The following is a 144,179-nucleotide window of genomic DNA, read 5'->3' as shown; positions in this document are numbered from 1 at the left end:
TAAGTCGCTTTGTATAAAAGAGTCTGCCAAATGCTTAAATGTAAATGTAATAGACTTCGGTTATCATACAAATTTATGACAAGAACAAATTACAAAGACACTAGCAGTTCTTTTCACTCTTTTATATATTATTAAATATTATTATTAAATAATATTAATCAGCATTAAAAAAAATATGAATTATTCTAATATATTTTTTGATTTTTTTTAAGTTTGAGTTTTAGTCGTAAAACTATAAATAGTAGGCTACTGTTTTCCATGTATGCTCACCAAGGATGCATTTATTTGAAAATACAATAAAACAGTAATATTTTGAAATAGTATTACAATTTAAAATAACTGTATACTGTTTATATATACAATCACCTAAAGGATTATTAGGAACACCATACTGTGTTTGATAACACAATAATACTGTGTTTGACCCCCTTTCGCCTTCAGAACTGCCTTAATTGTACGTGGCAATGATTCAACAAGGTGCGGAAAGCATTCTTTAGAAATGTTGGCCCATATTGATAGGATAGCATCTTGCAGTTGATGGAGATTTGAGGGATGCAAATCCAGGGCATGAAGCTCCCGTTCCACCACATCCCAAAGATGCTCTATTGGGTTGAGATCTGGTGACTGTGGGGGCCATTTTAGTACACTGAACTCATTGTCATGTTCAAGAAACCAATTTGAAATGATTTGAGCTTTGTGACATGGTGCATTATCCTCCTGGAAGCCATCAGAGGATGGGTACATGGTGGTCATAAAGGGATAGACATGGTCAGAAACAATGCATTGAAACGATACCCAATTGGCACTAAGGGGCCTAAAGTGTGCCAAGAAAACATCCCCCACACCATTACACCACCACCAGCCTGCACAGTGGTAAAAAGGCATGATGGATCCATGTTCTCATTCTGTTTACACCAAATTCTGACTCTACCATCTGAATGTCTCAACAGAAGTCGAGACTCATCTGACCAGGCAACATTTTTCCAGTCTTCAGCTGTCCAATTTTGGTGAGCTTGTGCAAATTGTAGCCTCTTTTTTCTATTTGTAGTGGAGATGAGTGGTACCCGGTGGGGTCTTCTGCTGTTGTAGCCCATCCGCCTCAAGGTTGTGCTTGTTGTGGCTTCACAAATGCTTTGCTGCATACCTCGGTTGTAACGAGTGGTTATTTCAGTTAAAGTTGCTCTTCCATCAGCTTGAATCATTCGGCCCATTCTCCTCTGACCTCTAGGATCAACAAGGCATTTTTGGCCACAGGACTGCTGCATACTGGATGTTTTTCCCTTTTCGCACCATTCTTTGTAAACCCTAGAAATGGTTGTGTGAGAAAATCCCAGTAACTGAGCAGATTGGGAAATACTCAGACCGGCCCGTCTGGCACCAACAGTCATGCCATGCTCAAAATTGCTTAAATCTACTTTCTTTTCCATTCTGACATTCAGTTTGGAGTTCAGGAGATTGTCTTGACCAGGACCACACCCCTAAATGCATTGAAGCAACTGCCATGTTATTGGTTGATTAGATAATTGCATTAATGAGAAATTGAACAGGTGTTCCTAATAATCCTTTAGGTGAGTGTATTGTTAAATGTTATTTATCCTTGTGGTCAAAGCTGAATTTTCATCATCATTACCCTAGTCTTCAGTGTCATGATCCTTCAGAAATTATTCTAATACTGATTTGGTGCTCAAGAAATATTTATTTTAAAAAAATCTGGATTCTTTGAAGAATAGAAAGTAGAAAAAAAAAAAAATCAATGGCTTTACAAATGTCAATTTTAATGCATCCTATCATTTAAATACTCAAAACAATCACTGTATGCTATTTTCTGACACAAGATCTACTGAATCTGTAATATTATTTTTCTGTAAATACAGTGATCTTGCATTTTGCTCAGAGGACAAAGAGATAGAGGACAAGATGGTTCTGTGGATCCCATAATCCTTTCTTTATTAGAGCAGGAAAAGACGTAGCAGAGGTGCCAGCTGTTCTGCTCTCATCTTGGCCTGGCTTGGCAGGGTGGCATGGCGACAGTCTCCACTGCACTCCAGTATTATCACAGGCTATATCTGAAGGCAGGAGGACATTGGCGGTCTCCAAGGCTCCTATCGGCCTCCACATTATCTCTACTGGAGTGAGGGTAGATGGGCTGCCACATAAACCATGCTGTCTCTCTATCTGTCTGTCTGTTTGTCTCATTCTCTTTCCCTCTCTCTAGCTCATTAGTATTAAGGAAATGAAAGATCCCCAAAGCTGGCAGCAGCTGGAGTGAAAAATGAGGCCCACTCAGCCACCAACCTCTCATTTAGCATTTTAATGTGCTCTTACAGTAAAGTGAAGAAAATGACAAGCTTTAGATTCTCACAAAACTCGACTATATGTTCTTCATTAGCTACTTGTCAGTGATTTTTTTTAACCGTATAGGGACCTATTTTAACAATCTGAAACGCATGGGTAAGGTGCACTATAGGGCGTGTGCAATGCAGAGGTGCAACACACCTCGGTTTCCAGCCGGATCTCACGAAAATGCGTATAAATAGTACACGTGTGCAATGTCGTGGAATGTACACGCCAAAACTCATTTGCTGTTTTTCACGTGCATTTGATACGCACTTTATGGCGTATTATACGTACAAACCCCCCACCCCACCACCCTAATCCTACCCAAGAGCGTGTCATATACACGCCATAAAGTGCGTATCATACGCACACGAAAAACAGCGTATCATACGCACGCCAAAATGAGTTTTGGTGTATACATTCCACGACATTGCACACTCGTACTATTTATACACATTTACATGTGATCGGGTTGTGTTTTCAGACCAGCACCCCCTTGGGCGAACAGATGGCCGTTAGTGTATTTGGTATTTAAAAAACATGGAGCTGGACGTGAAAATAATAACTTGTGCCAGGTGTGTGATAGGATCCATAATGTTTAAAGCAGCACTGGGTAACTTTTGATCTCGGGGTCCCCCTACAGTTGGGAAAAAATAATGTCCTCAACTACTGTTGTAAACTTTGTCATCCTACAACAGGGGATGCCATCGCGCGTGCATTTGTTGACATGACAACCCTGATAGCCCTGAACTAGTGATGCGTGGGTCGTCTCATAAGCCGTGGACCCCGTATGTCTATTTAATGGTCACGGGTGCGGGGCGGGTTGTAAAAATATATACAGCGGTGCGGGGCGGGCCAAATAACTTCATAAAAGCATCCCGCGGGTTGGTGCAGCACTAACAGTTACCCTGAACACTTCTGGCGTCGCGTGTGAAATGTCTTCATCCCAGGTACAGTCAGTGGCGTTTCAGCATGTCATATTAATATAATTGCATGGGTTTTATTTTTTTCAAACGCCAAATGATCGCGATGCTCACGTTTACAAGCCAGCATCATTATAGTAGTCTATTGGTTACCGTTTTACAGAATCTATATGATACTTCAGTTCAATTTTGAGTGGTAGGTAATCACCGTAACAAGCAGGACAGCATCGGTCTGGCACGCCTCCTTCAGCTCACGCCGACGAGCAAACGCTGGTCACATGTTGATCCTCGTCCTGCCTTTAATCCCATCACTTTTTCGTTTCCTCTTATTTCTTTTCAATGACAAGTTGTTGTTTTTTCCACAGAAGGAATTCTTAATTAATCAAATAAATAAATCAAAATAAAATAATAAAATCAAAATCAAAATCAACCTTTAATGCCTTAACTTGCCTACTAAATATTTTCTTAAATAATTAATCTGAATTCTCTGGGCCCTATTTTAAAGATCTGAGCGCAATGTCTAAAGCGCACGGCACTTAAGTGGTCTTATGCCATGTCCGAGTTTAACGACGGGAAAAACGGTCGGCGCACATTTTGGGCATAATGTGCAATAAAGCAATCATCTCCCATTCCCTTTAAAAGCCAGTTGTGCCTGCACCATGGTGGATTCGTTATTTACATGGAGGAATTTGCTAGCAGAAAGAATGAACTCTTCTCCAGAGAGGAATCCTTTTATTTTTAATATTTAAAAATGTTTGTGAGCTGCTGTGTGTCCCTGTGTGTGTAATAAGCAGAGTATATGCGCATTGTGCACCTGCCTACATTTCTGTCAGACCAGCACGGCCATGAGCAAACAGATGGGCACAAATGCATTTGGTATTTAAACAACATGGTGAAAATGATAACTGCGCCAGGCTAAAACTAGCAAAAACAATGCTGGGTATACTGGGTGCCCTCTATGTGAGGTGTGTGTTCCACTGGTCAAAAGTTTTGTGGTTGGTAAGATTTTAGGTTTTAGGCTTAAGTGAGCTAGTGACTAAGCCTCACAAGCCAGACCCACATCAAGATGTTTGGTCTGGAAACTCACCATTGACAGGGCTCAATCCGAGGGGCGGGATAAACGGTTGTCTTTCAAACTCCCTCTGCACGCGATAGGATAGCGGTACACCAACCAGAGCAACGAAGGTGAAGCGGAGCTAGTTGATAGATTAAACTTTCGCCGTATCCAGTCGGAAAAACTCAGAACACATCTTACCTTTTTAAGAATGACTTCAGTGACGTTCTTTGTTCTTTTCTCAGAGAAAAGCTTAACTCCAAGTCTTCCAGAGTCGAGGTCAAAGCTGATTCAAAAGACCGCCGTTCTCCAGCTTCTGTGTTTACTAGAAGCACGCAAGTGCAACTCTGCCGTCATAATGTTAAGCCCCGCCCACCGACTCTATACACGATTTGATTGTTCTGACCCATGGGGGTAACCTAGCACTCGGAAAGCGTTCCACCCATAGGGGCGGCCATTGCTAACCAAGCCATCACCTGCTGTTAGCATCCCATTGACTCCCATTCATTTTTGAGTCACTTTGACAGTGAATAACTTTACATCTGAGGCGTTTAAAGACTCCATTTGTCCATTGTTTATTTCTAAAGAAACACGACAATCTATAAAAGGCTCCATTACCTTGTATCTTACACTATCGCCCCGTAGAAGCTCTTTTTGTAAAAATAGGCTAACGATTGCGTCATAACCCACGCGACTCTGTCGCACAGTTGAGAAATTAACGTATAGACAGGAGGAGACGCTCAGAAGCAATCTTTTACTGTCTATGAGGCAGTCACTTGGAACATAAAGTCTGATAAAGTCAAGAGAGAAGAATGGGGAGAAGCCGATAGTGAGGCAAAAGCAACGGGAGAAAATATTTAAACAACGTGATTCAGATTTCACTTTCCACAACTACTAGAAGGTCTACAACTGTCAGACAGGAGGCTCACGTCACATCTACGTCGTCAAGCTCAGTCTGAGCCTGCGCAGTTCGCTCAGCCATCAGGAAGTGAGTGCCTCTGATTGACTTCATTTTTCGGCGTTAAAGTCTATGGGGTCGCTGTGTCCATTTCTTTTACTGTCTATGGTCTGACCAGAATTCGTTTTTTACAGCTCAGACGTGTATTGAGATTTGCTGACGATACTCACGGCAGATTCGATTTGCTGCCGCTAGGGTGCGTCTAGATTTCTAGGCTAATATAGCGACTTTCAATGAATCAAGACTCAGCTATATCATGTGGAATATAGTAGGACATAGTGGATTAAATGGTTAATTAGTGCTTTTGCATCTTTTTGAAGCTTGAAATGATTAGCCCCTATTCATTATAACTTCAAGGAAAACCGAGGGCAGTAAACTCTTCAAAATTGGCTCTTCCTGTGTTCCACAGAAGAAAGAAAGCCATAGGCCACGATGAAATCATTTTTATTCTTGGCTGCACTATTCCTTCAAGACATCTTTAATCCTTTTTTGAAAACGTCTCTATTTTAAAAATCAATTAGCATGCTTCTCGATTAACACGAATACAATAAGAGTGTCACTGTACAAACCAGGACTGTCCATTGAAATGAGTGGAGAAAGTGGTTTGTCATTTGCAAGTATAAGGTGTTGACAGAATATCAGGCCGCTTCCAATTATCAGCCAAGCTCTTCAGTGACCGGCGCCAAGTCCAGACATAAAGAGACACTGCTGGACCAGGCTTGTCCGACATAACACAGCTGTGTGTCTGAAAAGCTGACAGCTGTGTGTGGATTTATGTGTGTGTGTGTGTGTGTTCCTTGAACCACACAGTTCTTTATAAGTCACATCATCCAATAGCATTGTCAGAAAAATATGTATGAGTGTGTGTGCAACACTATTTATAAAATAAAAGATATCAAGCGGCGGTAAATGCTTACGTCTTAAGTGACCTGACCAAATAAGGCGATAATAATCTCTGCTGTGGCTCTAAATGTCTCATTTATGTTTTTTTTAAAACGTGCGGTGTACGGCAGGGACCAGCCGAGCGGGATAGGGATAATTGGCTAAACTGATGCCTGCATTTTGCCCGTTTTCAATGGACCCAAGAGGGGTCATGGATTCCTCTGGGCCTCCACCCAGCAACCGCATTTGGATCACTTGTGCAGCTGTGGCATATTAGCAAGGTGCCATCAATGCTAATTTATGCTGATTCAACTAAAAGCCCCTATGCCACATCACCCTGTGCTTCAGAACCCCCCCAAAATACATAATCCTGATTATTAAACATCACATATGCTTTCACTGTGTAAGACTTGCAAAAGGTTTCTTTAACCCCTTTGTTTATTAGAGGAGTGGCTGCTCGTACACTTGCACGGCTGTCACGCTCTCATGCAGTCAAGCATGCCGCCGTCAGCACAACGATCTGACTTATTTATTTATTTCACAGTGCAGATATTTATTAATTTGTTTTCATTTGCACTGTGGTTAGATTAAGTCTAATACAGCCCCCTCAGTAAGGCACTGCTCTATTTGCCCCATGTAAATTTCATCAGCTATTCAGGCCCATCCCTAATATGCTTAGACAGCTGAGAAACATGTATTATTCATAACTCTGGAATTTTTTCATATAACCATGGTGCTGCTCCCCAGGATGAGGTAGCGTTGTGGTAATATCCGAGGTTCATCCATATTCTGGAAATAATGAGATGGCTTGTATGGTTTATGAAATGTGATCCATCATGATTACAAAAACATCAAATCTTCCACATTACTTGTATTATTCAATAGATTTGAGGGTATTTGCTTGTTATATGAAATTAAGATTATAGTTTGCTTGGTAAAATGACATTTTAGCTACACTGTCTATTTTGCTGTTGTTTAAATTTATCCTAAAACAGCAGGTATAGTGAATGATGTCACTGGTCACGTCAACAGTGAACTATATATAGTCATAAGGACATCATATGATAAATCATATGCTATTTATATAGTAGAAATGGGGCTTATGTATTCTAATTGGATAGATTTAGTTTTAATAGTGTGTAGACATTGAGTAATGCTGCTCTGCTTCTTGAAATATTCAGCAACATGAGTGTGAAAGTATATGATTTTTTTGTCTTTTTGTGTTGTGGCTTTCTGTGAGTTTTGTGTCAGGGTTTTGTTGTGCAGTATTTTTAAGACTCGTGCTCTTGAGAGCCTGAAGTTGTCAGGTTTCATCATCTGAACGGATTTAAAGGAGGAGGAAGCATGGCAGTCAGAGATGATTCTTCACTGATGAGTGGAATGCATTCATCTCAGGCAATGCACTAATTGTTTGATTATACAGGGCTTCTCTTTAATGAAGCTCCTCTTTGGCATTTGGGAACATGGAGCGCCATCGAATTACCCACGCGACACTCACGCTGGGAAAGTTGATCACTCATTAGCAGTGACTGAGAGGTAAACAAGCTGAGAGTACAGTAGCAACACACACACACACATATAAAGTGTTTATTACTGAGACTCCCTGATCAGATCTAAATTCAACGCAGTCAAAATCACCCAGAGCTTATAATTCAGTACTCGCCTCTCTCAACGAAGACAGACGAAGAAGAAAACACATATCCAAGTACTTCTATATATTTACTTTTCTTGCAATCCACATTTTAACTGTAACAACTTTTCATAAGTACTCACCAATGATTGTGAAATATATTGGCAACCCTGAATTATCAGCAGTCTTCAGTCTCACACAACACTCTTAGAAAAAAGTGTTCATTGATTAAACATTAACACTCGTGCTGTTAGTTGAGTAAAGAACCCTTTCTTTACTCAACTCCAAAGAACCTTTTATGCTAAAATGGTTCTATAATGAAAAGGTAATGCTCAAAGGTTCTTTAGGTTATTATTATTAATTCAAATATTACATTATTCTGCAACATTTTGTAGTTGTGATTAAATTATTGTTTATTTAACCTTTGATTGAACCCTTAAAAAGGGTTCCAAATACGTAGCGCCTGATAGAACCTGATATAGCCTTTTCTTCTAAGAGTGTATCCTTCAGAAATCACTGTAATATTTTGATTTGGTTCTCGTAATCATAGTCATAGTCGAAATGGTTGTGCTGCTGAAGCATACCTTCATAGCTTCGAAGGAAGAAAGAAAGAAAGAAAGAAAGAAAGAAAGAAAGAAAGAAAGAAAGAAAGAAAGAAAGAAAGAAAGAAAGAAAGAAAGAAAGAAAGAAAGAAAGAAAGAAAGAAAGAAAGAAAGAAAGAAAGAAAGAAAGAAAGTGTGGCAACCAGGGCGTGGCAGATAGATGTGGGAATCGAGTGAGGTGGCACGAGTGTTAATCAGCGTCACCTGCTCACCGCCACCGGTCTCGACTCCCATGGAGGAGCACCAGAAGGATAAAAGGAGGAGTGAAGACACTGGAACACAAGAGAGGACCAGGCCTGGACAATGTTGTGTATTATGTTGTGTCATCCATGAGGGACTTTTGCTTTTGTTTTGTTGTTTGTTTATTTTGATCATTTCAAGAGTTTACACTTACATATAATTGATGGAGAGTAAATTTATATGCGTATTTGGCATGCTGTCCGGTGATAGGGCTTTGAGCTCGGAATTTGGCCCAAACCCAGAGTACCTCCAATGTATAAGTGGTTAGAACTAAAGTGTGGAGAAGGGGTGGTGGAGGAATGCTGAAAGACTTTAAATAAACGTAGGTAGGACTGCTATTGTTGATTAGCTGAGTGCTCTCTACTCAATTTTCTAAACGTGCTTCTCCCGAACCTTGTTAATAAAACATTAAAATGATGTCGAACATTTGGCGGTTCCCACCTCCTTCTTACCTGCACTTGGACGTTGTTACATTGGTGTTCCAAACCCGGGAGAAAAAGGGACACGCTGTTGGAGAGCCTTCGCTGCTGAGGGGGATTGTGGTGCTGAGGAGGTCGGGCAGCATGAAGGAACGGTGACTGCATTTTAAATTTTAAATGGAAGGTTGCGGGACCGGACAACCTTTCAATGTAATTTTGAATGACCCAAATAAACAAAAAACGAAACGAAAGTGAAGTCACAGCCCCTCTAGGACTGCTGCATATAAAACTAAATAAAACACAACATAAAGTCCAGGCCTGGTCTTTCTGGTGTTCCACTGTCTTTCCTCCTCCTTTTATCCTTCCAGAGCTTTTCTGTGGGACTCGATACCGGAGTGGTGAGCAGGTGAAGCTTATTAACACTCACTCTACCGGCCTCAGTCTGTTCCCATGCCTCTCTGCCCCGCCCTGGTTGCCACATACCCCCATCACCCTTCACAGGCCAGGGGGGGCCCCCACGGCACTGTTCTGTACGCCCACCCCCTCCTCCAGGGGGGTGACCACAGCACCTGGGGGTAAGAAGAGATGAGACGAGAGAAAAGGAGAAGGGCAAAGTTCTTACAAGTAATATTTAGCTGTATCACACATTTTGCATGCAACCCTCACAACAAATCATCAGATTTAACCATTTAACTCTATAAACTACTGTATAGAGGGTATGCACGTGACGTCACTGTCAGACTGCAGTTACGCCCCACTGAGTGGCAAAAAGACTGAGCAGCATTGGTTTACAGCGTGAAGGCCACGGAAAAACACACAAAACCAGGTCTGACGCCAGAGGAGAGGTCGGGGGAGGTTTGCCCACGGACCCCATGGGATATCCCTGTGCCCTCTTCAGGACCGAGGGTGTAATTTTCTCACTAAACCACTGCGACCTGCTTCTGCTACTGTTTGCTTTTAGAGGGAAAAGCTGTCCATAACTGCTGGTCTACAATGTAAAAAAAAAAAAATGTTTTGGTTTTTGTTGGTTTAACTTTAAAAAGTAAGTTACCTGGTTGCCTTAAAATGTTGAGTTTATTGAAATTAAAAATTTGAGTTGATACAATGAAGGAAATTTGTTTATTAAATAGAAACTCAAAATATTATAGTATCTGAACCACATAAAAAATGTGATAAATCATGAAAATAGCACTATTTGGCATGTTTCACTGCGTCATCAGAAATAAAACACACACAATTACCCAATATGCTTACAACATTTTTTAATAATATTTTAATAAAGGTTGTCGAATCTCACAAGATTTTCATTGTATTAACTTAAAATTTTAATTTCAATGAACTCAAAATTTTAAGGCAACCAGGTAACTTTTTTCTAAATAATTTTTTACAAATGTATTTGACATAGACTACCCGAAACAGTCTTCCACAGTGTAACAGTTTTTACAAACTAGTATGGACTTTCCAGGGATGAAACCCCAACAATGAGAGTTTTGCGAGCCTTCATTTTTGCTGACAAACAGTAATTGTCACATGATGTTATGCTCAAGATGTTGATGTAAATGCTTTGAAATGTTTTAAGATTTCAAATTCACAGTCGTGTTCTTCAAAAAGTTAATTTTTCTGACTCATTTTTATTACTGTCTGAGACCTTTCCTCTTTGCTGTTCTTCTTATATTTACTACTACTTCTAAATATGTGTACTTTTCTTCTACAGTACAATTACACTACAATGGATTACTGAGTATTTCACTTACATGATGTATGCTCAAGATGTTGATGTAAATTTGAGATTTCAAATCTTCTTTAAAAGGTTCATTTTTCTGACTAATTTTTGACAGTTTTTGTACTGTCTGAGACCTTTCCTCTTTGCTGTTCTTCTTATATTTACTACTACTTCTAAATACTTGTACTTTTCTTTACAGTACAATTACACTACAATTGATTACTGAGTATTTCACTCACATGATGTATGCTCAAGATGTTGATGTAAATGCTTTAAGATTTCAAATTTTCTTCAAACGGTTCATTTTTCTGACTCTTGATGACAGTTTTTGTACTGTTTGAGATCTTTCCTCTTTTACTATTTCTAAATACTTGTACTTTTCTTCTACAGTACAATTACATTACAATTGATTCTGAGTATTTCGATCACATGATATCTTGTGTGCAAGATGTTGATGTAAATGAAATGTTTTTAGATTTCACTTCATATTTTCTTCAAGTTATTTCAAGTCTCATTGATTTTTGTCAATGGGTAGGGAGTGATGGGAATTTTTTTTAAAAATGTATTCACAAATGGACAATTTTACTTGATAAAACAAAAATAAAATTTTATATTTTTATTACTGAAGTCTGTATTGCTGTAGATGTTATTTTAGTCATTTTAATTACTAGAATTTCTAGTTTAAACTTCCAACCCATTTTGGGTTACATCAACCCAGCAGTGTAGTAATTTTTAACCCATAATTGGGTTAAAATAACAACCCAGCATGCTGGGTTAAACATTTAACCCAACTAGTTGGGTTAAAACAACCCAGCGCTGGGTACGTCCCTTTTTGACCCAGCGCTGGGTTGCCAAAACAACCCAATTTGGGTTGATTTTAACCCAGCAGTTTTTAGAGTGTATAGGGTCTGTTTTCTTCGTAATAATCGCATATTATCAGTGCAAAAGAATACAAAAGATCCAGTGCGTGTCTGTCTTTGCGTTCGTCAAATGATTACATTTCCAACCTGTTTTCCCTTCGTAATGTAGCCAATCACAGACATGTTTGTTGGTTTCTAAAACGCAATGGCCAATCCCAGGTGTTGACTTTAGAATTTTCCTTAATATATCAGGAAAAACATTTGCAGCTTTTTCATTGGTCTTCACAAAGATCCCAAGCATTTTTGTACCATTTTCAAAACACAACAAACAAAACTCTGTAAATTGCAAAATAGTCAGTTGCACACCTTATGTCTTCAGTTAAACCCAAATTGATGTCTGATGAGTTAGTAATACACCCAACACAGGAAATGCAAATATCCCAATTGTTAACACAGCTATCTCAATTACAAAAACTATATATAAATACTATGTATATATTGTGAAGAAGAATAGGTGTAAGTGTGAGAGGTTTGGGAGAGGATAAAGGAAGGGTAATATTGAGAAGGAGAACAGTGAAAGAGGTAAAAAGAGATTAGGGGACAGGAATAGTTGGTATAGGAAGAGGAGAGGGAGCAAGAAGAGCTGAGGATGTACGAGAAGCAAGAAGAGCTGAGGATGTAGGAAGAGGAGTAGAGAGTGAAGAGATGGTAGAGTGGAAGGCAATGACATTAGTGGAAAGAGCAAGAGAATAAAATACACGAAGATATGGACAGAGGGGAAGGGGAGAGCAAAATGTAACAGGAAGGCGGAGAGGTATAAGAATTGGTAGAGACAGGTTTCAAATGAAATCAGAGCCACCCTAACTGACCATGTTACACTGCAAAAAAGTGCTTTTCTTACTTAGTATTTTTGTCTTTTTTCAAGTCCAAATTTCTACAAATTCTTAGATTAAGAAACATTACTAGACAAGTAAAAATTATTGTCTTGTTTTGGGATTTAGCTTATTTTAAGCAAAAACTCTTAATTTTGAGTCATTTTTAATTACTTTTCCTTGTCTAGTAAAAACTTCTTTAAAAAAAAGAATTTTTAGATGTTTGGACTAAAAACAAGACAAAAATACTAAGTAAGAATATTTTTTATGAATTGTGGTCTTTACTTGAGAGAAGCTGGACAGAAAGTTCAGCCCAATATAAACATTGTGCCACAGTCAATGTCCCTGGAAACCATTGCTACAATCCACTGCTGTTGTGGCACACAACGCTGTCTTGGGGTTGCACAACACAGAAAGGCTTCTACATTTTTTTTTAACTCTGTCAATGAAATCCACTTTCTCCAGGGTGATCAGGAGCAAATTGACCGAAATTGTGTAGTTGTATGGGACAATATCCAGTTTCACCTTTCAGCACTGGTGCAAGATGCCCCTTCCAGCATATTCTCCTCTTGGACATAAAAATATCGCAACCCTTACAACTAAGTAAGTCTTCTTCAAGCAATGGAAGAGGCCTGTGGAGAAGTTGAGGCACAAGGATGGATCCAGCATAATGCAAATATAATATGCCATGATGTTGATGAAATTTTTGACCAGATATAATTGAGAGGTAAGATCTATAAAGTTCATTGATTCAATGATTCAATGATTTCAGTAGATTGATTGATTGATTGATTGATTGATTGATTGATTGATTGATTGATTGATTGATTGATTGATTGATTGATTGATTGATTGATTGATTGATTGATTGATTGATTGATTGATTGATTGATTGATTGATTGATTGATTGATTGATTGATTGATTGATTGATTGATACATTCAGTCATTTATTGGGAGAAAACTCATTGTTATACAACTAAAATTAGAGAACTTTGAAGAACACAATTAAAGAACATGAAAACTGTGTATTTTCATTTATGTATTTGTGTATCTACAGCTGATTTTTTTATTAAATCAACAGAGAACACACTTGTAGTTTTAATGTTAGTATTTATTTTTGATAAATGCATTAATAGAATAAACTGCAATGCTTTATTATGCAGTGAATACTGAACTGTTTTGCCAACATTAGAGTGTGTTTAGTTTGCTGTGTTAATAGTTTTGAGAGCAACTATTCATTTGGGGAAATGTGTCACATCGATTGAGAAAAACTGTAAATGTCAGGAAAACACTATCCTTGCCTGCATGTCAGTATCCATGGATCACTGAATCTTTGGTAAGTTGCAAGGAACTTGCCTTTAGCTTAAACTGATAATCATTTGTTTTACTCACTCGTTCGTTTTTCCCTATTAACTCCAGACTTGCAGCAGCTCTTCTTCAACTCAGTCCTGGCTGAGGAAACGTGTTCTGGTGGGAAAGCGGCATCGATGCATTCCCAATAACTAAAACACAGCATTTGACTCCAAACTAACTAGCTTCTACCAGTGATAGTTTCTTTTTTTCTTTAAAAGGAAATAAGGAAATAAAGAACATGTGATAGAAAGAAAAGAAGTGTGAGCATAGAGAACCAGCTGGTTAATCAGTTGTCATGACTGTTGCAATGAGACAAAAGCTAAAGGCTGACTGTGTTTTGTGAGGAGCACAGAACTTCCTCCAAGCTTTGCCACCTCTTATTCCTTCTACAATACAGAGGTGACTGATAGAATTAGAAAGAGACATGAAAATAAAGACAGAAGCAAAAACTAAGCTGCCTGCCTTTAAGCATCTAAAGAAACAAGCTCACTCCTTAAATAAAACTAAATTAAAATTATAGACAAAATTATTATGCTGCCTTATAAGAAACTTTGCTTCGGCAAATATTTAAGGCAGCAGAGTTGTTCGGAACACAGTTTAAGATATTTTCTATTTAGTCCGAGAGCGTGAATTCACACTGTATGCACACTTTATTCAGCATTGTCTTCTCTTCCTGGTTTGTGTTCAGTCCTCAAATCAAGATTTGAACGGTTATGAATCAGCATATTGATTCATGATTTCACGTAATTTCAGTTGTTTGGCAGTTTGACATGCGATCCGAATAAATAATCAATACGCTGATTTACAACCATTTGAATCTTTATTTGAGGATTGAAAACAAACAGGCAAGAGAAGAAAATGCTGAATAAAGTTATTTTTTGGACCAAAATGTTTTTTCGATGCTTCAAGAGATTCTAACTAACTAACTGATGTCACATATGGACTACTTTGATGATGTTTTTTTTTCCTTTCTGGATATGGATAGTGTAGCGTGCATACACTTGCATACGTTCTCAGACTAAATATAAAATATCTTAAACCATGTTCCGAAGATGAACGGAGGTCTAATGGGTGTGGAACAACATTAGGGTGAGTCATTAATGACATCAATTTCATTTTTGGGTGAACTAACCCTTAATGTGTTAACTAATATTAACTAAAAATGAGACATTTGTTACAGCACACTCTTAGAAAAAAAAGGGTTTATTGGGGTTCTATATAGAACCATAGGGTTCTTTACTCAACTCCAAAGACCCTTTATGCTAAAAAGGTTCTATGATGACAAGAAAGAACACTTTTGGCACTTAAAGGTGACATGAACTGGCTTTTTTTTTTAATTATACTGTTGTCTGAGGTCAACTAATGACGTTTGTGTGGTTTTTACATTCAAAAACATCATAACTAATAAGTAATAGGCTATTTTCTGCCCTGGTTTTGAGGCTCTCTCCAAAGCGCTTCTGATGGCCGTGATTGGAGGATTGGAGAAGATTTGCATATTTAATGAGTTTAAGCTCCGCTGTCAGTTCACATGAGTGAGGAGAGATTGAAGGAGAAGCGGCAAACGGAATGATTCTCTCGATCACAGGGCTCTTAATGTCTTTATCAAACAAACACAATGTTTTATTTCTCATTGTCCCACGATTGATTAGACTATTATTTTTATATTATACATAGCCTGCAAGATTCCACGATATAAGCACGAACCACGTGCACACACATACACGTGCGCATGCGCCGCCCTTCAGATGTCATGAGAGAGAGAATAGCAGAACAAGAACGGAATAAGATTCATCTGCCTGCCGGGCTTTGCGAGCTTTGGCCCATACGTGTCTGAGTACAGCATGCTAAATGTATGCTCTGTTAGACACGTACACATAAGCAAAACGATCTATAACAATTCAATACTATTACATATAAAAACACGTTTTACTCACATAAGTGTGTTGCACCATTCCTGTCGGATCCAAATCCAGCATCGAGCGGAGATTTTTTACAAATGATCCCGCAGTGAACTGAAGTGAATATGTCTTGCCCATGTGAGCTGGAACTTCATTAAAAATAAAGTTCAACCACTCATTCCTAATATTAGCATCCAAAGGAAGCTTATGCAGCGACTGTGTTCTTCCACAACCAGGAATAGCGCAATATCTTAACCTTCCTCTGCATGTTTATTGTTGTTGACCAGCTAGCACGAGCCCTCCATGAGTCGGTGGGCGAGGCTACTGGATTAGACGCGCTGTAGATTCTGTAGAGGCGGTGTTTCGTTGCGCACTGACGTCAGCGTCAGTATGAAGCACAGGACCGTTTGGCATTGACTAACAAGAAAGTTTTCAGCTCTGAAACGTACAGGATATTCTTATATTACCATGACCTTTTAAATATATATCAAAAGCTCGAGGAAAAGTTGATTCCTCAATTCATCACCCCTTTAAAAAGTGTTCTATATAAAACCTTATAGGGGTTCCAAATATGTAGCGCCTGATAGAACCTTTTGTTCTAAGAGTGCATTTAGTAATCTTTGTTAAAATTAGTTAATAGTATTAATGCATTTTACCTGAGACCCATTAATGTCAACGTTTGATTTTAATAATGTATTAGGAATGTTTGTCTTATTATTAACATTAACTAAAGTTAATAAATGATTAGAAGTATTTTTTGTTATCTAGTTCACTTAACTAATATATTTAACTAATGTTAGCAAATGGAACCTTACTATACTGTTACAGAAAATGTGTTAAGAGAAATGCTGATGAAATATGTGTTATCTATTTTTACACTTAATAGAGTATCATGGTGTTAGCTTAGAAATGTTAACAGCAATAAAATCTCTCCGTCGCTTCACATGGGTTTCACTATTTGTGTGTGCTGCCTATGAAGAAATTCCAAATGAGTCATTTATGAGACATAAAGAGATATTACATATGCAGAACTCCTTTTTGCATCTTTCTTTTCCTATAACAGCAGTTGCTCAGAATGCAGGCCGTTATATGCTTATTTTCCACATATGGGTGGCTCTAATTAGAGCATTCTTCTGTGAGACACACCATGAGATCCTGCAGCATCTACTGTCCTGAGGCTTGTGAAACAGCCCAGTGTTCTATCATAGCTATTGAACACAGTCACATTGCCGATGACAGTTCAGGGTCATAATTAATCATAGTGGACAGACATATGGCTGGAGTTTTGCTTCCCTGCATTTCATTCTGGATTTTACATTGCTGCAAAAGAAAGGCTGAATTTATTAGTGGTGCATGCTAAGGCAAGCTATTACTCCTCAACTTAATAACTCATTTGTAGCTGGATATTAATGAAACATGTTTGCTAACACCTTTCTAAGAGCCTAAAGTAAAAATCTTACAGTTGATTGGTAAGATGCTTAAGATGCCAACACAGTGGTGTTGATTAAAGCACAAGGAAATAATATCAAATATATTTTGGTTGTATGACCTTTCGTTAATCAAGCTATGTACTTTTTGGATGCTTTTAGTTTAGTAGAAATTGAGCAAAAAAATTCAATTACATTTAAGGAGTGAACCAGTCAGAGGACAGATTTATAGAGACTTGGAGTTGTTTCGAAGAAAAATCTATCCTTTTATTGAAGTAAAATAATTGAAAGTGTGTGTGTGGGGGGGGGGGGGTCTCCAAACCCAGGCAGCAACATATTGTCTGTGTAACAGAGGCCAGCTAGTAGTAGTTGCTGTGCGAGTAAACCTCACTCCTCTGACCTCAAGAGACGCTCTAGCGACTGACGCTAGAGGTTATAGCCTTTAGCCTCCTTGTTAGAGCGTCTGACTCTCATGCCGGCGGACCCGGGCTCGAGTCCCGGTCTGGGAGTGAGGTTTAGGGGGGTGAGTGTAAAAGAGGCCAGCTAGTAGTAGTTGCTGTTCGAGTAAACCTCACTCCTCTGACCTCAAGAGATGCTCTAGCGACTGACGCTAGAGGTTAGCCTCCTTGTTAGAGCGTCCGACTCTCATGCCGGCAGACCCGGGTTCGATTCCCGGTCTGGGAGTGAGGTTTAGGGGGGTGAGTGTAACAGAGGCCAGCTAATAGTAGTTGCTGTGCGAGTAAACCTCACTCCACTGACCTCAAGAGACGCTCTAGCGACTGACGTTAGAGGTTAGCCTCCTTGTTAGAGCGTCCGACTCTCATGCCGGCAGACCCGGGTTCGAGTCCCGGTCCAAACAGAGGGGTTACATCGGCACGGGTCCGGACCACATTTGGTACATGTGGACTCCATGTCCAGGCCGTATTTGGGCCGACACTATGTTGCTGTCTGGGAAACATGTTGGCCACAATTATCAATATCATCCAACTGCGGCCACAAATGAGCGTTATTGTGCTGTTGGGGATTACCGTTTCCGCAGACTGAAACGCCTCTTTCTTCTTCTTCGCCTCTGCTGCTGAACTGTTAGCTGTCAACATCCAGATTAATATGTTCAACATTCGCTAGTTCGTTTTTCTCAAACAGAAGCTTCAAAAAAAGATCTTGCATCTTGCAACATGACTTTGCGTAAACATACACACCACTTTCTAAAGCCAAGGGGTGTTTATCTGTACGCAATTTGAGCTGTCTACGCCGAGTGATTACGTGTAATTGTCTACGCCTAAACAAACCAACATCCACCCATGTGATTCTGCGTGTATGTCTACGCCGAAAAAAATCTTTATGTGTGTGTGTCCACAATGTTAACGGATTTATAAACGTACTAAATGTTTTTCTGAAAATGTAAAAATGCAGAATTTGTCTTGTGATGGGTAGGTTTAGGGATCAGGGTTGGGTGTAGGCAATCGTTTTTGTGATTGACATGGCCCGTCAATTAAATGTTTAGAATCGGTTGCACGGCGGGATTTCCGCTGAACTGGTATCGAAGGGTGACATCATACCCAGTGTGCCTTGAGAAAATCATTGCGATTATTCGATGAGACACTACCAGAAACACCCAATAGGGTGTCCCTGTCATTAAACAAGAACGCCCAAGCCACAGCTGGACCCTCCTCAAAATTATTGGCACCCATGGAATCTCTGAAGAATATTCCCATTAATATTTAATTTTTTTAGCACACCAGGGTGACTAGGAACATTACATTATCCAGCCATGACTTCCTGTTTCAAAGGATTATAAATATGAGGAAATATGAGGGTAACATTATGATGAAATAAATGTTTTTCTCCAAACCCAGACAGGGTTTTTAATCATCCATCACGAGTAAAGCCAATAAATATAGTTCTGATGTGTAGCAAAAGATTGTTGAGCTTCAAAATCAAACAACCCCAACATTACCACGCGTTTTTTTTGGGAGGGTTTCAAGAAAAATCCTCCTCACTCATCCAAAATCCAGTATATTCCGTTGTCCGACATGACTGGAACTTCAGATGGGACCGGCTTCTATGGTGAGACACAACTAAAAAAAAACTGCTTTTTGGCGGCAATCCCACCAGGTGGGTTTGTGCAAACAGTTATAAAAAGTACCTAAATGCCCACAGTTAAAAATACCACTGGATCTTTAATGTTGTGGGCCTGTTATTTTTTTTATTTTTATTTTTTATTTTTTTGGAGGTCCTGGACATCTTGTTCCAATACATCACAGATTTTAGCAAATACCAACAGATTAAAAAAAAAAAAAAAACTGACCGCTTTTCCTAGAAATCGTAAAATGGGACTTTCTTGGATTTTCCCTCAGGGCAACAAGCCAAAACAAACATAAAAATCAACACACAAATGTGTCACTGAGCACAAAATGAAACTTCTTCCATGGCCATCCCAGTCCCCTGACCTGAACTCATAGAAAAAGAGTGGGCTGAACTCAACATGGATCTGTGAATCTGAAGGATCTGGAGAGGTTCAGTATGGAGGAATGGTCTCTGATCTCTTGTCAGGTGTTCTCCAAACTCATCAGACATTATAGAAGAAGACTCAGAGCTGTTATCTTGGGAAAATGAGGTTGCAAAAAGTATTGAATAAAAAGGTGCCAATAATTATGGCCACGTGTTTTGGAGAAAAAATTCATAATGTGATTTTTCCCACTCTTTCAATTCTTTTACTTCAAAGAAAGGTTTGACTGTTGTACGTTTTCTGAATGAAAGATCAAAAGGATAAACCATGCAGATTTATTTTTACAGCCATCTTTGATCATATTTACCAGGAGAGCCAATAATTCTGACCACAACTATTTGGCCAGTAAGCAACCCCCCTAGCAATAAAATAGCAATGTGCTGAAAAACAAAACAATGTGCTTTTACATTTATTTTTATTTATGACCTAAATAACACATTGGGTCATGGGACCTACTGTTTTTGAGAAGCGATTAAGGCAGTAAAAATAAACAGTGAGTAAAGATGCTTAGTTAATGTCCTTTCACTGTCTCATTTTCTCTTCCTCGCTTTCTCCTTTCATCCATCTGTGTTGGGTCCAGGTGTAGTGGCCTGATTCCGGAGGGTGTCATCGCACAGTAAATGCTCGCTTTGGACCTCCTAGTGACTGAATTAGCCCTGTGTATATGGCCCATTGGTGTCAGGTGTGAGGTCATTATCCCGCCACACATGGATGGGACAGGTGTCTGAGAGGCTTTACACCACAGTTAGGTAGCAATAATGAGCCCTATTCTCCCTTTACCAAAGCCTCCTGTGTGTGCGTGCGTGTGTGTGTGTGTGTGTGTGTGAATGTGAGCACATGTAGAGAACTCCAGCTGGGACCCACAAACACACATACACACACACCAGCTCAGGGAGAGCACACAAACACCTGACAGATGCATGCTGGGAGCTTCATTACCCCTCAAACAAAGGACACAAGACAATTATAGGAGCATGGGTGCGTCCCATACAGACGAACCATCCGGATGATGGTAGCAGCTCTGGGGCCAATGAGGAAATTATGCCAAGAAACCGAGCAAGCAAAAGATTCCAGGTGCAATTAGCTCCATTTTGTTCCTATTACAGACAATTTTAAGGCTGTTAAGAAGGGTTTGGTTTATCATCATGGACAGAGTTAATATGTCCTAGATCTCCAGCAACTATAAAACATCATTTATTTAATACCTTTCACAATAAATTGACTTGGAGCCCAGATGTCATCTACAGGATTAATGTGTCCCACATTCTAGACATGACATATGAACAAAACAGTGGGATGCCAGATGCCACTGTAAAAAAATATTTACAAAAGTTACCTGGTTGCCTTAAAATTTTGAGTTCATTGAAATAAATAAAAAATTGAGTTAATACAATGAACATTTTTGAGAATCGACAACCTTTATTTGAACATTATTAAAGAGCATTTGTAAGCATATTGGGTAATTGTGTGTGTTTTATTTGTGATGACATGCCAAATTGTGCTATTTTCATGATTTATCACATTTTTTTATGTGGGTTAGATACAACAATGTTTTAGTTTCTATTTATTAAACCAATTCCCTTCATTGTATCCACTCAAATGTTTGATTTCAATAAACTCAACCAGGTTACTTACTTTTTTAATTTAAACTAAGAATATATTTTTTTACAGTGTACTATGAAGATGGCAGGAAACCTATTTTAAGAGCCAACTTTTAATTCATATTCATCTAACATGCTTATACTAGTTATGGGTCCATTACAATCGAAAATATTCACTATTTTATTCAAAATTTTAAGCATAAAATATAATTCAACGGTGCCTCCTTAGTCTAAAGCCCAAAGTATGTGTGTAATGCTAATTTCTTCATCAGCACGGTACACACATGACTAGATTATTCTAACCGCATATACTGGATGCTCAGTTCACACAGTCTTTGACAACACTGGTGTAACAAAGTGAGCACCACCAGCTCACTTGGGGACATAGAGGGGAGTATATTTTACAGGGGGTCTGTAAAAGATGTAAAGAATGACTATGTGAATGTTTATATGTGAGCCTAAATTCAATCTGTTTATCATATAAAGCAGTCATGCCTATATATATATATATATACCTCCTATACTGATTTGGTATATCATTTGAACGTGCTCCTCCCAAACCTGTTAATAAAACATCATGTAATCGTACGATTTTTGATCGTGTTAATTAAGGGTGTGGCAATATACCGCTATAACAATATTTAAAATGAATAGTACACATAATAATATGACGAAAAAAGTTAACTCGTCTGAAGGGGAAATTTTTGATTTCGAGAAAATTACTTAAGCACCCTAGTCTGCAGGACTTGCCGATCAACAGTGAGCGCAAATAGGGGAAAACTTAACTTGTTAACTGCTGACGCCTTTCTGGGTTTCTGTGTTAAATTATATTTACATTTAGTCAAAAAGGGTGCTCATTTAGATAAAAATGTATGTATTATCGTATGTTTACTTCAAATATCTCCAGAGAGTAATATTTTTGTTGTAATTTTATCCAAAAATTAGCCTAGAAATCTAGACGCACCCTAGCGGCAGCAAATTTAATCTGCCCGCAAGTGTCGTCTAGGAACTCTCAATACCCTTCTGAGCTGTATTCCTCAAAATCTGGATGGCCCAATCACATCGTGTATAGAGTCGGCAGGCGGGGCCATAATGACGACGGCCGAGTTGCGTGCTTCTAGTAAACACAGAAGCTGGAGAACGGCGGTCTTTCGAATCAGCTTTGACTGCGATTCTGGAAGACTTGGAGTTAAGCTTTTCTCTGAGAAAAGAACAAAGAACGGCACTGAAGTCATTCTTAAAAAGGGAAAATGTGTTCGGAGTTTAGCCGACCGGATACGGTGAATGTTTAATCTATCAACAAGCTTTGTTTCACCTTCGTTGCTCTGGTTGGTGTAGCGCTATCCTATCACGTGCAGAGGAAGTTTGAAAGACAACCATTTATCCCGCCCCTCGGATTGAGCCCTGTCTATGGTGAGTTTCCAGACCAAACATCTTGATGTGGGTCTGGCTTGTCAGGCTATCCAAAAATGTGAGCATTACAGAATGCTAAACTCACACATGCAATTTGTTTCATTCATCCTCGACACTGAAGGGCGCCCATGCGCAGACAGTCTACAAGTGAGACTCATAGAGATAGATTTTTATAAGGATAATGTGTTGCTGTGTCTCATTTCAGAAGGCTGCGTCCTCCGGAGGTCGCATTCGAAGGCTGCATACGTCAAAAGGCCGTCTCATTTCTGTCTCAGGATTTCGGAGTGTGCATGAGGTGTATCCTTCACGGCTGGAGATAACCCACAAATCTTTGCGTCGCCATTAACATATATTATATGAAAAAACGGCACCACCGCCAGATATACAAGCAAGTGTAGGTGTGGTGTTTAAATGTATGTAGTTTAAGCTTGTTTTTGTTTTTTAAGCTCTATTACCTCCAACAGATAGTTTTGGTAAACAGGATTAAAACTGTTTAGTGAATTTTAAACGTTTAGAACAGTACATTGCTGTCAAGACAAGAAACATTTCATAGTCATTTTCAAGTTATAAATAATTTTCATTCATATAACTGGCATGAGAGCGCAACGAGGCTAAACGTGTTGTTGGCATAGCAACGTGATACTTCCTGCCTGTGTGTCCTACGAAGGACATCTCGTTTAATTCTGATTGAGGACACTCCATATACTACATCCTACACAGGATGTGTCCTCCGGAGGACGCAGCCTTCGAGATTTAACAAAATGAGAATCAGCTTATATTTATAATGCAATGCTAATCAACAAAGCCTGTATCACTGTATACGATTTCTGCCTCATTTTTGTGATAAGAAGCCACATCAGTTCACATAAGGAAGTAATTTAAATCACTCAGTTGAAGCTATAATTGTGATTTTGGAGTAAAATATGCCGTTATTGTTAAATGCTTGGGATTTTAGTTTTCTCTAAATGAAATCCAGAGGCGGACAAGTACTCAAGTATTTGTACTTTTTCTAAGTAATGAAGTACTACATTTTTAGTGTAATTAAGTATTAAAGGTAAGAAAACAACACATTTTATTCATGAAATGTAGTGCAGTAAAAAGAACATTGTAAAAAATGTTGTTGGTTTTTGTTGGTTTAACTACCAACAACTACCAAGTAACCTGGTTGCCTTAAAATTTTGAGTTCATTGAAATAAAAAATTTGAGTTGATACAATGAAGGAAATTAGTTTAATAAATAGAAACTCAAAATATTATTGTAACCACATAAAAAAATTGGATAAATCATGAAAATAGCACTATTTGGCATGTTTCACTGTGTCATCACAAATAAAACACACACAATTACCCAATATGCTTACAAAAGCTTTTAAAAATATTTAATAAAGGTTGTCGAATCTCAAAAAAATTTCGTTGTATTAATTCAAAATTTCAATTTCAATGAACTCAAAATTTTATGGCAACCAGGTAACTTTTTTTCTAAATATTTTTTTACAGTGGACATTATATATTATGCTTTGGAATGCAGTGAATTAAAAGTTTTCTTTAAAAAAAAACACTGATAAAATATATACATAAAAATGTACTTGAGTAGAAAGTAAAAATACTTCAGTCTACTCTTCTCAGACTCTGATGAAATCCCATCCTGCATAAAAACAAATTCTCCGTACTGTGGAACTTGACAGGATTTTTTTCTCTCCTGGTTATTTTTGAGGCAGTGTCAAAGAAGCGAGAGAAAGTCAGAGTCTCAATTGTTGTATGCAATGGTGTGATTAATTGGTTAAAATTGATAAACAAGTAAAGATGAATTTGACTGATAACAGTTTTTATTTTTATGCAGATATCGCAATACATCATTACAGTGAATTCTTTCGGCCGTGTGATGTGAAAAATGTCATATTGTGAAAGCCCTAGTCCACTTGAGTCCCCTTCATTCAAATGGCTGCGAACTCGCACTCCATCCCATCAACAACCGATGAAAAGAACTGCGTCATCAACCTACCTTTTTTTCTTTTTCAATAATGCATTTCACAATATCGTGCCTTTGGGGTCTGCACAAAATGACGGCAGCCCCAACAAAGACATCAAACTTGGCATCTCACCTCATTCTATCCTTACTGACACAATGCATCATTGCTTTGAATTCGATCTGCATGATGTCCAGCTGTAGCATTGTGTCTGTCTGTCTGTATGCATAACAGAGATGTGTTTATGTGCTTGCCTGATTGGTGAATTCATTTCCTAAGGACCACTTCCCATCAAGTGATCTGAAACTCTTTAGCCCAGAATAAGAGAGCACTCCTGCATGCATTGGTTAGTTAGTCTGAGTATGTGCTATTATACTTGTTATAAACACTTCTCAGAGCTCCACTCCACCAGAGTGTACAGAGCCTCAGATTGTTTGTGTGTATTTGTGTTTATTTGCGCGTCTCACCACCCTCTTCCGCTCTGCCTCCGCTGCGCGCCTCTAATGCAACACAACATTAGCATACCGTTTGATGTCGAGTTAGAAGACGTTTAGGCGCTCCGTGTTTAACAACTGTGTCAAGTGTTTGCACCGTCTACATGCTTCAATAACAACATCAAACAATACACAGTCACCGCAACGTTCCCAGTGCAGGAGCTGTTAGCTTTGTCTCCTCCATCTACGCCCTCTGAGGAAGAAATGGCCTCAGAGCGCAATGAATAATAAAGGACAAATCTCTTCGCCAACAGGGACCTCCATTACGGGCCAGAAGAAGACGGCACACTCGGAGCGGGCCACTGCAGGGAGCTGCATTCATCAGATTCTACCTTCCCCATTTTATTTGTGTATCTGCTCTTCCTTCTTCAGTCAGATAAAAAGAGCCATCGGCTGGACAGGCCAAGTCTGATGAATACAGAAGGGAAGGAGGAGGGTGGGAGATTAGAAGCCTGGAGAGAGAGAGAAAGAGCTCGCTGGAAAACGAAAGATAAGAGGAAAGAGGTGAACAGGAACACTTGTCACTGCAGATGCTGGCTTTGATTTCGCAGAGAGCGAGGGATGATGGTCGGGACTGTGGCCGGACATAATGCAGTCCAAATGTGTAAGGTCTTCTTCGCAGCACTCTGTGACAGCATTGTTCCCTGAAGATATGGAGTAACATGTTCATAAGGTCAGCAAACCAACAGCAGTTCTTCTGCTATATTATCTGGAGTTTTGCGTGAGGGAGGAAAAGTACAGAATTCAGTTTTCAGTTTGAAATACCCGAACAGGGGCATACCAATAGTGAACATCCCGATGCCGCCATGCTGTTTAAAGGAAAAATGTAAATATGTGCTTTGTGCGTGCCTCTTAATAACAAAGTAAACGTATAACAAAAATGACAGTTTTAAAGAAACAGCTTTTAAGAAAGCATAGAATACACCTACCTACATACAGTACTCAGTAAAGTGTTTACCAGCCGGAACAAGCTTTTCTGGAAAGTTCACTTCGCCAGGCTCTTTCAAACTCCTGTCGAAATCGAACTGTGAACTTAAAATTGTTCAAAATGACTGTTCTTCAATTTCACTTGGAGTATGTTGGGGCCTTAAAGGGATAGTTCACCCAAAAATTCTGTCATCATTTAATAACCTTCAGGTTGTTCCAAACCTGTATGAGTTTCTTTCTTCTGCTGAACACAAAATAATATATTTGAAAGAATGTTTGTAACCAAGCAGATAGAGCAACCATTGACTACGATAGTAGAAAAAAATAAAATACTATGCTAGTGAATGGTTGCTCTATCTGCTTTATTACGAACATTTTTCGAAATATCTTCTTTTGTGTTCCTGCAGAACAAAGTAACTCATACAGGTTTGGAACAACATAAAGGGTGAGTAAATGATGACAGAATTTTCATTTTTGGGTGAACTATTCCTTTAAGTTGGTTTTGTCATACTGAATTTGCCACATTGACCAACAGAAAGCTGCTTGGTTTGAAAGTTATTTCTGTACAAGTTGACCCTTATACATTGCTATTCTATTGACAATGGACTTTTTTGATACACTTTAGATTAGGGTTCAGTTCTCACTATGAACTAACTATTAACTACAACTTTTGCCACAGTAAACTCCTAATAACTGCTTATTAATAAGGTAGTTGATAAGTTTAGGTATTGGGTAGGATTAGGGGATGAAGAATATGGTTATGTAGATTAAGGCATTCATATGTGCTTTATAAGATAAACAGCCAATATCCTAGTAAAGTCCATGCCAAAAAACAACCAGTTAGTAGTGAGAACTGGAGCCTATATTAAAATGTTACTTAATAAACCTTTACAGTGACCCCAGAACATTTCTTACATAATAACAGCATCTCACCTTTAAAGTCTCACAGAATCAAAAGCGTTATTCAGACAGAGCAACCACATACCTCTTCAGATTTTTGAGCTAAGTGTAATTTGAATGCAATACATAATTATCCAGGTAATTAAGTTGTGAAATAGGAAACAAAAGAAAGAAAAAAATGTTCAATTTGGTGAATCCAACTGAGTTGCACCTTCCACATATCATTTGTATTTTTATTCAACTCAAATAATACAATTATCTTCCACTCACCGTCACTTCAAACATAATTTTTTTAAAGGAATGTCAAAATAAAGGTATTGTAAAAATGTCAAGGCTGCTCTATTCCATATGATAACAACATGTATCATTGATGCCAGTGGGAAGCGATGACTGGCCCGTGTGGTCCGATCAAACAAACGAGCCACTGCTCAAGAAGTTAATGCTTGTACTGATAGAAAGGTGTCCGAATACCCAGTGCATCACAGTTTGTTGCATATGGGGCTGCATAGCCGCAGACCAGTCAGGGTGCCCATGCTGACCCCGGTCCACAGCAGTGGGCACATGAGCATCAGAACTGGACCACAGAGCAATGGAAGAAAGTTGCATGGTCGGATGAATCACGTTTTCTTTTACCTCACGACGGCCTCAGAGCGCAACAACACACACGCATCCGGATGACGGATGCGTGTGTGTCGTTACATGGGTAACACATGGCACCAGGATGCACTATGGGAAGAAGGCAAGCCGGCGGAGGCAGTGTGACGTTCTGCTGGGAACCCTTGGGTCCTGCATCAATGTGAGTGTTACGTTGACACGTAAAAACAGAGATGAAACATTTACTTAAGTGGCATTTACCTTTGGTATGGTTACATAAATATTCAGTGATATCTTCCAAAGATTAAAAAAAAAAAAATGAGTTGATATGGCAATTAGTAAATACACCAAGTTTCTTTATTCTAACATGTATGGACATTTTTGAACCATGTGTGTTAACCCCCCGTTAGGTAGCGCCCCGCTCACCCCTGTGCAATTTTGCATGCAGCCATTGAGGCTCATTTTCCCACTTTCTTGGGGTTCTTAAATGTTAATAAAACCGGTGTGTGTGCATGGAATACGACTGCAAATGCATTAACTGCCATGCCTATTTAGCTATCATTTTTGCATATGTGTGTGTGTGTGTGGCACATCCGCACTTTCACATTGACATGTCCTCGCAGTGGCAAGAGGAGATGGTGGTGCCCTTTATGATATGAAGAGCAGGGAAAAGGTTATTCGCTAGAGGTTGATACGTGTCAATCACCCTTTGGAGAATGTTTGCTGTCACTGCCTCCTTCTCCGTGCAACCTCACACACACACACACACATATACACACGCTCTGATAATGCTCCAAATATCAGGTGAGAGGAGAGAGAGCTGGCAGAAAAGAGATTGCCTGACCTTATTGTTTGCCTTCGTCTCCTCTTTGTTCTTCACAAATAAAGGTTTTTTAATAAACTGAAAGGGTCCTCCGCCACAGCCTGGGGAACCAATGAAAGGGAGCACTGAGGTATGGCACAATGTGGCAGCACAGAAAGAAGCAGCTCATCAGAAAATAACAAAGGTGCAAGTTAAAGATAAGGCTGCTGTCAGAGATTAATCCCACCAGCCTTGATTGTTTTCTTTAATACCGGCCCTGCTACGGCAAGCGATAAGTTTGCTGAGTAATTTAGTTTTTTCCCTATTTTTTCTTTTTTCTGGAATAGGAGGTAGCGGAGAAGGATAGGACAGGAAATAATATTCAGGTGTGCCCAGTAATTGATTTTCTCTTTTTCCTCCCTCTCTCTCCGTCTTACTTTGCACCAAATAAAATGAAAGCCAAAAGTGCTTTCGTTCCACTTTCTTTCGTCTTTTTTTCCCGCCCCTCACTTTCTCTGCAGATTAATAAACTTGCTTTATTCAAACCATTAAAGGATAAAGAGACTGCCTTGCCAGGCATTTTTGCAAGGGTTTTTTTTTTTTAAAGCAGACCACCATCAGACGACATGACAAGCTTGAGGTGATTTGAGGTTAAGACTGTCTCTTTGTGATGAACGTGGCTCAGATGGTGTTAATTAATTACAGTACTGATGACGAGAAAAGAGACTGCCTAAGATGATAAATTCGCCTATGCCTGAATGAATAACTCAAAAAGAACTGCTCTGAATAAAAAATGAAAAAAGAGTTTTTGACTTGGCAGAATATCAGATTAAAAAAGCAAGCGTTAAATAAACAAGCATCATGACAGCCTGCAATGCTGTCCAGTTTATAATATTAGAACTTATTACAAAAAGCTCTGGAAAACTTGATTCAGTTGTCAGAAACACTACTGTTACTAAGAGTTCAAAATAAATGTACACTTTTATTCTGCAAGGATACTTTAAAGGTGTCATGAACTGGCTTTTTCCTTCTTTTTTTTACACTGTTGTCTGAGGTCAACTAATGACCTTCGTGTGGATCACACAGAACGCGTTTTTAAGGTTCGAAAACGCGAGGCGCACCGCACTGCCTTTTTTGGTAAGTGTTTTTAAATTAGAAAAGAGCAGTGCACTGCTGGGTTTTTTTATGTTTCTAGGCAACCCCCGAATCACCTGTACTGTCAGTCAAATCAATGTAACAGTCAACACAACGGAAGACCCGCCTCTCCATTCATTCGATTGGACAAAAGAAAATAAACGCGATGACGCTGGGCGCTTTTCCGCTCAGAGTTGACTTTTTTTCAACTTCATGCGCTCGGAGCGTTCCTTCAAAAACGCGAGGTGCAGCAAGTGGTTAAAATGCGAGGCGCCCAGGGTGCATAAGCAGCACGCATAACGCTCTCTCACAACCGAAATCCGTTCAAAAAAGGCACCTCTCACTGCAAAAACGCATTCTGTGTGATCGGGGCCCTAGTAACAGTAATGTTTCTGACTACTGAATTCCACAATTGTCCAATCAGAATCAAGTTTTCCAGAGCTTTTTGTAATAAGTTCAAATATTATAAACTGGACTGCGTTGCAGGCATTGTCTTTATCAAACAAACACAATGATACATTTCTCATCCACCCACGACTGATTGGAATATTATTTTTGTATTAGCCCACCCGATTGGTGGATATAAGCTCGAACCTTCCCAGATCAAGAAAGGAATATTATTTCACTTTTTGAGATTCCCGGCCTGCCGACGGGCTTAAGTTTTGGTACCCCGTCTGGAAAACACATAGCCCCGGGACAACTATTACATATATAAAAAAAGAAATTTTACTCACATAAGTGTGTTGCACCATTCCTGTCAAATCCAATATAGAAGGCACAACATTGTGTTTGTCTGATTGTCTGCAAATCCACCATCGACCTGAGAGTTGTTTACAAACGATTCTGCACTGAAATGAAGTGAACACACTTACAATGTATTCCCCACATGAGCTGAAACTTCATTAAGAATAAATGAAGATTCACACATTCCTAATATTAGGATCCAAAAGAAGCTTATGCAGTGACTGTGTTCTTCCATAACCAGGAATAGCGCAATATCTTGATATCTTCTTCCACATGTTTATTGCTGCTGGCTAACGTGATCCGAACAGCTCCATGAGTCAGTGGGCGGGGCTACTGAATTAGGCATGCTTATTATTCTGTAGATGCGGTGTTTCGCCACATGATGACGTCAAGATGTGTACACAGTCGTTTTCTGGGCCTGGTGTCTATAAAAGCTTTTCTTTGACTAACAAGGAAGTTTTCAGCTCTAAAACTTACAGGATATTCTTATATTACTATGACCTTTTATGTATCAAAATTTCAATATTTCAAATAAATGCTGAGGCAGAGTCCTGCACGGGTTCGGTACCCGCAAATTTAGCTGAAATGGGTGAAAAACATTCAACTGTGTCGTATCCGGGTGCTGGTTGGGCCGGACAAAGGGGAAACACGGCCACACCGTGTTACGCCGTCACATGCCAACGTAAAAATATATGCATATTTTTAGGAACACATCTACAAAAATATGTCTTGCCTGTATTTCAATTTAATAAAATAATTTCAAAACAATATCAGGTTATTTGTGCTCGCGCCACCGCGCGCCCTCCCTGGATTCTCTCACTTTCAAAAAAAATCACACAAGGCTTCAAGGGGGTCGCACACCGGACGTGAAGCTCAGCGTCGGACGCGCACATTATATACGTGCCAAATCTGACAGAAGAGCTGCACGATGTGTGCATCTTGTTATACAGGGTGAAATCAGTACAGTGGTGCTCTGTGGCGCGGCAGGATTTTTAACAACTTCCTGAGTCTACCCGCCACCAGTGTCACTCATTGAAAATAATGTGTTCGAATTTTAAGGACGTGGCGCGGTGCTGTAATTACTTTTGTACGACCTAGCAAAAAATGTGTAGGCCTAGATAGGCCTAGATAATGTTATACGCTAAACTGATTTTATTTCGGGTGCGGGTCGGGTGTCGGTTCTATTTTAAGCGGCTCAGGTCGGGTGCAGATTTTTATTAGTGCAAAATGGGTCGGATGTGGTTTTACACTGAATTCTGAAGGATCATATGACACTAAAGGTATTGGTAAAAGTTACTTTTAAAAGTATATTAACAATATTGGGTTACTCCCTTAAAAAGGTACTCGTCGATGGGCAGGCTTAACATAATGACGGCATAGTTGCTGAGGTTCTGTGTGCTTCTTGTAAACAAAGAAGCTGGCGAACGGCGGTCTTTCGAATCGGCCTTGGCTACGACTCTTGAAGACTTGGAGTTAAGCTTTTCTCTGAGAAAAGAACAAAGAACGGCACTGAAGTCATTCTTAAAAAAGGGAAAATGTGTTCAGAGTTTTGCCGACTGGATACGGCGAAAGTTTAATCTGTCAACTAGCTCCGCTTCACGTTGCTCTGGTTGGTTGAGCTCTGTCAATGGTGAGTTCCCAGACCAAACATCTTGATGTGGGTCCGGCTTGTCAGGCTATAAAAAGACCCTTTCACACCAAAATTTAAATGAATAAGCCGCAGCCTGAATAATTATAATTATTATTAATAATAATAATAATAATTATAACTTTTCAGCTGTGCTGTCTTTCTGGATTGCATAAAGAATAGGACAGGAGAAGAGACATCCTCACTCTTATATCAGTCATTTTTGCTTATTGGTATGAATTCATTTTTATTTTCAAAGTGATTAAATGCATAATGTATATTTGTATTATTGAACATATGTAATTATTGCAGGTTTATGTAATATTCTTTCACAGTTTTTAATCATTTTGAGGGATACAGAATCAGTTTTTTTGCAAGTAAGATGAGTCAATGCCTGCTCACATTTAGTCTAGAACTACAATATCCATGTCTCTGCGCTTTACAATCGATTTCTCTCAACATGGGGACAGGAGAGGTGTCAGACAATAAATGGAAAAACAAAGTAACTTGTGATACTTATTAAAAATAGTAACGAAATCCTTACTACTTACTATGTAATCTGATTACATAACTTTGAATTAAGTTATTTAACATAACTTGTAATCCATTGCCCGCAAGACTGCTGAAGACTGGAATAATGGCTGCTGAAAATTCGCAATGATAAATTACATTTTAAAATATAATAAAATATTAAACAGATCCTTTACATTTATATTCCACAAAACTGACATTTGTACTGTGTGTTTGATTAAATAAATGCGGCCTTAGTGAGCATGAGAGATTATTAATATTACTTTTGTTAATATTGTTGTGATGTTAATATTGTTTTTTATCAGTGGAAGCTTACTAAGATAATATATAGGTAAAATTCTGAAATAGTTTACGCTCAAAACAATGTCAATGTATTTATTTACTGATCAGGCTTATTTGTGAAAATAACCAGTGAACTGTGCATTATCCCTTCCCGGGGTAAAACACATTGTCTGACTTGTATAGCCGAGGATCTTCTCTAGAGTTCTAGAATCCTGAGCACATGAAAAAGACTGACAATTGCAAAGCTCAAGCGGAGCTGCGTCTGTGTTTGTTCAGTCTAGCGGAGGGGTGGTCTTGCTAATGGACATCCGTCTTAGTGACAACTGCCATCCAAATGAGCACTGCCAGATCTTGACATGCGTTGACATAATCAGCCGTGGGGTGAAGTGAACTCTGGGAAACTGGCAGGCGCGTGGCCCAGAATGCATCTTTCATTTCCCATGCTATCTATTCAGTGACACGTCTCCTTATAAAATCTTGCTCTGTTCACAATGCATCAGTGAATCTGCTTGATAATCTATTCTACCCTCTTTTATTTGTCCCTTATTGTCTCTTTATCGCTGTATCTCTCTCTTTCTCTGTTGCCTTCCAGACTCTTCTGAAGATGGACACACTCCCAGGGCTTTTTTCCAATTATAGAGTTCCCTTTGCAATGAAGGTCATCACAATTAGAGCACCATTTAGCTTCTCCCAGTCAAAAGCACAGAATAGCGGTTGCGGCTGTGCCGAGTGACCGCTGGATTGTCATTGCAGGCCACTCAAGTGGCTCTTTTATAACTGCAGGCAAATGCATTAGAAGAAACCTGAAGATTAGCTGTGGGCGAACTGAAAAGACATCTCGGATAGAGAAAAAGCTTTCAAAATCAATATTAGCTAGCATCTATTGTGCACTCAGCAGTAGTTTGTGTAGTCCTATATGGCGACGGTAATGGAAAGTGAAGGGAGTTGTACAGACTCTAATGTATATTACATTTTTCCATTATCACCATTACAGATAAAGTGTAAATGGATGTAATCACGATTATAACAGTGACATACCACTATAGAAAGAGGTGGGATGTTGTTTGGCATCTTCAGCACACCTTTCTCTCCTAATTTCCTGCATGTTGGATAACATACAAATAAGATAATAGAAATATTATAAGGGCCCTATAAAATCTTTTTTTAATTTTTTCCCAAATTCCGTTTTTTTTTTTTTTCGTTTTAATTTTGGTAAATTCCGTTTTTCCCGTTTTAATTTTTGCAGATTCCTTTTTTCCGTTAAAATGTTTGGCAATTCAGTTTTTTACCCTTTACTGTTATTTTGGTGAAAAAAAGAGTGTGCTTTTAATGTTAATATAATAGAACATAAACCAAAAAATAGGAATGACCTTAAATTTATTGAGGTAACAAACATCACATACTTTTTTAGGAAAAATATGATGCAACATGCAACATAACACTGCACTTCAAGTACTTCAAATATTAATGGTTATTAGCTTTAAACTTTCCAGTAAAAATACATTATAATAGTTTATATAAGTTAAAATGAAAGTGCTCCATTAGCTTTTTCTTTCAAGTAATTTTTTTTTAAAAAGAACTAAAAAAAAAAACTCATAAGAATCATCGTTTATATACAGTACTATTAAGTAAAACATTTCAAGCTGAAAATTAACATTAAAAAATAACACATTTCACCATGAAATCATGTAGTGAATTGTTCTGTGTTTAACAATCACCATTAAAATACACGAAAACACAACACTGCTTGAAGTTTTACCAGGCCCCTTTAAATTATTAAAACTAGATGCTTAATTTTGACTTTAAGGTTACTTATCATGTAAACTAGCCATATACAGCATGTTAAATGCATGTTTGGAACAGAGGGGAAAACGGTCGCATTTGCAGCAGATATGCATTGCCCATTATAAATCAAAGCACGAGATGACAGGGGTCGAGCAGAACACCGGAAAATCTGACAGAATGGACAATATTTGTCTGTATGGGCAATACACGAGCCGCGGTTCCGGCTCCCGCTCTCCATACGCAAAGCTTCTGCGCTGCCTGCGCGTGCAGTGTGAAACCGCCGTTAGCGTCGAGTTTCTTAACTTTTTCGCTGCCGAGCCATGGAGACCAACTTCGCCGTACTTTCATTGTTTTTTAGGGCGAGCTGAAATGACGGGAGGGGTTGTGTCGCGAAGATTTGCTTCCCCCGGTCTGCACTTTCCTCAGACATACGTTCTTAACCCACACGACAAAGAATTTCATTACAAATATGTAAAATTCCGGGGAAATCTGCGTTAACACTAGATTCTGCGTTTATATGCAGATTCCACGTTAATATGCCAATTCCGCGATTCCGCCCGCGATTCCGTGATCGCGGAAATTATAGGGCCCTATATTATGTTTCAACAGCAGACTGAATGTTCATCACAGTGTGTACGGTTTTCTTATGTTGTCTTTGGCTATGTTCAGACTGCCAGCAAAAATCCAATTCTTGCATATCCAGATTTTATCCAGATGGGTTTTTGAAAATCTGGACAGGAAAAAACACTTAAAAAAAAAAAATCTGATTAAACAACATTTAGAGGTGGTTTGAAATGCGATTCCAACTAGATGCGTCTCAGCCTGGACTCTGGCTGCTCAAATCAGATTTTAAATGATCTTTTGCATCACTCTTAATGCGACTCTTAAAGGGATAGTTCACCCAAAAATTAAAATTCGGTCATCATTTGGCCTCTAATTGTTCCAAACCTGTTTGAATTTCTTTCTTACGCCGAACACAAATGTATGTAACCAAACAATTGATGGGTTGATGGTATTTTTTCCTCATACTATGGAAGTCAATTGGTTTTTGGTTCCCTGTGTTTTTTTAAATATCATCTTTTGTGTTCAGCAAAAAAAGAAATTCATACATGTTTGGAACAACTTGAGGGTGAGTAAAAGATGACAGATTTTTCATTTTTGGGTGAACTATCACTTTAACGATAACCAGTGTTGGGAAGGTTACTTTGGAAATGTAATGCTACAGATTACAAGTTACCATTACATTTGATAACTTTTTGATAACTTTTCTAATTTCCACCAGTGGAACATATTTTTATCACTCGCCATGGCAACAGGTTGTAGCCTATTGCTGCGTTCCAGGCAGGTTTTTGAGCCTGTAGGTTCAACACAGTCTCCCTCCACACTCATCAAATGTCTGACGCTTGGTCAGGACCCCTCACTTTTTAACGCACAGGTAAATGCACATTTAGCGTAATTTTTTAACGAGCAGGGTGCTCCATTCATTTCAATTGTTTTCCTATCAATCAATCAATCAAACTTTATTTGTATAGCACCTTCCAACAACCAAAAGGAGGACCAAGGTGCTTTACATTTAGAACAGAAAAACATCTAGAATAAATAATATATTAATACATGAAGCAATAACCAAAGGAACAGTTACACAAAATACAAAAATAAAATTCAAAAATAAAATTCAAAGTGCCACAGTGCTACTGTGTGTTAAAAGCCAGTTTAAATAAATGCGTTTTTAACCTGGACTTGAATAGGGCCAGGTCTGTAAGAACACGCAGGTCTACTGGTAGAGTGTTCCAAAGTTTAGGAGCAGCAAAAGCAAATGAACGATCGCCCCACTGCTTGCACCGGGACCTCGGAACAACTAGCCTCATCTGGTCAGCCGACCGGAGGGCTCTGTTTGGACGGTGGACACTTAAAATCTCTGATAAATAAGGTGGCGCAAGGCCATTAAGAGCTTTAAAGGCAAACATTAAAATTTTAAAATCAACACGGTACCGAACCGGGAGCCAGTGGAGGGAACAGAGAACTGGACTAATATGGCTGTGTCTAGATGTACCGGTTAGAAGACGAGCAGCTGCATTCTGTACCAGTTGGAGACGATGGAGTGAAGACTGTGTGATGCCAATGTAGAGTGCGTTACAGTAATCAATGCGTGAGCTGATAAAAGCATGAATTGCCTTTTCCAGATCACTGCGGCACAGAAAAGGCTTTACTTTGGCTAAAAGTCGCAGCTGGAAAAAGCTTGCTTTGACTACAGAGTTAATTTGTTTGTTAAAATTCAGATCTCTGTCAAAAATCACCCCCAGATTCTTTATTGCCTCACTAACTTGAGGGGTTGTGCTTGATGATAAATCGTGGTGTAAAATAGGGGAACCAAAAATAATATATTCCGTTTTACTCTCATTCAGATGAAGAAAGTTTTGTGAAAGCCATAGTTTAATATCAGATAGGCAACTATGCAAGGAGTCTAGAGCTGAACCATCATTTGGAAGCACAGGCATATAGACCTGGAGGTCGTCTGCATATAAGTGGAAAGAAAGATTGTGCTTGGCAATAATGGAACCAAGAGGCAACATGTAAAGTGAAAAAAGAACAGGGCCAAGAATGGATCCTTGTGGCACTCCAGAGGACAGAGGAGCAGTGGATGACGAAAATTCATTGATCATAACTGAAAAGCTCCTGTTGTTCAAGTAGGACCGAAACCACTGCAGGACTGAACCCGTGAGGCCGACCTGTTGAGCAAGGCGGACGATAAGTACTGAATGGTCCACAGTGTCGAAAGCTGCTGTTAGATCCAGCATCACCAACAGCACAGATCTTTTAGCATCAAGGGATAGAAGGATGTCGTTGTGGACTTTCAGCAGCGCAGATTCAGTGCTATGTCGTGACCTAAAACCAGACTGAAACTTTTCTAAAATTGAGTTATTTTCTAAAAAAGGCTGTAACTGTGATAGCACAACTTTTTCTAGGACCTTTGATAAAAATGGTAAATGTGAGACAGGTCTAAAATTAGACAAAATGTCGGGATCCAGGTTGGGTTTTTTTAAAAGTGGTCTGACCACTGCGTGCTTGAAGACAGTTGGGACAGTCCCTGAGCTGAGGCAGCTGTTAATGAGCGAGAGGACGCATGGTCCTACAGTATCAAAGACCTGTTTGAGCACCTTGGTTGGAACAATATCGAGGGGGCAGTTGGTGGGCGACAACCCCTGCACCACCTCAGAAAGGCATGATAAAGACACCGGTTCCTAATGCGTCAGATCAAGACATATTTAATTCTTTGCATTTGTAAAAGTAGACATGATTGTATAGTCTTAATGAATATTTATAGGCTACTTTTAGTTTTCTGAACCCATACGATATCTTCATGTAAAGAACAGTGTTGATCTTAATGTTTAAATCGCTGAAATGATGATCCTCCTGCCACCCTGTGAATGCACTCATTCATATCTCATTCAAATAATATTCCTGACTCTTTAGCATGACACAATCAGTCACAAGACACACGAGAGCCAATGTAATTTTTACAATCAATGCTGATGTAATGACGCAATTGGTCACGAGGCATTCGAGAGCCAATGGAATTCCACTATGAAATCTGACGTAACGTTTCTTCGGGCGGCCATTTTTAAAATTTAATGTGTGCATGATCTTCGGCGGGTGGAGAAGCTGAACGCATATGGGGATTTTCTTTGCACAAATCAATCGTTTGTCCTCTGAACACTTGGAATAGTTGTACTTTTTGAATAAATTGTGCATGCAGTCATATCTGGCTGTTATGTGTTTTATATCATATAATAAAATGTAAGTGACTAATTTTAATTAATTGTTTATGGAACTGTCATGAAATCAGTGTCACATTTTCAGTCGTGATGGTATTCAGGAAAACAGCACTCTGGTCATGTCATGTTTTTTAACTGTATTATACGTTATAAAATATAAAAACCTTCATATTTTGAATATTTACTGCAGTATGTTACTGAGTTTCTCTGTACGAGTGGCATTGGTTTGTTTCCATTTCTCCTCGAGAGGCTGCGCGATTGTCAACAGCGCCACCGTCAGTTCATACATTAGCCTACTTTATCCATTAATTATCCGAACAACCCTTAATCTCGAGCCCTGAAACTGATCAGAAAATGTAACGAAAATGTAACGAAACGTTGTAGAAATGTAGTGGAGTAGAAAGTAAAATATTTGCTGCAAAATGTAACGAAATAAAAGTAAAAAGTATGCACTATTGATTCTACTTAAAGGACAACTCTGGTGAGAAATGAACCTAGGGGTAATTAACAGATGGTTACATTGTAGATCGTTCTCTGGGATGCGTTTTCATGAAAAGCAAATGTAAAGAGTTTTATCTTTAAAAACAGATTAGCTTATAGCGCTTGTCTATGGGGCACAGGGTAGACACAGGGTGGTAAAATTAAATCGCTAGTTAATACCACTAACAAGGCTAAAAATAGCCTCTCACTAACACGGCAGCATAATGAGGGTCCCTACATGCAAACCGAAGCATTGAGAACTTTGTAAGAGTACAAACAGTTTAATAAGAAGATACTTTATAAACATAGTGCATTACGCGTTCACGGACAGGGGCCATCTTGGAAAACAGTCTCGACTCATCGAGCCACGAGTGCTCTGCTAAGTGATGAACTGTGACTTGGAATCTCATATGGTCCGTTGTTTCCGGAAGAAAACACTGAACACAACGGAGAAAATAAATAAATAAAAATAAAAATGTCCATGTCATTACATTTCACAAACTTAATTCCTATCGACCAGCTCACTTAGAACAGTGCTCGGGGATTGATTGGTCGAGACTGTTTTCCAAGATGGCCCCTGTCCGTGAACGCGTAAGGCACTATGTTTATAAAGTATCTTCTTATTAAACTGTTTGTACTCTTACAAAGTTCTCAATGCTTCGGTTTGCATGTAGGGACCCTCATTATGCTACCGTGTTAGTGTGAGGCTATTCTGAGCCTTGTTAGTGGTATTAACTAGCGATTTAATTTTACCACCCTGTGTCTACCCTGTGCCCCGTAGACTAGCGTTATAAGCTAATCGGTTTTTAAAGATAAAACTTTTTACATTCGATTTTCATGAAAACGCAACCCAGAGAACGATCTACTCGGTAACCATCTGTTAATTACCCCTAGGTTCATTTCTCACCGGAGTTGTCCTTTAAGTAAAGTACAAATACGTGAAAAATGTACTTAAGTAAAGTAACGAAGTATTTGTACTTCATTACATTTCACCACTGATTAGGGGGAGGTTACTCTGAGTGACAGGTGGATAGCCATTCATCTGCCGTCTATAGTCATTGCGTCACCTCAGCTCCGCGCACATCCCGCCTTTTTACCCATTTTCTGTTATCTGGGAGTGACACGCGAGATAGCAAGATAGCAACGCCCAGCTCGTCTCTACTTTAAGCTTCAGAACGGCTTATCTGAATCCTATGGGTGATGTCACAGACACTACGTCCATATTTTTTTTTACAGTCTATGGTTAAAACCAAGCCTGCAGCACCCCTCTCAGAAACTGAAGACTCCACGCCTCCGCGCGTCAAAGCATGGCGCACCGTAGGGGCTTATGCTCATTTACAATCATTTCTATAGCCAAAGGAGCTTACTCCTTGTTTATGAGAAACGGAGGAGAAAAAAGCACATAAGGCAAGAGAAGCTGTTATACCTTTTATTTTATGTTATTTGTATATTTGGAAATGTATTTGGAATTCATTTATTCCTGCACTCAATTGACTGAAAACTAGCTAATGCTAATAAAGCTTCTGATAATGAATAACACAGATTCATTTGACACCAATGCTATTTTGTCCTAAAGTCTGTTTCTCACCGTGTACGACTTCCATAAACATTGCATCTGTCCGGGCTGCCATTGTTGTTTTGTGGGCTATGTGATGTCAGATCACGCAACTGGAAGTATATCGGGTGGGAAGTCACGGGTTTGACTGCCGTTCCAGTGCACTTTCACGGGTAGAAAGTTGGAAAAACACGGGTTACTGGTTTCCTGGAATGTGGAATAAAGCTTTCAGCGCCAATGAGTGATTTTTCCCCCCATTTTATTACTGATACTGTTAATATTAATTTAAAATATTACAAATTAAAGCAAAAAGTTCATTTTAAAAAAACTAACTAAAAGTCCCCCGAATCTTCCCGGTCCGCCTCATTAAACTTCCCCCACCCTGCAAGTGCTTGAATTGCATCAAAAATAGAATGCGTGATCAGAATTTGTTGTGTCACATCGACTTTTGCCGCATCCAATGTAGACAGGATTACTTTCATTTTTTAGGGTGCTTGGCTGCTCGCGCCAAACACAGTGAAAATTGCCTGATTATTTATGACGGATGGCCGGATTCACTTGTCTGGCTATCAACACACCAAACTCAATCTTTTAGGAATGAACATTGGTCTGGGGAATCTGCTCTGTATTTTTACTGCACAAGAGGCGTGATCAACAGCATAGTTCAAATGACTCCTCCAAACAATCAGACAAACGATCCATTGCTTCTCTATCTAAAAAAGAGAAAAGCCCTCTGATGCAGGGAAGATACGGAAAAAGGAAAGGGATAAAGACAAAGGTAAAGGTAAAGAGAAGTAATGAATGAACCGTTGATCTAATTGCATAGCAGTAATAAAACTAATGTTCGCTAATTCATTCCAGTTATTTTTACCTAGCTGTTCTTGGTTCTCCAGAGGCCCCAGAAAGTGGGATTTTATTTAAAAAAATATCATGTCAGTTTTGGAAATACATGTAGTATCAGTTTTATAGTCTAATGTTTTTACTCTACAGTTGTGCAGTTTTAAGGGGATATATGGCAATTTTTTTTATTTTTATGTATTTGCCAAAATTTGTAGCCTAATGATAGGTTTATTTAAAATAGCTACATTTTATTTATAATTATATACATATATATACACTCACCTAAAGGATTATTAGGAACACCATACTAATACTGTGTTTGACCCCCTTTCGCCTTCAGAACTGCCTTAATTCTATGTGGCATTGATTCAACAAGATGCTGAAAGCATTCTTTAGAAATGTTGGCCCATATTGATAGGATAGCATCTTGCAATTGATGGAGATTTATGGGATGCAAATCCAGGGCATGAAGCTCCCGTTCCACCACATCCCAAAGATGCTCTATTGGGTTGAGATCTGATGACTGTGGGGGCCATTTTAGTTCAGTGAACTCATTATCATGTTCAAGAAACCAATTTGAAATGATTCAAGCTTTGTGACATGGTGCATTATCCTGCTGGAAGTAGCCATCAGAGGATGGGTACGTGGTGGTCATAAAGGGATGGACATGGTCAGAAACAATGCTCAGGTAGGCAGTGGCATTTAAGTGATGCCCAATTGGCACTAAGGGGCCTAAAGTGTGCCAAGAAAACATCCCCCACACCATTACACCACCACCACCAGTCTGCACAGTGGTAACAAGTCATGATGGATCCATGTTCTCATTCTGTTTACACCAAATTCTGACTCAGAAATCGAGACTCATCAGATCAGGCAACATTTTTCCAGTCTTCAACTGTCCAATTTTGGTGGGCTTGTGCAAATTTTAGCCTATTTTTCCTAGTGTTTTCCTTAAGTTTCCTTTAGTTTTCCTAAGTTTTATTAACTAATTTCGGGAGGAGCACATACAGATAATTAAACCAATTAAGCAACAGAGCCGTCAGTTAATCAAACCTAATTAACAAGGGGAGCATGTCAGATAACGTAACCTATTTAAACAAGTGGAGTACGTCAGATAATTAAACCTAATTAAACACAAGTGGAGCATGGTAAGCTAATCAATCTAATAAACGATAAGAGGTGTACATATACAACAGATTTACCTTCTCTCGTTGACCATTTTTATTTTTAGCATCCCTCCACCACCCCATCTCCTCACTTTAATTTAATAAACTCTCATCAGATGTCAACACAATCCATAAAGCATTACAGTCTAGTTATAGAGTATCTTTATCCGGGAAGGGGGGGGGGGGGGCCTTGAGCCCTCCCTTGGACAGCACGCCAAATACGCATCATCTTTACTCTATTTAATTTGATGTAAGTGCGAACTCGTGAATTTGTAGTGGAGATAAGGGGTACCCGGTGGGGTCTTCTGCTGTTGTAGCCCATCCGCCTCAAGGTTGTGTGTGTTGTGGCTTCACAAATTCTTAGCTGCATACCTCGGTTGTAACGAGTGGTTATTTCAGTCAAAGTTGCTCTTCTATCAGCTTGAATCAGTCGGCCCATTCTCCTCTGACCTCTAGAATCAACAAGGCATTTTTGGCCACAGGACTGCCGCATATTGGATGTTTTTTCCCTTTTCACACCATTCTTTGTAAACCCTAGAAATGGTTGTGCGTGAAAATCCCAATAACTGAGCAGATTGTGAAATACTCAGACCAGCCCATCTGGCACCAAACAACCATGCCACGCTCAAAATTGCTTAAATCATCTTTCTTTCCCATTCTGACATTCAGTTTGGAGTTCAGGATATTTTCTTGACCAGGGGGGCTTCCATGCAGGCAAAACTTGAAGCCGTTTATGGATGAGTTTTTCTTGTGCAACGGAGTTCAGCACCCCGACTCGGCAGGGCTGCTTATTTAGAGAGCGAGACGATGCACCTCCATTTTTCCTTGTCACATACATTGTTACGCCTGTTCTTACCAAAGCATCCCATGCAAATAGGCTAGTAAAGTCTGGGCACGAAAACCCTATTTGAACACTTGCAATTAATAGTGCGGACAGTCTGCCTGAAAAGATCTGATTTGAGAAAAAAAAAATGATTTGCCTGCAATCTGAGCACAGTCTCACACATGTATTCTCTCTCTCTCTCTCTCTCTCTCTCTCTCTCTCTCTCTCTCTCTCTCTCTCTCTCTCTGTGTATTAAATCATCTGTGTAGTATTTGCATTCATTTTTATTCACATAACTGTGTTGCAGAGAAAATGAAAAGAAAGAAAAAAAAAATCACTGATCCTCATATCCTTATTTCCTGTAGCATATTTACTGAGCTTTTTGCGCTGTGTGTTTGGAGCAGATGGTGAGGGACTCAAGCTCCATGGTGGAGGGAAGGCGTCTAATTGCTTTAAGTAAATCGATACGGGACTGCAGCTAGCAGCAATCCCTCACTCTACATCAGCCTCTCACTGCAATTACCACATTGATTGGCCACTGCTAATTGAAGGCCTCGTTATTTCAGCCTTCATGCAGTCATGGTTACACAGAGTTCAGACCGATAGTGAAATGTCTTTGTTCTTCTCCTGAAAATGTTTTTATATATATATTAGTGCTGGGGAAAAAAAATATTGTGATTAATCCAAAATAAAAGTTTGTGTTTATATATTGTATGTGTGTGTACTGTGTATAATTATTATGTATATATAAATACACACACTTGCATGTTTATATTTAAGAAATATTTGCATGTATATACATATGATTTATCTTATATATTGTATAGTTTAAATTAAATATTAATATTACATTTTCATGCATGTGTGTGTGTGTGTGTGTGTGTGTGTGTGTGTGTGTGTGTGTGTGTGTGTGTGTGTGTGTGTGTGTGTGTGTGTGTGTGTGTGTGTGTGTGTGTGTGTGTGTGTGTGTGTGTGTGTGTATTTATATATTTATAATTTTTATACACAGTATACACACATACAATATGTAAAACTTTTATTTTGGATGTAATTAATCACAATTAATTTTCCCCCAGGAGAATTTAGTATTTAAAATACATCAGTAATTAAGAATTGCTTTCAAATTAATATAAACAAATGAATACACATCTTATATGATTAACTAATAATTACTTCTAAATAACAATTAATTTGGATATTTTTGGGTTGCATAAAGTAAAACATTTAAAAAAAAAATGTATTGTTTTTTTTTTTTTTAAGGTTCAAATTCCCACTATTAACTAACTATTAATCATAACTTTAGCCTCAACAAACACCTAATTACTGCTTATTATAGTTAGTAAGACAGTTGTTAAGTTTAGGTATTGTGGATTAAGGGATATAGAATATGGTCATGCAGAATAAGGCATTAATATGTGCTTTGCTTTATAAGTATTAATAAACAGACAATATCCTAGTAATATGAATGCTAATATGCAACTATTAATAGTGAGAATTGGACACTAAACTAAATGTGACCTTATTTATTATACAAATATTTATATTTAATATTTATCGTTAATTCAATGCTTATTAGTATTTAAAAATGTGGTGTGACCAACATGTAAATACTCATGAAAGAATAATTCATAATACTTCATTCTAATGTTATTTAGAAAAATATAGGCCTATTTTTTTCTTGAAAAAAACAAACAAATTGTACACCCACATGTATTTAAATTTGAAAGAAAATGGTACATTTTACATAACGATTATATCACACACTGTGCAATTCTTAACCATATGAAACTTGTATCATGATGGAAAGGTGTACCATTGACCCTAATTCAGATGTGTATTACTGTAAATACCAGTATATGATTTCCTGTGGTGTATTAATACTGTTATCTAGGCATATATTTTATTATTTTTATTAGTTGCTTGTGATATTCATTAAACACTTGAATTATTTTCCCTTTCGATAATTAACAAAAAAAGACATCGAATAAAATTCTGCTATAATCATTTTACTACATTATTACTCTTTTAACATAATCAGATCTCTATAACATAATGGCAAATGTCACAACATATCTTAAGACAAAACATAACGTGTCTTCTCTTCGCCCACACACACACATTTGTTTTTGTGACATATGGGGATATTCCATAGGCGTAATGGTTTTTATACTGTACAAACCGTATTTTCTATCCCCTTACACTGCCACTGCCCCTAAACCTACCCATCACAAGAAAAAATTATGCAATTTTCTTTCTAAAAAAAATGCATCCTGTATGATTTATAAGCATTTTGAAAAGTGGGGACATGGCCGATGTCCTCATATTTCACCCTCGTCATAGCCATGCCATCATACACATTTGTGTCCTCATATGTCACAAAAACATTTAGCCTAAAAACATTTACACACACACACACACACACACACACACACACACACACACACACACAAATCCAGTGCAATCAATGGGGGAAAAAGGAGACTTTGTGGAATGTCTAACAATAGCCATTAAAATGTGTGCAAGATTCATGGAATTATGAAGCTGTAAATTGTTCGTTTTCAACAGGTTAGCAGATATGCCCACCACCACGGTGAACCTTTCTGTTGGCTCATCTTTATTTCCCATGAGCCCCGGTTAAAAATGACCTTCCGTGCCTCTCCTCTCTGCTCCAAAACCCCTCGAAGAATAATAAGGGCGCCAGACACATTAATTAGACGCTCTATTTAGATAAATGTCTGCGAGCGAACGTGAGGTAGTTATTAATATTTCAGATTAAAATAATTAAATTCAATTTTTCATTTGAGCGAAATAGAACATCTACATTAATGTGCATTGCTTTCCCTTCGTACCTCCTTCCAGGCGTGTGCATTTTTATTAAAGCCTTTTTTTCTTTTGCACACATTTGCCTGCTCTTATTCTTGCAATGTTCCCTCTGCAACACTGATTGGGTCAAAGTGCCACATGGGGAGAAGGTACAGGAAATGACTGTTAATTAAAGAGCTGACAGCTCGCATGTAGCTTGCTGTGTGTGTGAATAGGAGTGTGTGTGTGAACGACGTTCTGGGTGTGTGCGTGTCTGAACCTGAATACACGGCCCGTCCTTGATCAAACGTAACTAGATCTGTCAAAAGACGTTTTCGCCGCGGTGCTTTCCTCAATTGTTTCAATAAAATTCTAAATCGGCCTTATAGTTCCCTCATCCTCAGTTTACGTCTCTTTTCCCATCCTTTAGAATCTCATCTCATCTTCGGCAGTATCACACTGTACAGCACTTTTGTGCCCCTGATCTCTTCAAGGTTCAAATCCATCAGCAAAAATCTTAAATGCTTCCATTGTCTCTTGTGTGGGAGGTCAGTTCTCTGTTTCACCTGACCAGAAAGAGCTAAATGGTTGCCAGGGAGACTGGAGATCATTTGTGCGTATGTGCAGTGTGTGTGTGTGTGTGTATGCGTACGCACTTGTGTCTGTATTTCTTATGTGTTGCAGTGCTTCTAATGCTTCTATCAGCCTTTGGTCATGCTGGTGTTATTTGGAGCAATAATACCAAGCCTGACAGTCTCTCTCCTGTCCGATACTCAATAGCATAAAAGGCACCCCTGACCTTTAAAAGAGAGGACTAATAGATGAATGAAAGGACGCCAGGAAGTATGAGCAGTGAGGGTAGCCTCCTGTGTGTGTGTGTGTGTGTGTGTGTGTGTGTGTGTGTGTGTGTGTGTGTGTGTGTGTGTGTGTGTGTGTGTGTGTGTGTGTGTGTGTGTGTGTGTGTGTGTGTGTGTGTGTGTGTGTGTGTGTGTGTGTGTGTGTGTGTGTGTGTGTTTGTGTGTGTTAGGGGGAGCCATTCCGACACAGGAAGTACAATGGATGTAGAGCTGCAGCAATCACAGAGTGTAACACAGAGAGCAGCACACAGAACAAATTCATTACCGCCGCAATAAATGGAGCAGAACACCTATACACCGAGAACAAAGAGCGCAGCCTCCAATTGCATTCAGGAACATTTATATTCCTATAGTTTTTATTAAATGAGCACAGATTGAATTCAGGTGAACTTGGCCAATTTATTTGTGTTCAACTTAAAAAATGCATGGGGTCCAAAATCCTGAGACTATATTGTATTTACTGGTTTCATAAATTAATTAAGATTTTATTCATAAATTAATTAAATGACACGAGAATTTCACTGTCACAAAATTACAGGATTTATACAAGTATAAGGAATAAAATGTATTATTATTATTATTATTATTATTATTATTATTATTATTATTATTATTATTATTATTATTAGTTCTAGCCTTCAGAAGCCACATGTTTATATATAATACAAAATCACAAATTAAAAAAAGTACATCTCCTTGTTTCTTAATATAGTCTTTTCTCGCATCAAGGAATGTTTGTACCTTTTTTGAGTCCCTTAGTTTTACCATAGTGAGTAACTGGAACATCTGCCATTAGCTGAGATTTGCAAAAGATGTTGGTAAATCTGAGAATGTGCAGGATCTGCACTGTAAAATAATATTGTTAGTTTAACTTAAAAAAGTAAGTAACCTGGTTGCCTTAAAATTTTGAGTTTACTGAAATTAAAAATTTGAGTTGATACAAGGAAGGAAATGTGTTTAATAAATAGAAACTCAAAATATTATTGTATCTGAACCACATAAAAAATGTGATCAATCACATTTGGCATGTGTCACTGCGTCATCATAAATAAAACACACACAATTACCCAATATGCTTATTAAAAAAAAAAAAGATTAATATTTGAATAAAGGTTTGTCAATTCTCAGAAATGTTCATTGTATTAACTCAACATTTTAAGGCAATCATGCAAGTAGCTTATTTTTTTAAAGATTTGTTACAGGGTGGAGTATTCTTCAGAAGATCTGTGTTTAGTTTCACTATACTTAAGACAAAGCAGGGACTTTGTTAATAATTCACAATTATTACAAAACATGCAAACAATAATCTTCAATCAAGCTACACAGCATAAGAACCAGGGGGGTGTAAAAAGCCTTTGAAGAGGCTCATTTCAACAGGAATGTATGCAAATTTCCTTTATGTGATAAACTATTAAATAAAAAATGTAGATTTTTTTTATCCTACTTTGCAGATTTTTAAAAAATAAACATCTTTCAGATGCTGTAATGAAAATATGCAATACGAACTTCATTTCAGGGCAGAATCTAAAATATTTTTAAATAACTGTTTTTGTAAAAAAAAATTGAACCCCAGGTTTTTTAATGTGGTTTGTGATTTGATTTGAACCCACTCATTTTCTTTTCATTTTTGGTAACACTTTATATTACAGTGTTACTTACCATAGTAAATGATCCATAATTGCATGCAACTAACTCTAAATCAACCCTAATTCTACCCTAACCCTATAGTAATTACACGTTGATAAGTAATATTACTCAATACTTAAATATATAATTGCACTGTAACAATGACACCTTAAAATAAAGTGTAGCCCATTTTTTCTTTCATTTTATGATATTAAAAAAAGCTAAACGTTTTATTCTCCATGCACACAATTAAGTCACACAATGATAATTGTATAATGTTATACAATGTCAACACTACTATAGTTCTCAAATCTAAAATAACTCAAATATTTTGGCCTTTCAGTCTCCATAGCATCTTTTCAGATAAATGTTAAATAATGTGCATTTTGCTCATGAGTTAGCAGTTTGCGAACGCTTAAAAGCCGACTGATGATTAGGCAGATATGGGGAGTATTTAGCATGTTATTCTCCCCCTGCTCTCTTTTGGACTCCTCCTTGGCTCTGTGCCTAGTGAGTGTAATTTGGATGAGTACTGCTCGCTTGCCTTTGGGCTCATTAACAACAATATAAACAGTAATTACAGTGATCGCCTAATTAATTCATTGAAAAACGGGCGAAAAAAGGAAAACACTGAATGGTTAAGAAGCAAGCGCAAATCTTTTGCCAAGATTACAATTTTATGGCAACATTGTTGACATAATTAGCAATTTCACGTGCCACAATACAACTTTAATAATTGCAACACTTTTTCTAGAATTCATTTATGAGAATTCTCTGCTTATTGTTTGCGGCACCCGTCATTTGTGCGATTGTCTCTTCTCTGATATCTTTCGATAAAATACCATTTGCAATCTACTTCTTTGTTTCCAGAGGATTTTTTCTTCTTTTGCCAGGGCATCTATGATGATTATGCACTGTGGCTAGAGAGAGAGAGAGAGAGAGAGAGAGAGAGAGAGAGAGAGAGAGAGAGAGAGGAGAGAGAGAGAGAGAGAGAGAGAGAGAGAGAGAGAGAGAGAGAGAGAGAGAGAGAGAGAGAGAGAGAGAGAGAGAGAGAGAGAGAGAGAGAGAGAGAAGCAAGCTCTTCATTATTGGTCTTAATTAGCTTAATTAGTGTAATTACTTAATTGTGGTTAGTTAAAAAATGATAAATACCTACCGGTAAAAGATGAATCGCTTGTAAGAGAAATTAATGAGCTTATATTTAATTAATGTAACTTTGACGAATATTTTTCCTTTGAAATTTCATTCATCTTTTTTCTCGTATAATAGTCTCACCTATAATACCTAGTGTGTGTAATTTTCTCATGAGCATAGCATCTGAAATACATTACAATTAATAAAATAATAAGTCATTCCAATGGCAAAAAGTGCTAGCCTGGCTCCGCCCTCCTACGTAATTCCGCTCAATTTTCATTTTCCTTCAGTACTCCGTCTGGGATTGCGGTATTTTCTCTGGTTTTCTCCATTCAAATTTTAACCGGTCCAATCAGCGAACAGAGGGATTCGATGTTGTGCGTTACAATCTATGGTTTGAGATGACTTACGTCACGACCAAGCGTTAGCGATTGGTTACGGCAGAGCCAGAGTGGCTCTGGGCAGATCCAATAGTTTTAATCTTCAACAGAGTACCCGCCTTCAAGGAAGTTAATGTTTGTCAAGGGAGAGTGGCCAGACTCCCATGCTAAAATGCTAGACCAGGCTAAAAAAAGTGCCCCAATCAATCACCCTGAATTCACCCTATTAGCTTTTGACTGTGTTAAAAGTTACAAATATAGTACAGGCCTGTACAGATAGCTCCAGATGATTTTCAAATAAGCAGCATGTTGATCTGAGACTGATTTCATACCCTAACAATGTAAGAGCAAGATATTGTAGTGACAGACACTGACCATTGATCAGCAGAGAAAGAATATGGGCAGAAAGCATGAATGAGCTTCTGGGCCACACGGTAACCAGGTTGTAGTGGTGCCAGCTGACTGGTTGCCAGCAATGGAAACTTCCCACAATTAACACAAATTACTGACAGTCTGCCAGCTATCAGCGCCTGGCATCAGCCTCGGGCTTGGCAGCCATGCAGAAATAGGAGGTGGGACCATATACAACAATGATAATGTGTGCTTATGTGTGTTCATCCATTATCACCAGTGTCACTGCCAATATGTGTCTCATGTCTCTGCATGTCATTTCTAAGTGGCACACAAGTGGTGTGTGTGTGTGTGTGTGTGTGTGTGTGTGTGTGTGTGTGTGTGTGTGTGTGTGTGTGTGTGTGTGTGTGTGTGTGTGTGTGTGTGTGTGTGTGTCAACTTGTTAAGAATAATCATTCTCTATAATAAGTTTTATTGTAGGCCTATACTTTAAAGGTGCCCTAGAATGATTTGAAACAATATGTTAAATTGTTCTCTGATATCTACATAGAGGGTATGTGACTTATTTAAGGGCAAAAATGGTCCAGATACAGTTTTACAGGTCCATTTACAACCCTAGAAATTGTCCCTAGGATGTAATGCTCTGTTTTGCCTTATTTGGAAGAGTTATGAATATTAATGTTTAGCTCTGCTCTGATTGGCTTATTTCAGCAGCTCACAGCAGGTTAGTGAAGCGGCTTGTGAGTCCTGACCATCCTGACAGAACACAGACCGACTGAATGACACTTTAAGCAAAACATCTCAAATGGAGATTGATAAAATGCAGCTTACTTGTTTATTTGGTGTTTTCAGATCATCCGCGGGCGAGAAAGAGCTTGCGTTTGTGCGGTTGCCAGATTTCAGTAATTAAATCCCCCAAAAAAGCATTTCTGTGAAAAGCATTAGACACATTAGACACTGCATTAGACACTTTGTCATTAGACACACTATTTAGTGTTGTATGGTACTTGGTGTTTCCTGTTGTTACTGTACTAGCATCTTGTGTTATCTAGACAATGCGGTCTCTCTAAGAAACTTTCAATTGAATCAGAAATTGTTTAAACAGTCAATAAGTGGATAAATCGCTGCTTACTGCTTGCAGGAATACAGTTGTAATTGCCACTTTCTTCAGTTTAAGACGCTGAGCGAAGCTTGCTTGAAATGGGCCGAACAAACGAACGATCTTGAATTAAATTGTTGTGTTATCCGATTATAAACATCAACCATGACTGTTGAAATTTTTTATCTGTGGGAAGGGTAGACAAGTCTCCTGAACAGCCTGGAACATGAAGTGTGTCCATGCGAGCAGCTTGTTTACCTGCAGTCCGGATGATTCGGCTTTGTCAGTTCCACCTGACAATGAACATGTTTGGACAGATGCAAATGTTGGGGGCGTGCATATAAATGATCCCCAATGCTTTTGTCCCGGTTAGGTTTATGTTGAGAAGAAATGGAAGCTCCAGCTTAAGTTCTGCCAGGAAGACTTAATCACTTCGTCACTTATTAACCTAATCTCTATCCAATCACGTCTTCATATTTTCTGTTTAAAGGTCGTACTTACACATGTTTGAGTTCGCAGATGCCGATGCGACAATAACCTCCATCCTCCCCACCACCACCAAGGATGGTTCCGTCCATACCTCCAAAGGGGGGTCGGCTGCGCCCCTGCCTTCATCTTCAGGCAGGAATATGCTGATCTGCTACCCTTGGATTATAAACTATGGACGGGGCCTATGCCAAAACTTTATTATGCTTGCTGGGCTGTCAATAAATGTATGCTTCATTCATCATTCTATCTTCCGAGTCTTTCTGGTAGAACTTATTTTTCCATGTTGTTTTTCATGCACGAGAATAAGAAATAGAAGGCAATGGTGTTTCAGACTCACAGTATGTGATGTCCATGTACTGAACTCTTATTATTTCACTATGGCAAGGTTAATTCAATTTTTCATTCTAGGGCACCTTTAAATATGCACATTTTCAAAAGTTAAATCTAACTGTTTATTTTCCTAAAGTCCACCTGCATATCTGACCATTAGGGTGTAGAAAGGGCTATTAAACTTTTTATTTACTGAGCCTTTATTATTCATGTTGTCTACATCCGTCTAGTCTCTAAAAACGGAAGGATGTTATGTGACACAATAATGGTTTAAAAGGAGAAAGGTTGCCATTTTGGTTAGTTCCACTCATAAAACCACAGAAAAGGCACACATTGCCTCCATTGATTTCAACTGTTAGAACAGAGTTATAGCTCCATCTAATGTTGAAAAGAGGATGGCAGATTCTGATCACAACTCTGGAAAATTGTGTTTTGGTTCACTTTATAAAGAGTTTGTGACTTCCAATAATATAAAGAAAATAAAGCAATGTTTTTACATAGAGGAGTCTAGGGATTTAACCCAAATGTTTATATGGGGAAAATGTAGGCGAAATCTTATATACCATACAGTGCATGTGTATATATGGTTTCCTGAGCGGTACATGACTTGTCTACTTAAGTTTCCACCTGAACGCACAAAAAAAAAATCAAATGTTACGAAGTTTAAAAAAAGTTAACTGGTCCTTTGGACAAAAGTGGGCACCCATAGGAAATTAATGGTTGAAACTATGATTAAGAGCAATTTTATTTTATTTATCCAATAAAAATCAATAAATCCAACACAATGCAGATCATACATAAACATAAATAAAGGGCTGAGCCTATAAAACATTCTCAATCTGGGAAACACACACACACGTTGCGCTTTTGTGAATGGTGGAGACTTTCCATAGGCAAAATCTGTAATGTATTTTATACTGTACAAACTGTACATTCTATCCCCCTACACTGCCCCGGCCCCTAAACCTACCCATCACAGTAAACATTATGCATTTTTACATTTAACAATGGTTTATAAATCCATTTACATTGTGGGGACCCCTGGTTGGTCCCCACAATGTAGGTGATCTTGGGTTTATATTATATTGTGGGGACATTTGGTCCCAATGTAACATAAACAAGTACACACACACACACACACACACACACAATTTTGAGTTATTGTTAGGTTTATTGTTTTTTCTTACTTATTTGGTACCATTTATTTTATTTTTTAATTTTTTGTTTTGTCTCCTACTTTGTCTTTTACTTATAGCATATTTTGGCATCTTTGTATAGTCTGAGCCAATACAACACGTTTTTTAAAAAAATGATCTACAATTTTAACATATAACAACTCATTTAAAAATATAAAAATTAAGAGGTTAAAATTGTTACAACATTGGTTTATAGGTTTGAGCCTTTATGCAGCCTGTACAGCCACGTAGTGGCCATTGATATGGGCTTTATGCCGGATGTCACAAGTACAAACAGGAAAACAGGTTTCATTGCATCCACTTGTCGGAGAAAGTGTTAATGGCAGTACGAACTGAGGGCCTTTTACACTTTTACAGTTTTTGCCCGTTACTTGAACACTATAGACCCATGCTTAGACTAAAGTAACACATCTTGAAGCTTGTGTTACCATACGTCAAACGCATGTACTCACACCTTAAACAAAAGCTCTGCTTAACACTCTAGTTCCAATTCTGCAAATTCTGCCTGAAGCGAAGGCTGACCCGTGTGGTCCGATCAAACAAACGAGCCACTGGAGCTGAAACTGCTCGAGAAGTTAATGCTGGTTCTGATAGAAAGGTGTCAGAATACACAGCGAATCACAGTTTGTTGCATATAGGTCTGCATAGCAGCAGACCAGTCAGGATGCCCATACAGACCCCGGTCCACAGCAGTGGGCACGTGAGCATCAGAACTGGACCACAGAGCAATGAAAGAAAGTGGCCTGGTCTGATGAATCACGTTTTCTTTTTTACATCACGTGAATGGCTGGGTGCGTGTGCTTCGATTACCTGGGGAACACACGGCACCATGATGCACTATGGGATGAAGGCCAGTCAGCTGAGGCAGTGTGATGCTTTGGGCAATGTTCTGTTGAGAACCCTTGGGTCCTGCCTCTCATTTGGATGTTACTTTGACATGTACCACCCTAAGCATTGATGCAGACCACATACAACCTTTCATAGTAACAGTATTCCCTGGTTAGCCTCAAATTTTTTTTTCTTCTTCTTTTAAAATAAATGCTTCATTATCAGTCCATTTTTCAAACGGCTACTACAAATTTAGCGTTATATAATTGTCACGGTTCTGTTATGTTTGGACTTTGTTTGCCCTTTTACCTTGTTTTACCTATTGTCACCATGGTTACTGATTTGGTTTCCTCATTCTGTTCAGCTGTTCATTATTAATAATCTTGATTGATCTGTTTATATAAGTTCCTGTGTTTTCAGATCTCATTTGTCTGGTCTCATCTACTATCTTGGATCTTTATCTTTTTCGTTTCATGTCTTACTACAGCCAGTTTATGACAGAAGACCAGACCACATGAAAAAAAAAGAAGAGAAATGTACAATGCTACAGCTTTCGCTGCCCTCGCCTACAAGGGACTTTCATTCATGGATTATTCCATTCACTTTTGCACACTCGGCCAATGAACGACCTTAGATGAAGGTACCCTGAAGTTGCTCATTTTAAATTGGGGATAACTTTATCACTCTAGAGAGACCTTTCAGACATGATAATGCCAGAGCCCACCACAGGCAGGGAGCTTCCGCCTGCCGTGATGAAGGAGCCTGTGAGGTCCCAAAGGTCTGGTCCCGAAGACCGCAGTGAGTCTGACCAGGTGTGTGAGCCAACAACATTGTCCATCGCAGTGGGAGTTTTAGTGAGTTTTAGTGCCTTCCTGGCACCTTTATTTTTAAGGGTGTACTCCTGGCCATGTGGATCCCCTGGTTCCGACTCCACTGATCCCGTTGCTCCACCTCGACTAGTCACCCTGTATCATCCGTCATGGTTCCTCTCCCTTCAAACCATCTGGCTTATAGCTCCACAAGGCTCTATCAGACTACTGACTCCACCTCGGTCAAATGTCACCTATCCTGCCCCGCCTCTGGGGGTCGTCGATGCAGCACCGTCACGGCCTCCAAAGCCTTCTGAGTCATCCACTTCTATCGATTATCTATCTGCACATGGAGCTCTAGAACCACCATTGGCTCTATCAACAGTTGTCATTATATTCTCCATCCTTTGTAGCCGCCATGAATTTCCTTCCTGGCTGTATGCTGGGATTCCATCTGTAACACCTCAAACCTTTACGAGGGTCTAGCTGCAGCTTGGGTGTTTCCATCATGAAACAAGACACCAGCAGCCATATCACCCTGTAGCCGAAGACTGGTTTCCCACTGAAGCTAAGCAGGGCTGAGCCTGGCCAGTACCTGGATGGGAGACCAACTGGGAGAACCAGGTAGCTCCTGGTAGAGGTGTTAGTGAGGCCAGAAGGGGGTGCTCACTCTGTGGTCTGTGTGGGTCCTAACACCCCAGTATAGTGATGGGGACACTGTACTGTCAAAGAGCACCGTCTTTCGGATGAGACGTTAAACCGAGGTCCTGACTCTCTGTGGTCATTAAAAATCCCAGGATGTCCTTCGATAAAGAGTAACCCCAGCATCCTGGGCAAATTTACCCATTGGCCCCTGTCCATCATGGCCTCCTAATCTTCCCCCTATTCTGATTGGCTTCATCACTCGGTCTCCTCTCCACCAATCAGCTGGTGTGTGGTGAGCGTGATGCCGTCGCATCATCCAGGTGGGTGCTGTACATTGGTGGTGGTTGAGGAGATTCCCCCTTCTATGAAAAGCGCTATATAAATGTAACAAATTATTATGATTGGGCATTCCTGGTAGCGTCTCACCGACCAATTGTGACGAGTTTCTCAAGGCACACTGGGTAATTTCCCCTTCCAGATACACACACATAGTGGTTCATTTTGGCGTAGACATTAACACTGAATCACATGGCGTAGACATACACGCAGACATCTCAAAATGCATACAGATAACCCGCCACTTTCTAAAGCCAAGTGGTACGTTATCTGTACGCATTTTGTTTACGCAAAGTCATGATGTCATAATGTCATGTTGCAAGATGCTAGATCTTATGTTGAAGCTTCTGTTTGAGAAAAACTAACTAGCGAATGTTAAACATATTTATTCGTATGTTGACAGCTAGCAGTTCAGCAGCAGAGGCGAAGAAGAAGAAAGGGGTATTCCAGTCTGCGAAAATGGTAACCCCCACCAGCACGATAACGCTCATTTGTGGCCGTAGTTGGATGATAATGCAAACCTTCAACATCACCATGGTTTCTTCAGGGAGGGGGCATCAAGTTTCTGTTATGTTTGGACTTTGTTTTCTGTTTTTCCGCCTGAGTTTGTCACCATTTAGTTACTGATTTGATTTAGTCATTCTGTTCAGCTGAATCATACAGGCAGCCATCCATTTTGCAAACCGCTGGTCCAATATGGCTACGTTGTAATATAATACGGGTATAAATACCTTTTTAATTGATTATGAAATTGTTTAATTAATGCTAGTTTCCATGACATGACAAGAAGAGTAGATAAATCTATTCATTACTACTGGAGCTGTCAGTTTGCTAGGTATCAAATAATTATTAAACAGCAAGCAGTAACTGCAAAAGCGGCAGCGCTTCTTGAACACCCAGGCCTGGTTTGACAGACAGTGTTTATATTAAGCCAGGATTAGGACTTAGTTCAATTAGGACATTTAAGTAGCTTTTATAAATGTGCATAAGAAAAAAAGAAAGACAAAAAAACATTACTGGTGTGCATCTTGAGACTAAAGAATGGCATTGACATGTTTTATGTCAGTGAAAGTTTATTTAATTTAACAGTTCAAACATGCATCTGGGGCTAGGCTTAAGCCTTGTCTGTGAAACCAGAAGTGTCTAAATTCACTCTTTCATTCAATCCCTCAAAAGAACCATATTAGTGGACTAATCTAGGGAATACTGGAAACCATGGACTCAGTGACACTAGACTCTACATGGATGTCAACTGTATGATTCGACAATGACTTTATAAAAACTGTACTATTATTTTTTATCAAAGATTCTGAGTCTTCTCGACAGGATGCTATCCAGTATCCACAGGAATCAGCTGCAGTGTCTGAGGTGGTTTAACCCTCTGGTCCTCTTTGGTCAAAAATGATTTTTTTTGGTTCAGCGGAATGGGATGACACTTGGTGACTTTTGTTGCATTAGCTATGTGAACACAAAAAAATCACGGAGATGTTTCAGTTATGTTAAAGGGTCGTAAAAAAAATTCACTTGTCTCCTTCGCGGTCAAAAATGACCGACATAGGAAATGAATGGGAAATACACAAAAACTCAGGGAATACTTTTGGTGATACAAACCACAAATCAGCCATAAACCAGAAAAAAAGTACATAGCAATGTAGGGGTGACACTCTAAAACTCTGAACACAGTCACACTCAGCCACATTGCAATAAAAATAAAAAAACAAGGAAGAGGTTACACTCTAAAACATCAAGAATTCAAAACAGACACAAACACTCAGACACACACACATGTAAACACACTCAGAGACACACACACACAAAGCACAATAATATACACATATAAATGAACTGGCTGTTATTAATGTGGTAAAATTGAGCCAAAAGTTTCAAAAAAGAGGTTAAAATCAGATCAGTTATGCGGTGATAAAACATAGCTGTTCATTTTTGTTACATTTTGATGTTATATGTTCAAAATGTTGTCCTCTGCGCGCAGGTTTGAATGTAGTAAAATTAATGCGAAAACTGATATTCAAATCAACATAATAAAATAAAAAAAGTCTAAACCTTGACAAAAAGTAGTCTTTGAGAATGTCTAAGTATAAATCCAAATCCACAACTTAAATAAAAATAAGTATTTATGTCTAAAAACACTAAAGCATTTATAAGCCACTTTAGGAACCTACTATAGTGGTCATCATAACAGGGCAAAACATCAGTTTTTCTTTTTTTACTGCCATCAAAGGGCAATAAATACCTTCAATTTTTATTTTAATGCCCTGTTCTATTTTAACATGGAATACTGTTTTAATTGAAAAATTATTTTTTTTAAATTGTAATAAATTCTTTATTATTTTCAATGGGGAAAAATAGCTAATAAAAATTGTATAAATATTGCATATTATCACAAAATACCCTCAAAATTCAAAATAATAATCAAAAAATATTATTAAACTAAAATAAATTTCATTGGTTTTCCTGGGGAGCGAAAAAAGTTACATTTTAAGGCTTTGGTCACTTTTGACCGGGAGGAGGACAAGTGTGACTATAACGAAGAGGACCAGTTAAAGGGTTCAATCTCATGTCAATCTTGAGTACCTATAGAGTAGTATTGCATCCTTCATATCTCCGAAAAGTCTTTAGTTTTATTATATTTATAAAAGACAGATACGCTGTACAGAGTCTTTTCAAATAATACAGAGCGGCTGGAGGCGTATCGTGTGGGCGTCTGGGCGAAGCTAAAGAGTCACATTCATGTTGTTAACTTGATGTGCACTCAAAGGGTTAGTTCACCCAAAAATGAAAATTCTGTCATTAATTACTCACCCTCATGTCGTTCGTTACCCATAAGACCTTTGCTCATCTTCAGAACACAAATGAAGATATTTTTGTTGAAATCCGATGGATTAGAAAGGCCTCCGTTGGCCACAATGTCATTTCCTCTCTCAAGACCCATAAAAGGTAGGCCTACTAAAGATATTAAAAGCCTATCTCACTACAGTGGTTTTACAATCATTTTATGAAGCGACGAGAATAGTTTTTGTGTGCAAAAAACTTAAAACTAAATAACAACTTGTATAGCAAGGCCATTTCAAAACACTGCTTCCTGAAGCCTCGGAGCTTAAGAATCGTCGTATAGATTCATGATTCGGATCGCGGGTCAAACTGTAAAACTGCTGAAATCACTTGACTTTGGCGATCTGAACCGCTGATTCGATACACTAATTCATTAAGCTCCGAAGCTTTAGGAAGCAGTAGCTGCGTTTCCATTACAGATTTGCGAAAAACTTTTGCGATATTTCTTAAATGTCAATAAAAAACTGTTGCGAAATGACAGCGTTTCCATAGCTGCAGTTATGCGACTAAAACATATTACTTTCCTCTCGCAATAGGTCATTCCAAAATGATGGCACTTGGTAGGTTTGTATATCCCATCCACCACACTAGCCATTATTTTTATTGGAAGGAGACGTGTGTTATCCAAGCATTAATGGCAAGGATAGCCCCTTAGGTTACTTAAGCGGCACGGATATGAGGTGTGTGTGTGTGTGTGTGTGTGTGTGTGTGTGTGTGTGTGTGTGTGTGTGTGTGTGTGTGTGTGTGTGTGTGTGTGTGTGTGTGTGTGTGTGTGTGTGTGTGTGTGTGTGTGTGTGTGTGTGTGTGTGTGTGTGTGTCAGATCTGCTTCAAGGTCTTCATGTCAATGTAGCATTTATGTGTTTAGAATCCAGTATTACTGTAATCCTATATTGTCTTTTATGAGTTTAATAAAAAACTCTGTCTCGTCTTCTCTCCAAACCGAACCATCATCTGTAAAGAATGATCGACTTTTACGCGCGCCAGGTTGACGCATATAGAGAAGAGTGAAATGTTTGAATTTGCATGTTAACTCAAATGTTTTTGTTTTTTTTACCACTTTTGTTATTTTGGCTAGATATTTCGTTTGATGGCATATGAACTGAATTTAGAAATGCTTTGGAAAACAAAAAATGGCATTTAATAAACAAAATATTTTTTTTTTTAAATGAAGACAGCGTTTGGAGTGAGTGCATGCAAAATAATTAGTTCCCTGAGTCCACAAATAAAAATAGACAGTTTATAGTTTATAATTATGTCTTGAACTTATCCTATAGCTAAAAATGACAAGAGTATTGTAAATTGTTTCATCTCTCTTAAAGGAAGAAGGAAAAAATGAGAACGTCGGCGCTTTTATCGGCCGTGGGTTAAATAAAACATAGCCTAACTACGAAACTAAATAGGCTTTGTTTAGGCCTAAACATTAGCCTGTAATATTATTATTTAAATGTATAAATCAGTCACATCACCTGTGCAGCGCAGCCTACGAGCCCCGCTTTGATGGGCGTAGCCTGTTGCTTTCGCTCTCTCTCTCATGCTCTTCTGGTAGAATTGTCCGTAAGGCCCATACAAGGAAATTCCGAAATTTTAACGTCAAGTGCACCCATGATCGGAAAAAAATTGCCGAAACTTATGACTAACCGGAAGTAGTATTTTTGACAAAGAAATACTCCCATCAAACGTCCACCTTAACTTTTGAAACTTTGTCTATGTTTAGTATGGGATTCCAAGTCTTTAACAGTGTAAAAAGATCAGTATGCATGAAACAGCATTTCACCCCCCTTTAAAAAAAATATTTAGTTTTGTATAAATTGTATTTTTATTTTGATCGATGTTTCATAAATTAATTGCCTGTTTAAATAAGAAGCAAACTAAGATCGTCTGGAATGGATTGACGTGCGTAACTGGCCTGTTTCCTCGGTCTTTGAGTAAGGCTGAAACTGCTCTTTCTGTTTTAATACATTTCTTGAATATATGTCTTAATTACAGTATATATAGCCTGTAGTCCTTATTAGGAGAAAATATATGTCCTTTTAACTACATTATCTTGTTATTACGACACAATTGAGTGGAAAATATAATATATTGGCCCTATGTTGCAGCAATGCGTCACCGCAACAGGTGACATGTAAATGCGGGGAAAAAAAACGTATCCATTGCAGTTTTGCGAAAATGTCATTTTTCGAATTGCCTGAAAAACCACCTCATGAGACCGTAAAAACTTTTTATCGATATATGGGAGTTTTTGCGAAATTGCCACGTTTCCATTGGGCGTATTTTCAAATCGCAATTTCAATTTGCGCATTTTGAAGGGTAATGGAAATGCGGCTAGTGTTTTGAAACCGGCCTTGCTATATAAGTCGTTATTTAGGGTTTTTTTGCACACAAAAACTATTCTCATCGCTTTATAAAATGATTGTAAAACCACTGTAGTGAAATGGGCTTTTAATGACGTCTTTAGGCCTACCTTTTATGGGCCTTGAAAGAGGAAATGATTTCCATTGGATTTCAACAAAAAATATCTTAATTTGTGTTGCGAAGATGAACGGAGGGCGTACGGGTGTTGAATGTCATGAGGTTAAGTAATAAATTACAGAATTTTCATTTTTGGGTGAACTAACCCTTTAAGCACCGATAGCCAACAACACAAACAGCAACATTTGAAGCAGTTTTACTCACCGCCTGTGGTTCCAAAGCATGACTGTGAACCTTTATTGTTGGTACTGCTCCATCTTTCAGCATTAGACAATCTGCAAATCCGGAGTTGAACTGGTCCTTGTTTATAAACCATCCTCACCGAAATGCAGGGAACAAAAAAAAATCACTTCAATGGAGTTCAACTCCATTGCTGCTCTGGAAAAACAAACTCCATCCACTGTCCCATTAACGCTGGGTTCTTTGGGAAGCTGAGCAGGGTTGTTTTGCCCTGACAACCCAAAACACACTTCTTTGGTAATGTTTCGTGAAGTCATGTGCCCAAACAAGGAAATTCCGCCCTTGTTGCCATCACATAGGGCCATACTCGGAAAAAAAAAAAAACTTTTCGAGACTTGTGAGAAACCCAGAAGGTGTATTTTTGAAGAAGAAAAAAAAAACTCCCCCTTTAGGTTTTTCCTGGTGTCTGCGAAACTGCTTAGGATTCGTTTAAAAACGATTCATTTAATTGACTCAGAGTCGACTCTTAGTTTTGAGAGACAATGATCTCAATCATGAGTCTCAATCATCTCACTATTGCAGTAGTCAGGGCACTGATCAGGAAGTCAGTCCATTGACTTATGTAGTAATCAGTGCCCTGATGATTGAGGCGCGCCCAATAACTTTAAATACAGTGCACTTTCAGATTAAAAGTTTGCAGAATGTTTTCATTCACTTACAACTAGCCATGTTGTAGCCACTAACTATGTTACACTCTACATGAAAGGTAATTTTCAAAAATCCATAATAGGAGCACTTTAACACAACAAACTGGGGGTTTAAACAAATCAGTTCAGTGTTTCAGTGAATCAGCCGTTTTAATGAATTCATACTCAATATGACAGTGACTTTCAGCCACCTACTGGCAGTTTCATAATTGAACCTCTATTTAATTTCAAACGTAATTTAATATTTGTGCATGACTTTATTTATTTTTATATTTAAAATATTATTCATTACTTATGCAAATGTAACTGTATTTATGATAGACTACCTTTAAGATATTTAAAAGGGTGGAAAATACCGGCCCTTAATGTTAAGGTTATCGGCCACAGCCCTGTAAAAAATCACAGAAAATATAACCAACCAACGTTAAAAATTACTATAAAACTAATAAAACGTTTGCATTTACCTCAACTGTTTGTTTGTTTTTTCATGCAAATTTGTTCTTGTAATTTGATCAGCCTATAATTAATCAGAATTATGATCAAATACGTATTATTATTATTATTATTATTATTATTATTATTATTATTATTATTATTATTATTATTGTAATAGATCATTAAAAAGGTTAATTTATGTAGAAGAAAATAAATAGGTTGTGGCAAATATAAACTATTTGTTATTTGGTAGTGTGGCTTTACTTGATCCTTTCCAGGACCCACTTGTATATTTTGTATTTAATATGAATCTAATTATGCTAACATTCTAATTTTGCCTTTCAATACAATTTTTACTCGTTATTACATGCTGGAGTTGCTCTTAAAAATATGAAAAATATTGAACGTTATTAAACTAATGTTTGCTACATTTTACTGTAACACTAGACACCACTAGATGTCAGTAAATCAATAGATTTAAGAATATTTCCCCCATGACGCTTTATTATTGTCATTTGGGTAAAATATAGTTATATGTACGAAAATGCATAAGGTAAAATCAGACGGTTTCGTATTACAAACTGCATCCATGTCATCGTATTTAATATTAATAAATATATAAATTAATATAAATATAGCTATACTAAGAATCCAACACGTGGATTGGATGACTTATTACGATAAAATATTAATATTATATAGGGAAATCTAAAAACGTAGACTATTTGAAAACAAAATGTCGGCAAAGATGAAACGATATCCATAATGTCTAAAATCCTCAAGCTTGTTGATACTCCTATGAGCTGCAGCCGCGAGGAAGGCGTGCCGCGCGGGTGACGTCATCAAACATTTCTCGAGTCGTGCCACATTCCCCAAACGGCGCGAGGGCAACCGTTTTCGGTTTATTTTCTCCACAGTTCTCGTTTTGTTCTCTGCTGTTGCACTGGACCCTACAGCTGCTTTTGTTTCTAGGCTTCCTCCAGCCGTCTGCAGAAAGTTTGTTAACGTTACCGTGAGTTACGTTATATATTTTTCTTGCTTCATAAACTTTTCTTTGCCGCTGTTTGTCGTCTTTTCTCTGATCTCTGTGTATGTTTTGTTATTCAGCTCATCATTCTCGTGTGTCGCCTATAATAAACCATGTGAAATCAGCTCAAGAGCCTGACTGACAATAAACAGAGTTTCTTGTCATTAATAACGTGTGTGATAATCTTAAAGAGAATTCGTTATGTTTTGCGCTGACATAACGTGTGCTTTTAGCTAACGTTAGTTAGCTTGACAGTAGGAAGTCTCCTCAAACCTCAACATCTTAACGTAATAAGCGTTGATGTCTCTTGAACACTAAACCGAGGGGGAACTCGTTATAATCTGTTAAACTGCTCTTTCAGCTCGTGACACAAAATATTTTGACTGGCTTCTGAAGAAAATTAGATTGTCATGTAATGTATTACCGTTAGGCATTAACATGAACAGACAATCCGCAGTGTTTTGATGGCGTACGTAACGTTAACTCTCGAAATTAAAGACTTGAGCAGTCCCTTGAACACTGCTGCGGTTTCCTCATTTCAATATGTTTCTTGTAGACGTTGACACGTTATGAGTGAAGAGTCTCCTGCTTGTGTGTTGGATCATTGAGGACTCCCAGATCTCAAAATGCACTGCAGGGCTCGACAATAACGTTAAGCCTGTTCACGTGCTTAAATCTCTCATTCACATGTCCGAGTAAAAAAAATCGCTTGTGTGTGTTGTAAAGTATAATTTATTCTGAAGCAATATTCTCGCCAGAGCTCAGTCAGCTTTAACACATTTAAATCTGCATAACATATGTGATATTTACCTTTTTCTAAAAGGCAATCTGTCGCCTAATCTTATGGCTATTGGATCAATAAATTAAATTACATTTAAGGGTTCACTATGTAAAAAAAATATATATATATAAAAAATCAGTAAAATATTCACAAACCTAGGCCAGTGTTATATATTTTGTTAAATTGAGTACTTATCCCAAATGTTTCCAACTATTTGTAAATTGTGAGAAAATTGCCATTTTAACCAATGAACTGGGACGTGAGGGAGTCGTCTGTCAATTGCGTTACCCTCGGTTCCCCTTTTTTGCAGACACTTACTCCAGTGTGCAACAAGTGTCACAGCAGTCGCTGAACGAATGCACAGATTAAAGTCATAACATCATTTTCAGCACCCTCAAATGCATCTAATGTGATAGAGACATGCGTTACCTCGTACTCATGACCGGAAAAGCGGAACAGGCAGACTCCGGCATAATAAAAGTCCCTCTGCTCGCGAGGCGTGTTGCGTTTAATCGCTCCAGCGGCCTTGCTCCGCTCCACTGCACTCTGCTCTGCTTCATACTACTGTAATGTTAATAACCGCATCCATGAACATGATTTTTGCCAGATTCTCATCCCAATTCTTTTCCACCTGCTGTGAAGACCACATTTCCCAAGATGCTGCACTCAAGCTTGGCATTATCAAACTACGCCTTTGTTTTGAATAGGCGACCTCTAGCAGACAGAAAAGTTGTGAGTTAATGTGGCACAGTTTCTCTGTGTTTCTCAGTTTCTCGGCGCTCATTTGTTTCGGTTTCTTGTGCTGCGCAAGCGCCAACAGTGCAACCTTATTACCGTCAGTTCATTATACATTATATGATGTTATCCACTATCAATCGCCACGTACACTAAATGAATGCAAAATCATTCTTGCATCTTAGTGATTCCTTAGGTATTTTGTTATTGACGTTTTAATCAGGCTACTTTACTAAGTAATATTCTCTTTCACTTGACCCTTCAAGAAATCCACTTGTCCGGGATGAGCACTGATGTCTAACCCTGTACTGTCATCCTTTAGAACGCGTGAGATTTGATTTGAAATGGCGTTTAATGTTTAAAACTCTAAAGTGTCATAAGCTGTAAAGGGGGTCGCACACCGGATGCGTACATTATATATGCGCAAGCTCAATTTTAAATTGACTTCTGACACAAGTTCTGCACAATGGGTGCATCTTGTAGCACAGGGTGAAATCAGTATATACATTGACGATTTGAGGAAAATATAATATACATTTAATATAAAACCTTAAAATTGAGCTCTGTGGCGCTGCAGGATTGAGAACAATTCCTGAGTTGCCGCGGACAGGCGCTGAATGCCACCACCGGTGTGTGTACACTCATTGAAAACAATGCAGGGCTCTACGCTAACTTTTTTCTTGAGGAGCACTTGTGCTCCTAATTAAAAAAATTTAGGAGCACAGTCAAAAATTTAGGAGCACATTCTAATCCATCAAACACATTCCAATTATAACTTTCCCATTACAGGACGATATTTGTCCTTTAATGTCCAGGGTAATTTTTACCATTATAAGAGCAATGTTTTCTAATCTTATTAAATGTATGCATCATCTGTCAATTTCTTAAATTCAACATAATTCTCACATTATATTATCATTAACTTCTGAGAGTACAGCACAAATACACACAAAAAGCAGAACTGGACATACTATCAAACACCTATGCATTTAATGCATGAGTTAATGTTGTATGAATGTTTTACATATAAGTTTTTGAATTTAGAAATATGTACAAATTAAACTTTAAAAGTTTAATATTTTAAATAAAAAAAGTCCATGCAAAGTATAAATATGAAAATAAAAACCGCCAGTAGGTGGCGGCAAGTCATTCAGTCAATAGTTCAAAACACAAGATTCATTTGAATCGAATCACTTGGAGATGCGAATCAGTTCTGGCGAGGCTTTGATTTTCACAAATAGACAGTGTTGTGGCTAAAACGTTGTTACTTAATATCAACTCGTCTATTAGATTTTTGTACGAGATCAGTATCACACATGCAATCATGCCAATACTCGGAGCTAGCAAGCTGTAACTTTTGGCGCTCTGGCGCTCCATAAACAGAACCGCATGCGTCTCGCGGGGGAACATTGCAGCCGGATCTACTTCTCTCTGTTTGTGGTGAGTCACGCAGATATTGTGCTAATCCGCAGCGGGAATAATTTATTTTGTGTGTAACGTTACAGTGATTCAGAATAAGACAAAAACCCGGTTTGGAAAAAATCTTCATGATATACTCGCTCATTATATACATTTAGTATTTTTTTTAAACAGCATGTGTGATAAAGATTAACTCAAGGGCTTTTTAAATGTATTATTAATACATTATTGTTTGATGGCATTTATGCCCCAAGCATCCGCTAATTTCTGGGCTTGTTTATGATAATCCAAACGTGGTATTTCCAGTTAATTTTGCGTCTGGTAAAGTGCGCATGGCTGCGTCGTCAGACTCGTCACACATGTTTCACTTCAATCGTTGTAAACAATCGTTGTTTGAAGTGTAGTCCGTCGCACACGTTTTTGCACTTCTTCTGCTGAGTGCTGACTGAAGGCATGAAAAGCAGCTGATTGCAGTAGGAAACATAGCCTAACAGTTTCTCAGTGTTGATTCAGTCAGTGTTGTAGTTTTTATTCCGATTGTACACATCCATTCATGAGAATCGATCGGGTCACTCGCACCGGTGCGCCTAAATATTTTTTCACAGTCGCACGCAGTAATTTTTAGGCGTAAATGCGCCCAAAATGGGCGTTATGTAGAGCCCTGCAATGTGTTCAAATTTTAGAGACGCAGCGCGGTGCTGAGCTTTGCTTCCGTAGGTTGTCACGTCTTTCCCCATTACATTATTTTTCACCTATACTGCATGTTTTTGGATTGTGTGGGAAATCGGAGCTTTAGAAAGACATGCCGACACGGGGAGAACATGCAAACTCCACACAGAAAGGCCTTAGCTGGGACTTGAGCCGGGGACCTTCTTGGCACTTAATGTGATCATATTAAATGTGAAATATTTGACAGATTTATTGTGATACTGAAGAAATTCTTTTTTAGGCTGTCTCGAATGCTTCTTTTTGAACCTCTTTCTTTTAATGAGTCTATCCATGCCCATTTCTTTTACCAAAAAAGATGAAGTCCTTTGGTCTGTGTACTCTCATGACTGCGGTTGATGAGCCCAGATCTGCCTCCTCCCTCATTCTCCCGCTAATGCAGACCAGATGGAAATTAGAGCCACTGATGCAAGCCAAGTGATAACACTCACAACCGTGTGTTCTGATGCCAAATCCCCCCCAAACAAACACACACACGTCTGTGCTATCTGTTGGCCAGTTTTGCTAATGCATATAATTTACTGTGAAAGAGGGAGTTGGCATACAGCAGCCAAGACGGCTGATCGCCCTGCTGTCACTTTGCACGAAGAAGGGCCTCTTAGAACATGCATATGTTGTGGAGGTGTTTCAACCTTACAGGCCATGAAGCTCAGGGTTGTCACCCGACACAAGCAGGTCGGCATGCGTGACAAGGCAATTTGTGGTCAAGGACATGTAAATATGTGGTCTCAAATTGATGCTAGCTTGCTTTTTCCCAAGGTGCACAGACTCTCCTAAGTTAAAGGGGTCATGAACTGGCTTTAAAGAGGTCATATAATGGTACATGCACTTTTGTTGCTATGTTGCATTTACAAGTTGATATGGAAATGTGTGTTGGCAGTGCCTGTACACATCCATCATATAAGGCCATCCTTAAAAATATTTTGGTTTGCAGTAACAGTAAAAAAAATTTTTTTAAAAAAAAGGGTCGGTTGGTAGGTCTATTTTATTTTTTTCAAGTTTTAAAGGTCCAATGGCATGAAATTTTTATTTTATGATGTTTTTCAACATTAATATGAGTTCCCCTCCTGAATGTTGTCCCCAAGTGGCTAGAAATTTTGATCGGCGTAAACTGAGTTCTGGCTGTCTTTCTCTGCCTTTGAGAAAATGAGAGCTCAGACGTGCTGATCTTGAATTCTCAAAGATCAAAATCAAAATATAAGATATGAGTTAAAAAGTTTGGGACGTGTCAGTAAGTACTGGATCTGCGCATTAGTAAGCTCTCAAATTGAAAGCAAACTAATATAGCTTAACAACAACACAAACGGGGGAAATAGCACTTACACTTAAAGGAACACTCCAACTGTTTTAGAAATAGGGCTTATTCAACTTTGGTACTTTGCTACATTTAGATATGTGGGTAAATGCATTTTAAGCTAAGCTAGCGGCGACCCTGCCAAACTAAAACAATGCATGCACTGAGCATTTGCCCACATATCTAAATGTCTAAAGAAGTTGAATAAACCTTATTTCTAAAAACGGTGGCGTGCTGCTCTTTGTAGATATGCATCTTTATGTTGCATTTATTTGTCCTATTGTCATTTGTTTATAAGTATAAATTTTATTACTGACCGATTACTTGATTATGTAATCACTTGAAAACGTTTTACTTATATTTAGCAATTATTGCTGTGGTTTACTTTTAAGATGTTGGTTCCCACCCCAAGCGATCGTGTTATTAAAGATAGATCCCACGCAACTGAACCAGCCTTTTTTGATATTAACAAAACAAGATTCATGCACTCTCTATTTGTGTGTGTATATATATAATATTCGCTAATCCTGGTGGGATTGAGCTATGAATAATAAGTTTACTAATACTTGGTTCAATTTAAATAATATAATTTTAAGTAGCCTAATTGAGTGATTCTGCATTTCCTATGCATGTTTTTTTATTGCATGATAGGTCTTAAATTTTATTCATAATGGTCTTAAAAAGGTCTTAAAAAGTCTTAAATTTGACTTGGTGAAACCTGCAGATACCCTGTTACCAACGTAATCCAATCATAAGCGTTAGACTGGACCTTACTGTTTTATAAAACATACATTTATTATAGATACACACACACACACACATATATATATATATATATATATATATATATATATATATATATATATATATATATATATATATATATATATATATATTAGGGCAAGTTAACGCATTTATTAATTAACGCAGACAATTGCTTTATCGTGCATTAACATAGTTATTTATTATTATATTCAAAGCCTGTTGCTCACTGCCTCTGAATATACATAAAGACAAACCATATTCACAGGAGAATACAGGACTGTCTGTCAGCCAAGGCTTGACATTCTTTGTCAGGGACAAATAAAATATTAAAATAACCAGAAACTCGAGAATGATTCAGATTTTTTTGTTGTTATTATTATATTCAATGTAAACAGCGATTGATAATGGAGTGCAGGGCTCGACATTAAGGCTTGTCTGTTTGTCCGGGACAAGTGGATTTTTTGAAGGGACAAGTGAAAAAGAATTTTACTTGCCCGACAGACAAGAACCTGATTAAAACAAAAAATAACTAGCAAATCATCAAAATGCAAGAATGATTGTGCATTAATTTAGTGTAAGTGGTGATCGATAGTGGTGGATAATAATATATGATGAACTGACAATAACAAGGTAGCGCTGTTGACGCTCATGCAGCCTCTCAAGGAGAAATTACAACACTAGAGCGTTTAAGCCGTTTCCTGAATACCATTACGACTAAAAATGACACTGCTTTCATATGACAGTTTCATAAACAATTAATTAACATTCACTGTCATTAACATTCACTTAAAGTCACTGACATTTTATATACTGAGTGCCTTTGTTCGATTTCAGCAGTGGAAATCGTTCACACAGCAGAACCGTAACCCGAACGATTCAGTGTTTTAATGAATCGTTTGAATGAACGACTCAATGACTCGCTCATTAAGACGGCCACCTGCTGCCAGCTACTGGAGGTTTAGTTTCATGTTTAAACATACTTTCCAACATTTCTTTTTTGTCTATTCAAAACTACAAATCTCAAAACATTATTTAATGCAGTTAATTTTTTTTAAATTGTATTGTTAACAGCCCTTATAGCTTCTTAATATAATGTATTGTTCAAATTTAACAATATGAAATAAAACCTGAAGCATAGCCTATATTTAATAAGATTAGGGGGAAAATGCCCTTTATAAAAGGTAAAAATATCACACATTTGAAATTATTCAATACATTTTTTTCAAAAATATGCAGATTTACATATGTCAAAGCTGATTGAAGCACGTTTTCAAGTTTTTCATTAACCGTTAATCGAGGCCCTTAGCGGTTAATACTCGGTTAACCATAGTGTGCGTCAGGGTTATTATTTTTAGTTTATTAATTTGACGACCGCCATCTCCGTATAGTGAACGTGCCTATAGAGAGAAATGCACATCATGGATTACATAATCAGAGACTAGCCTATTTCTTTTCGTTTTAAATTGTTAAAAGACATTTCAAGCTTTCTTAAGATATATTTCATGTCTGTGAGGCCTACGCTGAGTTTCGTTAAATTAGGATGAGATGCGCTCCAGTTCACGAGCAATGCGAGTGGCCGCGAGGGCGCCTGCATGATTAGGGCATGTAGTAAAATATGCAGCCGAGAATGATTCACACAAAGTTTGACTCGCGCGGCTGAGCCTCTCCCGGCAGAGAGTTCAAGCATCTGTGGACTTGTTCCTTCAGCTCTGGCCATCTTGCTTTCAGTCCGCTATTAGCTTTTTTTGTTTTCTTCATTACATTTAAAGTAACCTCTGCTTTTCGCTAGTCCCTCACAAGTTTCTCACTTTAAACTTTCTTTCTTCTGATCCGTTATGCACAGCGCGCACGGCTCCCGCTCTGCGTTTGACCTAATGCGACTTATAGTCCAGTGCGACTTATGTTTTTTTTCCTCTACATGACATTTTTTGACTGATGCGACTTATACTCCGGAGCGACTTAAAGCCTGAAAAATGCGGTAAGCACTGCATTGCAATACTTGCATTTTGCCCCGTCACTCTCAATTTTAAAGTGCTCCCACGCTGTATTTTTCTTTGTCCACTTCATGTTAGAAAACTGGTCATGACTTTTTCTTGTGGATATTACAAATGTCTGGGAGTGCTCTGGCGGTTTCTAGTGGTGCAAAAATATATTACAACTAAATTCAAAGCACGTCATTTACGCCACTTAACCGAGCAAAATGTTTTACTCGGTTATGCAATTTTTAACGGTTAATCGGTTAACCATGGACACCCCTAGTCTGATTGCATGTTTTATTTAGAACATCAATCTTATAACATTAATTATTGCAGCTGTATTTTTTAATGATGGGAATATTACTACAGAATCAATATGTGTATGCCACCAATTTAATTTAATAAATGTTTAAATTGATATTTACAAGAAATATTGTTACTGTTACTAACTTTTAACTGCTGTAAAATGCACCTTATTTGTTTAAAGTGTTTAGAAACCATATGTTATTGAACTTTTGTTCATATAGCAGCACTTTTGTATTCATTGTTGAATTTTGCGCATATAATCGCAAGAGGATAGTGATTTAAAAAAATAAATAAAATTCAGTAATAAGATTTTGGTGATTGGTTCAGGTGATTACCTAATCAGCACCTCATTCTAAATGAGGTGTGCCTGTGTTGGAATTCAACAGACATTGGAATGGAATGGCTTCCATACTTGTAGAGATGTTGATTTAAAGGTGCCCTAGAATGATTTGAAACAATATATTAAATTGTTCTCTGATATCTACATAGAGGGTATGTGGCTTATTTACGGGAAAAAAAAAAGTCCAGAGATACAGTTTTACAGGTCCATTTACATCCCTAGAAATTGTCCCTAGGATGTAATGCTCTGTTTTGCCTTATTTGGAAGAGTCATGAATATTAATGTTTAGCTCTGCTCTGATTGGCTTATTTCAACAGCTCGCAGCAGTTCAGTAAAGCGGCTCGTGAGTCCTGACCGTCCTGACAGAACACAGACCGACTAAATGAAACTTTCAGCAAAACATCTCAAATGGAGATTGATAAAATGCAGCTTACTTGTTTATTTGGTGTTTTCAGATCATCCGCGGGCGAGAAAGAGCTCGCGTCTGTGCGGTTGCCAGATTTCAGTAATTAAATCCCCCAAACACAATTTTTCTGTGAAAAGAAACCCGTATACACTCCGGTTTTTACCTAAACATGTCCAATCCGGCAACCATATGCACGCAAGTTCTCTCTCACGCACGGATGATCTGAAAACACCAATAAACAAGTAAGCTGCATTTTATCAATTTCCATTTGAGATGTTCTGCTTAAAGTGTCATTCAGCCTACATTTTAGACTTGTCTTTTTTCGTCAACGATAATGCATGTTTATAGAACATTAGTCACAATGTAGGCTAACGTTACGCAGTGACTGTGATGTAGCCTAATCTGAAATACAAATAGGCAAAAACATCATAAGAAACACCATACTTCAGTTCTCAAAAATATAAATATATAACTTATATTTTTACAAAATGAATAGCCTTGTCAAATGACTCGTTTTAACTTATATGGTGGAAAAGGTGACATTTGCTAGAAGGATCGAATAAATGATCTGTAAGCAGCGTATCTACTAGGGGTGTAACGGTTCACAAAATTCACGGTTCGGTTCGATACAATACACTGGTGTCACGGTTCGGTATGTTTTAGATACAGCAAAAAGAAAATATTGGCAGATAAATTACCTTTGTTATTATTTTTTTATTAAAACTAACAAAGTATGATTTTTTATTTTTTTACATTGAACAATGATGGAGCTATACTTTACCCATCTTCTATGTAGTTACAGGAATAAGACATTAGCTCTTTACATTAGCGTGTGCAGTGCGTGTTGCGTTGCGTGTGCGTTGTCCCAGCCCTACCTGTAGTGCTTTCACATATGCTGCGTTTGCAGTCCGCAACTGATCCGCTGTTGCACACCACAAACACAGCATTGATTCATTATTTTTTATTTAAAATCCAAAAGTTTTTACTGAACATGCCTCGTCAGAATTCCAATTCTCTTTGTTTACTCTTTAATAGAAGTCAGGTTACGTAGCCTACTACATTTAAACAACATTTTATTACATTTATTTATTTATATTTATATACTTTAGATTTAGCTCACACAAGTGGCAAAACATTTAAACATATTTTATAGCCTTAAATCACAAACATTTTAAATTAGAAACTTACAAAAGTCTATTCAAAAACAGCCGACACTCGTCTTTTCTTTCGTTTTTACACCCTTTTAAAAGAAATCCTGCAGGTCAAAAAGAACTTTGCTTTTCACCTCCAAGAAAGTACGAGTGCTCTCCATTATGGCACTTTTTTTTTAACCTAAATGCCAGGTAAGGTGTCGTTTTGTTGCTTTACTTGAGAAAAAAAAGCCATGTGTTGACTTTGAAACAAGAGTATATTTTAAATGATATGCATCTGTGGTGAAATTACTAGATTTTCACGTCAGTATATGTTTATTTTAATGCGAACAATGTTCTATCACTTTAATGCAGCAACGCAGCGCAGCAAAAAATAGACTCGGTACGAAAACGATCCGTGCACTGCTGCAGATGCAACGCTGCTGGAACGGACTGACGGACAGCATCCGCGTGCGGTGTGAAAGCTGTCATCCGTTAGCATGGGTACTGAAAAAAATACGCACACGCACTGCATACGGAGTATGTGTGAAACGGGCGTTAGGTCTCATATCCGCGGCTATAAATGGACCACTTGCCGCGGTGATGTCTTTTGCCATTTGAATAAGTTGGAAATGTCTGTCTAAATGCTGCGGGGATAGTTTGTGGGATAGTTTGTGGCTGTTTCTCCTTTTTATCGTCTTGTTGTCGGCATAAATGAGTTGATTGACATGACATGAATTATTCCCGCTGCTGTACCATCAGCAAATGCGACATACCGTTGTTTTTTTATTCCATCACTCTTGCCAACACCATCATAGCTTACAAAGAATCCAAAGTTCACCCAAACACCATGTCTGTTGGTTATTGGAGGATCTTCTATTTCTGGTTTGTTAAACGCAAAAGCCATTTTGCCGCGAGCATTCAGCGTGTAGCCTACTGAGTAAGCGAGCACCTGACTGAGCAGCCTAAAACATATTTTTTTTTCCTTTTTTTTCTTTCACTTCGGCGGTGTCAGGGGCATTGTTCTGTTATGTTGTTTTGGTTATTGGGCTACCTTGTTGAACGCATATTATATTTCACACACTTTTTTATTTTCCAAATCTAATTAATTAGTCCAAGAACCGTTCGGTACATAATGCGTACCGCATACCGAACCGAAAGCCTCGTACCGAACGGTTCAATACGAATACGCGTATCGTTACACCCCTAGTATCTACGGTTGTATTTTGTAAAATAATATTAACCTTTGTCATTAGACACTATATAGTGTTGTATGGTACTTGGTGTTTCCTGTTGTTACTGTACTAGCATCTTGTGAAATCCTCAGGTCTCCCATGAAGTGTGTCCATGCAAGCAGCTTGTTTACCTGATGATTCGCTCCATCATTTCTGCCTGACAATGCACATGTTTGGACAGATGCAAATGTTGGGGGTGTGCATATAAATGATCTCACAGTATGTGATGTCCATGTACTGAACTCTTATTTCACCATGGCAAGGTTAGTTCAAGTTTTCATTCTAGGGCACCTTTAAGAAAAAATTGCAATGGTCTCTTATCTGAGGTAGGGCTGGGCGACAAAAAAAAAATCTTATTTATTTATTTATTTCAAATTGAATTAAATGTATTTAAATGTTGCTCCTAAGTGAAAGTTTTAGAAAACAGACTGTTAATTGTTTTAAACTAATCATAATTGTCAGAAAATGACAAACATGTTTTGGATTCCTTACACTTTTCCAGTAATTTTTCCTTAACAAAATGAATATGTTAATAGAAAAATGTAAGTCTTCGTTTCTGCATGTGTTAACGGGTGATATTGTTTCTAGTCATGAAAAGGGTTTGTGTTGCCTGACTTTGTATCTGTGGCACAGGCTTGTTTTAGAAATGCACAGTTGACAGTAGTAATAGTAGTAGCTTGAGTTCGTAGACTGCAGCTGTAAATTTAATGTTAAACATAAAAATTAGGTTGTTCATTTTTACAGATGTCATTGTTTTTATGGTAAAAATGTAATATTCACATTTTTATTCAAAGTAATCATTGGTCTTATATTAGCCCTAATAATATTATACTCCATAGTGTGATACATTTAGATCATTATTAAAATCATGCATATTAGGGCTGCTCCAATCAGGATTTTTGCAGCTGTTGCAGAGTACCGATTTCTTGTCATGGTTATGGGCCGATACCGATTGCGATGCTTCGCTGATTTGTGATCTTCATTATACAGACCAATTGAGCATTTTAATATGCCTTTAAAATTGGATTTCTGCATAACACTTTTTGAATATCAGGATAGGGCTGGGCGATATGGAAAAAAAAGTCATATCTATTTTGTTTGGTTGAATGGCAACACACTGTACATATCCCGGTATTTTCTACATTTTTTCTTCTTCTTTTTTTTAAATCCGTATTTATTTAATAATAATCATTTTATTTCACATCCTCCCCAATGATGTACTTAAAAGCAATGTTGATTTTGAAGGCTATAAACAAATACAGTGAATGTAATGTTGGCATGTATTAATAATAATTTCTGTTTTAAATTCACTAAACTAAAAAAATGTAAATAAACAAAAGCATATTAGCCTATATTTTATTATCCAATTATAATGGTCACTTTCATAAAAAATATACATACCTGTAGGTTTAAAATTCCACATATGGCACATTTAATGACCAACAACAAATATTTTAGAAATATGTTTTGGTCAGAATTATTGCGTTCCTATTCTATTGTGCGTTGTCTTTGCCGCGCATGCTCGCGCGGGCGCTCATTGACGGAAGCCTGAAGTTTAGCGTAAATTAAAGGGTTAGTTCACCCAAAAATGAAACTGGTCATTAATGACTCACCCTAATGTTGTTCCACACATGTAAGACCTTCGTCATCTTCGGAACACAATTTAAGATATTTTATATTTTGTCCAAGTGTTTTCTGTTCCTCCATTGAACATGTATGTACTGTACTGTCCCTTTCCAGAAAGGTAATAAAAACATCCTCAAACATCAGTGGGTGACATCAGTGGGTTAGTTAGAATTTTTTGAAGCACTGAAAATACATTTTGGTCCAAAACGAACAAAAACTACGACTTTATTCAGCATTGTCTTCTCTTCCTGGTTTGTTTTCAATCCCCGTTCGTAACTGCGCAGTCTCCCTCAGACTATAATCGAAGTTCGGGTGCATTAGATAACATGTCAGCAGCGTTACTGCGGAGTCGCGAACGCGGATTGAAAACAAACACGGAAGAGAAGACAATGCTGAATAAAGTCGTAGTTTTTGGTATGCTTCAAAAAATTCTAACTAACCAACTGATGTCTTCTGGACTACTTTGAGATTTTTATTATCTTTGTGGAAAGGGACAGTATACCCTACATACATTTTCAATTGAGGAACAGAAAGCTCTAGGACTAAATATAAAATATCTTAAACTATGTTCTGAAAATGAACTGTGGTCTGGGTGAACTAACCCTTTAAATGGCAGAAGGATTGTCCTCTCTGGAGAGCAAAAGGGACATATTTGCATGACTTCCTAACATTTACAGATGGAGAATATATACAAGTTATGCACTAAGGAAAACACCACATTTCAAACGCCTTAAACAGCGCAAGTACGTTAGGATATCTGTCTAGCAGCACAAGTATCTCTCAGAGCATCTGACAGGGCAAGCTGCTTTAAACTATAACTATATCTTTCTAGTTATTTTAAAGCCCTTACTATAACGCACGTCCTGTTTAGGACAAATTGTATCATGCACTTTCCCTGCATCAGCTCCTTCTGCTTTCTCTGCTTTTTTTCAGATGCGTTCGTCATATCTACTGTATATCGATATTTCCAAACGGCGTTCGCCCATCACTTAGGACTGACTGACCCATGTTCAACTGCTGTTCACCTGGAACCCTTCTCCACTTTGGCCTTCAAAGCTCTCGTTTGAATAATTGCAACTACCCTCACGAGTCATGTACATCCTCACGCACTGACGTCATCAAATTGCGATCGGTTCGTGAGGTGGGCCAAGTTTAGTGAGTACCGATCGAGTCAAAATATGATTACTAGATTCATTGGCCTGCCCGGGATGTTGGGCTTAACCTATAAAGGTTAATTTGTTGTTAACCTTTATAGAAATGTTCAAGTAAGGGCTTCCAATGTAGTTTACAGCATTATCTTTAGGAAACTTTGTTATATGCTAATTTAATTAATAATAATTATTATTAAAACAATTTGTAAACCACTGATTAATAAAAATAAATAAAAAGCTATTTTTTAAAACTCCTATACCGATCCCGTAACAATCTGTGACTTCAAAACCAAGGTACTTACTGCACCGTCAGTTTTGTGTGTGGTTGCACCCCTACTTAACTTATTCTCTAACACACGAACTGGTGAGTAAAATCTAAGAATTTATTAGCCCATGTCTATGATAGATATAATTTAGTCCCCCAGAGTGAAGATTTACTCGCATATGCAAGTGATTTGCTCGGTTGTTTAAGGAATTTTACACATGCTCCCAAAAACATTTTAGTGTTCTCAGACTCAGTGTTTTGGTCACAAATTTGAGTGAAACACACTCACTATTGAGCCCTGCCTTTTTTTAATCAAATTAGTCCTAATATGTTGTATTTAATAGCTTGTGTGTTAATTGAACCAGTTTCAGTAAACATCAAAGGACTGATGAAGAATTGATGGCAGATGTATATACAAAAGCAGACAGAGCAATAGGTTGTGTTTTTTTGTTTTTTGTAGCTGTTGAACAACATATGAACAATGAGGGGATGAGTCAAGGTTTCTGTTGCTTAGAAACAAGAGCACCCACCCAGAAGACACCAGCCTATTTATTTATCAACATCCATCAACCCATTCTTTAAAAAAAAAAAACATTTTCTGCTTTCATTTTCATAATTTAACACCCAATTGAGATATCTTGTATAAAACAAATGTCTTCTCTAATAGAAATGTTTCTGTTGTCTTTCAGGTGAAGAGTTCCTGGTCGGCAGCTAAAGAAAGCAGCCTGGTCAGTTGGTCAAGTCTGTGGATTTCTTCTGCCACTTGGTGAGTATCTCGGTTTCTTTAAGAATAGCTTTCATGGTGGGTTTCGTTTTAACCAGAAAAGGCCTTACAGACTGGTGATCGTGAAAAAGTGACCTTGGGGTTTATGCTGTTGAATTACTTAATTGGTTGCATTTGTTTTTAGGGAGTAATTCAAGAACATAACTTAGAACTTTCTTTAAGCTGCTGTTGCCTAGTTACAGAAAGGAAATAAAAGCCCACCTTTGTCTCTCAAATCAGTACATTTCTAGCATGGTGACTGCCTATTGAGAATACTGAATTGACAGGTTTGCGTCATAAACTGTCATATTAAATGAACAAGTCTTCTTGTCAACACTAAGAACTCCGTACCGTCCAAACAAAATTAGACTGACAGACTTGGCTATATGCAGATCTTGAAATTTTAAAGATAAGTGGATGATAACTGACCATTCCTGAATGTCTTATTACATGTTCTCAAAACTGGCAAAGATCAGCTGACTTTCATGGGAATTTTGAGAAAACCACTGTAGTGTCGCTGCCCAAATCATGGTGCTATGACTGAATGATTACGCCTACTGGCTTCCATATCTGTGATCATGAATTGACTGCAGAGCTTGAAGTCTGCTGTATTTTCACTGGCTGCAAGGCTCTACTCCAGTTTGCATTCTTCTTTTTTCCAAAACCCTGCATTAGACTCTCAGAATATGTTGTTTGGGTGACCTTTTCCAGACTATTAAAGGATTGGTTCACTTTAAAATGAAAATTTCCTGATAATTTACTCACCCCTCAATTTACTCAACATACTTTTTAACCACAAATGCTTGACTTCAGTGTTGTGATTCTTTAAGGTGTATGGCGTTATCATGCCAGAAAGGTCACGTCACGTAGGTGGAAGTACCTAGCCTGGCTCTGCCTTCCTACGTACTTCCGCTCAATTTTCATTTTCCTTCAGTACTATGTCTGGGACTGCTGTGTAGTCTTAGGTTTTCTCCGAACAAATTTTTACCGGTCCAATCAGCGAACAGAGGGAGTGGCTGAGAACGATGTCGTTGATGTCGAGCGCTAGTTTGAGATGTAGTTCAATGATGGCGGCGGAGAAAGATGCAAACTAAACCATTCATTGCATTGTGGCACCGCTGCCGAATATCCAGAAGCTAAAGCCGGAGCAAGAACAGTCTTTGCTGGGGTTTGTTGGTGGCCATGATGTTGTGGCCCTCCAACAGGTTAAATTCGGTAAAAGTTTGATTTTCCAGATCGCTTCGTTAGTAATGAAGGAGTTGGAGTGATGAAGGAGTTGGCTGAAGCTATTCGGACGGTAACTGTTTCTCGTGGGGTCGGAAGGTATTGCCATCATTTAAGTTACGGGGGCTAGTCAGTTTTTTTATTGCCGTCCGTCTCTCACCAGGCCCTGATATACTTGTGAAAAAAGGTCTTTTTTTTTTTGTTCTTTTTTTTGTTTTTTGTTTAGGGGTAGGGCTCAACACTAAAAATTATCATAAAATAAAGACAGATGACGATGACAGACAAAAAGAAAGAATTAGATAGAGCCCGAAATAAAACGAGGGTAAATATCGGAGCGGCTTTTCCGAGGTGGAGGGAGCTAACGTTACGTGTCCTGAAAGGATTAAAAACCGATGCAGAGTTAGCCAGATTTCTGCTTAACAAGTAAGTATCCCTGCTTGATTTGTTTCATTGGTCGAAATCACTGTGGGTTTGAATTCCTCGTCGGAGCCCATTGCAGGGATGGAAATTAGCACCCGCCACCAGCCAAATGCGGTTGATTTTGAGCTGTGGCGGGTAAACTCGCTTCACCTACTGGCCACCGTGGCGGGTGAATATAAATAGCATACTGTATCCCGTCGTTATAAACTTTGTTCAATGCATGCGAGTGCGGCTGTATGTCCGAATATGACCAGTCGTTTTCGCCGTCATTACCCGGATGTAGTACCAGAAGACGCGAATACGAACTCGCGCGCGCTGAGAGAAGATCCATCACTGCGCATCATCCGAAAGCGTGCACACGTCTCACAGCGTGCAAATATTGAGTTATCTTTCAAGTCTTGCACCTAAATGGACAAACTCACACAAGAAGTATTTCAACATGTGAATCTTTATGAGTATCCAAGCAGACATAGTCTGAATATGCCTCAAGTGAACTGTATACAGCCGAGAAAGACGAGCATATCCTTCTATTAGGTCTTAAAGGGGCAGTAGCCTTTACTGCTCTGTTAAATGTCAAACAAAAGATAAGGACATCACTCAATGCTCTTGACTGAATAGCTTTTGTAAGTTTAATATGGATTATTCTTTAATTTAAACAGTTAAATATGCAGTTATTTTACATTTGATTACTTTATTCAATTTCTGTACCTTTCTGCAGGCCAGTAGACCTATTATTATTTAATGTACACATGAGTGAGGTCAAGTTAAACATTTTAGTTTGAATTTTATTTTATACGGTGCATTGTTGCAATGTGCCAAATAAATATTTGCATAATTTGTAATTGATTTACTATTTGAAACTAATATTAATTCATGCAATTGCAATGCCTTGATTTTTAGTAAAGTTACACAGTCATAGCATTAGCCATAAATGCAATGGATAATTGGCATAATTTCTTTTAGTGTTTCGGTTTCAGCCAATAATTTTTATTTCTGTGCATCCCTTCTGACAATGTTCTGCTCGGTATGTCATCAACACGCTTCAGAAGATGCCAAAACTAATAGTTTCATTGTTGGTACTAAAAACCTAAAACTGGAAGCAATAAAAGACCACAAATCATCCAAATGCCACATCCAGGTAAAAAAAAAAAAAAAAAAAAAGAGCGCACAGATCCCTACTCATTTAATGAAATGTATATCAGTTCATGGTTTGTGTATAAGAGAGAAAGAAAAAATGTCAGTATTTCATTGAGACTTGAGATTAAATAAACTACTTCAGTATTGTAGAGCTTGTAGTAATAATTTTTCACATGCAGTTACACATTGTCGGTTAAAAACAAGAAAGTGGCTGGTTAAAACATTGAGTGGCTGGTAGATTTTGAAATCGACGAGCCACAGTGGCCATTGGACAAAGTTAATTTCCATCCCTGGCCTATTGACTCGGTGTCAAAACTCTAGCCGCATAACATACAGATAAAATGTCACGCACTGTGCAAAGCAGCTATTGAAACCTACTGAATCAATGTTCAGATTGCTGAAATAATGTACTAGTAAACCTTTTTTAGCATTACATATCGATAGACTAATTATTTGCATTCTGTAATGTTAGTTACCATTATATTATCTTACTAGCTATTTATTACTTGTAGAAATAGTGCAACGTCATATAGTTACATTACATGTATTGTAAAATGCGTAATGTTTTGAGGATCAAGTTTGTAGTCAAAGTATGGGCAGGCCATGATTTTTCGTCCGTACCAGTGAATGTGCCATAACTGTTTATGCGCTGTCATTTATCCACATAGCCCTGCTTGCTGTGGGAGGGCTGTGCCTGTGAACTGTGCTTGTTCAAGTTTTCAGGCTAGGTCAACGTTTTCTAAAAACTCCCTACTGCAGCTTTAAACATAAAAGTCAGTCAGTAGAACAACTTAATTTTTATCTCTCCAATGCTTTCACGCTGGCAAACATCTGACCTCTACAGACTCAACAGAAGAAATTAACCAGAACAGATTTTGATGTGAAAGCACACCTACCCATTATGTAATCGCCATGGACCAATGGTAGTACAAAGGAGTTTACCAGCTGGAGCTAACTTTTCCGGAATGTTCAGTTTCTGGAACTCCAAACAAAGTTTTGTCTTGATTTTATTTGAAATAATGTAACATCAGATCGTTCTTTTGATTTGCCTTGAAGTATATCTTGTTCAGGGAATCTCTTGAATGAATGATTCAAGACAAATACATTATTAACAGTCACTTGTTAATAACCACCTACAATATGTAACAATGTATTCGATACGATCGTTAGTTGAAGCACCAAATTACTTTCAAAAGGAAATCTGTTCTATTTCAATTGCAACATAGACATCAGTTTATCCGAACTATACACTTTTGTTTCAGTACTTTTGTGATCAATTGAATTATTGTAAGACGAATAACAATACTGTGTGGTTGAGACTGTTTGTGAAGCTGTTTCATAACTACACACATAGGTGGAGGGTGAACCAACTCAGAGATGCACTTCCTCTTAAGCGCATTCAAATAGAAAGTCATGAAATAGTTTCAAGTTACATGTCGCCTAGCAACAACCTCACGTCCCAGCATAAATGCATCTGATTAAATGATTTATTAAAGCAGCTAAGTTCACAAACCACTATAATTTGAACAGAAAAGCTAGCATACTTACTGTATGCGTGATTTGGCATGGCAGCCAATTTGAATAATAAATAACCATTGCCTTAGCTAATGCAGCAAAGCAAAAGTTTTATTCAAATTCTGAATGAATTATCCATCGCTTTGAAAGCATGCAAAAGCACCCCCTTTATATTACCTCAAACGTTGTCACTCATCTCAGCTCATCGTGACCTCTCAAAGTTCAGCTAAATGAAGCTGACTACACAATGAATCTCTGAGCCTGATGGTAAAACTCTGTGAACTTTCTTCTTCCCCTAAAAGGTGTTATGGAAAGAGGATCTTAAAGTCTGTCAGAGTAATGCGATTATACTAGTGATAACCATATCTGTGAAACCAGAATTTCTGTTCAACTGCGCTAGATATTTTGACTCCTCTTTTGACTTCTTTGCTTAATCTGTTATCGCTAAAAAAATAATATACAGCCCAAAAATGGCATTACACTACTGTGTATTCAGTACGTAAAGTAACTTCATGGGTAAATTCGTTCTCAATTGCGAGTCGACGTGTTATGGAAATGCGTGATGCTTTGGTAAAACATAGTGGAAGCAAATTGAGTCCAAACTAAACCTACGTGTAAAACTCCCATCAATAAGTAGCATTTATGTTTTAAGTATGCTTTTGCATTGTTAAATAAGTGGGGTGGGGGACATTCACAAAATAGTGTTTCGAAATTCAAAAATCTTTGTTGACTTGATAAACATGTCTGTATTTTGTGTTGCTGACATGTTGCTTGTTGTAAAACTACCGTGATCATAGTGGTCTAGGGTTGTGCCGATAGACGATAGTATCGTGTATCGACGATAGGCAGAGAGATCGCCGTAAGCTGAAGCTGTTGGCGATTTCAAGGCGATATTTGGCTCGCTCCCCATGAATATAATAAATTTTAAAAAATCATTATTAAATGAAAATATTATGATCATAGTTATTATTATTATCATCATTACATTAATTGTACTTATTCTGCTTGGCCTTACTATTCACATCAACATCACAGCGCGTGGTGTTGCACTCACAGGCTATGTGCCGCATATATACTGCGAGTGCAACACCACACGCTTTTAAAATGTAAAAATGAGTTACTCTTCAGTGAAAAAATGTTTTTTTAAAGACTAAAAAACTACGTAGTTTCAGAATTTAATTGCAAGGTGATCAACCTAGCCCTATATTCACAAATTCACATAAGCCACGGCGAAAACGGCATCATCATCATCAGGCTAAAGCATTGTTTTTTTTCATAAATGTACATTTATTTTATACTTATAATAATACAATAACAAATTGCTATATTATAATTATAGGCTATAGCCTATAAATTTGAACAGAGCAATCAGTCAAAAAGTAAAAGCAGCTTGATTTCAAATGACTTAACGACTGAACAACAATGAACAAAAAATATTGCACTGGCCGTTAAGCTAAGATTTCTTGTTAAAGTGCAGTGAAATACTTAAATGTCAGCAGACAATGTATTTTCTAATAATGTGTTTTAGCCCTTGCCCGCTGTATGGGCTACAGAAATAAATAGTCCATTAAAATAGACAGGCTGCGACACCAGGTTGACGGTAGCCTGAAAATAATAAATAACGAAATAGGCTTTAATAAATAAAAAACACAATGAAAGAACTCAAATAAAATGGCAAAACAATTAAATCACCTCAAATGTATAGGCTACTCGAATGAACTTATTGCTAAAACAAACACAAGGCCAGAAACAATTAAAGACAACAATTATTGTTATGCAATTATCTATTCCCAAAAATGTTTTGTATAAAGAAAACCAGCTGGTTTACTCTCTCGGGTTTGAGAAGGTTGCGGTTGGGAGTATGTTGCCCGCTGCACTGAACACGCGTTCAGATGGAGCCCCGTTTCACACACACTCCGTCTGCAGTGCGTGTGCGGTGCGTATTTTTTTCCGTACCCATGTTAACGGATGACAGCTTTCACACTGCACGCGGATGCTGTCCGTCAGTCCGTTCCAGGAGCGGTGCATCTGCAGCAGTGTACGGATCGTTTTCGTACCGAGTCTATTCTTTGCTGCGCTGCGCTGCTGCATTAAAGCTACAGAACATTGTTCGCATTAAAATAAACAGGTACTGACGCGACAATTTAGTAATTTAACCACAGATGCATATAATTTAAAATATACTCTTGTTTCAAAGTCAACACGTGGCTTTTTTTTCAAGTTAAGCAAAGAAACGACACTGCAGGATTTCCTTTAAAAGGTTTAAAAACGAAAGAAAAGACAAGAGTCGGCTGTTTTTGAATAGCCTATTGTAAGTTTCTAATTTAAAATGTTTGTGATTTAGGCTATAACCTGTGTTTAAATGTTTTGCCACTTGTGTGAGCTAAATCTAAATATGAATAAATGAATTGAATAAAATGCTGTTTATGCAGGCTAGTACGTTAACCTGACTTAGAAGAGTAAACAAAGAGAATTGCAATTCTGACGAGCCATGTTCAGTAAAAACGTTTGGATTTTCAATAAAAAATAATGAATAAATGCTGTGTTTGTGGTATGCAACAGCGGACCAGTTGCACACGGATTGCTTCACGGATGAACCTAACTAATACAAACACAACACATGGTTAACTAGAAGAGCATAATTTCGTTTGTTAAATAAGAGGCGATCTAGCACTCGTTGCTGTTTTCAGTGCTGCAGATTTCTCTCGTGGCTCGTGCATGTGCAGAGCACTTTAATCTAACTTTTGTATTCGTTCCGGTAAAATCACGAAACAAAATGCACAAAAACTGTCCCTGCTCTTGATGTAAATTACTGATGATATTCGGTTTTAATGAGAAAAAAATACGAGGATTTAAAGGGTGCAAATCTATGCCTGTATTCGCGTGAAAAATCTGGACACTAACGCTATATTGTGTTTAAATGCATCCCCTTATAATACGCCATAAAGTGTGTATCATATGCACACAAAAAACTGCGTAGCCTACCATTTGTAAGCCAAAGCTCATTTTGACGTATACATTCCACGAGATTGCACACTCGTACTATTTATAAGCATTTTCGTGAGACTGTCCCACCCACTTTTTAAAACAGTTATGCCACTGAATGCTCTTCCCCCACGCGATAAGATCGTGTATCGGCGATCTCACAGGCTGACGATATGACGATTGGAAAATTAGGCATATCGCCCAACACTATAGTGGTCTATTAGGAGGTAATTAGATTAAGTAAAATTGTGATCTAAAATAAGAAATTGTTTGCAGTGTTCTATAAATAATCTTAAGCCCACTCTTTTTTCACTTAATTTTAGGGCAGAGGTAGTCAAAACCTGGCTTAACTCCATAGCTGATCTCATTTAACCCACTGGTCGTGTTATCGCATTGCTGATTGCCTACGCAACACTATCTCTGCCCGGTGTGTTGGTTAAAAAGGTGCTTTAGCTGAGGCAGTGAAAAATAGTTTTTCTGTCCATGTTTAAAAGACGAAAAAAAGCCTTAGGTTATTTCAAACAGAAAAAACAACACCTCTTATTGCTTTGGGTACTTTGTCATAAGTCCTCTATTGTCTGCTGTTGGCTGAATACCAGAATTGCACTGATGCCCAGACTAGTGCTAGATGTGCTCTCTTTACTTTATATGGTTGGAAGAACTTCATGAAGAACTTTTAAGTAGTACTCTAAAATGAATTTGTGTATTTCTTTAAAGGGATCATAAACTTTTTTTTTTTTTTTTTTAGTTTCCTGGGGTGCACTTATGTTAAAATGCTTTTTACATCAAAAATTCTCAGCATTTATAAATAAGTCATTTTTCCTGCCCTGATTTTAGCCTTCTGCTCTGAATGCTCCGTTTTAAGTGTCCGCTGGAAGACTTGTGTAAACACCCACTGCTGTGATTGGCTAAAGTAAATATGACTGCCTCTTTTTTTATCACATTTTAGACCACAACACTGGACTAGAGATTGTTCTTCACACACAATAACTGAAATGTTAAACTTTTAAAATAAACGGCTAATAAGAAATACTGCATAGATACAGTACGCGTCTATATCCTGTTTTGAACTTCTCAATGAGGACGGAGGCACGGAGCGTGGCGCTCTGTGAGCATGTGACTCCGTGTTGCTTCAAGTGCATCATCCTGCACACGGGATGCGCATATGTGCTTTGTGCCGCTCTATACTAATACTTTTGCGCTATGAAAGCCTTATTAATAGCCTTTCTTGTTCTGCCCTATATGTTGCTGCCGCATTAAAAAGAAGCACTATACATTTAAAATAAATGTAATTTCTTAGTATATAGGCCCTATTTATGTAAATATATTTACTTGTTTTTCATGAATATATTTTGTGTAACATTTTACCAGATTTACAGCTACACTTTTGTGGCTTCCTTTATTTTTTCCCCACTAAATGTTTAGATTTTATACAGTTATTGTGCACTCGTGATTTTGTAACTTTTGCTGCTGAATTATTCACTAATCTAATGTATTCACCATCTATAGTAGTAGGCTATTTTTGTCATAGATTGTGATTTTTTTTTTATATATATATATATATATTAGGGCTGTAACGATACACCAAACCCACGATTCGGTTCGTATCACGATTTTAGACCAACGGTACGATACAAACCTCGATATGGGGGGGACAAAACAGTTTTATTCTGTACAGTATTCTGTAGCCTATTTTGTCGTCAATACCATATATCTGTAGGGTCAATAGGCTACTGCCGACGTTTTCTATGCGGTACCAATAGGCAATATATATTTAACATGAAGTATAGGGCCTCCTGTACATCAATACCAACAGAAGTGCCGCGTCAGACACGCTTCTGGTGTGCAAAGAAAGAGAAAACGCCATGCAGCCGCCCCGCGGATGGCACGCAACAGAAACGCCACGCTCACACCACGTTGCCAGCCGGTTGGGGAAGCTTCTTGAAACACTTACGGCAAATTGTGTGGGTCTTGTCAACTACACGATTGCCATCCTTGTTCTCCACCGGGTAGCTGAAATGTTGCCATACTGCTGACTTAAAAGTTGGACCTGGACAGAAAGGATAATTCTGGCAGTTGGAAGGGGTGTGTCGCGATTCTGCCTTCTCACATCGCGATACAGGTTCGTGGACCTGCGTATTGCGATTTCGATTTCATATCGCATATCGTTACAGCCCTAATATATATATATATAATATATTTAAAAAAAAAATTCTTTATAATGAAGTCTGTATTTAGTTGATTGTGTTTAACTCACAAAAGAGTGATTTTTCAATTCAACACTCTAAGGTTTAGAAATTCTAGATCGGTTTAGTATCGGTATCGATATATATATATTTTTATATTGGATCGGATTGGTTCTGAAAAAATGGTATCGGTGCATCCCTAAATGCAAACATGCAAAAGTGGTATTCACAGTACCATCATAATGAAAGAATCAAACAGAAATGGAAATATCTATTTTTATTCACCTCAAATATGTGAAATATAATATTGTTGAAACACCTGTTCTTTTGTATGTGGGTCAGGTTTATTAGGCATGACTATAATCTGTGGTAACCTGATGTTTTGTTTGTGGAAAAATTTGCAGATTAATTTTTGCATGTTGTTTTTAAAGAGCAGGTTCTTCATCCATGTCTGTGACCACAAATGCATGCTGGACTGAAACTAGTCTCTGGATTGATATGACACGAACTCAGGCCTTAGTGATGGTAACCTCCATTTGTGTGACAGATTCTTGTCAACCAATGAGCTGTCAACCCTAAAGTTATCATTTTACTAACACCTGCTGACTTTAATACCTCATACTTTTAATATTTCTAAATCATTGGTGGACACTAGAAAGAGTGTGTGACAAGAATGATATCAGGAAAATGTGTGCTTTTAAGCTGCATTGTAAAACATTTTGGCTTGGCTATGTTTTGCGTCATGACTCATTTTCAAGTAATTTTTATTTTATTTTATCTTTTTTATGCACAGCCAGATTCCAGCGACAAGAAATTTGTTTGTCTTAACTGGTTAGGATATGGTTATTAGTCATTGATAGGCATGCAGTTTCCATTGGTCCAGTCATTTCCGTTATTACATAATCATCAGTGTATTTGTTTGAGAATATCTGTGGTCGTCGACGCAGATGTCGTCTTGACAGAAGGATGTTGACATTGCCACATCCCCATTCTCACATTTAATTGTCATCTCACACCAACTGTGTAGAATCAATGAAAACTCAAATGCAACATGACAGCAAGTTGTTTTTGGTAACGGAAAAAAATATTTGGCATTCTGTGAGAAATTGGTAGTGGGATTTAAGGGTAAAAGAGGTCTTTCTTCATGTTCTGATTCACTAAGAAAACACTCTTCTGCTCATCGTGAACAGAAAACAATGTATCAAGAGTGAGACTGCAGGATAGCTCTGTGGGAGTTTTACAGACAGCCATCCGTCGATAATGTTTTATCAAAGACTGAGCCCATGCCGTCATTGCTTGAATAATGATGTCTGTAAATGTCATTATTCTCCAGGTGGTCTGCTGAAAGGAAGTCAATAACAGATCACTCAGCCTAAGCACAAACTGTCAGCAGACACATGCCACCAGAGCACTGCCTACACACCGAAACCAATCATTGCAGCACATGGCATTGACTATTGGCAAAACCTGGGTTTGATGTCTTTGGATATAATGTGAATAGAATGTGTGGTGGAATGCTTTCAGCATTTGTTCATTCAACATTGAGGATGTTTGACCTCTGTGATTAAATGCAGGTCCTTAAAGTGTGATATGACTAATAGCACTAAAAAATAGTTAATAAAAACGATGTGCAGGATTCTGTGCATGTGTTTGCTGCCTGTAAATGCTCGCATGCCGAAATCCATGTGTTTTATTTCTAGGCTTAGGCATTAGGGGTGTAACGGTTCACAAAATTCACGGTTCGGTTCGATACGCTGGTGTCACGGTTCGGTTCGGTACGGTTCGGTATGTTTTAGATACAGCAAAAAGAAAAAATTGGCAGATAAATTACCTTTTTTATTATTATTTTATTAAAACTAACGAAGTATGATTTTTTTTTTTACATTGAACAATGATGGAGCTATACTTTACCCATCTTCTATGTAGTTGCAGGAGTAAGACATTATCTCTTTACATTAGCGTGTGCGGTGCGTGTTGCGTTGCGTGTGCGTTGCAGGAGCCCCACACCCTGTAGTGCTTTCACATATGCTGCGTTTGCAGTCCGCAACTGATCCGCTGTTGCGTACCACAAACACAGCATTGATTCATTATTTTTTATTTAAAATCCAAAAGTTTTTACTGAACATGCCTCGTCAGAATTCCAATTCTCTTAGTTTACTCTTTAATAGAAGTCAGGTTACGTAGCCTACTACATTTAAACAACATTTTATTAAATTAATTTATTCATATTTATATAGGCTACTTTAGATTTAGTGGCAAGTGGCAAAACATTTAAACATAGGTTATAGCCTTAAATCACAAACATTTTAAATTAGAAACTTACAATAGTCTATTCAAAAACAGACGACTCTCGTCTTTTCTTTCGTTTTTACACCCTTTTAAAAGAAATCCTGCAGGTCAAAAAGAACTTTGCTTTTCACCTCCAAGAAAGTACGAGTGCTCTCCATTATGGCACTTTTTTTTAACCTAAATGCCAGGTAAGGTGTCGTTTTGTTGCTTTACTTGAGAAAAAAAAGCCATGTGTTGGTGCGGATTTCTCTGAGATATGATTTGTCTTGTGTAGATCTAATGGCCAATCCTTGTTACTCGAGGTGCGTTCTTAAAAAAAACGGTTAGGCTCTTATAAAATACAGATTTTACCGACACGGCATATTAAAAACACAACATTTAGTGATTTACTCCCGTCAAGCCAGTCACAGCGAAAATAGGCTGCACACTTATTATATCATCTATGGAAATCTGCGTGAAGCGCAAAAAGACAGGCTTTGAGTAATACCTTTTAATAAAATAACACCAAATAACACCTTCATTTTTTACTTAAGAAGAAAATAAATTGTTTTTTAAGAAAATATTTGAGAACTTCTTAAGAATTTTTCAAGAATTGCGCTTAGAAACATTCTTACGAACGTCTTACAATTTATCTTAAGGATTTTCTCAACTTCTTTCTTAAGAAAACTTTTGTGAATCCAGCCCCTGGTCCTTCTGGACATGTACAGTATGCCATACATACATTTTCAATGGAGGGGCAGAAAGCTCTCAGTCTAAATATAAAATATCTTAAACTGTGTTTCGAAGATGAACGGAGGTCTTACGGGTGTGGAACGACATGAGGGTGAGTCATTAATGACATCATTTTCATTTTTGGGTGAACTAACCCTTTAATCTTTTAATATCAATTACTGTTATAGTACATTTAGGGTGCGTTCACACTTGTCATCTTTGGTTCGATTAAAACGAACCCTGGTGCGATTGCTTGTTTAGTGCGGTTCATTTGAACATATGTGAACACTGCCATCCGAACCCTGGTGCACACCAAACAAGCGGACCCAGACCGCTAAAAAGATGGGTCTTGGTCTGCTTCCAAACGAACTCTGGTGCGGTTCGATTGATATATGAACGGAACACGGACCAAAGACATGTAAACGGACCAAAAACCAGACGTATAATGTCACAAGATGCGACGTATAATGCAGCTGATTTGACGACGCGGAAAGATCGATCTATCCAAAATGAGTAACTTTAACGTTAGAGGGCAAACGTGGAGCAACGAGGAAGTGCCTAATCAATGTTTGGTCAGACGAGCATGTTTCGAAAATGCTAGCATTTGAAGCATACCTGGCTCTTCTCATCAAAGTTCCTGTGTTGCCCATTATTAGCAGGTACAGACGACAGAACGTCTCTTTTCTGCACAACGGAGGAAATACTGTTGCTGTTTTGAATGTTTTGAACATTTTATGAGCTCTTCATGAGTTCTCAGCGGGTAAAAATAATGCCACATGTACACGCATAAAATGATTGCGTTTAATCAGCACACAGCGTTGTTTTGAATGTTTTGAACATTTCATGAGCTCTTCATGAGTTCTCTGGTAAAAAAAATAATGCCATACGTACATGCATAAAATGCCCACGCGTGTAATCCGCACACAGCATTGTTTTGAATGTTCGGTAAACGAGCTCCTACTTCAAATAAGCCGACCAATCAGGTTGTGACCGTCTCCCTATACCTTTGGTTCGGTAACTTTAGGTTCGCTGTTAAAAATGCCCGTGTGAACGCTAAGCGGGTCCGGACCAAACTAAAGCCTAGTTCAGACTGCACGATTTTCAAACTCGTCGGGTCACTGCTCTATTCACACTGCATGACTATCCGGGGTATCATTCAGTCACTGCTGTGTTCACACTGCACGATGGTTTGACGACAGAGGAGTTCACACTGCATGACTGAACAAGAGGAAGAATCGCCGACAACTCTCGCTCTCCGGTGTGCAAACTACGTTTCCCAAACACACGTGCGATGTGACAAGTAAACAACGCGAGATCACACGTGCGTCAGACCGGAGTTCTCGCGCGAGACTTGGAATTGTTATTAAAAATGATAAACCGCACAAAGTTTGCTTCAAATTGTATGTGCGCTGATTTGTGGAGAAAAAGAAAAAAGATTATGGCGGAAGAAATTGTTGGAGAGACAGAGGGAGCCAGGATTGTGTTCTGCAAAGACAGTTTGAGGTAAATAAATAATTATTTAATGTGCTGCTGCTGTGGCTGGATGTGCAAATGTTTGGCCTTTGTTTCTGTTTGATAGAATTGTAAATATATCTATTAAAATACTGATATTCTGCTCTATAACTCCTCCCTGAACGTCCTTCTGCCCTGTATCTCACTCTCTCATTGGCTGTTGGTCATCGCCGATGTAATTTTCAGTCAGAACGCAGTTCACACAGCAGGAGTTTGAATCGCCGACAGGTCCAGATATTTAGCATGCCAAATATCTCACCGGCGTCGGCGACTCGTCGGCGATTCTCTCTGATCGCGTCTTTGATCATTGTGCGTGCACGAGCACCGATTTGCCTGTGATCTCGGGCATTTGTCGGCGATTTCACAAAACCTGTCGGCGACTCAAAATCGGGGCAAAAATCGGGCAGTGTGAACTAGGCTTAACCGAACTACAAGTGTGAACGCATCCTAAGACACTTTAAGGGTGGGTTGCACTTATGCACTAATAAAGATTCTTTAGCCTGGCATCAGTTCACCCTCCGTCTGCTGCTTGATCGGCTCTTTAATCGTTTTACTGCATAATTATTCTGTTTTAAATTAAGTTGTTCAAAAACTCTATTTAAAACAAAACCCATATCAAAAAATCTTAGATTAGTCTTAAACTTGTCATAATTTGAACTTTATTGGTGCAAATCACCCTATAGGGTTTTTAAGGATACTGGTGTAGCACTTCCAAAGAGCAGTCTACCAAGAAAAACACTATTGAGGACAAGCACCTGAGGTGGCAACAGACTGGGTTGGTTGAACCCAAGCGTTTGTACACTGATTTGTCTTTAAAATTCTGGAGTAAGTTTTAGATTGTTTTATTGTGTGGCAGCAGACCACTGTTTCCTGAATGCATAAAACAAAATATCATCTTACTGTGTGAAATAAACCTGTTAAACCAGTTTAGGGTACCATTTTATATATATATATATATATATATATATATATATATATATATATATATATATATATATATATATATATATATATATATATATATATATATATATATATATATATATATATATATATATATATATATATATACACATACACATACATATACATATGCATATACATATATATATATATATATATATATATACACATACACATACACATACATATGCATATGCATATACATATATATATATATATATATATATATATATATATGTATATATATAGACACTGCTCTGAAAGACACTGCTCTGTAACAGAGACCAGAAATGATGGTGTAAAACCACCAACCTTATCCATTATGTTAAACCAGACCAGCTTCTCTTTCCTCCCACATTTTTAAAGTAATGGATGCCGTTCATCCATTAATGCCAAATGCATTGGCTCACATATTTGCTCTCTCTATTATACTCATAGGGATGCTCATTTTGGTAAATTTTCCCGACCGACAACGATGCTCATTAATCAATTATTAACCATTAACTGATAAGATTATAATATTGAATTGGCATTAAATAAAAATACAATTGATGACTGTCTGTGACCTGTTAAAAATACTTTTTTCATGGATTTATTTTACTGTGCAAACAACAGAACAGCACTCTGAACACAACAGCTCAACAACAGAACCTGGATTCTGTTTCGTGCACCTGCAGTGTTTCTGACCAATGTTCTATATATATATATATATATACGGTTTTGCTCAGCTAGAAAAGAAATTAGTGACCATTGGTCAGAAACACTGCAGGTGCACGAAATATATTATTATATATAATAAATATATTATATTATTTACTATATATATATACATACATACACACACATACACACACACACACACACACACACTAGTGTTATACCGATTTATATTATAACGATATACCGGTACTAGAAAAGTATTGCGATACATTGGAAGTAGTAGAAGAGCTAAATGTATACGCGCAGCGCATGACAGAGAAAGCAACCGAAATATGCACGCATGAGAAGAAAAAGCGCAGCGCAGGACATGCTCGCGCTACCGGACTCTGATCTGAAGTGTGCGCACACGCCTTAAACAAACATGCGATCGCCATTCAGTTCTTTCACGGATTATTATTTGGGTTTGAATGGTCACACATATGTAAAAATGCACGGTCTGGCGAGTATTGAGGTAAACACAGTCGGATATGTCTTAAGTGAACGTATACAGCTGAGGTAATTAGATCTGCAGGTCTTAAACCAGACCTAATTTTATGTGTGATTAATGAAATAGAAAACCACCACATGCTTGGCTAAATAACTAAAATATATTTATTAAGAATCAGTGTATAGTTAAATTATAGAAATTATTTAATTTCTTTCTTGACTTGCTACTGTTAAATAGACCTAATGAAGCTGAAAAATAAAGCACTGTTTTTGTCATATTGTTTGTAATTTGCATGTTTTGCTTATTATTAAAAACAGATACAATTAAAAATCTTTATTATAATTATAAGATTACATTAATAAAAATATTTAATTACTCGTGTCATAAAATACGATTTTGGTCATCCTAACCTGTTGAGAAGTGAAAGGTTAGTGAATGATAACATCTTCACACTGGCATGCCATTATTATAGCAATAACAGAAGGGAGTTGCCAGGGCAGGAACATGCTAAACACCTCTGAAACCCAAACCACACACACATCTATTTAAACTGACGTGTTACTGAGTTTTTTTGAGTTTGTGCGCTAGACTTGTGGTGGGTCTATCTGTAAATATCTTTTTTGTTATCATGGTGTCAGTGTCCATCATCTGTTATTTCCACCACTTAAGCCATCTTCTTAAAAACATGAAGATTTATTTCACGTCTTTTGTGTTTCACGTTGCCTCTCATATTGAGCAATTTGGACCATGACTCGCTGCCACTCACGCAATATAATTCTGTCTATGAAACATCCGCAGCTTAGAGGAAACATTGTTTCTGACAACAGAGAAAAACAGAATAAAATCATATAAATAAAAAGCTTAAAATAAATAGGACTACACTAAATATTTTCACTTAAATAATTACCAAATTAAGATGAAAAAACGAAAATACACTGAATCTGTTTAAAGCTTTGACCAACCTGAATATAGCAGACCTACCTCAGTCTACACCTTGACTGTTTTTGGTTTAGTCTGGAGCACAAGCCTGTTGTCCGTTCGACTTGCGTCAGAAAGCCTTGTTTATACTTTTGTCTGTCTCCACAGTGCGAGTCTCCGCTGACTGCGCGTGCGCCTTTGACATTGGGAGTGTTTATAATCGACGCACTCGCTGTTGTGCTGTTCTTTGAAACGACAGAGGGTGACTCTGAGTAAATGTTCTATAAACCATCAAGAAACAGCGGCGAGAAGAACATACGTGACAATGTTTACTTTAGTAAACCTGTTTAAAACTACACTACGAAAAGCCTTAAACAAGGCTTTAGATGGCACTGATGCCCGGGGAATACAGAGATAACACCTCGCTAGAGCGGCCAGCCTCGGGAAGCGCCTTTAGTTTGCTTTCCACCAGTCAAGAGCTTGTACTACTGTATTTTAATACCTTGTAGCATATTTTGCAAGTAACTTTGTCACCCTTTCTGTCAAAATGGTCTCACATAGTAGGGTTCTTCTTTCCCATTGCTTCATTTTGCGAAATATGTCCGTGTTGGCACGTGTGGTTGCAAGCATCGACGCGCCCTGTGTTAACAAATACAGCATATTTTTCTTTAATCATACAGCAAACAAACAAAAGCGTAAAAAAACCGACCTTTAAACCATTTAACTGATAGTATTAATCGGTCAAAATTCTTACTATCAAAGTTCAAACGGTCAAACGGTTAAACAGTCAATATGAGCATCCCTAAATCATACTTCATCGTTCATCATAAATTCATCATGTTTAGTTCATTCAGTCTTTGTTTTTGTTTTTTCAAGGTTGAAAAATCTCACTCTCTAGCAACCCTCCATAAACACATTTTAAAGTATGAATCGCACAAATTAATTTCTTAAATGTTCCTAATTTTGTGGTGTTTGAATTTTTTTTTTTTTTTTTTTTCATTTTACATGAGAAAGACATGTACCCCGGTTCTGCCAATGTCAGAATGACACTGCACTTTTTACAATTATATATATTTTTTTTTATTCCATCAGCTGTTGCAGTTTGCTTAGACATTCACATAGCCATGTAATCTACCGCTGATGAGGCTGATTGACAGAGACTTCCATATATAGTAATATATATATATATATATATATATATATATATATATATACACACATACATACATACATACATACATACATACATACATACACACACACATACATACATACACACACACACACACATACACACATACATACGCACACACATATATATATATATATATATATATATACACACATATATTTTACAAAGGCTATGTTTAAAACACCGTCGTGTTAAGGCGTATTTACACCTGACACGTAACGGAAAAGCAAAAAGAATAAGCAAATATTTTGCGTCCAAACCATTCATATCAGCTGCGACACGAATTTGCGACGTTTTAGAGATCCAACATCCCAAAACATTCGCAGTGACAATGCATTCATCATTCAGTGAAGAGCTTTTCATTTTATTTATAGGACCAAAAAGAAGGTTTTGGGTGCAAGTCATAAAAGAACAGAGTCTGATGGGGCGTATGCTAATCATGTACAGGAACTAAAACTTTATCATGGCCGGTTCAGCACTTACTTTCTAAAGTCAGTGGGACAATTTGAGGATTTCCTCCCAAGACAGCAGTGCATCTGACGAGACAAACCGTGCACTTCAGGGAATCAATCGACCAGAGCAGATGTTTCCAGTCGAGTCACAATGTAAACATTTAAGTGCCACAGACACCTGGCAAAAGTTAATGTTGAGTGAATAGCTCTTGACATCAACTGGACATTTCGTCACCTTTGTTTTATTGTATGGGATTGGTAGAAGCCGTTTTTTGCGGCAGCACATTCGCGTTCGGTGTGGAAGCGCTCATTACACAAACAGCTGATCAACAAATTAAACCATTGCACACATTATTTGCGTGTCAAAATCGTGTCCAGTGTGAAAGGGCCTTTAATGTTATATCTTGAAATTAATATGTTATTCTAAAAAGGGTATCTGCAGCAAAACAAAATCATTTAGTTTTACATCAAAGATGCTCTATTGGGTTGAGATCTGGTGACTGTGGGGGCCATTTTAGTACACTGAACTCATTATCATGTTCAAGAAAACAATTTGAAATGATTCAAACTTTGTGACATGGTGCATTATCCTGCTAGAAGTAGCCATCAGAGGATGGGTACGTGGTGGTCATAAAGGGATGGACATGGTCAGAAACAATGCTCAGGTAGGCCGTGGCATTTAAAAGATGCCCAATTGGCACTAAGGGGCCTAAAGTGTGCTAAGAAAACATCCCCCACACCATTACACCACCCCCACCAGCCTGCACAGTGGTAACAAGGCATGATGGATCCATGTTCTCATTCTGTTTATGGAAAATTCCGACTCTACCGTCTGGATGTCTCAACAGAAATCGAGACTCATCACACCAGGCAACATTTTTCTAGTCTTCAACTGTCCAATTTTGGTGAGCTTGTGCAAATTGTAGCCTCTTTTTCCTATTTGTAGTGGAGATGAGTGGTACCCGGTGGGGTCTTCTGCTGTTGTAGCCCATCCGCCTCAAGGTTGTGCGTGTTGTGGCTTTACAAATGCTTTGCTGAATACCTCGGTTCTAACAAGTAACTCTTCTATCAGCTTGAATCAGTCGGCCCATTCTCCTCTGACCTCTCGCATCAACAAGGCATTTTCAGCCTCAGGACTGCCGCATACTGGATGTTTTTCCCTTTTCACATCATTCTTTGTAAGCCCTATAAATTGTTGTGTGAGAAAATCCCAGTAACTGAGCAGATGAAATACTCAGACCGGGCCCGTCTGGCACCAACAACCATGCCACGCTCAAAATAGCTTAAATCACCTTTCTTTCCCATTCTGACATTCAGTTTGGAGTTCAGGAGATTTTCTTGACCAGGACCACACCCCTAAATGCATTGAAGCAACTGGCATGTGATTGGTTGATTAGATAATTGCATTAATGAGAAATTGAACAGGTGTTCCTAATAATCCTTTAGGTGAGTGTATATAAAGTTTCTCCATGGTTTCTAATATCAGTATTTGTCAAGATATTGTATTGAAGACATTCCAGTATTGTGAAAACACTAGGGCCTAGTTTAATATAGCTTGACAAGCACCCAAGATTTTCAAATCCAGAAGTCATAAGCAGTGTTTAACATGCCTGTCCATGTTCGTTCATCTAAATCGAATCGTAAATGGCATCACCCACGCTGCTCTGTTGACAGAATAGAACCACTGCAGAAGGATGAATCACTCATTCTTTCATTGTTTTGTGACCATCTGCACTCTGGGTAAGGTGTGGTGTGGTGGTGGTGGGGGGTTGGTTAGGCTCCACTTGATGAACAACACTGTTACAAATACATCCATTGCATCTCTGCTTCCCTCTCTGCCTGCCTATATGAAATAGGTTCTGCTGTGAGAGTGGGCAAAGTCGTGACAGTTGTCTCTGCCGTGAGGAAGAAAACTGAAACACTCGTAGGAGTGCAGCTGCCCACACACTTTCATATAGACCTATGTGCGTCCACGACTGTACAAACCTGCACACCTCAACAGTCACCCACATCTCCATAGCAGGTGTCCAATGAGATTGGCATACAATGTTTCATTCTAAAATGCTGTGTGCATGTTCATTGTGGCAATGATTGCTTTTTTTGTACATGATGCCAAATATTAGTCCCAAAATTGTGTAATTTGCTCTTTATAGTAATGGAACCAGCTCAAATAGTTGGCATATAGTTAATTATACTATTTAGACTTTATGTAACAATTTTATGCAGCAAACTGTGGCATCTTGGTTGGTCCTGCACCTTCTGTTTCACTCAGTGTTTGAGTGTAGAGTGGCTAAACTGCCAGCGGTGCAAGCCGGATGCTCACTACTCTTTTCTTGAATATTCTTTGATCTCTCTACTAAGTTCTTATTCTTAGTAAAGATATATATCATCTATTAAGTGCGATACCTCACTCTAAAACTGAACTATCAAGTTATCAAAATTACAAATTTTACACAATGAATCACACTGTGCTATGCAGTTTTAGTTCTGCAAAGATTCTTGGTAAATCTAATTTGGCATCTGAATATGAAACGGTTGGATTACAAAGAAGCATGAATTTAGCACTAGGGTTGCCACACTACCAAATAACTACTAATCTTGTAACAATACCAATAAAATGTCACTGTTGGTACCGATTTTGGTACCATAGCAGAAACTGTTAGAATTATTTTCTTTAACTGTTATTTTTTATTAAATTAAAATAATGTATTATTCATTATTAGAATAGTGTAATAGTGCAAGACTTAAAGACCCACTGAAGTACCTTGAAACATGCAGCTTTATTCAGTGTTATTTCTTATTTACTTTTGTGTTTACACTGGTAATAATGTAAGGATTCGCAAGCATGCAGAACGCATGCCAGTTCATGTGCACAAGACGACGTTAAATTGAGCTTTACTGTCTAAGACACGCTTTTCTGGGTGATCATGTCCAACAACTTTGAGAAGTTGAGAAGTTTAACTATGAACAACAGTTTTGGGGAGCAATAACCTATACGAGAGAAGACGTGACGTGGAGTACTTCAAACTTCAACATAGCTTCAACATATACTGTTTTTTTTTTCAGTGCAGTGATTAATTTTCAAGGTTAGCTCAGTGAGTGTAAAGAGCATTTGTGTGGAAATTCCATTCAGTGCAAGTGCATAAAATACAAGGAAAAACCCAGATACCTGCTCCAGTGGAAAAGTAGTTTATGGGTGGTAAATCTATGAATTAGAATGCTGTGGTGTGAATATCAGTCAAACGGTTTGTAGGTGTCACCTGAGGAACATGCTCTCTTCTCATTTTTGAGTTGCACCTGTATGTCAAAGTTTCTGGTTAGAGCATGTGTAAAGGTGTGGAACTATGACAAATCATAATTGTCGATTATTCCCTTGAAATTGTAATTGCGATTTTATTCAGTACGATTATCACAATTTACATTGATTGATGTTTTGAATAGCTTTATACCATTGTATGATTCCCCGAGAGCTAAATGTTCCCCTCGGGTCCTTTTCCTGGTTGCATTCCCACCGCAAATAGGAACTCTGAAGTGACGTAAAGCCATGTTTATTGTTGTGACTTTTATTTTGACGCTGTGGCGGACATTTATTTTGACGACGCTGAGAGCGCCAGAGGCTGAGCACTCATGTTCTCTATTCTTTTTAACACTGCTGCCTATGTTATTAGGTAGAACTAATAAGGTATATGAAAGTATTAGCGTTTGCCGTGTGGTTGATGTCCAATGTCACTAGCTAAGCAGAAATGAAAGAGGTCCATCTATAACTGTTTTCCATGTTAGTTAATTCATATAGGTTGTGTGCATGGCTTTTTAAAAACTTCAGGTGCTATTCTGCTTGCATTCTACCAGTCGGCGTACTCTTTCGTCACAGTTCCTATTGTGCTGGGTTAAGCCTTGTTCATACTTTTGTCTGGCTCCGCAGCACGCGCCTTGTCCATTTGGTGAGGAGTTTATACGCAACTCGCTCGCCGCTGTGCTATTCTCTGAAATGACAGAGGGCATCTTGGAGTAATTGTTCCATAGACCATCAGGAAAACGCGATGAGAAGTACACACTAGACCCTACTCTAAAGTAGTTGAGATTTGCCTCTCACAACGTGACATGCTCTAAACACAACTCTATTCCTAGAAATTCGATTAATTGTGCAGCCCTATAATCTAAAGCCTCTAAATGAGCTTAGTGAATCTAATGCCAAGCTGTAGTTCAGCTACAGCTATGCAATTTCTCCCCTTCTTCACCCCCTAAAAGAGGATGCCATACCATAGTATGAAGAGCAGAGGAAACACTTGAGTAGTTGTAGTGCTTAATATGGTAGCTGAGAGAGTGCAAGTACCTAATTTCTGGTAAAAGACCCAATTGTGTTTTTGATGGAGCCATTTCCTGTTTGTTTACTCCTAGAATGTGAGGACAAGTTGGGTGAAGCAGTCTGAAAAATACTGAGATCTTATCTAGAGAATTAAACTGTATGATGCTATTGCTGTCATATTTTATTGCTGAGAATTATTGAAACATTATTGAGTTTCTTTCCATTAAAGTAGAAAGGAGCAGTAATTGTATGCCTATAAAGGGACTTTTGCAATACACATTATTTGCACCTATTTTACATTCAGGTTTAATTTCCTGCTTATCTCCTGTTCACCTTTTCTTTTTTATGAGATTTTTTTATATATACAGTAAATGCATTCTCATGATGTTATCACAGCGATTTTGAAGAAATAAATATTCAAATATTCAATACATAAATCAATGTACCCTGAAAAGCCAGACCCACATCAAGATGTTTGGTCTGGAAACTCACCTTAGACCTTAGACAGGGCTCAATCCGAGGGGCGGGATAAACGGTTGTCTTTCAAACTCCCTCTGCACGCGATAGAATAGCGCTACATCTAGGGCTGGGTGATATGAAGCAAAAAATATATCTCTATTTTACTACTCTCGATATACAATATATAGCTCTATCTTTACAGTCTTTTTTTCTTCTTTTTTTTAAGTGCAAAGAGGTAGGCAGTTGCTTTTGCAACATTTAAAAAAATCTCTGTACACAAAAATAATAATTTAACTGTAAAATAAAGGAAGAAATGATACATATTGCCGCCTTTTCATTCAAAAATAAAACTACTCTACTCAAAGTAGGCAGTGCATAGGGGTGGGCGATATCTTGATATTTAAAATATATCAAGATATTTTTTCAACTCGATATGGATTTGGACATATCGTATATCGATATATTGTTTATATTTAATTCTGATTCCGCCACTTTGCTTGTTTGCCTTCTCTGTGCTGTGCTCGCTCCCGCTCGCGCGCCTCCCGCCTCGTTGCTTTTGTTCCCCCTCCCCTCGCGTGTCGTCTCATTGAACACGGCGGCGTCCACATCCAGGTGAGGATTAGTTATCATGTTGACAAGCGCGCGTTGTTCAGGACTCAGTTTAGAGACCATGTTTTCCTTCTAACACCACTGCTTGCTAAAATTCATAAAGAAATATTAATGTTCATCATAGTTCAAATTGCAAGTTTCACCCACAGTCAGGTGATTGACACTATTGGTGCGAGACGCGGTCACAATCATTTCAGTTTGTGTCTAACTGATCGCATGGTTTTCGGTTAAAATGTCAAAATGATCGCATATCATTTGAAAACATTGAAAAAGTATTGCAATATCATTACTATTATTATTGTGTCAGCTTTATCACAGGATTATGATGAATAGGTCTATTGATGTTTTAACCAAGAGGGAAAAACGCGACATCCCGGGTGTCCTGAGACGCAGTGCTCTTCTTTAAGTTGTACTGTATCATATAGCCTACCTTCTGACATTCATATTTCGTACTGTATCTGGAAAATAAGTGAAAATCGGCTCATGTGTAGCCTACATGATCCGCATGATGAGACGCTAAGTCACGCTTTAGTAAAGAGCGGGACATCTACTATTTGAATTTTGATACAAATTTAACAGTAAGTGGTGTTATGACAATCAGTTTATTTATATCTCCGTCATGCCCCCATCTTTCTGCAGAATGCTTACTGTTTACTTTAAGTGTAAAAAAGGGAGTCTTTGATACATCTTTTGAAAGCATGAAATAAATGAAAAGAAGGCAATATGTATTATTTTCTTTTACAGTTAAATTATTATTTACGTAATCAGGGAGTTTTTTTTTTTTTTAAATGTCGCAAAAGCACTTTGTTCCTACATGAACTGACTACCTTTTTGCACTTCAATAAAAAAAAAAAGAATTTGTGGTATTTGGCATATTTGTTTTTGCTGTAGTTTTTAGGGGGTTATTTTTCCTGTAAAGATATCGAGATATAGCAAAATATATAGAGATATATTTTTTTCTCCATATCGCCCAGCCCTAGTAGTGCATATAGGAACAAAGATTAAAAAAATCCCTGACTACATTAATTATAATTTAAAATAAAAGAAATAATACATATTGCCTTTTTATTCATATTTCATGATTTCAAAAGATGAAACAAAGACTCCCTTTTTTTACACTTAAAGTAAACGGTAAGCATTTTGCAGAAAGACGGGGGCATGACTGAGGGTTTTTTTCACACTTGGGTCCACTTGGGTTAAATACAGTTACACGAATGGTTGAACGACCTAGTATGGTGACAAAATTAAACGTGGCGCTTTTCTAAGCAAATTAAATGGAGAACTATAATGTATGGTGAAATAGCACTTCTGAAAGTACTTTGACTCGGTGCAGTAAAAAGTCCCGCCTGAAACATCCTCCCTCACATCTCCCCCTCCCCCCTATTGACAGAAATGAGAGCGAAATCACACAACAACAACAACAACAACAACACAACAAATGGCCTATGTCAAAATTACCACTTAGAATTACCACAATGAATTATTCACTTAATTATTCACAGTTTAATGGTCTTAAATGGGCATTAATAGTTGGGAGAAAATATTATGTAGATGGTGAAATCTCCGGTTTCACCATCTACACGACAACGCTGTAACCGGAGTTTCTAAAAATCTTAACCATGGCCGGAGTTTTCAAAAAATGTCCGGTTTCAGTTACAGGATACAGCGTTTGCGTGTGGACGAACAGCCAAACCGCGTAGGAAAAGCTGTGGTTTTGAAAATACCTATGTTCGTGTGGACAGGGCCTAAATGAGGCAGGTGTGAAAGCACCCTAAAGTACTGTATTTATATATTTATATCTTTGTTTTATTGTATATTTATTTGATCATTTGTTTGTACTTTGTTTATTTGTTCATATTCTTAGAGTATGCATATAAAACAAACAAAAAAGATGTTTATATTTTTGTTCAAACAATTAAAAAAAATTTTTGCTATAGATATTTAAAATGTTCTGATTATAAAGCAATGTTAATTATGTTCTTCATTTTTCTTTTTATTATAAAAAGTATAACAAAAAGAACTATAAGGATACCGATAAAGTACCGGATCGATAAGCAGTATCGGTAAGAGTAGTAATATCATTAATACCTTAACGATACCCATCCCTAGCTACAACCAAACACAGCGATATTAGTGCTGAGACAACAATCACAACAAATGGCTGAGGCCATGCATTTTCCCACCAGCATAAGCTAGTTGATAGATTAAACTTTTGCTGTACAGTCAGCAAAATTCAGAACACATCTTCCTTTTTTTAAAATGACTTCAGTGCCGTTCTTGGTTAGCAGGGAAGTAGCAGGGATTTCACACGGAACCGTTGCAACTCTACTGTCATTATGTTAAGCCCGCCCACCAACTCTGTACATGATGTAATTGGCCTAACTAGAGTTTGTTTTTTTTTTAAGCTTGCAAGCCAACAGAGAGTTGCTAGATGACCCTGGCTGCAAATTACATTTGCTGCCACTAGGGTGCGTCTAGATTTCTAGGCTAAGATCTATGTAGAAAATGGCTACTTTCAACACAACACCTTTTACCTAGAAGTACATGAATTAGTGTGATTGATACTGGTATTTCTAACGTCAATATGATACCTTGAAAAATATAAATATTCAGTATAATTTTCAATACCTAGGGGTAAACCGCCACAAACTGTATACTGCCATTAGATATATATAAAAGTGTCCATCCATTTTGTCAAGGCAATCATTATTTTCAAGCTTCAAAAAGCACAAATACCAGTATTCGATTTAAATGGAGCAGTTTAATTAGTCTTCTGAAAGGACACGTCTGCTTTATATGATGAACAGATTTGAATTCAGGCTTTTGTTAACATATATAAACATTGATCAATTACCATTACAATAATCTCACTTAAACATTTGCCCACTCATTTTGTTTGTCTTTACAATTGGGTAACTTTGTTGCAATAGCTAGCACAAAGAAGGATGCTTGATTTCAAACTTGATTTCAAGCTGAATTGAATTTACAAAAAAAGACAAGTAAACAGTCAGTAATGAAATATGAACAAATAAAGAAAATTACCTCTTTTATATGCAGTGTGTTTTAAAAGCCATATAATGTTGTTTATTTAGATTAATCGAGCATCAGAGGGCTTTGACCTGTAATGTTTCAATCTGGTTTCCACACTGGACACAGCACAGAAACAGCTTTGGTCAGGGTCACAAACAATCTTTTTTTACTGTTCTTAACTGCAGTTTTCGATACTGTTAATCATAACGTCCTCCTTCATCATTTATATTCCACCATCGGTCTCTCTGACTTGGTCCACAACTGGTTCTCTTATCTCACTGGGAGAACTGAATATATTGCATTGGGAGAAGCTACATCCCTGTCACACAATGTCACCTGCGGTGTCCCTCAAGTTTCAGTGCTCAGCCCCACCCTGTTCATACTCCACATGCTACCCCTTGGTTGTGTCATCAGCCGGCATGGGATTTCTTTTCACTGCTATGCTGATGACACTCCACTTTACCTCAGGACAAGTTCATCTCCCTCTGCTGACGTCACACCATCCACTTTGATCACTTGCCTGGATGAGATAAAGGCGTGGATGAAGCAAAACTTTCTGCAGCTAAACAGCTCTAAGACTGAAGTCGGCACTCCTCTTCAGCTCCAGAAATCTGTTATCACCAGCATTGCTTTCTCTGATCAGGTCATTCCACTTTCTACATCAGTCACCAATCTGGGGGTCAGAATGGAACCGCAACTTACTTTTGAAGCTCAAATTAAACATCTGTGTTAGACCTCCTTCTTCCACCTCAGAAACATTGCCAAACTGTGTCCTATACTAACACTGGCAGATGCAGAGAAGCTTGTCCACGCCTTTGTCTCCCCCAGGATGGACTACTGCCTTATTGGCATCCCTGGCAAAAATCTCCAGAAGCTGCAGTATATTCAATATCCACATGTAACCTCTGCTCTGTTGCGACTTGTCTTCTCAGGACTCTCAGGACCAAACTCCGTACTATGGGAGATCGGGCCTTCTGCTCAGCAGCCCCCAGTCTGTGGGGTCTGCAAGTGGTCAGGGAGAGCATTCCACAGACTGTAAATGTTTTAAACATTGTCTTAAAACCCACCTTTTTAGAATAGCTTTTGATTTATTTGATTTGTTACTTCTTAATTTACCATTTTTTATTTTATTTATTTTGTTGATTGTTTTAAATCTGTAGCAGTTTGATATTTTGTTTAATATAAAGTGCGTTACAAATAAAATTATTATTAGTATTATTAGTATTATTAATTAATGTTTGTACAAAGTAGTGATGCATTTAGACCGATTAGGATATTTATATGTACAAAAAAATGCAAATGTCCCATTCTGGAATATTTTTTTCTAACATACATTTACATTGTAAAGAAATTAAAAATTTAAATTGATCATTGAAAAAAAATCCTGGTGCATTTCACTTATAGCCAGCAGGGCCTGAATTTCAAAAATGGGGAAAATTCCCCCTTTAGGGGGATTCTTCAATTTGAGGAGGAGTTGGCATTTAAAAAATAAAATAAAAATAGGCCTATTTTTCTTACCTATACTCTGTAGTTTTTACAATGGGGTTTGTTGCTCAAGAGTTAACACAACACAAGGAAGCTTGATTTCAATCTTTGCATTAAATTGAAAGTAAGTAGCACAAATAAATGCAATAGAATAAAGATAAAAATAAAATAAAGAGAAGATAAGAAGTTTTGTGGGTATGTCCAACACTAGTATTTATGTACAGAAATACTACAGGGGGAAAAGTAATCAAATATAAAATAACAGGGTTTTTTCCTGGCTCCAAATGAGGCGCAGGTGGCAAAATCCTGCTTGGCTTGGCCGACCTGCGGCTCGCGATTAATGCTGATTAAATGTCACTTTTAGGACTTTGTCATACTTTTTTTTGTGTGTGCTTTCGATCATTAAATGCTTATGAATTTACTCCTTTTTAAGTTATAATTTTACAGTGTACGATTAAAGCTAGCACCTTTTAAATTTATTCAAATCAGTAAATAACTAAAACAATCACAAAAAATTGGCAAATTAAAAGTTATAAATGTATCATGTATTTCTACATAGCTAGAATATCTATACATCTGTGTTTGTGGAACTAATGGTCACTCCTTTTATTTGTTAAACATAATCCAGGATCCACCAAGTACACACTACTTACACACAGAAAAATAGGGTGTCAAATTGTACCTTTAGGGGTACAACAGCTTGTCGCTGGGGCAGTACCCTTAAAAGAACAGCGTTGTACCATTTTTACCACAAAAAGGTTCATAATTACGTTGGCCCAGTAGTGCAGCCACAATACAACGAAATTGCCACAACACAACGGAAACAAGGCACAACACAACAAAATCGCCACAGCACGACGGAATCGCCACAACACGACGGAACCGCCACAACACGACGGAATCGCAACGCCACAACACGACGGAACCGCCACAACACGACGGAATCGCAACGCCACAACACGACGGAATCGCCACGCCACAACACGACGGAATCGCCACGCCACAACACGACGGAATCGCCACAACACAACAACACAACACAACGGAATCGCCACAACACAACGGAAATATTCCCGACCACGAGGGGCTCTCGGAGTGCAATAAAGTTAGTTTCCCTTGCCATTGCTCTAAAAAAATGTATAAACAATACCAATTATTTGCATGTTTGTGCCAATAACCTTTTTAATATATATATATATATATATATATATATATATATATATATATATATATATATATATATATATATATATATATATATATATATATATATATATATATATATATATATATATATATATATATTAATAATGTATATAACCGCAATACTCTTGCCATAAGCTTAACTTTCATAGGAATGATTTGAAAACCCTTGGTTTGATGCGCACCACACCCGAGCTGCCGTGCGCATTTTATTTTCGGTTTAAATTTAACAATTTGAAAAACGGCGATACTGGTTTTATCAGTGTTGTCACACATTGATTAACCAGTGGGAAAATTTCCTCACCGTCACATCCCTACTGTGTGGATTAAGTTACTCATACAACCTACATGCTAAAGCAAATAAATATTGGCAGGAATTTCCTGCATGGAATGATTAAAATGATGCGTAATACCCACAGTCCCATGCCAAAATTTAAGCCCTGACCTATAAGATTTCCTGTAGCATGTTCATAGGTCAGGCCTGGAGGTCTATCTGATTGCTTGATTACTTTTGGCAATGTTTAATCCAGGAGCAAAGAGAATTAAAGGGATATTTCGCTGAATTGCAATGCATACCATACAGTATATTTCCTGTGCAAGAACTATTTTCTTGCTGTCTTAGCCTTCTTGCTTTGCATAAGCCATGAATGAATTTCAAGTGTGGTGAACACAGGTTTTCTTACATTTGCCTGTCAAGATAACCAAAGAACATGTGGCTAAAATGTCATGGCACTGCTGCATTAGATAAAGTGCTGGCAGCTTCACATCACATACTCCTGCACAAAATAATGCTTTGGATTTATGAAAGACTACCTGTGAGAGTTTAAAGTAATCCAATGCTGAAACCGTGAAATCAGATAGGAACGACTGACTCAATAAAGGTAAAAGCAGCTGGCATTTCAAGCATTATTCAGATGATTTATATTGTATGTATTTGTGCTGTTGCTTATAGTTTGAATTTGTTCTTATTTTCTTTATTTTTATTTTGACAGTTGTCCTAATTTCCCTGAACATAGCACATAGGAACCGTACCTAAACTGTGACCCTAAAATCGTGATGAATACCGAACTGTGAGTAATTTGAACCGTTACACCCCTAGTATCGAGGTCAATGTTTGGATGAATATTTTGGTGGGGTTGTGCCCCACCTGCCCATATAGACGAGCCACGACTGAGTTAGACAATGTGAAAGAGAATCTAGGACAAAATTCATTCTGACGTGAAGCGTGAGAAACTCCTCGAATATGCATGTTCTGTTAAAAGCTCTCATGTTGCACAAGCACTGAACATCCAAACAAACAGCTAATCAGACTTGCTAACTAATAACTTTTGTTTAGTCTGTGCATCACAACATAATCCATTTTTTCTTCATGTGGCAATCTTTGCATCCAAGCAATTGGTATTTATTGTCAAATCCCGAATTTAAATGTCTTGCAAGCTGCTGGCCATAGTGGCAGGCAGAATAATTGCCCAGAGTTACCCACCACTGCCCTTTTCAGCTAGTGTTTGCATAATGTTTGGTAATTTCATGGTCACTTTTTGTAATTGTTTAAATTCTGCTTAATGACAGGATCTCTCTATGGTGGCTTACCCCATATATTGTAACTCTTAGGGCAAATTTTTTCAAAAATGTAAAGTGTATTCAGTGAACACTTTGTATAATTTCAAAAATGTCCCCATCTCTTTTATGCTTAAAAAAATTATGCTCAATTTGATCATTTTACCCAAATATGTCCAACATTCACAGTCTGGTGTCAGACATGGAGACTGGTGTGCTCCTGTCCTCCTTTTATCAGAGTGTATGTGGTGTCTGATATCCAGAGACGTTTTTTTTCCTGAGTTTGAAATATAAATTCTGTCAGTCCACCCCACCCAAATCAAGTTTTTTATTTTGCTCGCCTCATTTATTTGGCAACTTATTTTTCCTTCTACGGTCTTGAACAAACATCCGTGTTCCTCAAGCCTCCTCTCCCCCTACTCTAACCATATACCCAACACTAGTATTTCTCTCTCCCCCCTAACACCCCTGCCCCGCCAGATCTCTCCCCCCATGGTGCTCTTATTTCCTGACCTTGCCCTTTTTCTCTTGTCATCCTTTCTTGCCACATTTTAGAGGCTTGGTTACCTCTATTCAACTATTCACCAGATGGTATTCAAATTAGACCCTTGCATGAAAGCAGATTTTTCCACGCTCTTGGGCTAAAGAGTAGGCGTGTTCGCCCTGTAATGGTGACCCAGAGACCCCTTTACTTCTCTTTCCACTGTCTGCAAAGAAATGTAGAGACCAGGGCTCAGTCCCTTGGCTGCTGGGCCAATGCAGCTTGCAGAATCTTTTGTGTTTCTGGAAGACACCAATAGAAAAATAGTGCTGCCTATTTTTCAAAGTTATGTTGAAAGGGCATTTAATTGGGTTTCAGCTCTGAATGGTGATTTAGAGTTTTAAAAAAAAAAGTGTTATGACTAGAGCACATTATTTTTGCACTTTAATGTTTCAGTTTCTTTAATCCTGCAAATTTTCCCCAAATCAAGTTTGAGAGAGTGTCTTCGCTCCAGCACATTTTAACAATGTTAAAATACTTTCTCCTATCCCTATTTAATGTGCAGAGAGAACTTTACATAAGCGGTTTGTAGGTTGATTTAAATTGCCTGTTCCACTTTAAGTATTGCCCATTGTTTGCATAGCAATGTAGCCTGACAAGCCAGACCCACATCAAGATGTTTGGTCTGGAAACTCACCATTGACAGGGCTCAATCCGAGGGGCGGGATAAACGGTTGTCTTTCATACTCCCTCTACACGCGATAGGGTTGCGCTACCACCACCCAGAGCAACGAAGGTGAAACAGAGCTTGTTGATAGATTAAATTGAGAGTTCCTAGACGACACTTGCGGGCAGATTAAATTTGCTGCCGCTAGGGTGCGTCTAGATTTCTAGGTAGGCTAATAGCTATGACGTGTTTGGATCAAAATCCAAACTCATTTGTTTGTCCAAGCAATGGAAGATGAGGGAGACATGTTTGCCTGTGTGCTTGTTCATTTGACCCAGGCCGTTTCTCAATACCAAGAACGCAAACTTGTGACTTGTGTCCTTGGTAGTTCAGACTTGCCGAGAGTGATTCGGGAGAACGAAACTCCAGAGGACGGGAGGAATAGTCATCAATCTCAATTGTGAATCTTCATCAGTCGCTGATCAAGTACCGTTCCAATTCAAAGTTCACAAGTTTTTTTCCAAACTTACTTCATATCACTTTATACTTCAGAAGTCGAGTGTTTTACATAACCTTCTGTGATCTCATGTGACTTCGGGTCAAAAACTCTGACAGAAAATACACAATGATAAAAGCAATGTCGAATATTGCATTATAAAATATCATCTATTATGAAAACACCCAACATGGCAAAAGAACATAGACAAACCATATATTGTCGCGATTGTTGTCTTAAAACGTATCTATCTGCATGTTATAACGATCTCTGGAAGGTTTGTTGATGTGAGGGAGTTCAATGTCACATGGTTTGTCACTTCTTTATTAGTTTCATATATGGACTGAATGTGCACTAGCACAGGTCATTGGCGCCTCATCAAAATTTAAAGATGCCAGTTTTTATATTCATAACTCCTGACACATATTAACATATTACGGTCACTATAATACTTTAAGAATAAAACAGAGGTAAAAACTCCTTTTTTTTTTTTTTTTACTTTTTAAAACTCCATTGTTAAAGGGGGGGTGAAATGCTGTTTCATGCATACTGAGCTTTTTACACTGTTAAAGACTTGGATTCCCATCCTAAACATAGACAAAGTTTCAAAAACTAATGTTGGACGTTTGATGGAGTATTTCTGTGTCAAAAATACTCCTTCCGGTTTCTCACAAGTTTCGGCGAGTTTTTTTCGAGTATGGGTCTATTTGACGTTAATAAGAGCGGAAGGTCCTTGTATGGGCCACACGGGCTCTTCTCCCGGTAGGGTGCGCGCGCGCGTGACTAGAGCACGCTGTAAACAGTCTCTCAGCTGCAGATCCAGTCGTCAGTGAACGGCGCCGCGCTCCACTTTATTCCTATGGGTGACGTCGAGCGACTTCAACTCTTCAGCACAGCATTCCAGGAAGGCAGCGCTGCATTTGAACTGATTTGAACGCAGAAATGACGGGAAGCTTGACAACATCGTTTCAGTTGCGTCTCAAAATGGATTTACACGCCACTGCTGTCACAGGACTTTACCAAATCATACCAAAGAAGTGTGTTTCTGACGGAGCGGTCCCAGCGATAAAGCTTCGACGGTGAGTTAACTTAAACTGCTTCAAATGTCTCTGCTATTGGCTACCGTCGCATGAGTAAACATCAGTAAACGACACAATCGCGTGCTTCGTCATTCAAATGCGTTAACGGTTACTCCATTGTTGTTCTCTGTATAACGTTACAGTATTCTGACGTGCAAAACCGTTTTGCTTGCTACTTCTAAGGTCTAGACGCATACAATAGTCCATAAACCGAATCATGTCCTCATACTCTGCGAGTAAACACACAGAAATGTGGAGAGGCCATTAAATACAGTAACTTACATACCACAGAGACGGACGTCCTGCTGTTGCCGTTTCTCCTGTTCAGTTTATTTCAGCCTCAGATTTGATTGTGGATCATTATCTGTATTAGCTGAGATAGATGGGTTTCTCCACGCTTGAGGACGTCATTGCTTTGCGCTCTTGTCATTCTTTAGCTCCGCCCACACGATACGCCTCCAGGCGCTCGGTTTTTTCCGGAAAGACTCGGTACAGCCTATATTTCTTTTATAAATATGATAAAACTAAAGACTTTTCGGAGATATGAAGGATGCAATACTACTCTATAGGTACTCAAGATTGGCATGAGATTGACTGAGTGTTTCACCCCCCTTTAAATACTGCACTTTATTTATAAAATACTTTTAAGCTACAGCTACAGTATAATAAATGAAACTAATTTTAATAACACATCTTTGATTCATTTTATCCAGCATTTGCAAGCTGTAGACTTTCTGTCCAGTCAGAGACATAATTTGATGTTTTTAGTTTTTTTATAAAATTAAACCTGAAGCATAACTTATATTTAATAAGATTCGGTGGAAAATGGCCTTTATAAAAGGTAAAAATATCCCAAATTTCAAATGATTCTATTAAAAAATTTTATAAAATATGCAGATTTAAATATGTCAAAGTTGATTGAACACTGGTGAGAATATTGCTTCAGAATAAATTATTTACAACACACACACATTTTTTGTTTTATTTTAATATCAATCTCTTAAGCAAATGTTTTACCCGGACAAGAGAGTGAACGATTTACATGTCCAAAGCACAAGAACAAGATCATGCTTAATATCAGGCCCTGACTGTAGTATTTTTAAATTACGCAGGGTTTCTCATCCGCTATTGACACTTGCTGGTCGGTGCAAGATGCATTCTGGGATGTCTCCTCTCGATGCATCCTCGATAAAAGGGGTGGATCAAGGACACATCCAGGAATTTGAACTGTAGCCTGCTTGCCTAGATGTAAACTTTGAATTGGAACAGTACTAGACATGTGCCGATTTTCGTTAATGCGATTTATCACGATAATGAATATGCACGATATTGTTATCGTGGGCACTTTAAAATATCGTAAATAATAATTTATTAACAATTTAGAATTTTTTTATAATGCACTCAAGAATACTTCAACCGTATAAATGCTCAACACTGCTGTATTCTGCGTCAAAGGGACGCGCTCAGATATAAACAAGCCCAACGTGCGTTTGCACATGACTGAACCGGTGAAGGAGACGCGCTGCTGAAGTGCCGCTCAGTGACAGCAGAGGGCGCTGATGAACTGCAGAATGCAGCCGGTTACCCCGGAAACCAGCAAACAAACAAAAAACACGTGTAGTTTTTAAAACAGCCATTCGTTTTTGTAATCTCAATGTTGTTCATCACAGCACCAAATACTTAATACTTAAAGACTTAATAGGCTATTTATTTTCAAACTTAAACATTTTCATGTTTTAATCTGGACTAGGCCTACAACATGCCCTAATAATTAGAACTGTTCTGATTATTTGTTATTGTTCAGTAAAACTTTGAGACATATGACTTCATTAGTTAACATGTTAATTCATTATTACCAAACTGACAATGAAAAATACTTATAAAGAATTAATCATTCTATGTTAATTTCTTAGTTACTGTTTAATGACATTAAAATCAAAATCAAAATAACATGTTTAATGGACCTAAGATAAAACTAACAATGATCAGTATTTCTTAACTAACATTACCAAAAACATTATACTTTCTGCACCAAATGTAGCTTTTGCTCAATCTTAGTTAATGCATTAAATAATGAGACCTTATTGTAATTTGTTAGCCTACCTGTTGTTCTTTATAGCCTAATTCTTTTGCAATTTAATCTTGAAAATTGTACTTTTACAGCTCTGAAAAATATCAAGAGACCACTTAACATTGATTTCTCAATGAGGGGTCTCTTAATTTTTTTCCCAGAGCTGTATATATTTTTGGTGCATTATTGTATTTAAACATTCAGTTATTTTTGTTATTACTAAAATAGTTCTTAAAGCTGTTATGCTATGGCAACACTTTTTTTGCAACTTATTTCAATATCGTGATAATATCGTATACCGTGATAAAATTTCATCAATTAATCGCAACATGAAAAATTGATATCGGCACATGCCTAAACAGTACTAAAGACATGTACGCATATTGGGAAATGGCCTCAGTTTCCCAGTGTGTCTGATTGTTGTATTGCTATCACCTGTTTTTCAATGTATTAACTCATTAGTCTCAATTAGGTCTGTAATCAACCAAAGAAAATGTTGGTCGGCTGAAGTCCTGAAAATTTCGACTAAAAATTGTTAGGAAATTCTTTTCTTTTTCTTTTTATGAATTAGCTGCGCACTGTGCGCAGTACTTAGTAGCCTTGTTGTCTGCCTACATTTTTTATTTTTTTTAAACAACAACTAAAAAACTAGTAGGCTATTTGTATATTAAATCGTTTATGACCTGATTATTTCGCACTGAAATGAGTCTGACATACGAGTCTATTGGCTCTGACAGCATTGCATCACATGATCCTGCACAATATTATAGCCTATCTATGATTTCTGAAACTATACTTCTATGTTGTCAACTAGCGATATCATCATATCAGAACTTTTGAGGAATATGCTATATAATTTAGACCTTTGTTTTTGTCATATGTATTATAATAACTGACAGATATTATCATTTTAACCACTCTGTGCAGCTTGAACAGCTTTACGGCTGAGACAAGAGTAGACTGTTAACTTCAAGCTTTTACTCTTAAACACAAAAGGCACATCCACTTTAATAAAAAAGGAATATTTATTAAACAAGCCAGATCAAGAGCAGAAATAAAATAAAGTAATATCGAAAAGTAGTAACGAAATATGTAACTGAAAAATAATGCATAGGCTCGAAACTAATGGGCACAGCTAGAGCATCGCGCATTAGGGTCTTAGGCTCCAAATAAAACACATTTGTTTTATTTTAAATAAATATTGTTTAATTTATATGTTTTATGAATTCAATTAATCAAATTAAAATTCAAAAATACACAATCATATCTAATTATTAAAATGAGTACAAAAAAATGTAAACGTATGTATTTTAGGGGGGAAATTATTTCATTGGACCTTATGGCCTCCACTCGATTGCTCAGTTGTATCAACTAGTTGCAGCTGTTGTTGTAATTCTTTACAACTATTGATTCTGAGCCTTTAACCATTAATGGTTCACTTTCAGTTTTAAGCGCCCCTTTTATGAACACTTCAAATGCCAAATGCATGATAAGTGCTGGGATAACGTACGCTGTTATACATTTCCCTTATGTGCCCAGCAATAAATTAGAAGTGCACACACACACACACACACACAAACGTTAATGGTGAGGAATTACTGTTAAAACATCTCAATGCACCTCAAACTAAGTTAGTTAGCATCACTGAGAAATGTCCTGCTCAAGGTTCAGATTGAATAACTAGTTCTTCCAGTGTTTCGTCATTGATTCGGACTCGCGTTGTGATTGATGTAAATTTGACATAGTTGTGGTCTTAACAGTGTGTGCAATCACTGAGCTTAAGGAAACCTTTGGATGGATCTGGAGTTCAGTTATGATATTGGGCGATCGTTTCCAAAATACAAACTGTTAACAGTAGACCATTCACAGCTAACTGGGTCGTCTGACCAATCAGAGCAGAGTGGAAGTTGGAAGCTTTAAAATAGCATAATAGGTGCACTTTGAGAAATTTGATGACAAACTACGTGTTATTGCATTACACAAAATCAAAAAAAAAAAAAATCACACTCAGGCAATTTGTTAACGCAGTGGGATTTTAATGTTGACATGAAGTCTGTTTCGCCTTCCTCTGTGGTTCTGATTACCAAAGAATGTTTATAATCTGAATCCAAAGTCTCATGGGAACCATTGACTCAGCACCAGCCACTGTTCCTGCCGCGACTGAGAGAAGCATGTCTGAAACGGCTGGTGAACACTGCTTTTTTATATACCTCAACACTTCTATGCAGTGCACTACACTGCAACATTCAGATGATTTGTGTGTATTCTTTTTTCACACACAATACCGCATGAAGTTGCACACCTCATGAGGTTTCTCTTTCATCGTTAGATGCAGCTTCCTGTCTACACTGAAGCTTTTCTTCTACAACACTCGTTCATTATGACTGTGGGATTAGACTGTGGTTTTGTGAGGGTCTCTTTCACTGCAGCTCTGACAGATGACCTATTGAAATCACTATAGAACTGTCTGCCTGTTGCCAGGGCAACACTAGCTCGCTTCTGCTTTTTATGCACTCACGTGACTGGTTGTTGACGTCACCGGAGGAGGGACGCTGCCAGAGTTTGGTCCACTCTTGACTGCATAGGGCTTCGAAGAATCTTGAGGACTTGTTGAATTGGCACGGTTATTCTTAGTCTTTGTGGTCTCTTTTCACTGTCTGTTACCACTATCATCTTCGTCGTCAAGTATAAATAGCCAGGTTATGGACTGTTGAAGGCAGTGGATTGCGGGAGAAAAATAGAAATAGAAAAAGAGGTAAGTCATACTCCTTATCTTGTAGTAATATACAATGGTTATGTGATATCACACAAGTAGTGAGATTGTATTAGTTCAGTTATGCAAGATGTCAGTGTGATTCTTTGTGCACAGCTGTTGCATGCTGGCTCGCTCCTTCACACGCTAACAGCGCATTGAGGATCTATGAATAGGAGAAAGATGTAGTTAAGTGTCCCCTTTCTGTCATTCATTCGTTAAACTCCCCTTTGCACATGAATTATCTCGTCCTATGTTTCCTTGCCCTTTCACATCCTAAGCATCTCTTCATGTTGTAGATTTGTTTGTGGACAGGTTGCATGAATTGGACGGAGATGGTTCTCACCACTCCACCAGCTCTGAATTTCGTCATTTTGTCATCGCGAAAACCGCTACATTATAGAGCCTCATGGGAAAGGAGGACAGATGAGGGAGCTGGCATGATGTTTCCAAATTCTTCCTCTACTCTTCCCCAACTTTTAATATTCACCTTCCCCCACACTTTCACTGCTCGCTTAACTCATGCATGTGGGAGAGCGTGTGTAAAGAATGCTCTCTCTGAGGAGACGCACTTGCACTGAATACCAGAATAGCCCCATCCCCCCTGTCGCATTGAACGTGGGTGGAGGGTGATCTATGGCAGGAAGAAAACATTTATTGCTAATTGCTGGAGTTTTTTGTTGGCTCAACGGTTGGCTTTATTAAAAAAATTGTTGTGTTGTCACTTTATACCCAAGAAATTCGTGCAACTTCACTAAAGTAAAACATTCCTTCTATTCCTAATAGAACGATCATCATTGACGACATCTAGCTAATTTACCAAAAGCTACTTTAACCTTTAATGACCTACCTAAGGGGCAGATTCAATGCTCAGCTTGACTCCTGCTGCGAGACATATTGGTTATTAGATTTTATCGGGTCCCTGTAGTGATGTGGCAGTATTTCCTATACACACACTCGTGCACACGGCCTACTGGTAGTTCAGAAACACATGGCACCAAAGACAAACACACTTCTGCGTTGGAGGCCTGCTGGCAGTAGGCATGAGAGACACTGCTGGCAGCTTGTTCTGCACGGCCCACGTGTGTGGGAGGAGATTATCCTCGCTGCAACCACTGCTATTTCATGTTATCATCAGCCCTGTTTGTTATTACAGCGTGTGTGTGTGTGTAGTGTGTAGGTGGTGCTTGTGTGTTGTGTGTCTAATAAATGGCTTAAATACACAGAGTGCCAAGTGAACATGATTTTTTTTCCATTATGAAGCCTCTAAGTGCTGTTTTAATAGCATTCTCGCCGTCAGTATCAGTCTGATGAGCACTTAATGTCATAATGTATGTATCTGAAACCTACGCTACTAGTGTTTACTGAAGCACTCTTTCATTTAAAGATCTCAAAAACCTCTGAAATAACTTGGACTGTTTTGTTGTGCTCAAGAAAAAAGCTAGTTTAGGTCTGTTCACTAAGACAAATATTTGACATGAAACTAATGGTCACATGGGATGTGATCTGGATTCTTCCTCTTTATTCACACATTAAAGCCGGTAAAATCACAAGATTGATTTTCCAGTAAATGTGCAAACATAAATGTACTGTTCGCACAAGCAGCAACTTTCCGTCTTTTTCTTTCTCCACCTGCATGAGAAGCACTTTGTTTCGCCAATCATTCTTACATATTCGGGTCTTTAGCGACCCGGATCTATATCTAACACTAGTGGATATCTACCTGTCACTATAAAACTCTCCTGAAATTAGAGTAACAGTTACAGAAGAATAAAATTCCTCAGTTAATTTAGCATCTGCCTCATATTCATCATCTCAAACATATTTTCAAAACTATCACTTTCAACATCAACAAAATCAATATTTTGATCCCTGACAGCTTCACCAGATCCACCATCAAGTGACAGTTACAGGTCCTTCTCAAAAAATTAGCATATTGAAATAGTTATTTCAAAATAAGTTATATTATTTTCCATAATGTAATGATAAAAATTAAACTTTCATGTATTTTAGATTCATTGCACACCAACTGAAATATTTCAGGTCTTTAATTGTTTTAATACTGATGATTTTGGCATACAGCTCATGAAAACCCAAAATTCCTATCTCAAAAAATTCTTCATTGTGTATCAAACATTACCAACTTGTGGAATAAAGGTGAATTGCACTTATTCAGTCATTTAAAGATTACATTATTATTGTGCAGAAAAAAAAAAAGTGTACTCTTATACACCTCAGTTGGTAGTGAACCTATACAATTTTACAAAAAAAAATATGAAACATTTTTACTAATTATTTTTATAATCGTTTAAGCTCATTCACTTCATTTCAGCACAATGGCCTGAGACTGAATGGCTATAGCTATCATGTGTTCATAAGACATGCCTGTGATTGGCTACAATGCTCAACATCTTTCTCACTTAATTATTAATTATTTAATCACACCTTTGACTTTCTCTGAAGTGAGAGATTATATTAGTGTTATGAAGTGTTTTGAACAGAATGGACACACAGGGCTTCAGACTAACATTTGAGAGCAGTTGCACCTGTGCCTCTAAGGATCCTGTTTTTTGTGTCAGCCCTGTTTGATCCGATATATATGGTTTATAACAGCGAATTCTGCCCAGAACTCTTCCCACTAGATCTTGCAGTAGCGATTAGGGCTGGGTATTGTTAGGAATTTCATAATTCGTTTTTGATTCTTGAGGTTTCGATTCGATATTGATTCATTAATAAGTAAATACACAAGTAATTAAGTACCTGAGTTTATTTTTAAATAATGCATGCAGTATTACCAATGTTTAAGAACAAATTGACCCCCGCATGTTTCCTGTCATGGTTTATTTAGCATAAGAAACTGTACAATATTGTACATGTGTTGAAAACAAACCACAACTGTAACAAACAGATGCTTTATTAACACCTCTAAAGTGCATGTAACTGTAAGTAGTAGAAAGTATTTTTTTTCTCCCTATATATTCAAGTTATAAAATAAATGTGAACGGAAGCACAAAATGTGCATACTCATAAAAAAGTGCAACCATTGATATTATTACAAAGTAGTGCTGCAACGACGCGTCGACGTCATCGATGACGTCGACTACGGAAATACGTCGACGTTCGTGAAATGCGTCGACGCGTCGTGTCAGACGTTCATCTCGCTTCTGCTCCTGGTTCTATCACAAAAACCTAGACCGCGAATATCAAAAGTATGGGAATACTTTAAACAGAGGCCAAACAGTGTTTCCCACACATAGACTAATTTGTGGCGGACCGCCACATAATCAATAACGGCCGCCACATTCGTCATTCATTCATTTTTACGCTATTTAAAAGACGCACGCATATTCGTTTAGCTGCATTTCCTTAAATTCTCTCTCCGCCCTTTTGCGCGTCTCTTACTCACTCACACACACACGCGTTGCATTCGACAGTAAAACAAGTTTTATTGCATTTTGGCACATTTAGTATGACATAGCTTTTAAAACCAGAGCAGTTGAATAACAGAGTTGCGACACGCCTTCATCACGCGGCAGCGCGCGGTCACGGCGCTCATATAATTCTAAACAAGCCAGCGCGGTGTCAATCAATACAGACCAGTGTTTCCCAACCGGGATCCCGAGCAAAAGTTGCGGGGACGCACTTACACTTCGGTTCATCTCGCATCTGATGACGCATCTTTAATATGGGTTGTAACTTGAAAATAATGCTGTAGCCTATGTATGTTTCTGTCGATGGATACACGTGCTGACTCCTCAGGTATGCACTACAACAACAGCGATAATAAAAGAAAAACGTGGGCAAAACGGTCTCTCTTTGTAAACTTTATAAAACGCATGCGAGTGTTGCTGTACGTCCGAATATGAGCAGTCATTTTCACCGTCATCACCCCCGTGTAGCCATGGGACTCGAATGAGAAGATCTGTCTCTGTGCACTCGTCCCAAAGCGCGCAAATATTGAGTTATCTTTCAAATCCTGTGCTTAAACGGACAAACTCACAAAAAGTATGTCAAAATGTCATAGCCTACTCTATTCCTTAAGTGAACTTTATACAGAAAATACGACGACTATCCGTGGGTCTTAAAGGGGCAGTAGCATTCACTGCTGTCTGTTTAATGTCAAACAAAAGATAAAGACATCACTCACTGCTCCTGACTGAAAAGCTTTTGTAAGTTTAATAAGGATTATTTTTTAATTTTAAACAGTTAAATGTGTGGTTATTTTACTTTTGATTACTTAATTCCATTTCTCTACCTAAAAACTAATGTCAGACCTACCTGAAAATCCTGAAAAGCATTGTTTATTTTATTCTCATCTTTGCTCAATAGTATTTATTTGTGCTGCTGCTTCTATTTAAGTTATCTGTTCTTATTTTCTTTATTTTCATTTGACAGTAGTCCTTTTTCCCCTGAACATAGCAAATACCGAACTGTACTGAAACGTGAACCTAAAACCGTGATACAAAGTGAACTGTGAGCAGTCTGTACTGTTACACCTTTAGCGTAACTTATGCGAGGGGGTGCCACAGAATTTTGAAAAATTTCAAAGGGTAAAAAAATTAATCGTTAGATTAGTCGACTAATCGAAAAAATAATCGTTAGATTAGTCGACAGAAAAAATAATCGTTAGTTGCAGCTCTATTACAAAGTGCTATTTTGTCAACACAATACAGTGTTTCCCACAGATTCTGTTGTCTGTTCGCTTAAGTCATTCAAATATATTGAGAGCGTAGGTTTGTTTACAACTGTTGAGAGCGCCATGATCTACGTAACCGCGCGCACTGCCACGAGATGAACGCATGTCGCAACAACTATCGAATGCAAACTGTGTGTGTCATAGGATTTGATGAATCGATATTGAATTGAGAAACAAATAATTGCAATGCAACCAGCCCTAGTAGTGATGTTATTAATTATTCAAACTCTTTGTCACTGGTTCTCATAGTGCTGTGTTGTGTATTAATGGTGCCACGTGATCGAGGTCGGCCCTTGTATGAGCTTAATAAACGGTCTGTGCAGTTCAGTTCAAACGAGTAGCGCGGTTACGTTCTGCTTTCATTCAAAAGCAGAACGTAAAAAAGGTCACAAAATGCAACCGTTTGGTCGAAGTCTGAAAACCTGACATATTGTATTTGCATAGTGTACTTGGTGGTCTTCACTAGGTCGTAGTAATACTGTCCCTAAACAAATGGTTCTGGAATTAGTTTTTGCACTTGGGATTAGAATGATCTTCAGTTTGTGTATATTCCTGGTGAAATCAGAATGATAAACTTTGTTAGTATGTCTGCGGTTTTACAATTCAATTGAAAAAAAAATTGCATTGTAGAAAGCAGCTTGGATTTTCTCTCAGTTTGTCATGGTTTTTGCCCTGTTTGTGTTCAGCACATTCTCTGCAGGGCTCCTCATGTCAGAAAATATCCCTCACCATGCTGAGAGCTGGACACAGCTGTTCTTGTTTTGTTGCACACTGCTTTTTTTCACCCCATACATTTTGTATGTTTTAGAAAGATGCTATATATTTTTTTTAATAAATGTAATTTATTGCTTTAAGTCTGTTGTTCTTTGCCTTCAAAGACAGAGAGGTCTAAACCAGAGACGACTGAAATTGTTAAATTGTACCTTTATTAGATTTAGCACCATATTTCTGGTACTTCTCTCACATCAAGCACATTGCTGTTGCTAAAAATACAGTTTTCAAAACACTTGGAAAATGGATTCTGTGGTGTTCCTCCTTAGTTTGCACTATTTATGAAGTGTTAGTTTGAAGTGTTAATAGTCATTCTGTTTGTTTCCTTGGCTCTCCTCTCTCTGTGGGAAACTTTTTTTCCTGTGCTATTGTTTATTTGTTGGCACGCCAACATGAAATGTCTGGTATTATAATATTAGTCATTCTTTAGGTCAGTTTCTTAGTTTCAGTTCCCTTTTCTCAAGTGTGTGCTCAGTCTTTTTCTAAACCACCCCCCACCCCCCCACCCCAAAAAAAGACCTGCGAAACTGACCTTGATCGATTGTATAAATAATAATATTAATGGAATGAAAAAAAGCAACAGACTCCTCGTTTAGACTGGTTGTGTGTAGAGTGCTATGATAATGAGGGCAAGGCATGCACTGCTGGACAAAATTGAAGGGAAGAATAGTTTTTAAACTTTTAATCCGCAGAGCTAGATGGTTCTGCTAAAAAAGCTCTTGAGTTTATACCTATATATTGTCTTACAGGTTGTCCTGGTGTGATTGTGCAGATACTGCTAATAAAAATAGAGATAATTTAACCTAATGATTAGGGCTGTTAACACCTTTATTGCAATGTCATTCTTAGTCATTCTGCACAAGTCATTTCAGGTGTTGATATCTATTATTTTTTGCTGTTCAATAAATAAATGTTATCGGAATATGCGTAAACTCTTTTACGAGACATAGTATTAAAATAGTATCGGACAAGTGATATTAACCATGCACAAGAGATTGAAACTGTTGAACCGTGTTCCTCTGTCTGTTTCTCTGTGCAGTGACGGTGAATGTGAGCACAATGATTTGAAAAGCTAGAAGAGTTGGTGACTACACCAGTAAGGTTGTCATCACAACAGATCATCACTGTTGCCCTGGGTTATATCGGCCAGACAATTCAGGAGGAAAGCGAAATATCAGAGACACAGGGCAGCTTGGCACTCATGACAGAATAGGTCAGGATATTCTGTGGAACAAGAAATTGTTTCCTTTCAGGAGATGATGGTTTCCTCTTTAACCTCTAGAGCATTTCAGTTTCCTTTAAACAATTCAGACAGCACTGTTTTTAGGCTGTTCATATCAGTTGAAAAACTACACATTTCTGCTACAAGAGGTTGTAATTTCCAAGTTCTCTATAGTTTGAGGTCCCTACGAACATGGAAATTCTAGAAAAATTCCTAGAATTTTTTTCTAGTTATGCTTAGTTCTAAATCATGTATTTGGTAATTTCTATAAAATCCCTTTCCAGTCAATAAGAACAACTGGAAAAGCCATGTATACACTGGCCAAGTGGTGCAGGATCGTTACAACATGGCAAGAGGCTTAAAGCAGCAACAGTGTGACATCAAAGATCAACCTTTTAGACGCTGTTCAGCAAGCGCTTAATTAGATTAATTTCCCTGTCATTAGCAAATTACCACCCAGATAGAGGGCCTTATTTTTTTGAGAATCTGCTTTCAACCTGCCGATATGAATGTTTGTGGCCGTTATGTTTCAAGAAGGGAAAACAGGATGTTTTTTCCACCAGTTCCCTCAGTGTTATTTATAATATTTAGTATAATCTGTTTATACATGTATGTATGCATACGTGTGTATGTATGGTATGTGTGTGTACCATGTTGTAAATATACATCAATGACACTTTTCACAGAGCGCTTGCACAGATACACACAGAGCGTTTGAATGCAGGCGTCTATCAGCCTACAGGTCCGCTGGTTGACCACTGCTTGTGCTTTCAAACACTTCTGCTCCCGCTTTCAAAACACTTTCCAACACTTCCGTGTTCTTGCAAACACTCCTGTGCTTTGATCATTGTATGGTGAGGACAATGGCCAGTCAGAGGTGTTTACAATTACAGCTCAACAGCACTCCTTTTTTTTTACTGGCTTTTATTTTTATATTTTCAATTTTCATTTCAATTTTACTTAAGGTGTCCATGTGCTTGTTATTTGTTATTTATTTTTATTATTATTTTTAGATTTCTGTTTATTTCTCTCTTTCCCCACCCGCATTTTTGATAGTTTGATAGTTTTGAACTTTCATGACCCCCAGAATTTATTGTTATATTTATTTGAACATGCAGTATATCAAAAGAAAGACCTGAGCTTCTGCTATTAAACAACAAAAAATGCATGCGTTCTTTGTCAACTCTTGAATGTGGGTAAGTTTCATTTTTAATAAATAACCTTTTTGAGCAAAAAGCTGAGAAAATCCCATTTTTGTCAGAATAAATCTGGATCTGATTCGGAACAATAATCAAAACACTGATGGAGTAGATTGAGTCCCTTAAAGGTGAAATTTGAATGAAAAATGTAATAGTTGCCATAGTTAAATAACAAGAGTTCAGTACATGAACATCACATACTGTGAGTCTCAAACACCATTGCCTCCTCCTGCATATGTAAATCTTTTGCATGAAAAACACCACAAAAAACTGGCGAATCTCAACATAACCCCAACTGTGACAGAATCGCAGGGATCATTAATATGTATGCCTCCAACATTTGAATATGCCAACCCATGTTCATTGTCAGGCGGAACTGTAGTCGAATCATCAGTTTAGCAGGTAAACAAGCATCACGCGAGGATAGACAAAACGGCAGATCATGGACACAAATGTCATGATCCAGGCTGTGCAGGGGACGTGAGGACTTTTCTACCCTTCCACAGAATGTCAACAGTCATGGTTGATGTTTATTATAATCGGACACCGTAACAATTTAATTCTAAATCGTTCGTTTGCTCGGCCCATTTCACAGCGGACAGTATTTCTAACCTGAACAATATCAAGCAAGCTTCGCTCGCCGTCTAAAACTGAAGAAAGGGATAATTCTACCTATATTCCTTATTATTTTGTATTATAAAATACAACCGTAGATACGCATGTCATACTACGTTAGTTTAGTTAACAGCTACAGAGCGTTCACTCAATCCTTCTAGCTAACATTTTAGCCATCTCCATTTGAGATTTTCTGCTTGGTGTCTGTCTGTTCTGTCAGGACTCACGAGCCGCTTCGCTGAACAACTGACCTTGTGTTAGCTGCTGAAATAAGCCAATCAGAGCAGAGCTAAACATTAATATTCATGACTCTTCCAAATAAGGCAAAAACAGAGCATTACATCCTAGAGACAATTTCCAGGGTTGTAAATGGACCTGTAAACTGTATCTGGACAATTTTTGCCCTTAAGTCACATACATTACTTGTTTCTGCTGCTTTTTAACATATCTTTTGATCTGAAGATTTGGCACTCTTTCAGAAGATGTGTAATAGCACCATCTACCATATAATAGTGAAAGCATGGAAAGCCAGAAATTTCTGGCAATGGCGGGGAAAGTATTCATTTATTTATTTTCTAAATATGTTAGTAATTTTAGTACAGATTTCAGCATTTCTTTGTCTACAGTTTATTTTATTACACCTTTATTTCAATTACCAAAAACTATTGGTAATAGTTTTAGTTAACATTGAAATACTGGTGTCAGATATTTTCCTAAATGCCAAATCCTAACACACTTGTAAGCTAAGATGCTAGGTTGAGGAGTTATCTAAGGGTTTTCCCCAAATATTCTTGGCTAATGATTTGAAGATTGTTTGCTTGCACTGGATCACAAACAAACCACACTATAGACAGGAAAGGTCAGAAATTCAATAGTTTTCCTGTGCAAAACTACCATTGTAACATTAGTTTCTTGTCTCCAAATGGCTGAAATCCCAATTTTCTAAGGAAATCCGTTTGGAGCAGCAGTGATCCGCAAACATCTGTAGTCTCATTGATTTTATTGTTTTCTCTCTGCTAACCAATGCTGCATGGAGTGTCTGTTTCCATAGCAACATGGCAAGAGGTCACAGAGATTCATTATTGTACATGATGACAGCATTGCTAACTGCGTTGTAATTAAGCCCCAGTCCGTCCTCTTTGTTTAAATTTGATGTTCAGTTTAATCAGGAGGATTAATGCTGGATACTTAATAAATGCCTGTCAGCCATGACACCTCTTAGCTGAAAACTATTTTCTAGCACAAGACATATTAAATCTATAAGAACGTTGTGACATGTAGCTCATAGCTAATGCAGTGTGACCTCCGCATCTGCTTTTCTTATCAGTTTGCTGTTAAATATAGTTTAAACATGAATGGCACTATAAATATTCACTTGGATCGACCGTTTCAGTCTTCAACTCAACTCAAGGGCTTCTTGTTTGGACTCCATGTTCTGAACTCTCTCATGTAACTGTTGTTCTGTGTTTAATGCTAATGGCCTCTATCATTAGACTGAATGGCCAGGTTCCTGGGCAGACACACAGTGATTCAATAGGGGATTCAGTTCCTGTCTGCTTTTATATGTAGTTAAAGAACAAATTGGTTGTTCTGATTCTATCCTCCTGTGGTTTCAGTCTTTCCTTTTGCTTTTAATCTTGTTCTTTGTTCAATGTTGAAATAGCATGAAGTTCAAATATTATTAGTCAAACAAAAAAGGTGTGTCTGGGTTTTGCCTTAAGGGGTTAATGATATATTTTACAAAGCATCTTTTGTTCGGGGGGGAAAACGTTGGTACCAAACCTTAATTTCTAGTTTAATGAGTTACTGAATATTGTGACATTGATATCATATATCAATATAATTAAAATATGCAAACAATAATATTGCCATTTGTCATCTGTACAGTTTGGGGTTGGCAACATTTTTTTTTTTTTTAAGAGGCCTCTTTTGTTCACCCAGGTTAGACACAAATAAAGTAAAAACAGTAATATTGTGAAATTACAATATAAAATAACTGTTTTCTATTTTAATATATTTTAAAATACGTTTTCGGCATCATTCCGTTAAAGGGTTAGTTCACCCAAAAATGAAATTGATGTCATTAATGACTCACATGTCGTTCCACACCCATAAGACCTCCGTCATCTTCAGAACACAGTTTAAGATATTTGATATATTAGTCCCAGAACATAATGCAGTCAATGCCCACTTTACTGTCCATGTCCAAAAAGGTATTAAAAACATCATCAAAGTAGTCCATATGTGACATCAGTTGGTTGATTAGAGTCTCTTGAAGCATCGAAAATACATTTTGGTCCAAAAATATCAAAAACTACGATTTTATTCAGCATTGTCTTCTCCTCCATGTGCCTCCAAAAAAGAATCAAACGGTTCATGAATCAGTGAATTGATCAATGATTCGGGTCACCAATGTCACGTGATTTCAGCAGTTTGGCAGTTTGACGCGAACCGAACTGCTGAAATCACGTGACATTGGCGACCCGAATCACAGCAGACGCGTAAAATATAAACAAAATTCTAAGTCGTTTCCTTTCAAACTTTGTCTAATTAATGTTCAAAAGGGAAATAGCAATAATGTTTATATCATGTACTGTCTTCATTTACTTGATTTACAAACTAAACAGAATTAAGAGTTTCTGTATCTCTAAAACACAATCTACATATTTTATAGATTTATGTTTTCTTAAAGCTGCAGTTTGTAAGTTTTGCCTGGGCCTTTCAGGATTACAATTCGCCATCAGAATAAGTTGAATTACTCCAGCTGCTGTGAGAGACTATAAATGATCCGCCACCTGCAGCATCCTCACATGTGATACTACTACTAGCCGGACTCCTCCTTTATGTATACAGATGTGACGTATACATATGCTTGAACTTCCTGCTGGAAATCCACCATACCACTCTAATTATAACACATTACTACAAGCTTACTGTTGTGAATCGGGCTAAGTTAAGGAGATACTGGATTGTGTACTTGCTCAAATTGATTTGGGATCATTTTTAACCACAACAAGTTACGGACTGCAGCTTTAAGTCACATTTTGTACAAAGTCAATGTTGTCAGTAGCATTGTTACGGTCATATAGAAAATTATACATTTTAGACCTGGTTCGCTTGGCATTTACACTCACTCACACTTTTAACACTAAACCTAAAGGACAAAAATAAGGATACAACAGATCATTGAAATACGAAATGTGACAGACCAAAGACCAGTCACACCACACCAGAGTTTGTTTGGAAGTGCACAAGGACCTTCTAAAAAGATCTCTATCGACTTGATTGATTGCATAGTAAGGTTCGGATGGCAGCGTTCACACTTATTCAAATTAATTGCACTAACAGAACAATCCCACCAGAGTTTATATAAATCCAATTAAACCTGCCAAGTGTGAACCATGTGTGTGATCCATATATGTTGGCATTGTATCCCAAATCCTTTTAAATTCATACTTGAAATTTATGTTCAGAATAGTTTTTCAAAAATGTATTTATCTGAAATTGGCATAGAGAGTCTTAGGACCTATTTACACCTGCTATTAAGATGCATCTTGGTCAATCTGATCACAGTAGACAAGGGAGACACATTCCCATTTACACTTGGTGTTACACTATGGGGTCTATGGGTTGGTAAATATATGGGCTTTTCAGATCTAGTGGACAAAATAAGCTTGTGCAAAAAATTTGGTTATAAATTTCGGAGAACTTCAAATGCTCAGTCTTGCATTCATATAGGAGGCTGTCTGTCAATTTGATGCCATTTGTTTCCCAGAATCAAAGCCCAGTGTGAATGTGGCCCTTTTTTACACTGCACCCGTTTCATGATGAAATTGCTACAACATTTGGGGGTTTTTTGTCAGGTGTTTATTTTTTTTATTTTAGTTTTAGTTTTATGAAAGCACTGCAGCAGTAAGGTTTTTCCCTACGTTATACCACACGTTAAGACAGGGTGTAGTGTAGTACTTGTGTGGGTCATTCAGAAAAGCAGTTTCAGATCAACAAGTGTTCTTTAGTTTGAAGAGCTACACTCCAGTTCTAATCAAACGGTGAGTACCATCTCCTCTTCTGCCCTAACCTTCACCCCTCAGTTCTAGTGCACGATTCATTCAGCTCATTTAGGCTGAATTAATTTACATTTTACGTTGCGTATTTTATATTGTGTGTGTGTGTGTGTGTGTGTGTGCATCTGCCTAGAACGTTATTAAAACAGTTGTCCGATTAGTCCAAAAGATCCATGACCCAAATGAGAAACGGGAGACACTTCCTGCATATACTGTAGTAGACGCATCAGAAGTCACGTAACAGCTGAGGCTCTCCAGACCTTCCGGCCTGAACAGAGTCTCTACAGCTGGGGACTGTGAATGACCTGTCTCTTGGACACATTTTTCAGTTTTGTTTTGCCATTTTTATTGACTGCTAGACACATATGTCTAGATATGTTTTGTCCTTTTTAGATTTATCAAACTGTTTTTGTTTTTTTTATTTATGTTCTTTCTCATTTGTCTGACACTAAAAAAGGGGAAAAACCTCAAGTATTTTGAGATATGGAGGTGGAAGTCTTATGTATTATTATAATTTGTCTCCCAAATGACAAGATCTCAACATCGAGCCTTTAGAAGCAGTTTGAGCACAGAGGAAAGTGTCCTAGTGGTGTGTATTTGTTTGTTTGTTTTAAACAGATTTTTGTGGATATTCTCATTCTGCAGAATGGGAACATCTCTAGGGATCTATGTTTGCATGATAAAAGGTGTCTTGTTGTATTCCTAGGAGTATGTAATATGTTTTCTGGTATTGTTATTGAGCCACACAACACAATCTTTAGATGATGATGCAGCTGCTATGCAAAATTGATTACTGAGCAGAGGATTTGTGTATGGCTTTATAGGTTTGTTTTGTGAATCTCCTGTTGTTGTGTGTAAATTGGTCTTAATGTTTTGTAAGGTTTTTTTATTGTCAAGAAGCACTGCAATGTTGAATTACTGCTAATATTGTCATACTGTTTGTCAGCCCTGCCCCTGAAGAAACCGTGTCAGAAAGGGTAGACTTTCATGATTTTGTCCAGGACCAGGGTTGAGACACTATTTTATATCCGGTGCACATTGTACCATTTTAGGCTGTCTCAGATGAAAGATGACCAATCGTGGCGATTTCTGTGGTTGGCTAGAAAAGTTTAAAGACAGCTGTTGCTGTTATCATAGTCTTGTGACTAAAGATAGGCTGCAATTTAATTTTCTAACAGTGTCAGAATTTTAGGATGATCATCTCATAGTGTGTACGCTGCTATAACCTACGTCTACTGACTAGCCAATAAAAATGCAACATGAAATGACATTGAACAATGCGACATGGTGCTAAAACTTAAAACTACTTCCCTAAAGCTCCACTTGCAAAATTTGCATGCCAAGTTGGCCTCTTTTTCCCTAGCTATGACCGCATCCATATTATCCACTTTCGCTTCCTCTTTATTCTGTGCACATCATAACCACAATTGCCTAAAGCCTAAATCTGAATTTGGAATCAATCAATCAACTATATTTATATAGCGCTTTTACAATGACGATTTACAATGAGCGGAATGGCACAGAAAATGAAAAACGCATTCTACGGAGGCCCTAAAGGGATGTTTGTTAGGCTTGCTGCGGAAGTCAGTTACACAGTTCATCAGATTTCACTTATGTGAAGATGGTTGGGAGAGATGACTGAGAGGACTATGTTGAGCCTAAAAGGGGTACTTAAGCGCTGGGAAGATGAATCTGTATTTAAACTGGTTCCTCAATGTAGCAGAAATGATAAAAAATTTTTTGATTTTGGTGCCTTCTAGACTGAGAAAAGACAAAATGTATTTTTGTCACATGGGGATGAAAGACTACAATTCCCAGAATGCTTCGCTGCCCTGTGAGGCCATTCCCAAAGCCACCTACTGTATTTCTGTGACTGAGTTGGAGAAGACACTACAATTAAAAACAGAACGTGTCTGTTACTATAATGAGTGAGTCACCACGTGAGTATCACAGCACTGAGCACTAACTGCAGGAGTCAGATAAATGAGCTGATGAGCTCTTGTGATGAGAGCTGAGGTAATCGCGACTACACTCGCGGCATACATTCACAACGTGAGCTCAGTCTGGCGCGTTTCAGTTCATGCTTTTGCAAGCTTAACTTTCATAGAAATTAATTTGAGAAGTTAAAAGACTTACATTGCTCACCATAGCTCCGTTAAATGAGTGCCTGCAGCTGCGAGCTGAGCTCTGAGTGTAATCTCCATCGCCCATGCGCGGGTTCAAAACATGCGGAAATGGCTCCCTCTGCTGGCTGTAGTCTTTAGCCTTTGGCCAAACATTCCTCCTATAATGCAAATATCGTCAATTTGCGTCATAGGAGGAATTTTTCCAGAAATAAAATGCATAAATCTCTTGTCTCAGGGGGTTATGAGAGGGGAAAGCACAATTATTTGAATATACTCTAGGCAGGGTTTCTACTGATTCAAAGCCATATGCTAATCGCTGAAGTAACCTTTTAAGATGGATTTAGTGTGCAACAGATCCTGAGTGTCATTTGACAAATATCTTATTAAAAATAAATGTGTGGTTAGTACTGCCGCTCTCTATACGCAGAGTATGCGTTATTGTTCATTCAAAAGCGATTTCAATACCAAAAAGCATTGAAATATATTTGGCTTATGCGCCACTCACACATCCAGTGATTTTACCGCTGCAGGTCATTGAGTGGTTTTTTTGGTCAATGAGTATTTCTACTGCTGAATGTTCTAATGTCACTAGAAAAATTGACCTTTTTTTTGCCAATACACCCTGTGTATAGCACTTCATCACTTTTTATAACACAGGACCTTTGCCAAGGCTATTATATGACAAGGAAAACTGAAGAAGGAAGCAACTTTGTAACCTGTAATTTGATTGTAATGCAATGCACTTAGTGCTTCAGATGTGGCCATTCTAATAACTGACAAAATGCAAATCTCTGACATTCACAGGTGAAAAACCTTGTAACCCCATTGGGCTTAATTTTGGTCAAATGTTAATATAATGAAACTTGCACGTCGTAATTCTTGAACGGTTGGTAACATATCCTCTGAAAAATCCTCTTTTGCAACTCATCTATGATGACTTGACAACTGAACGCAGGCATTTCCCTCATGTTGGATACGTCACATTTGCATAGGCCATGCTATTTGAATTCAAGATTGGTTGACTGTCAAATTAAATTAAACGGAACGATAAAATAACGTTATTAACCATTTAATGGTAATTTAATTTATTCAGTAAAAATTTAAAAAATTTATTCAATTAATTCAAAATTCTAATTTTGAATTAAACATCATTTCATTTCATTTTTGTTTTTTGTGTTAATTTAGTTTGTTTCGGTTTTTTGTTCCTTGAAAAGTTCAGAGCCCTGGTGTTAGGGTACTGTATGAACTGTGGATTGTGAAATGTGGATGATCACACTTATTAAAAATAGGCGGCATTCTTAACTGTGCTTTGCCACAAATAAATTGGGATGACGGGCATTTTACATAAGGGATTATGGCAGAATAGGGTGCCACAATATACCACTATGTAGATTTGAATCTATAGAGTTTTCCATCTATGCTCATTTTCTCTCTTCCCTTTCTTTCGCCAGCGCGGTCTCGTGAAACGAAAAAATGGGGAAGCAGAACAGCAAGCTCCGTCCCGAGGTGATGCAGGACCTGCTGGAGAGCACAGACTTTACGGAGCATGAGATCCAGGAATGGTACAAAGGCTTTCTACGGGACTGTCCCAGTGGCAACCTCTCCATGGAGGAATTTAAGAAAATCTACGGAAACTTCTTCCCTTATGGAGACGCCTCAAAGTTTGCAGAGCACGTGTTCCGTACTTTTGATGCGAATGGGGACGGCACAATTGACTTCCGGGAGTTCATAATAGCATTGAGCGTCACATCACGAGGGAAGCTGGAACAAAAGCTGAAGTGGGCGTTTAGCATGTATGATTTGGATGGAAACGGATACATCAGCAAGTCAGAGATGCTTGAGATTGTGCAGGTATGTCAGGCTACCTAAAGCTTTTAAGATTTTACCTTGTTGGCACACCTAAATGCTTTTCTCATCATCAGCATAACTGCTTAGTCTGAAATAGAATCAGATATCGCTTAAGGAGACACAAAAGAGAACCCAACCGAGTCCTGTTATACCCAATTTTCACATCGCATATGTTGTTGTTTCTCACTTGCAGAATGTAGTGCGTTAGCAGCAAGGATAGCTGTGGTGTTAGTCTGTCAGAAAGCTCCATATTGTAAAGAAAGCCCAAGTCTTATTTCTGTCTTTGATAGACAAGCTTTCATCAAAGTGCACTCCTTCACAGGGTAATGTTTGCTGTAATTGAAACTGGCCTGATTTATCTTGGCTTTCTTGATGCAAAGAGCACATTTAGCAAGTTATTGCTCAAGTTAATGTACACACAGCACCCCACCCATATTAACAGAAAACCCCAGAATTGTTGACATTTTTGCACATTTATTCAAAAAGAAAAACTGAAATATCACATGGTCCTAACACTTTTCTGTGACACTCATATATTTAACTCAGGTGCTGTCCATTTCTTCTGATCATCCTTGAGATGGTTGTACACCTGTATTTGAGTCCAGCTGTGTTAGATTATACTGATTGGACTTGATTATGAAAGCAACTTAGGAGTCCTCTTGACTACTCCTAGCGTTTCACAGATTTAGGAGCTAGTTTTAGTGCTAAAAGGCTTTGTGAAATACTCTTTTTTGGAAAATGAGTCCTAAAACTAAGACTGACTAAATTGGCAAGTTAAGAGCTACTTTTAGCCTTAAAATGTTTTGTGAATACGGCCCCAGATCTTGAGGTCCTGTTGAAACCAAACCAAGTTGGATGTACCATGACGTCTAACTGGGGGGAAAAAAGAAAAAGTTACACCCACAAATGCTATTAAAATAACATTAAAGGTCTAGTTGACACATTTCATATTACTTAAAATGTGCAAAAATGTTACAATATTTCTGTTTTGTTGTGTATAAAGGATAGGGATGGCTCGATACCACAATTTTGGCTTCGGTACGGTACCACAATCTAATACCGAAGTACCGATATTAAATCGATACCACAAGGTCTGATATTAGCGCGGGTATATTGCACGCGAATGAGAACAATTATGCAAGTTTTGAGTTTATAAAGTGGGAAATTACCACAAATGTTTATTAGTAAATTAATTAGCAAAGCTTATCACATCAAATCAGTCATTTGAAAACTTTCTTGTGAGAAATAATTTCAGCAAAAATCTCTCAAAATTAGCAAATTGCTTCTGGTTTCAAAAGACATCGCACTACACTAAAGCAATCTGCATAATCCGATTCAACATTTCACGCTCTTCTCGGGATGATGAACGGAAATCATTTGAACACGCAAGAGATTTTATAGCATTTCGTAAGTTACAGGAGATATGAGCTCATACGACACACACACACACACACACACACACACACCCGTCACTTAGTCACGCTCGCACATTACACATTAAGTTTCCTTAAACAGTTAAATACACAGAATTATGTACAAATGTCCGTCTTTAGTGAGTATTCACATAAACACAGTCAGCGGTGTCTAACGCGAATGTAAATAGTGCGATAGTACGCGTGCAAATATAATGAGATCTAAATGTCATTGGTTGAAACAAACGCTGGAGATTGTGATATTCGATCTTATGTTAGGCTATGTGTGTGCGTTGATCAGTGTTAAAAGAAAATAAATGTCTAAATGAGATGGTTTGAATGATTCACTGACCTGTCGATCTCTTCAGAAGTCTTAAAGTCAGGATAGTGACAGATGCTTCTTGGCTAGGTTTGATGGTTCTTCATCAGTTTTATAAGCAAAGTCATTACAAATGTCACTTCTACTCCTCTCTTTATTAATTCGTTTTGGGCATCTTGAGTGAGATTCAACTGCTTTATCCATTTTGTCCGTCTATGTTGTTGTCACATTTGCCGGTTGTTTCGGGTCAGTTTGGGTAGATCGCTGCCATCTAGCGGTGAACTTCGGAAAAGCAGCATATACCGAAATGTGCCAAATCATGATATCGTACCGTTTTAAATAAAATATATACCGGTATTTTTCCAGTACCGGTATATCGCGCATCCCTAATAAAGGATGCAACTTTAAATACAACTTTGATGCAACTTTATTCTAAAAAAATTTATCTGAGAAGTATTTTATGGATGTTTTGATATATTTATACTAAAACATAAAAAGGATATTGGATGAATTTTTTAGCAATTTTCAGTACACGACAAGCTTTTCTTGCGGTTTTGCCGCTCGTCATGTGTGCATTTTACTTTTCATACATGAGAAACGCGTTCATAATTTTTTTTACAGTCTATGGTTAATTCCTGGACATGAGTAGTTGCCGTGGTAACGGACAACAATACCTTAACGTGCTGACTTAAGTTGACTGTGGACTAACTATTATTTGAGGAAATCTGTTTATAATATAAGCTATTAGGGTTTGAATTATTGATCCTGCGCTGTATATGGACTATAATTTGAATATGTCTATAATGGTTAACGTACGTGCTTAAGTGACTGCTCAATTTTGATCCTAATGCAAGGCAAGCATTCGTGTGTATGTGATCTATTTTTAGCGGTTGTGTGCGCGGCTGTGTATGTGTGTGTGCTCGGCTGTGTGTGTTGTCCATAGCCCATAAAAAAATATGGACGCCTCAACGTCATCCGTTTCTGCTTGCCAGATTTGAAGCTTTCAGGCGGCCTGCACGGCGCTGACATCTTGGGACCGAGTCTTACACAGTAGCGATTTCGGGACCGGAGTTGCGCAGTAGAGCGCAGGAAGTAGAGCAGGAAGTACAGCTGCGATATCAAAAGCCCGCCCACACTCTCGCAGATGCAGAACAATTAATTATGTTGGTGTGAAATAAACAGTTATGGAAATGTAGAAATTAAAGCTAAAGCTCCAATCTGCCCCCAAAAATCCAGAAAAAGTCTGTTATTGCCTCAGTATCACTTAAAAAACCTGCCCTTGAGTCGTTTGCATAGATAATTTTGTATATAATTATGCTATTACTATATAAGGGAAATATTAATCAGAAGATCACGGTGAAGTGGGACAGCTTGTCTTACAGGACTACACGTCACTGCCTTTGTGATGACGCCCATGGGTTTGGACACAGCGCAACTCATTTGTCTTGTATACAAAATTTTAGGATCCTTAAAGATTGGTACAGTAAAATGTTTGGTCATATAGCAACAATCTTTAACGTGATGTGTCTGAGAATGCATGTATTCAGATCATTCAAACCAAAAAAAATTATTTGCTCTAGTTTAATAATATCAGATCAATCAAAAACATCAAATCACTGCATGTTTTTTTGGATTCAACCCACTTTATTTTCCCAACCCACTTTACTTTGTTTGATAATATATTGTTTTTATAAAATAATTTTATTAACAAGTGTCACGTTTGAGATTTTTAATTTGTCATGTAGCCAGATCTAAATGAAATCATTGGTTTTATGGCATTCATTTTATTTATTGAGATAAAGAAATGTCATGTTGTTTGAACAGCTTAGTTTGACAGACACCCCATTTTTATTTTTGACACGCTGCAATGTTTAAGGCGCTATATTTAAAACTTCATTATATAGTATTACATTTTATACATAAAATGATTTTAATTATCAAGTATTTTTTGTACTTTGTTATAAAGAATATTTAGATCAATACAAGCAATATTCAGAAATGCAGTTAGCTATTATTTTTCTGATTTAACTAATAAAAGTTAATCAGAAAAATAATAGCTAACTGCACTCATTTCTGAATATTGCTTGTATATTGTTAAAAACAGACAAAATTACAAAAATAAGAATTATGTTTGATGTAAATCATCAATAGTAGTAAAATAATGTAATATGCAATTTAATAATATAAATATTTAATGCAAACTACTGGGAAACGGTGCTGCATAGGCTAATTCTATCATGTGACACCTCTTTTATTTGCATTAAAGCCCTTTTTCTCAACAGTGTTTCCAAACTAATTTTTCTTGACATTTGAAGTATCGACATGGAATTTATACACTAAAGTTAAATGTAAAAAGATAGTCGACATTTGTAAAAAATGATCGATATTTGGCATTTCCTTGGATGGAAACCTTGCTATAGTTTTAGGTAGGATTGTACAGAAAATACAAAAGATGAGAAGACACAAGATGATGTTATAGTGATGGTTGTAGGGATGTGCTTTACTGTATATTCTTCAAATAAACTAGTCCTTGTGTTCAAAAACCAACTTTACAACAATAAAATGTATGGATTTAACATGTTTGAGGCTAATGGGATTTGCAAAGTTCTTTTTCTTATTCTTCCTACTTTGGAGCAGGATTTATTTTGAGAAGTTCTATACAATTATATTATACTTGAAAATTTCAAATATCTGTAGCTTTCCTGAAGATCATCATACTGGACATGTTTCTACCTGATCTTATGCATGTCACATTAGTGATCTGTATTCTCTGTGTTCGCTGCAGTCAGTCAGTGCTGGTATTCTCTGCCTCGTCTCTGTGTGTGTAGTCGGTACTGTTAGTGCACTAGGTCATGTTCTCTTATGCTTTGGATAGTAACGTCTATCAAGTGCTGATTTGAACAGGAGCTATTAGAGGGGAGTAACATTGTGTTAGGATAGTTATTAGTGATTCTGCTAGACTTATTGTGGTGTCGAATTTCACATTTTGCACACTTGGGGTATGATAATGCATGTTTGTTTGAGTAACATTTATTCTTGAGATTACTGTATTTTATGTGATTATTATTTTTGATGTTGTCTCCCACAGGCGATTTATAAGATGGTGTCATCAGTGATGAAGATGCCTGAGGATGAGTCCACACCTGAGAAGAGAACAGAGAAGATCTTCAGACAAATGGACACCAACAGGGATGGTAAGCCCTTTTTCCCACTTTGTCCTGAAACTGATTTGCCAGTGGTATATAAAAAATGACAGTACATGGTGGTCTTTGGGGGTTGTAATCATTGATCTAATTTTTAGTTATTAAAGGGTTAATTACCCAAAAATTAAAATTAGAACATGATTTACTCACCCTCAAGTCATCCTAGGTGTATATGACGTTCTTCGTTTTGGAGGAATACAGTTATATTTAAAAAAGTCCTCGCTCTTCCAAGGTTTATAATGGCAGTGAATTATCTTGTTTATGAAGTCAATAAAAGTTTATCTTTCCATCATATAATTGCTCCACACGGCTCCGGGGTTAATAAAGGCCTGTGTGCTTTGTTTGTGCACTCTCAAACACAACGTATTTAAATAGATCATGCCTTAAAAAGCTCTCCGATTGAGTGATTTGAAGAGCATTAGCTGTTAAACGAGGCTTCGGACAGTCTATGTTTATCAAAAATCAAACCGAGTGGAAAGTGGTCTGATTCTATATTCAGATAAACTTGCGTTTCCTGCTCTCTCGTGACCAGAGTCACATGGGATGCAGACTATATGTACACTGGTGTATCTTTGGGCAGTTGTCTGCGGAAGCAACAAACATTTTTTCACTTGGACCGATACAGTAAAGAAATTGAAGAACATAAAAACACAGCTACAAAAGAACATGGTTTCTACCCATCAACCGTGCAGTCCATGCATGAACTACATGACACGAGCAATAAATACTAATGTTATCACACGCGTCTGAGTTGACCTGTTCATCACTCGTCAATGGGGTAACAGTGGCTGCGTCCGAAACCTGGAAAATGTTGCCTTCGGAGGACACATGACAGCAAGGCGTCAAGCAATGTCTGAATCTAATGTTTGCTTCACTTCCTGTCTCCTGAGATACCTTCATCTGATGGTTTTTTTAAGGCAGCATAGATGTATCCTTCGCTGCCTTTGCTATCCCACAATCCTGTGCTTTCCATTCAGTGACAGTTGACATGGGGAAAATAAGATGGCATCCGAAAGTTGCGTTTGCTTGTTAGTTTGTGTGTAAATGTATGTTTTTAACCAATATTTTCCACTTATGATGTAATTTTTAGCGAGAAATGACTAATGTAGTAATTAAATGTGTTTATTTACCAAAGCTCTCCATATTGCTGTCGATCATTAATAATAATAATAATTCATTACATTTATATAGCGCTTTTCTAGGCACTCAAAGCGCTTTACATAGAAGGGGGAATCTCCTCAGCCACCACCAATGTGCAGCACCCACCTGGATGATGCAACAGCAGCCATATTGCGCCAGAACGCTCACCACACACCAGCTGATTGGTGGAGAGAAGACCGAGTGATGAAGCCAATCAGAATATGGGGATGATTAGGAGCCCATGAAGGACAGAGGCCAATGGGCAAATTTGGCCAGGATGCCGGGGTTACACCCCTACTCTATTATCGAAGGACATCCTGGGATTTTTAACGACCACAGAGAGTCAGGACCTCGGTTTAACGTCTCATCCAAAGGACGGTGCTCTTTGACAGTATAGTGTCCCCATGACTATACTGGGGTGTTAGGACCCACACAGACCACAGGGTGAGCACCCCCTGCTGGCCTTACTAACACCTCCACTAGCAGCTACCTGGTTTTCCCATTTGGTCTCCCATCCAGGTACTGGCCAGGCTCAGCCCTGCTTAGCTTCAGTGGGAAACCAGTCTTGGGCTACAGGGTGATATGGCTGCTGGTTGCCATAAACTGTTACACTGCCTTAGAAGTCTGTCAGAAATCAGTTTTGTGAGGTGCCTTGATGCACAAAATGCTGCCTTACAAGCCATCTTATTTTCCCATCTCAACTGTCACTGAATGGAAAGCACAGGATTGTGGGATATCAAAGGCAGCGAAGGATACATCTATGCTGCCTTCAAAAATCGATCAGATGAAGGTATCTCAGGAGACAGGAAGTGAAGCAAACATTAGATTTGGATGTGTATTGATGCCTTCCTGCCTTCAAATGTGTCCTCCAAAGGCAGCATTTTCCAGGTTTCGGACGCAGCCAGTGTCTGTAAGGGTCCTTTGTTTCTTAGCATTCCTTCGCCACCTCTCACTTTTGAGTGCAGGGAGACAGCAGTGCCACCTGCTGACCGATGATGCACATGGTACTTTTAGGGATGGTCCTATATTAAAAATGTTCATATTATGTCAGATAATTCAAATGTACTATTTTGGTTTAAATGTTTTAATCTAAGTAATTTTAAGCCAATGAATGAACAAAATTATAATATACATTTTGAAAATGGGTATTGATTTTGAGATTCAAATTATAGATTACCTTTAACAGTGTTAAATCATTACTTTTATTTAAAAAAAATTATATTGTAACATTTTGGGGGGGGTTTTGACTGTCAAAATAGTGACTTCACCCCGCCCTTTTTTAACCCGACGACCTGGACGTTTACTAGATTTAATAGGAACACCAAAATCGCTTCAATTGTTTCCATAACACGTTTTTCTCTGCCCACATTTTTTTGCAGGTTGATTCAGATTTTAACATGAGCCGGATATCGGAAAGCTAGCCATCATTTTTCTATTGTAAATAATATGATTTTCTAAGAGCCTGTGTCCTCTCCTGTTTTATTCTAGGAAAACTGTCTCTGGAGGAGTTCATCAAAGGGGCGAAGAGTGACCCATCCATCGTGCGTCTGCTACAGTGTGACCCCAGCAGTGCAGGACAGTTCTGAGATCAGCCTCTCATGCTTCAACCTTTTATTTATTTATGGGTTTTAATTTCGTTTCTGATATAGTCGCAGGGAAATGATGGAGGGTTGGTTTTTTTCCCAGAGTAGGGCATCTGGGTCTCATCAGACGGAGCTTGGCCAGATCTATTAACACACACACACACACACACACACACACACGTGCACAGAGTTATTGGTTGCGTTATCTCTGCAGGGAGCCGCACCGCGTCTGCAAGAGGCCTGTGATGGAGTGAATTAGGGGAACTAGAGCATTCATCTGAGCTCGAATCACTTCCTGATTAGAAGAGGTTTCCATGTCATGTTAAATACATCGTTTTCTTATGTTCTCTGGGTGTTAGATGAGGCTGTTTAAGCTTGACCAAGACAGGAATTTAAGATGGGAAATGATACAGGCACCCAGTAGAAGAGAATGTTTTATTCCTAAATCCTTTTTTATTTTTTATGAATAAATCTGATGCCCGAATCATTGTTCAAACAGGTGACAGCAGTGGCATCACACCTCAGCCTTAGTGATCAGAATATTGGGGGACTTGATAACTTTTAGATTAGATTATAGTTTCTCAGATCGTAGTTTGGCCAGCTTTTTTGTTGGCAGATCACAGTATTATTATTCCATGGGACCAACAAATCAGGCTTGCAGATTTTGTAATTGTACACTGAAGATTCCCCACATTATGCTTACAATCTAAAGAGCCTTATTAGTGCTGGAAGCGCACATTCAATTTATCGTGGATTAGTTTGGTTTCAGTCGTTCAGTCTACTGTTCAAATGACATGAATTAAACTGCGTTCTCTTTTTCCAGTTTTCTAATGTTTGTACTCTAGTAACTGTAGGCCTGTATATAAATCTGAAATATCAGACACGCATGCAAAACTGTCCTCGAGAGTTCCGTCTTAGGATGCAGCGATCGGTTTTGACGTTTTTAGCGAAAGCATGTAACATCAAGTTTATCTGCATTTGTGGACAGGAGAGTATTTGTGTAATTTGTATGCATGTGTTGTGGTTAATATCAGTTACAGCCCTGTTTGCTCACCCTGGTTATAGGTGTCGTGACGCATCGTTTGCATTGTTGCAGAGCGTTTTTGTTATTAAACAAGAACTAAAGCTTTATTAATTCAAAGCTACTTTGATTTTTAGAATCACTTTTATCCGCTTACAGCCGGTCTTTAACTTTGGATTGTACACATAAGCATCAAGTTACTGAATTGCCTTAAACGCACTCAAGTGTTTCTGTGGGTGAGTGGTTTTTATATGGCTTTTTTTTTTTTTTTGCATCTGAAATGAAAATCCTTCACTCGTAGGAGAGTTTAACTCCATGCTCTTCACCCATTCACCCCTTTAACAGATGTAATTGTCGCTTCTACATATTCATCTGCCATACTGAATCATTCGGAGTTACACACTCACTCTTCAAAATAAAGTGTGTTAATGGAAATAGGACCCATTGCTTTTCAAATGCCCCCTTGCACTCGTGTGGTAACTATACCCGTGTTCATTTCAACAGTAGGTGGAAAGCATTTATTCAGAACTCCTAATAGCTCCCATATCACCATCTGTCCTGCTTTTAGTAATCATGCCGAAGCCACAGAGATCCACACTCCTACTTCTGATGTTCAATGTTCTTGAATGTCCCTGTGAACGTCAAATGCCTCACCACAGTGCATTTGGTTCTGCTATACTGTTAATGAACATAATTGAATGTTTTTGTTTTATTTTACTCACTGAACAACTGCTGTTTTGTAAAAATATTGAAAAAAGAAACGTTAAAGTGGCAGGTCAACTGCTCTGTAGTTTTATGCATTTTATGTAGTTTTTTTTTTCCATTTCATTTTTCTTTCTTTTTTTAACATCTGACGTAACATTTCTGTATCACAATTATATCGTGGTCAGGTGCCAAAAATATGAATGCAGTATTGTATAAATTTATACTGTACAATTGTTATTTGTCAAACAAATTGTTTGTAATTGTTGCATTTTGTAGATTTTGTATGGTAATCTGTATTTTGTGACCGTAGATTTGAGACATAGAAATTTGTTTTGTTTATCATATTGAGCAGGAATTAAATCTGGAGAGAACAGTTTTGTTGTTGCATTTTTATTTGCCTTTAGAATAATTTCTTCAATGACTTACTAATATCAGCTCCCCAAAAGTGGTTGTACCTTCTTTGGCCACAAGATGTCAGCTTACTTCTACAGACTTGAAGGAACCGGTTCCGTTATAAAGCCATAATGGGATCTGTCAGGTGCTTCATTTATAAACCTTTTAGGGTTTCCCATTGTGGGATAAGTTTATGGATTTAATTTTGATTTTTTTTTTTTTTTTTTTTGCTTTAACTTTGCTTTAATTTTGTTAATTAAACCGCATGTAAGCATATTTTATCATTTGAAAATATTAAACTTAAGTATTTGGACACTTGAAATTTAGCTCAGGAGCATTCCCATTTTGATGGATTGTCTCTGAGATGTTTCTACACTTAAGTGAAGTTAACCTGAGGCAAATTCAATTGAAGTAT

At 37.9% G+C, this 144,179-nt stretch overlaps 1 protein-coding gene across 3 annotated transcripts; it reads left to right on the top strand.

Moving 5' to 3' along the window:
• The first annotated feature begins 63,515 nt into the window (after positions 1-63,515).
• Positions 63,516-143,744, top strand: ncalda (neurocalcin delta a). 3 transcript variants are annotated; one of them, XM_067449170.1, is made up of 5 exons: positions 63,516-63,668; positions 78,528-78,604; positions 133,592-133,991; positions 138,808-138,913; positions 141,551-143,744. In XM_067449170.1, exons 3-5 carry the CDS (start codon positions 133,614-133,616, stop codon positions 141,646-141,648), a joined length of 582 nt encoding a protein of 193 aa, XP_067305271.1. In that variant the 5' UTR covers positions 63,516-63,668; positions 78,528-78,604; positions 133,592-133,613; the 3' UTR covers positions 141,649-143,744. The 3 variants fall into 3 exon arrangements, with proteins under 3 accessions (XP_067305271.1, XP_067305273.1, XP_067305272.1); XM_067449172.1 differs by lacking the exon at positions 63,516-63,668 and adding an exon at positions 71,310-71,381; XM_067449171.1 differs by lacking the exons at positions 63,516-63,668; positions 78,528-78,604 and adding an exon at positions 117,220-117,450.
• The last annotated feature ends 435 nt before the right edge of the window (positions 143,745-144,179 follow it).

The sequence above is a fragment of the Pseudorasbora parva genome, chromosome 7, assembly GCF_024679245.1.
Source record: "Pseudorasbora parva isolate DD20220531a chromosome 7, ASM2467924v1, whole genome shotgun sequence".
Taxonomy (NCBI): Eukaryota; Metazoa; Chordata; class Actinopteri; order Cypriniformes; family Gobionidae; genus Pseudorasbora; species Pseudorasbora parva.
The sequence above is the reverse complement of the archived record's forward strand: the minus strand, read 5'-3'. Positions and strand labels throughout refer to the sequence as shown.

Coding starts and splice junctions, on each gene's coding strand:
- ncalda (XM_067449170.1), top strand. CDS start 133,614: ATGGGGAAGCAGAACAGCAAGCTCCGTCCCGAGGTGATGCAGGACCTG. Junction 133,992..138,807: donor AGATGCTTGAGATTGTGCAG/GTATGTCAGGCT, acceptor TGTCTCCCACAG/GCGATTTATAAGATGGTGTC. Junction 138,914..141,550: donor AATGGACACCAACAGGGATG/GTAAGCCCTTTT, acceptor GTTTTATTCTAG/GAAAACTGTCTCTGGAGGAG.